Consider the following 144,179-nt stretch of genomic DNA (forward strand, 5'->3'; position numbering starts at 1 on the left):
TAGCTATAGCACCAAAACTTTTGCACTTTCTGTCGTTGACTACCTATGCTTTGACCTTTTTAAATTGTATTTAATTATTTAGATTTTTATTGTACACCATATAATTTTTTCCCTCACAACCTGTATCACTTTAAAATAATTAAACGTAATTATAACATCCCTATATAAAACATTTAAAAAACATTTAACTTTATCATATCGTGCTTTTTCATCAGGTATTGCTTGGTGTATTTGATCTAAACTGGCAAAGTAAGAGCCATTGGTGGGCTGTCTGCCTGGGGGTGGGCTATGAGAGATTACAGGTTTGTTTCTCCTTCTTTCTTTAATTAATCGTAAAAAACGACAGCTGTGATGCAGCCACCCGCAGTTCTGCTGCACCCATCAGCATAATCGTCCCCCATCCATCTCTACATCCTTCTCTCTTCCTCCTTTCATTTTCTAACCCGTAATGATTGACAGCGCAGAGCAGGTCATGTGACATTGAAATGCCCAGGGATTTTTAGCGAGCATGCTCAGTAGTGTCCCTCCCCCCTCCCGTCTCTCTTTCTCCAGTTCGTTGTCACTCCCTCCTTTATCCATCCTTTACAGAAAAGGGGATGCTGTTATTGTACAGCATCTTACCGTGGTTGTCTGCACCAGCTTGTGTTGTTGCTGTTATCAGTAGGGTTGTCTCTAAAAGGAAATCTATTACTTTTCTTTGTTTTGCAGCCATCAGTTGGATCATTATTTTGTATAGGGGATATTATTATTATTTTGTATAGGTGATATTATTTTATCAATGTTATTGTTTTGTGGACATATCAAACATATTCAAATCATCATCTCTCAAGACGCAAGGAGCCTGTAGCAGGTAAGTGTTGATTATGTTTTGTTTATATGGTTGTTTTTGTGTTATTCGTCTGTCGGTGTAATGCTTGTTTACCAAATGTCGCATGTTTGCACATTTATGTGTAATTCATAGAAGCTGGGTAAGTTTTGAGTGAGTATTTTATAACTGTACCAGAACGATTTATTTTGGCCGCACAGGTTTAGATAGAACATCATGTCCAGCGTGCTGAATGTTTTGATCTGGTTGGTCCCCATTGGACCTGCATCATTTCTTGGGTGTTGCCCGTGGTTACAGATGCTGGGGTCTCAGCAGATGGGCTTCGTTTCTCTCCGTCCCCCCAGAGTGCCGCCACCTGTCTATCTTTTATCCCCTGTCTGTACATCTGTGTGTCTGTCTCCACTCTTCTCTGAATGCTGGGATTGTTTGAATCGAGCAGAGCCGTGTTGTGCTGTCCGGCATGCAGAGTAACCCAAGGCAGCATTGGGCAAATCTGAACATGTGAGCTTTGCCAAGCCAGAGCTATTTGGATGGACCGCACTTAGATTTAGTGGATAAACTCAATTGACTTCAGCAGGCATCCTGGTTAGCTTTGGTTGTGTAATAGATTTATCCTGATGCAGGTGTGTGGTCTTGACTTCAGATGTCTTGTGAGGTATTAAAATATAAAGCTGTGTCACTTAATGCAATATAATGTTGGGGATGTTCATTCTGGTTTAGTCAGAATAAAAAAATGAGCAGTTAGTTAAGATATGATACCATGAATGCAGTGCTTTACCCCCCAAAAAAGAGATGCATCTGTTTTGGAAGCATTTGGAAACAATGTTTGTGTTGCCATTCTCTCTCCCTCTCTTCTGTTTATCTGCCACGTGACTAGTTTGTGCAAAGGAAATGCATGCACTTTCGTTCTTTGTTTCTTATTGGCGCGGGCTGTTAAATAATAAAACTGGATGTAGTTTGTGCAAAGCTTGAAAGGTAAAAAAAAAGGAAAGTTTATTGGGAGTTTGCAGGGAAGATAGTTACTGGATTCAGAGACAAAATGACAAATTGTTAGAAAGTGGTTGCCTTGGCACATTTGCTTCTCTCTCTCGATTCACAATCTCAATTTCTTGCAACGGCCTTGCTCTCTGATGCAGTGCTGATACTGTGAGCACCCAAGGCGAATACTGAGTAGTGATGGAATGCAGTGGTTACAGAAGGGTGAAGAATTTATTAATTATAAAACAGTCATCTTAAAAGAATAGTTCAGCCAAACATGAAAATCATTTATGTACACTGATCTCATTCCAATACAAAAATGACGAATACAAAAGATAAGATGTTGGTTACACTTTACAGTAGGGTTGTATTTGTTAACATTAGACAACACATTAGCTAACATGAACAAACAGTGAACTGTAGTTCTACAGTATTCATTAATCTTAGTTCATGTTGTTTTCAGCATTTACTTATACATGTTATTGTGTGGTTTATGGTGACCAGGAACTGTTTGGTTATGAGCATTCTTCCAAATATCTTTCTCTTTGTTCATCAAAACAAAGAAATTTATACGGTCCCTTTAACTGTTCTTTTACAACATAAAAAATAGTGATGCAAACCCTGCTTTTAACCGTACAGTATCTGCGCTGGTTTTGGGGTTAAATTTCAATTTTAGGCAAATGTGTTAAACAGAACTGAGTGTATTTTCCTCTGATTTGTACCTGAACATATTTTCAAATCAGTCCAAATGTTTAGTAAATAAAACAAGGGGGCGGTAAATGTGTAGAACCGCGGATGATAGACTTTCAATTTCCGCAGAAGTCTGTTTGAGTTCTGCGGGCACAGATTCTGTGTGGGCCTGTCCATGAGTCATTGTAATGATCTGAATTAATCTTGTGAATTGCAAAAGCCAGACTGTTGGAGGAGTGGTCATGGAACATATTCTGTTCACTGTCTAAATTGGTCCACGGCTACTACATTTTCAACACAGTATCAACAATGGGTTGGATGGATCTTACAGGAAAGAGATTGTTAGCAGTTTGTTTACAGTTGCATCACTGTGACAAATCGCAGGCTTGTCACGTGAAAAGCACTGACCTACAATATACAAATATATCACAAGTATTGTCACAAGACCAACTAGTACCATGTCCCCTGCAGGCTTGAATGCATTTATGTTGATTCAGTCTTTATAGTGGTGTTACCTTTCAGCACATGCTTAAGAGAATGTAATTAAACGTGGAAAAGTGCACAGTGCTCAGCTAGACATCCTCCATCAGTGTGCTTCAGTGTGGATTAATGTGAGCCAGACAGAGAAAGAGGGGGAGTAGGAGGTTGGCCCGTGTGCTGAAAAAAGCCAGAGATTAAAGAGTTAATCTGCTCGCTCATCACCTTTATTTGAGGGTTATCCCCTCCCAAAGGGTTTGGTATCCCACTAAATAGTCAGTGCAAAATTTGGACGCTTCAAAAATGACACCAAGTCGCATTTATTGTAAAGAGAAGGAAGCGTAATAAGATTTTTTGCCCAGAAAACTCGCACAAATATTTTAAAGGTTTGTTTAATAATTGAAAACTACACATCATTATTTAGTATAACTTTTTAAGCTCTCTGATTAATAAAATGATAGTTTTTTTAAATGATAGTTTTTAATAATAAAATAATTATTTCTATTAAGATTGCTTCGCAAATGTATATGCAAGACAAAAATCTAGGAAAATACAAATATTTTTCCGGATTTTTTAAATTTAATATCATATTAGTTTCACTATATTAAGAATGGATTTATATAATTTGTTTAATCGTGCAGATGACAACTTACATGTTTAAAATTTGATCATCCATGCCCAAAAAAATCGATGTTTATGTTTATTTTTGGGGCCGCGTCATGTCTTATAGAAAGCCGTTGACACTGTCCGAGATAGAAAGGACAAAGGAACAGAGTCGGGAGGGGGGGTTAAACGAGCGGGTGAAGAAAGGAGGGATGAAGTCGAAGATTGAGAGATGACAGATGGAGATTGTTAGGTTTCAGGTGCATTGTTTTTCACTGAGGCTCCATGATGTTCTTTCAGTACCCCGGAACCTGTTAACTCGACACCAGCCCCTTTACTTGTTATGGCTGCCTTGCATAGAAATAGGTACTTATACATATTTTATAAATTAAATGGATAACAGAGAGCGGCTGCACACAGGGAGACAGATTGCCTCTGTATTTTGCACATTTAGTGGGGGTGGGGGGTGATGAGGGAGCAGGTGGCATGCCAAAAGACGTGCCAAACTGGCCACACATCGTGCTCGACTGGATCTTAACCCTTTTAACTCCCTTCGCTGTCTACTCCACACCAATAGGACGGGACTGCCCCATCGGTGGGTGTTAATCCCTGTTTGGATCATGGGGTGTGTTTTTTTCAATTGCCTTGAGGTCTGTTTTGGTGTCCTGATTGTTTGGTTAATCATCTGACTAACCTCAACCAATCAGTCAGTTTCAGCGTGTTCAGCTTCTCTAAATGACCTCCAATGGTAGCAGTGAGGTTCACAGTGGTTCTGTGTATAGTGGCCTGACAATGAGAGCACATTGACACAAATGCCCTGATGTTCACCTGCTGTGACAAGCTATTCTGCTGGAATGATTGAATTGTTCAACTGGAATTAAGCTGTTCAGCACAAATGGTCTGGGACAAGCAGATAAAGAGAACGTCAGTCTACAACCAACAGCCTGGTCGATCTTATCATGCCATCGTACTCTGTCTGAACAAAATATTAAATAACATAATGTTGTCTGAATTATGTTATTTCCTAGTCTTATGACACCACCATCTTATTTTTAATGAACTATATGACTTTATTTCTTCCGCAGAACACAAAAGAAGATATTTTGAAGGAACTTGGTAACCAGCAACTATTCACTTCTATAGTGTGCACACAAAACCAGTGCAGGAAATGTGTACATAAAGTTCATAGAACTGTAAGAATAAGAAATCTTATTTACGTGCAGCTGTGAAATTTAAGTAAGGTTTCATTCAATCTCAGCTTTTATGTGATAAATTGGACCAAAAGGTATTAAATGAACATAGATATACTGTAACTGTAAAATAGTTAAATGAGCAAATGGTAAAGAAAAGCTACGATATAATTAGGCCTATTATCATAAATTGACGGTAATGTAATGCTAATCTTTATAGGACCCCTGGTCATTTTCAGCCTCTCGCCAAGCTGCAGTATCTATTGGATGTGAATCCAGACGGTATTATCTCCTCCAGTGTTGTAATACAGAGCAAAAGAGCCACCCAGGAAATAGACCCATTAGGATTTGAATGGCTTTACAAATCCTTATTCCAATGAGCGGCGTAGGACTAAACCAGACTGTAAGACGCCCACCCCCAGTCTCTCCAGGGACCGATTAAAAACCTTTTTACTCTTAATTCCTTCCTAGATGACACAATACAGTATTTACCCACAATTCTGTTCGCTGCACATCCACAACATGTCGTTGCTTTATACGCACTTTCTGTGTTCCACGACTCTAGAATGATCTCCCTCTTGCCACAAGATCAGCAGATTCTGCAGCTGTCTTTAAGAATCGGCTAAAAACACATCTCTTCCTTTAACATCTCGCCCTTTAGTACTTCTGTTTTCCCCTACTTTATACGTCGCTTATCTTTGGATAAAAGCGTCTGCTAAATAACTAAATGTAAATGTAAAGTCTCTTATCCAATTTGAAACCTCTTGAATTTCGAAGGAAGTGATGCAGTACTTCAGCTGGACTGATATGTCACATGAAATCTCGCTGTCATGATTGCTGAGTCTCTGTTTTAGAGGCCCACTGTGACACTGTTCACACGCCTCTGGAACATCATATTCTGTCCTTGTGCATTGACCCCGAAACATTCACGAAAACTTAATTGGACAGACTGACATTTCCAAGTACAGTGGTGTGTTTAGGAAAATCGGGTCACCCTTGTAGAGTCTTAGAAACTTCTGGTGCTTTCAGAATGACCGAATGAAGACGAAAGCTGATCCTAACTGTGTTTTCATGATTCTCAGACATACAGCATCGTGCAAGCATTGTTATATACTGCTTTGTTCATTTGAGGTGTGATGTACATCAGTCTCTGCCATATCTTATCCAACCACCTATTGTTGGTGAGGCTTATGTTCTGAGGATGTACTGAATGTTCTAATCTGAGATCGAGGATATCCCAAAATCCAGACCGGGGTAGCCTAGCAAGATCTTTACTGACCTGCTGTAACTGTTTGAGACTAGATTATCTCTGATTCTGAGATTAAAGCAAGCCTGTGTGGTTTGCTTTATCTTCAGTTATATCACAATGCAAAACAAAAGGAGTTTTTTACTGTTCTGATTTATAGAAGTAAGCTTCTACCATTGAAATGTGTGTAGAGGGAGTCTGATCTCACAGTTTAATCTTTCCTTGGAAATTCCCCCCTTAGATCAGTTTTGGTCTAGATTAAGTGAACGGCGATGTTCAAATGATTTAAATACGTCATGAAATCAGACTTTGTGCTTTTAAATCCTGGTAGCTTTGAAGCCATTTTTATGTAAAGTCAACAATCTTACTTTTTTATCCTTATCTATAATGTTAGGTATTTATATTATGTAAGAACAGTCAAATTACATAGATGAGTCATGTAGCACTCCAGAACGTTGACCAATCAGATGCTATCTACAATGAGAATTCAGCTCCCTTTGCTAGCAAGTAGTGAATCATGGTTCAGGATGTTAAATAACAAATATATTAAAGGCGGGATGACATGCTATGACATGCAGTTTGAATTCTTTACACTGTTGAACCTGCTGGCTTCTCATGCTTGACATGGTCAACTTGGACGGTTGGACTCGGAGTTGGACGCATGCACGTATGACGTAGTATTTCTGTGCTTGAAACACTTCCCCAGCACTCCAACTTGTTTCTGCAATCCAAGTCTGGATCCCTGTTTACTATAGAAAGGATCATATTCCTTTTATTGGGCATTACTCCAGGAAGAGCACGCCGCCCATGACAAGGCGAAAGAAATAGCCTGTCCGCGTGCCAACCGACGAGCGATACGAAGACCCGCTTATCAAGATTGGCTGAACTGTGGGCCTGCCGCTGCAGCTTGTTACTCTTGCGATAGTGAGAGAAGTTTAGGTGTGTTTGTTTGTTCACAGCATTTTAGTGATGGATGATATATAAACTGTGGATATAACGCTGGATTTGGAGATCGTTTGAATCTGATAGATGGCGCGGTGAGGTCCCGGTGCTAAAACATGCTGGACATGAACAAGTAATATGTCTGTGTTTTGTTGGTACGTGCATAATGTGAAACAACATGAAGGGATGTATTGTGCGCTCGTGCTGTAGTTCCGTCCCCCCGCCTGCCAACTCGTCTTTTTCCAGAAATTACCGCACCGCTGTATCTCTCTTTTATAAATTTTATCAAACTAAATACTCTTCGAAGATACGACATATGCAATACTACTGTATAGGTACTCAAGATTAATATGAGGTTGACAGAAACCGCGTGTGTTATCCCATGATTAAACAAAGTTTGTATAGGAAATGCAGGAACAGAGAAATGCATTGATTTTATAGTGTCTTCACTAACAAAAGCATGTAGACGATTGAACTGATCACAGGTGTCCATCTTTTTAGGATGAAAGTGCACAGCAGGATTTTTCCCCAAACGTATCTGCGAAACCATGCAACCATAGAATACAAGCTCGTAATGCTTTTTCATATCATTTAATCCTAATCCATAAAATCTACATAGGCATAAATCAAACCACGTGAAGGAAAAGTCTAAAAAAATTAGGACACCAAGAAAAGACTTCAAACTGCAGCTCAAAGCTTCTATAGTGCCCCCCAGAGTTCACTAAGATAACGTCTCTAGGCTATAAAACCTGACCAGCTGGTTTTATGGATTGCATGAACATTACACCTGTTGTGTCAACACCCATTTTTCACTAACACCCAAATTTAGGCTCAAGTAAATCTCTTCTTTTCTTCAAATTGTCTTTTACCCTTAAGTTATGGGTGGTGTTATTTTGTCATTCATTCCAGTCAGCGCACACACTCATGGACAGAGGAATTTCTATTGAATAAGAAGCTCTGCTTATAATAGTCGGATCTCACTGAAGGCTCGGTTTATTGAGAAATTCATCCAAACGGAGAGCATTATGAGAAACGTATGAGCCAAATCCCAATGTAGTTAGAAATTATATATACTGGTATATGGATTTGCTTTATTTCTTACTTGCTATTATTTGATTTGTGTCAAGTGTGTAGATATTGTGAGCGTGTCAGTTGACTCCTAAATGAACAATATGAGTCAGGATTGTCAAATGGCCATGACATAACAGCAGCCTTATTTGTCAGACCATTGAAGAATGTAAAGGTGTGGCCTTCTCCTGTTCAATAACTTAAAGCATGCCTCAAGATCAAGCGATAATATTTTGAAGCAAACGTTTTGCTCTAGAGAGCTCCTTTTTCCATTCGCAAGCACGGCATTACTGGTGTTTGAGTTTAGTAGAACAGAAAAAACAATTCTGGGAACATGGACAAAATAGGAAATAAGAGATGACATATCTGCACCATACCTTTCCGTGATTTGAGGATCTTTAATCTGACAGGACATCAATTAACCGATAACGTATTGACTCATCACAGCGGCTCGTGCTGATAACAAGCATTGTGTCTTAAGTACGGCCCACTGATTCTTTAAACTGTTGGATATTTAACCACTGGCTTCCTCATACTGGATATTCTGACTTGTAACAACAATACCTTTTAATAATGGACTTTAGGAAGGCAAGGTATGTAACTTCCTGCTACTGGGGTTTCATTTAATTATTTCATTTTTACTAAAAGTAATATTCATTCGTACAGTTGGGGTGTTCCAGTTTAATGTTATAAATGTACTTTTATTATACATGGTGCAATGTAATATACTGCTGAAGTAAGTTTGTTTACGCATTTCCTTAAAGTCACCATGAAATCAAACTTCTAAGTGTTTTACACAGTGTTACAGTGATTATTATAAATGATTTCTCCGTGCTCACCATTATTTTGTTTTTACATTCATTTGCACTTGTAATCTTTAATCAAAAACATTAAGCTCCTCTCCCCCTCTCAAGAACAACACTTCAGCACATGAGGTAAGCAACAAAAAGAGGTAGGACTACAATGGCCGGGCACTTTTTGCCCTCCCCTCCTGGCCCAACTTAAAACAAACCAATCAAAAAGGAAGATCAAAATAAAGCCCCCCCCTATATTTTTTTCTAATTTCAGAAGCTGTTTCACTCGGATATACGTCATGAAACAGAAAGAAGTCAATGGCAACTTCCGTTTCATGGTGACTTTAAAGGTGTCATGAACTGGCCTTTTTAATTGTTTTAGAGCGTTCTATGAGATCTACTTATGATGTTTGTGTGGTTCTTACATTCAAAAACATCAAAATCAATAACAAATAAGCTATTTTCTACCCGGGTTTTGAGACCGGCTCGACAAACGCTCGGTTTTAATGGGCGCTGCATTAAAGGCTCCCACTGAGATGATTGGATATGTTTTACTCACATAAGACTGTCAGATCCAATATTGGCGGCACAGCACTGCCTTTTAATTTTAGTCTGTCCGTAAATCCAGCGTCGACTTGGCCCTTGTTCACAAAGGAATCTGCGGTGAAATGAAGCGAACAAACGCTCAATATTTTACCCACGTGAGGTGAAACGTCTTTAAAAATAAACTTCAACCACGCATTACTAATATCAGAATCCAAACGAAGGTTATGCAGCGGCTGTGTTATTACACAACAAGGCACAGCACAATATTTCGCGATCTTTAACAGCATCTTTATTGCTTACTTGCTCTATCAGTGGGCGGGGCTAGATAAGTTACCGTTAATATTCTTCTGTGGAGGCGGTGTTCAACCTATCTATGACATACAGTAGGTGCATTCCAAGACCTGGCGTGCGCTGGGCCTGGTGTCAAAAACAGATGTTAATTCAGTAACAAGGGCGTTTTCAGTTCTGACACTTACAGGATGTTTGCTTGAATACGATTACGTCTTATATAACAAAAGCTTTGGTTAAAATTAATGTCTTAATTCATGACAAATTTAAGCTTCTGTGATTAAAAATTGCTCTGTTTGTTTAAGCATCTTGATACAGCACTGCAGGCTTACCCAGCTTTATTAAGTACTTCAGTATTAATCATCAATACATGGGGATTTGATAATCAGATTATTCACCATGAAAATACAGGCAACATTGTTGCTTCTGAAAAAGTTTTAATCTGAAAGCTGTTACATTGGTTTATCCTGCCACGTGTCTCATTTACATCCTTTGCAAATTATAGTCATGTCTCCAAGCAGTCTCATTTGAAAAACAGCGCTGCTAATTTAACGGCCTGTTTAGTATTTTAGGGGTGTAAAATATGACAGGGAGTCTGTGAGAATGATGGGATCTTGGTTTATGATGTCCTACTAGTTCGAGCCGTTAATCCACCTTCCACAATAAATGAAGAGACAGGCTTTGATGTCACTGGATGAGCTTTCATAATGGTGACTGAAAAGTAAGAGTTTATGAGTGTCAGGACGTTGCACATCACAGGAGGTTTACTGTACAATCTGGTTACTATAGATAGCACAGATGCTGTAATTTGTGATTTGCACTCATGATTATTATATTTAATTTGATTTGTAGTTTAATTTTGGGTTTAATTAAGGTTGCAGTAATGTCTTATTGATATGCATAATATGGAGTCTTCCATGAGCCACTGGTAGAAGAGGAAATGTGTTGTGGAAATGATTTGTGATGTAATCCAAACAAAGCATTCTTTCTTTGTCCCCTAACGTGCACAGATGATGAAAATGGGTGGGGCAGAGGGAGGGGCCATCATTAGTGGGCAGCACTAACAGCAGATACATAATTGACTTGAAAAGGAGCTCCCGCCCTTCCTCCATTCCACACAAAGCCCCACGCTGAGATCGCCTCCTTTTGTTAAGCTTTCTCCTCTCGTGGCATCCTCCTTGCCACGTGCCAAGCGTTTTCTACACAGCAGATGTCCGACACAATCTGCTGTAATCTCCACTTTGCTTCCTTGTCGTGACTAGCACGCATGCATGAAACTCTGGTCTGGATGAAACGCACACGTCACTCATTGCAGACGATGTATAAACTTAATTTAATTAGAAAATAAAGACTATTGATTGAGGTAATTACGTGAAATAAAAAGTATGTTCAATTAAAAGGGACAGGCAGAGGACAAATCTTCAAACAGATCTTATGGCGCTCGCAGCAACGACGCAGTCAATGTGTGTTCGGTACGGTCCGGACTTATTGATTTAGAAACACTTTTTGATAAGGGTCAGGGTGGGGTTTAATCTTCAAAGAGCCCAAACAACACATTGACTAATTAGATTAGATGAAATGACATCTTCAAATGTGCGAGCTTTCTTCCTCCTCTGCACAAACGTTGTCCATCCAAACTGATGAAACTGTGAATGAAGGAAAGGAAAGTCCAGCGTTTCTTTTCCAAAGCCCTACTGCTCGGATGATCCTGTTCTTGCGGTTTTAAGAGAGGTTTGGTCGTGCATGCTGAGAGACCTGCTGGGTTAACGCTGAATTACGGTCATAGAGAAGGATGACCCATTGGTTGGTATCAGATTTGTGTGTTTAGGATTTAAAAACTGTGTTCTAGTTCCCAGCCTCCTATCTTTGCTGCTTCACGCTCAGTCCTTTTCTGTTCATCCTCACCGCGGGACAGTTATATAACAGTGGCTGCCGGACCAATGGTTGTGAATGTAATTTCCAGCACTGCCCATGTTTTTTGCTCTTTGAGTTTGTTGCTCTTTTGCAGGTTGCCCTCTGGTTATCTTTCCCAGAGGGTTTTTGCTAGTTGATGTCCAAAGCATGGCCTAAGGCATTGTTTCTAAAGCATAGACTGCAATATTGCTTGTAGTGTTTCAGCAGTATGTATGTATTGGACATAGTGTATTGGACATATATCTATAGACTTCTTTGGAATATGTAAACAACGCTGCTTCCACGGTGGGCAAAAATGAACTTCCTGTTTTAGTTTCTTTACCAATACACAAAAAAATGCAAGGAGCTGAATATTTATAGCAATTTAAAGGTTTAAGAAATATATTTAGTAGTTATTTAAATATGTAAGATAAAAACATCTTGATTGTAACATCTAAATATGTAAGATGTTTACATCTTGACAAGTGGTCTATGAGCAGTGTTGGGTGTAACTAGTTACGAAGTAATTAGTTACTGTATTTTAATTACTTTTCCCTTGAAAAGGAAAGTAAGGGATTACTCATATGTTTTCTGTAATTTAATTACAGTTACTTTTGATGTAATTAAACTAAATACTTTGTGAAATATATGCGTGTGCAATAGTGTAATTGACATCAAAATTCAAAGTCTTACTTTAAAATCTGTGCTCACATTTATAATACTTTGGTCAGTTAATAATATTATTTGAATGAATTAAATAAGCTGTTTCATGTCTATCCTTGAATCACTTAATAATGAATCAAGGTTGATGTAGGATATAGAAAGTAATTAGTAATGAGTAACTAAATACTTTTTGGACAGAGTAATTTGGACAGTAATCTAATTACACTATTGAATATGTAATGAGTAACTAGTAATTAATTACTTTTTCAGAGTAACTTACCCAACACTGTCTATGAGCCACTACATGCAGTTGTATCCTATGACGTAATGTGCTTGATCTGACCTTCCACTTTTAGTGTTTTTTTTTCAAATTTGTTTCAACGGCAACAAAATAGAAAAACTTTATGTGGCCCAAACTTTACTTCAGGTAGACCTCTGTAAATAATCGTTTGAGTATTATTTATTAAATGTAATACAGTTAATATTCAATAAAATATGAATATAAATAAATATTAGTTTATGTTATATTATAACCAAACATAGATCGGAAGTTAACTTTGGGCAGGGCCGTGCGTCCAATGAAACTGTTTAGTAGAAAATGACCAATAGCCAAAAATCTGAATTCTACTACAAACTTGATTCCTGCAGCTCAACTAAAACCAAAGAAATCAGGGGTTTCATAAAACATAGCATTTGTAAATGGCTTTGGATTAAAGCAAATCTAAACGAAGGGACACGTGACATGTTTCTTTTATTATGAGTCAGGCTTAGAGCTTCTTAAGTCTTTTTCAATCAGCAACTTTCAGCAGTCCGCAGACTAATGAGGAATTACTAAGATGATAGTTAAACTTAAACTGTGATATGTATATTTTTGCATTACTGCTGTCCTAATTCGATATGTGTTTTAGCTCTTTAATCGCTTCAGAAAAATCTGCCCTCACAGTCAAGTGCCATTCAACTATTCATGTCTTTAGTTTCAAGGGTACCTGTATCTATATGTTGCGTTGCGTGGGATGGGTATTTATATCGAGATGATTCTGGACAATGGAGTTCTTGGGGAATGAGGGCACATTCACTCCTCAGGGAGGAATGCCAGCACACAGTGTGGGAGAGGATGCAGAACACGAGTCATCCTTTCTTCTTCCGCGCTCTGGGCTGAGAGGGAAACGGCAAGTGTTTGCTAAGTATAGCACGGGAACCGCTGGAGCTTCATCCCATTGGTTGCAAGAGGCCTGTGGAGACAGAAAGGGTCATGGGCTCAGTCAAATCTCTATAACTCAATTTAAGCTCGACTATGTGAATTGGACGTAAACAGCAGAACTGTTTCAAGAGCTAATTTGCTTAATACATGAATCACTAGATCTGGTTCTTTGGTCTGCCCTCTAGATGTTACTGCCCTCATTTGGACAAATGTTTACTTCATCCGTATGTATGACTCAGTGAAAATAGCTCTTGGCATGGCAAAAAATAAACTTAAATAAAAAATGTTGTCTTGTTTTTTTGTAAATATCTGAACGTTCTTGAAATGAGACAAATATGTATAATTCAAAAGCATTTCAAAATTTTATTTTTTATCACCATTTTTAGATTTATTATGGCATTTCCAGTCTTTGAACTAAATCAAACCTCAGGAGTGACAAAAGGTCATCCAACAGCAATACTGGCCGCATGACAAGACACATGAAAACTGTTCAAAAAGCTTATCACATATCTCCAGTTTTCATGTTCCGCAAATAAATGCAAATAGAAAAATATTTTTATTTGAAATTTTGTAGAAATATTGTTAGTAAATTCAGAAAAAACGAGTATAGTTTTGAAATGGTCTCGTTTTTTTGGGCTGTAAGCTATACTGTATATTTGATTCAAGACCACACTATACAATACATTTGCATTTGTTACATTAAAGCATTAGCTAAAATAAATTAACAATGAACAAAACTGCTACAACATTTATTATTCTATGTTTAGTGTTCATCTGATCCTTTACTAGTGTATTTTAAAACCTGTAGTTCTATCTTTTAACATTAGTTAAAGGGACAGTTCACCCAAAAATTAAATCATTTACTCAACTTCATGTTGTTCCAAACCTACATTTCTTTGTCCTGCTGAATAAAAATGAAGATATTTGAAAGAATGTCAGCAACCAAACAGATTTCATCCCCAATTTACTGCCATAGTAGGTGAAATAAACACTATGGGAGTCAATGGGGGATGAGATCTGTTTGGTTACGGACATTCTTCCAAATTTCTTCCTTTGTGTAAAGAAACGTATACAGGTTTGGAACAACATGAAGGTGAGTAAATGCTGACAGAATTTTCATTTTTGGGTGAACTGTCCCTTTAATGCACAATGAACTATCAAGGATTTCAATTCTAAAATATCTGCCACTCAAATGTCTACTATAAGCTGAAAGTCAGCAGTAATATATCTGTACTGAATACTGGTCTTGTTGCCCCAAACATGTATTATTTCAATCCTTTTAATGTCAGTATTTTCCTCTCGCTTGTCCTTGACTTGGCCCTTGTTTTAGCTCCCAGCAGAAGGCATGTCTTCGCAGTCTGTAACTGGGCTACTGATGGTCAACATTATTAGCATGCAGTTAGCACACAACTTGCAGCCCATGTCCTTCTCCCATATAAAATCATGTTTGTCAGGCCCTGAATGGTCTCTGCTCATCTGTCCTGATTTACCACAGCTTTACTCTAAGGCCATGGGAACAGAGCATGTACCCAGAGCCATTAGAATCAATGGATTCCTAATATGGACATATTTCCAGTATGGTGGCACCGCTTCCACATTTTTCTGACAAAACCACCATCTCTGACATTTAAGGTTAAAGGAGAAAGATATCGCTTTTTTGCAGACAAAAGTGTTTACTTCAACCGACTTTAGAGTTGTTTCTTTGTTTCTTGTTGAGTGTTACAGTGGAGCCCTGTTTCATGATGCAATGGTTTTGTTATCATGGAGATGTCACTCTGACATGTTGACTTTGAGTTGAGTAAATAGCAGATCTCAGTCTTAGTAGATTTACTGGCATCTTTAGAGTCTTTGAGAAGGAGACCGATCTTAAATTTCATTGTTTTCTTTCATTGTGTGAGGTTTGTCTAGGTTTTCATTGACTAGATGTCTTTTTCAGGTCAAGACGGAAAGCTTGACCGATAATTTTAGAATTTTGCCACGTTGTAATGTTGTTCATATACATGTGCAGCATGTCCCCTGTATGAACCTGTTAATGATATGTGTGGACAATCCAAAGGGTCAGTTTGCTCAACACGTCTCTGGATCAGTGCCTGTCTGCCCACTTTATATTCTGTTAAACATACGACTCTCGCCCTTTCCCTCTAAAAAAGAAGTGATTTTGTTTATGTTCTGCACCGTTGAAAAGGTGCTGTACGTTAACACTCCGTGGTATGGTTAACCTGGTCACATGCTTGTAGAGAACATTGTCTTTTTGTGGTCTGTTAAAACCAGGTAAGACCCGTTTAAAAAGAGAAAGAAAGAGCTAGGATAAGCAACTGGGGAAACGCACAACCTCCGCAGATCTGTGAAGATCCAGTAACAATAGACTTGGTTCACATGAACAAAGAAGTTGTCATGGTATTTCCCCCTCATTCTCTCTGGAGCAGAACACACCGATTTAGTTACAAAGCAGATTATACCCTACGCAGTTGTGCTGCAAAGGTGAAACCCGATTTGTTTTAACTGATAGCCAATAGTCAGACCATTGTTTAAACTTTTACTGGAAGAGACGGGATGAAATATTAAAAGTATTTTCACTGTCCCAACAGGCCTGCTGTGGCTCTGCATGGATGTCCGACCATTAGAACGAATGTCATCCTACTACAAACATGAGTCTGCGGTAGTGGGTCTGAAAACACTTAACCTCTAACCTTGAGAAAAAGCGTAGCTCTAAACACAAGTGTAAGTGTGGAAAGGTCCTGGAAGTCTTGGTTTAGCCTGTGGGTGTGTGTATTTAGAAGGAAATATAATGTCTTGGAGGCTTTGGAGAGCTCCCATAATTACACTCAGATGTATGTGCTAATTTTTTGGCGGATCTGTTGACATAAATGCAATATAATATACATAACTATGTATTCAGGGGTAAGATCTTACTTAATAAAGCGTTACGTTTTTTTTACCTTAGAATGAGCTATTTCTATTTACAAACACCATGGGTTCCCTTGCATGGAATTCACCATGTTGTTATACAGTAGCCAAAATTGGACAAATTGCTCTACAGAGCACGTTTCGTAAATATGTTATCTCCTTGGATGTAACATCTCAGTCCTGTGTCAGCCACCGTATAGTGCTTCGAATGGGAGGGGTGAGCGGGAGCCGTTGGTTGCAATTTACAACCTCACCATTAGACACCGCTAAATTTCAGGTATAATATATCCGCTTATAAGAATAACATTTTTGAAGAAAGCCTTTAGTTGCCAAATGAGTTTAAACAGCTTCCATTTCAGCTTTGCATATAGAGATTTGGATTGTCTGTTATGGGTGCATTTATGTCATCAAAAAATGTGTTGTTATACCCAGCACATCTTTGTGTGCCTGCACGGGCACGTGAGAGACGATGAAAAAAAAGGAGGACAGATTTATCGCTTCTCATATCTCATATCTTTCATGGCTCTCTGGGGATCACTGTCTTTACTACGACTATTAGCCCTGCCCAAATGCTCAGTCAAGCTCTTTCTTATGGCTGGCCACGGTGCACCTGACCTCAGTCCTTTCCATTTATTAAAAATATGTCTCCATGGCTTCCTTTCTTTAAAAGAGCCATGATTTCGCTGTGAAGAAAATGAAGTGCATTTTGATGTTTAAAAAAGGAAGATTACGGATTTTACTTATGGGGCCCCTGCGGATGTACTCTCTTATTTATTTTCTCTATTGAATCTGGATTGGAGCGGGAAAATGCTTTTATTACGTTCTACCCTCCTTCAGAACCAGTAAGGGATTTACCCCAAGGTTCATGAGTGGAGGAAATAAGGGGGAAATCATCGTCTAAGGGCCACCGATGGTTTCAAGTTTCACCTTCTTTTACCCTGGAGCTTTTGAGCTTCGCTCACTCACTCACTCTCTCTCTCTCTCCCATTCTTCCTTTCTCTCCCCCTCTGCCAGCCACCCCCCTTTCAACCACACCACGCTTCAGGAGCTCAGTTAGGAGAAGAGGAGAGGGAAGCAGAGAAGGAAACGCATCGCGACGACCGAGAAGCGTAGATTCGCAGAAACCAAAACTCCCTGAAGGTAGGAGATCCTCTTTCTTGTCGGGGAACTCCAATTGGGAAAAGAGAGAATGGAAACTGTTATATTTTGCATCTGATGCCGTTGATTTTTGTTCTGGTGTTTCTCGGTTGTTAGCTACGACACAGATGTGAGGTAATCAATGGATGCATGCGTGCTTGCGAGTGCGTGTTTGATGTATAGAGGCTATGCAATACAAGGCGTCTAGACAGAGGTGCATGCTTGGGGTTGTTTTGATGCATTGTTTGGAGATCATAAGCTTTTTTTTAAGATAGATTTTGCATATCTAGGGTAATAATGAAAGTAACATAGTTATTAGTCAACAATTCTTGATCTTGCTGATCAAAGGCAAAGACGTCTTCTGGCATTAAAGTAATAGTACACCCAAAATTCTTTTGAGAAAATCATACAGGTATGAAATGATAAACGGTGACCGAATTTCCATTTTAGGGTGAAATATCACTTTAATTCTGGTTCTACAACTGATCTAAAAGAACACAGAAAGCTAGATTTACTGACTCATAAATGGTGATTCATCTTCAGGTGAGCCTAAAGGCAGCAAAAACAGATCATGTGTAGGAAAAATATAGGCTCACTTTAGAACAGGCTGGGACAGATGTTGTGTTAGATCACAGGAATGGCCAGGTGTACAGTCAGTCTTCGACAGGAATGTGTCTTTACATCCTTAAACGGAGCAAAAACTATAATTATACACATCGATCCGAGGTTGCGTTGCATTTCTCGTCGTTGCTTCACAGTCTTCTTCTACGTATAATTTACGTTTTTCTAGTGATGACCAAGCACCTGGTTTATGAGTCTGGTATCGCTCAAAATCTTGAAAATGTACATTTTGTGTTGTGATCCTGTAGTCTGTCGATATACATCCTTGCATGCTGGGTTTAACCTTCAATTAGCATAAGCCACGAGGCAGCTAAAGCATTTAAATGGGAGGCCATAAACTCTCTAGCTTAATTTGAGTGAGCTCACGGAAGAGCCTAGTTGTGGTTCTGCTGCCGATTTGAGACGTGGTCATTTTTATTCTACTGTATATTTGGAGTTTAGTGGGAAATGCAGAGATTTTAACTTGTGATGGGAAGGATGCCATCATTCAGGCAAACTTTATATGACATCACATTCAAACCATCTACCCACAATGCATTGATAGCATACGTTTGGTTGTAATGACCAACTTTTTAAACATGTGTACAACATTGCAAGTTTATATATGATCCTTGTGTCACTGTTACTATGGCTTGAAAGGGTAAAGTCAGTTGGCGTTAAGCCGGTTTGGCAGTCGTCACATTGCTGCTCTATGGGGTGGGCTGCCGTCCCTTGACGTGACTAGCACAGAGTGAATAGTCGCCTCGGTGTCTGGATGGTCAGACTTGGCACTGCCTGACGGATCGAGAGAGGTGAACAATAAGCTTGAGGATGACAGACAGGAGAGGAGAAGAATACCCACAATGCCCTGCTTGTGTCCTATGTCTGAGGAGCTTTTTAGCATCTCAGGGTGGGAGTTTGATGTTTATCTGGAATTTGTGTCGATAAAGACAGGTTTAAACACACCTCTTTCTAATTACTCTTGCAAGAGACAGCATAACAAGCCTCTTTGAAGACGGTTTCCAATGAAAGTTTAAAAAAAAATCTTGTTTTCAGTAAAAATGTCTGAAAATGTTTAAATCAAGATACATTTACTTTAGAAGCAAAATGACTAGCAATGTTTAGTCTTGTTTTCTCAAATAAATATAAAAATTGAGTCAGGTTATGCTTAAAACTAACAAAAATATCTGCCATGTGTTAAGACAAATAAACGGAATTCTAGTTTCAATTTAATAAAAAATTGTATCCCCTGGCAGATTTTCTTTTGTTTTGGCCATAAATTCACTAGTAAATAAGCTCTTATTCCTTAATGTATTTTGTCATTTTGCTTATCAAGTAAATGTATCTTGATTTCATTTGTAGACATCTATACTGGAAAACAAGTCAAAAACACAATTCAATTCATTCATGACAATGGGCGAAGGAAAAGGACTTTTTTACTAAAATGTTAATAAATTACAGACAGAATGATCTCTATTATTAAAGATTAGATTTTTTTAATGGGGTGAAATATTACCTGGAAAATTCAATTGTTTATCAATTCTCATACTTGGGGGACAGGGATTTATTTTTAAGTGCACAGGTAATCTGGTAAAAATGTTTGGACAAGTTGTACCCGGATGTCAAAGTACAATGGCATTAAATCACATACCGTGAATGTACCAAGGCCTGAGAGCTCTAAAATCATTAGGATTCTACACAGAGATCCTTAAAATGAAGCCAGGGCTCAATAAAAAGTCAAAAGACTGTTGTTTAGAAGAGGATTCAACCTCAAAGAGCTGAAGCAGTGAGATGAAACTGCACCTTGTATTGTCTGCTCTTGATTTACTCTGCAGGGCCATCTGGGGTCCTAATTAGGACCAGTGTTATTAACTATGGACAGTTTCCACAGGCGTGTCCCTCCACACACACACATACACACAGTGTAAATTAGAGCCTTCGGTTTGTCTGTACACTGTCTGCACAAGTCACTGACTCCCACATCTCAGTCCCTGGAGCATCATTTGGATGTCTAATATATGAGGGAGCAGAATAAATGAGGTGGTGCACAGGAAGTCATATCAGACGGGGATCAGGAGAGCAGTTTGACTTATGGCAGTTTAGTGACATGCTTCTTTGTTCAGTGAAATGCTTTGCCTTTTAATTGCTCTTTGAGCGATCCTCACTCGTTCTGCTGGGCTGCTCTCTTGGCATGGAGATGTTTTTGGCAGATGTCCAGCTGGGCTGCTGTTATGACTGAAACTTTGCTGTAAATGAACGCCTCGTGGTATTTAAATACTGCAGTATTAAGGAATATCTTTGTAACAAAATTCATCAAAAGGGAAGGAAGGAGTCGGGAACCGGCAAACATTTAAACATTTAATAAATTAATATAACAGCCAGGGAGGCACGGTGGCTTAGTGGTTAGCACGTTCGCCTCACACCTCCAGAGTTGGGGGTTCGATTCCCGCTTCCGACTTGTGTGTGTGGAGTTTGCATGTTCTCCCCGTGCCTCGGGGGTTTCCTCCGGGTACTCCGGTTTCCTCCCCTGGTCCAAAGACATGCATGGTAGGTTGATTGGCATCTCTGGAAAAATTGTCCGTAGGGTGTGAGTGTGTGAGTGAATGAGTGAGTGTGTGTGCCCTGCGATGGGTTGGCACTCCATCCAGGGTGTATCCTGCCTTGATGCCCGATGACTCCTGAGATAGGCGCAGGCTCCCCGTGACCCGAGGTAGTTCGGATAAGCGGTAGAAAATGGATGGATGGAATATAACAGCCGGCGGCCCCTCACGGACGACCGCCGGCGAACATAACATAAACAACAAATATATATATATATAAATACAAACGTAAAACAAGTTCGGGCCCGGTCCTCTCTCTCCGACGGTCCGGTCGCTCGTTCCTTTTATGCTCCCATCTCCTACGTGATTCGAGCCCGGTGTGCGCACAGCTGGCGCTAATTCACAATTACTCACCGGACTCGAACCACGGTCTCGCCCCGCCTACTCTACTACAATCTTAGATGTAGAAGTAACACAAACTTTACTTTTTTAATAACTGGCAGTAACTTGGTGTCATCTTGGCGATTCATTTATATGTTGAGTGTGGTTTTATTTAGTCCAGTTCACATCTTCAATGTTTTGACTATAGTGTTTTGATAGTAAAAATAAAGGGATGGTTCGCCCCCGAAAAATGTTGTCATCGGTTAGTCACAGTCTTGATTTTTTGAAGAATGTTGCTCATCGCATAACGGCGGTACCCATTCACTTCTGTTGTATGGACACAAAACCAGTGCAAGGCAACGGAAACTGTCGCTTTTTGATTTCACAACATTTTTCAAAATATCTTCTGTGTTCTACAGACAAAAGAAAGTCATACAGGTTTGAAATGACAAGAGGGCGAGTAAATTATGTAAGATTTTTTTTGGTGAACTATCCTTTAAAATATCATCTGGTTTTTATATTTTAGTATAACTGTAGTTGACCTTATCTACTAGTACACAAGCCTCTTTTTGGTGAGAAAATCATGTCTAAACTCATGACTGTAAGTCAGGTACTCTAAGTACGTCTTTTTGGTTTCAAACAATAACCCTGTGATTTGGATGTGATCATTTCCCATGATGCAAAATATAGATTTTAAAACGAGTACAGTAAGGCTGAGAGGAGCAACTTAGCCCTAAATAAGAAAAATAACATCCGTCTGGAGGTATATACTTTTAAGCTTGTAGAAACCTGCTAATAACACCCCCAGTATATTGCCTCAGGTAAAGAGGAGGAACAGAACCGGAGTTAAATACCTGTCTGATGAGACGTCAGTGAGATAGAATGCACCTTTGTCTAAACATGGCCGAGTGTCATCGCAAGGGGTGTTGACATGTTTTAGATTGTGTACTGGGTAGCGCATGCTGCAATGACACTCAGTACAGTACGCTCTCCAAAACAAATCTCTGCCCGGCGATGCTCCTACAGAGCCCAATCCATCTGGATGCAACTGTTGTAAACATTTTTCAGTCCATGGAGAAAAGCTTTTCATCATTTTCTGTGAACTGCTACTAACCTGACCCGGTCACTATAAGGAGTTCTGGATAAAACAAAATAATGAGCTCTATGAATGTGCTGCGCATGTTGTTTCTGAATTGTTGCCAAGAAATAGCTTTCCTCATGAACACATTTAGTGTGATTTATGTGGTTTTAATTTGTCAAGAGAGACAGCTGGATTATACTTGCTGTATGGCCACATGGTGTCAATGTTATGCATTTTGTGGAAGTGTGTATCACACTGTTTTCTCAATTAAATTCAAGAAATATAAATCGTATATAACTGCCATCATTCTGATATGTAAATATTTACACAATCCATTATTTTCAACAAATCTTTTAACAGTTTATGATATGTAAATATTTACACAATCCATTATTTTCAACAAATCTTTTAAAAGTTTATGCAATGACAGTTCACCTATTTATTTCATGAAAAAGGAACTTAAGTGTAATGTATACATTTTATATACATTTATTGTAATGTATAAATACACAAGCTGCTCTACAGAGCGCGTTTCATAAATACGTTATCCCCTTCGGCAAAGAAGCAAAAACGTTCCGACATTTCCTGTGTCAGTCACGTTAGTGCTTCGAAAGGGATGGGTGGAGTGAGCCATTGGTTGCAATTCGCAATCTCACCACTAGATGCCGCTACATTTCTCCTTTAAAACCAATGCTTATTTTGTAGGGAATACAATATATGAGAAACATCAAAGGAAAGTGAAAGAAACAAAAAATTTGTTTGCATGGATAAAATAAGGCAAACTATAGCTTGTTTGATCATTTAAGTGGTAAAGTTTTGTTGCAAGTCCAGTGCAATGCATTTGGTCTCTAGCTGTTATCAGTGCAAACTCGCACCTCTCTAGAGATTCCAAAATTAGCGCAACCGTGTTTAAGATAAAAGGTTAAGTGCTCTCTACCCAGTGGGTTAGTCCACTCAGAGTAAGTGGCATACAGCCGCAAATAGCCTAAATTCCTCTTGTACGCAGAACCTGCCTGTACCTGTTCTGTTTTAGTCTTACTTAAAGGGATAGTTCTCCCCAAAATATTTTATTTCTCATTATTCACTCTCATGTGGTTCAAAACTGGTATATGACTCTTTCTTCGGTGGAACACAAAAGATATTTCGAAAAATGTAGTTTTGTGTCCATACAGTGGAAGACAATTGATGTCCATTGTTGTTTTAATACCAATGTTCTTCCAAATATCTTCTTTTGTGTTCCACAGAATAAGTTAATAATAAAATAAATCAAATTTTTGGGTGAACTCTCCCTTTAAGCTGATCTTTCAACCCTCCATGAAAGCTATTGTAGTCGAGTGTTCTAGTTTGCTGTAGACATGAAGCCAGTAACGGGAATGAGCAGGTGCCCCTTATAGTTTTGAGAAGAGACACTTGTGGCCATGTTGGTTTACAGATTAGTGCTAAATTACAAGTTAATGGTCTTGAATTAAAACAAAGGATTGTAGTGCTGGAATGTTTTAATTGGCTCGAGAAGGAGGAGATTTGTGGTTCTTACGAGACGTTGGACCCCAGGCAATGAATCAAGCTGCTGTGTGGTCGAACAAACGGAGCTAAGTAACATTCCCCAGCGGGCCTCGCCCGAGCATGCGTGCGCCTCGGATTATCTTGCTGCGTTGAAAGGAGTCAACGTACGTGTGACTGTTTGTGTGTGAGTGGATCCAGAGCGGCTGGCCATCTGTGTTGACTCATTCTTGATAAAGTCACTGAATTTTAGAGCCATGACAGGTTGATGTCTGACCTCGGTTAGAGCTCAGGGCAGAATTAGAGGTGAAACAAATTCCTTATGTTGAGAGACATTACCAGACCACATCACTTCTGAAAACCTCATCTCCAGTGTTCTGCTGTACTCAAATAAGAGTAAGAACATGGCGTTAGCAATGGGTAGTCATGGGTACGCTTTGGATAAAAGGGTTTGCCAAAATGTATGAATAAAAAAAAATGTATGTGTTAAACTTAATTAATAAAATATAATAAATGCACAATAATTAATTAAAATAAAGCTTGAATTTATTTAAATGCAAGAACCTCTAGGGAACTGTTTTTGTTCCCGTCCAGCTAGTTTTGTCCCTAATGAACAGATTGCATGTTGACTCTGTGTGAGTGTGTGTTTGTTCTGGTTACATAAGAATAACCACATGCAAATGCCCCCCTCCACACACACACAGTGTCTTCACACAGTTGCAGTGTCCCTCTTCTGGTACACACACACCTTACCGTTTCAAATATATATGTGTGTTTATGCAAGACTAGAGAGCTGGCACTTACTCCATGGTGACCGGAGAAGCATAAATAAGCCACCTGTCCAAAATCTCCAAGCACAAGCTTTAGGGCCAGTCTGTATGGCCCTTCACATGTACAAATTTTCAGTGTCTGTTCTCATTAGGTTATCACAGTCGTACAAATGAGGTTCTTTTCAGCCAGTGTGTGTCACTGTGGTCCCGTTTGGGCATTAATGTTTTTGGCAAAATGTAAGTGTAGAGAGATTCAAAGTAGGGATGGAAAGAGGCGGGGACCGGCAGACATTTAAATAAACATTTAATCAAATAAAATCAAAAGTAAAAAGACACACGGCCTCCCCTCACGGTCGACGGCCGGCGAATACAACATTAATACAAACATAAACATGTTCGGGCCCGGTCCTCTCACTTCGACGGTCCGGTCGCTCGTTCTCTTATGCTTCCGATCTCCTACGTTATTCGAGACCGGTGCGTGCACAGCTGGCGCTCATTAACAATTACTCACCGGTCTCGAACCACGGTCTCGACCCGCCTACTCCACTATAGTAAGCTTAATGCCTTACCGTCATACATTTTACATGTTTGTGCCACTTTTTACCCATTTGTGACCCTGGATCACAAAACCAGTCTTAAGTGGCATGGGAACATTTTTAGTAAAAGACAAAAATACATTATATGGTTCAAAATTATAGATTTTTCATTTAAGCCAAAATTCATTAGGATATTAAGAAGAGATCCTGTTCCATGAAGATATTTTGTAAATTTCCCACCCCATTAAATATATAAAAACTTTATTATTTTGAGTGGATGGCCTGCCACCCTGATAACAACTTCAAAGGCAATTTTCTAAATATTTTGATTTTTTGCACTCTCAGAGTCCTGAGTTTTAAACCGTTGTATCTCAAGCTGATATTGTCCTATTCTAGCAACTCATCAACAGAAAGCTTATTTATTCAGCTATAATAATGTTAATAATAATAAATTCACCTTTAATCATGTAAAATCTCAATTTTGAGCCATAAGACTGGTTTTGTTGTTCAGGGTCATATTTGTGTATCACATATCTGTTGTATGATGCGGTTTGAACAAGGAGGTTATTGAATAGGAAATAAATATGACCTTTCTTGGCAACGCCACATCTCACCAATTGACATATTACGGAGATTTCAAAGCGGATTGGATTGAATGATCTCACTGAGAAGCCGTCGACCCCACGGGCATGTGCAGTAGATCAAGCCTAGGAACAGCCTTAAGAATGATATTTTGATAAATAAATACATTTTAAACGTACAGTAAACTATAATGAATGTGTTTAAATAACTTGTTAGACTGCCTATAAATTATGATTAAATGCTGACAAATGATCAAATACTGAAAGACTTAATTTTTTTTGTCAATACAGTAAACATTCTTTTTTAATTTTCTGACACAACAACAAGAATCCACTTGAAGGCAAATTCCATATTTATTCTCATCCTCATCTTTGTCCGAGTTTTGGGATGTCCAGATATGTTTTGCCTTCCTCCCTCGTCTTGAACTTATTATGTTTGTAAGAAAGCAGCCAGAGTGACTGATAAGAACGACAGAGAGTCATGTGGAATGTGCAGTGATATATGGAGGCCCTGTGAGGGCTCTTGACCGGGTATCTGTGCAAAACTTGGGAAACAAGTGGCTGCAATTCAAACCCTAATGGGAAATGCCTGGCCATCAGATGCCAGGATGAGTTATGCGGACATTCTTTATTAGGAGTTTGTTTTGGGAATGAAGAGCTGGGACATTGTATGTGTAAACTCTATCCATTTATAAAATCAGAAAGGTTCAAAATGTTTGTACCGAGCTGATAAATCTGTGGAGGATTTGTGCAATGGCAACATCATGTAGCACTCTGCATGTTTGTGAACAAACAGTTGACCTTGGAAATCTTGAACTAAAGTGCAGTAAACTTGTTGGCAAAGTCTACACAGACTCATTAGCTTGTTTTTGATTGTGATGAACTGTTTCTGGTGATGAGTTTTTGTAGTTGAGGAACAGTAATCAGAAACATTATGTTCTCTTACATTCTGATGTAATAATTAACAAATTGTGGCCTCTGCAAGGCTTTGGTTTGAATATTAAAAAGTAACTAGCCTGATTATTAAAGGGATAGTTCACCAAAAAATTCAAATTCTGTCATCATATCCTCACCCTAATGCCATTTCAAACCTGGATGACTTTCTGCAGAACACAAAAGATATTTTGAAGAATGTTGTTAACCAAACAACACTGGACTCCAAACAACACTGGACTCCAAAACCACTGAGACATTCCTCAAAATATCTTTTTTTGTGTTTTGTTTTTTAATTTTGGGTGAACTATCCCTGTAAGTGTCTTGCCTAACATTTGTTTTAAACCCTGGGGTATCTTTCTAGAGATACTTATTAAGGCCTTCTATAAAAAGCCAAATTTTCGAAATGATGTCACAATTTACCTCATACTGTGTTCTGAAATACCTTATTCAAACCTATAGATATTCAGTAAATATTTCCCTCAATGTTTTAACTCCAAAATCAAAACTGACAAAAGCTATAAAACATTTGTAATCACAAGTCCAAGCAACGGAAAATCCGAGCATTAAAAAGTTTTGACAGGGCAGTTTTTATGCTCGATGACGGATGGCTCAATGTTCATCCAAACCTCATATGAATTGCCCTACTTCACCATGTTATGTAATGTTCTGCAGCCCATTAGCACAGAATAAGTGGCCCCCACGTTCACCACCCCTGTCGATGGTACAAACAAATTTAAGCAACGCTTTGTTTTGTTAACCCATGAGGCACGAGAGGCGAAAGGCCACGGAAAGATTTAAAGGATGGTCTTCTGAGCCAATCGGTGTTAATGATTAGAGAAGAAACATATCTGCAGAAGTTAGGCGGCGGGCAGGGTCTGCGCTGTGGGTGTGCGTGGGGGATACGTAGGGGAGAGAGAGTGAGGGAGAGAGAGAAAAGCCACTGTGCTTAAATCCAGCTGGCTGCCTCGCCGGGAATGTAATCCATATGTGCGGGCGGGTTCAGCTGCAGGAGAAAGAAAAGATATTACCCGCAAAGAAGCGATTGTTTCTGCTTTTCTGGTTCACATTCCACTCATACTGGCCTCTGGCCCCGTTTCAACGGCCGATGTAGAAAAAGAGGTGAAGAAGAAAGACAAAGTGAAAGTTGGAGATCGTAAGCAAAGTCTGAAGGAACTGTGGATAACAGTATAACGGATAAGAAACAGAGAAGAATGGAAGAGACAGAAGACAAAACAGAAGAAGGCGTACCGAGGTGGGTCATCTTTGTTTTATAGTTTATGCCGGCTTGGATGCTGAGGTGGAACTTTTGTGCTGCGCTGTTTGGATTATGTCTGGATAGGAAGCTAAAGGAGACGGTGTGTGTGTGTGTGTGTGCAAGACAAACGGACGGGGGCGTGGGTCTTCTGCAGAATCCAGCAGTTTGGAATATAGTAAATTTGAGATATTACAGCAATATCTGGTAAGGCTACGTGGCATTTCCTGAGTTAAGCGCTTTCAGCATTGACTCATGAGAAGTTTGGACTTTCATTGCATTGCTTTCTTTTGATGTTAATAGGTAACCATTTGAATTCTAAAAGTGCCTCTTATCATCATGGTTTGTTTGCATATTGTGCATTTGTGTGCTTTCTTAGGCCTTGTATTGCCTTTCTGTGCAGGTTTAAAAAAAGGTAAAACAGACATGTTCACTTGTTTGTCTTTGAAGCGAAGACCACCTGATATCATTTTGGTTGCAAGCATACCGCCTTCAGCAATTTCGAGTTTCCAGTCGCCGCATCACACTGACAATGAGTTACTTGTGTGGCACAACAAGAGAAGAGTATCAGATTTAAGCCCCCTATCCCTTTACATGCTTGTTAAACTTGATCAATTATAAATCACCTTGTCTAGTTTGTTTACAAATATCGTGATGTGAAAAAAAAATGTTGATAGGTTTGAAAAATGTATGTATATTATTTTCTGCAGATATGAGGAATAAAGGGTATAAAGGGGGGAGTGTACTAGCGGAGGTGCAGGAGAACCTTTTGGGAAATATGGCAAGCAGGAGAATTCTGACTGGAAGAATTTAAACGTAACCCTTAAACACATACTGGTAGTAAAGTTCAAAGCTTCAATTCGCTGTCAGGCAAGAATAACACCGTTCGGTGTAGTAAAATAATGCCCTCAGTCTGAAAATAAAGCCAAGTGTAGAGAATGACCATCTCCTGACAGCACAGTTCACCCCAAAATGAAAATTCTTTCTTTACTCTCCCTCAAATTGTTCCAAATCTTTATAAATGTCTTTTTCTGCATCTGTTGTCTCTGCTTTAGCTTGACCTAGTTCTTTTCTGACCTGATGCAGGAACAGATGTACAAATAGGACAAACTTGGGCTGCTGTATGGCCCGGGACCAATCTGATAGGCCTGCGAGAGATCAGGGCTGCCATGTCACATAGCTGTGTGCTCTCCAAAAGTTGTTTGTCCTTTTTCAGCCTTTCTCATTCTCTTTCTACTGTTTAGTAAACGACACTGATCTTAAATCTACAATAAATGAAAAAATCTTAATTGCAGACACAATTGTGTTTTCCTTTGAGAAGCTCTCATAACAAGTCATCTTTTATTTCACACTAAAGGCACGTCAGGCTTCTATTGATAGTTGATTCGTGTTTTGTCAACATTTGATATGTGCTGCGCTCTGAGAGCATAACACTTTGTCTAAAATGTGTTTAATCTCATTACTGGAAGTAATTGAATGAGAAGGGCTCTCAAAATAGATCTTTATGTGTTAATTTAGTTGTAGTCTGGGGATGGTATATCTAAATTTGCCCTTGTTTGCTGAATATATTTATTTATTTTTATAGATGGACCCGGTTAAAACATAGCAGCATGGTAGAAGCAGGTTTTTCTGCAGGGTTGTACAAGTAATTGTAATTTCCATTAGATTTTTTGCAGACATGAGGGTTTTCTTCATAACTCATTTTAAAGGATGTCTTGTGTGCTTGTTTTCACATGATTAATTGAGTTCTGTTGGCTTTTCCAAAACATGTTTTCGCATACACGTTTAATCCACCTCATTTCAGTTTCTTACAATTAGATTTATTTTCCATATGTTATCAGCAGATTTGGCCTAGACTCTACAGTGAGAATAGTTTATGTTAGCTCAAGGAGGAAATTACATGAACTAATTATAGAAGCTGTGGTTGGATTTCAATCCCTTTAAACTGAAGACCATGCCACATTTGCTACCCTTATCTGTGAGTTATTATAGATGTGTTTACATTTAGGCCAATGTAGCTTAAAGAGCTCAGTATAGTAAAATCTGATATAATAAAGCATAACTAGCATAAGCATAAGTGTTCATTAGCAGTAAAAAGTATTTTAAACTTAAACAGTTGTGGACATACACTAGCACCATCCCAAGCCTATAATTGAATGTTTCTTATTATATTAAATTACTAAATGTTCTCAAAATGCATTTTAAAACACATTCATTTGGGTTTTAGGGTTCATTTCACACCCAGCATTTTACAAATACTGGACTAACAGAGCTGCCCTACTCATCTTAAATTGTATTGGAAGGGCTAGAATAAATGGAATGCTTTATTGGAGAAGGATAGGATGATTTTGTCCCTGCTTTGTTAGAAACATTTCGGTGTCTCGAATTCCTAATGTCCTGTATTGTCAACTTATATACAGTAGTACTAGTCATAATTTAAGACCAGGCATGCAATAAAATGATGTTTTTTTCTCAAAAACCAATGCAAGGCAACGTACTGTAATGGATAGAGGAATGAAAATATGAAATGATTTACCATCAGAAATTAAATCTTTTTTTATGTAAAATGTGTCACGGTCCTGCCACGCTCAGTCATGCTTTTCAAGGCTTGTGTCAGGGTCGTGACAGTCCCACATGTTTTGTGTGGAAGCACATTGCCATTGTTTGTTTTCGGTGTGCCATGTGCTCTCCTGTCTCATCTCCTGACCCCGCCCCCTCTTTCCTCATTTATTATCTCGTCGTTGTTCCCCTCATCTGTTGCCCTCATTATTTGTTCCATATTTAATGCCCTTGTGTTTGCCATCTTGTGCCGGTACGCTTTGTGTATATTTGTACCTGAGTACTACTTGTACTTCCTGCGAAGTCAAGTCATGACAAGTCTAGTTTCAGTCAAGTTTATTGTTTTTAGTCTAGTTACTCTGTTTATTGAATTTTGTCAAGCTCCCTGTTATTTTACCCCTTGGGGGTTATGTTTTTTCCCTGTTTTTTGTCAATAAAATCTGTCAACTCGCTGTTGACTGCGGGTTCTGCCTACCAATCCTCCCAAAATTGATGTTTAAAAAATCTTTAATGGAATATTTAATGGCACAATGTATAGCAAATGGTTAGTTTTTATTTTATTTTGTATCTTTTATTGACTTGGTGTTTATTGTTGTTGTTTGATGTAGTTTTGTGTTTTATACTTGTTGGGACAAAATTTCAGCTTATTGCACAGAAATTTGCCTTTACTTACCCTCATCACATTGCTTTTGTAGACTTTCCAGTACATGGTAAATTACTTGCTATCAGGGTTTGAAGGAAAAGGTGAATTATTAACCCAATAAACTGTTTTACTGCATTCTGTCCCCAAAAGCATTTTACTGCACACACCTGTCACTTAACAAACATAAAACATGGATGCAAAACAGCAAAGTTTGATCAAACGGAATTGTTTTTATTGATTTGTTACTTATAGTGACAAAATGTTTCAGATCTACAAACCCAATTTAAGGAGATAGGTCACCCCAAAATAAAAATTCTGTCATCCACTTCTCACCTTATTTGGAAGAATGCTTACAACCAAACAGTTCTTGGACCTCATTGACTAAAATAGTAGAAAAATTACTTTATGTACTTTTTTGTTCTGTTTGATGTAGGACATCAAGCAGTTCTGGGTCACCTTCGACTACCATTGTTATTTTTCCTACTATGATGGTCAATGAAGTCCAGGAACTGTTTGGTTCCAAGCATTCGTCCAAATATCTTTCTCTGTGTTCAACCAAACAAAGATCTTTCTACTGTTTTGGAACATCATTCATTTTTGGGTTAACAATCCCTTTAATCGCAGTATTAAATAACCTGTTGAGCTCACAAAATGTTCCACCGTTTTAACAGTGTGCAACAGTTAGAAGACGTGTGATCAAGGAATCAGTATTCGTCTGAAGCCGTCATGGTGTTTGTCGAGCTAAAAGGCAGGTCGTAGGCCACATTCCTTATATGATGTCCAAATGATTGTGTGTACTTACATTCTTTTGCTTTTACGCCAGCCTTAAGCCGTGTCTTGTGGATGGGGACTTGTTAACTCCCTTGTGTTCCTAAAAGGATCTTGTCTCACACTTAATCTCTTGTCTCAAGAGTATAAACGTCCTTGATGCACCCTGGTTAAGTTGATGGATCCAGAAGTACATCCACGAGAGGTAACAAAGAGACCTACGACAGCCTACCAAAACAAATCTATTGCATTGGATTGATCCGTTATGGCCCTCATTTGTCATTTCCTGTGAACCTGTGTTTGCTTTTGCGAAATCTTTCATGTCTGGAATTTTTTATATGTTATGTTCCACTAGAGTATTACACATAGGTATTACACACTTAATTATTGTATCTCTTACTGGAAACACACAAATAAATAAAGTAGCCTATAGATTAAATGCACTGTAAATTGCTGTGAATAAATGCACCTTCCAAACGCATAAATTAATTTTATTTTTGTTATTCCAATGCATATGTCGCTATAAATGCTTGAACCTGCTGTTTCTTCAGAATTTTTTTTTTTATTACTGCCGGTTTCCATTGTTCAAGTAATCGCATATTCAACCATGTCAAACTTTGAATCATACCATACTTTGCATATCTGAGCAGACAAACTTGATCTCACTTGATAGTTTTGTATTTTTTATTATGTTATTATGTTATTATAACGTGCTGTTAAGAAGAATGACAGGCGGTCTGAGAGATGTTTCCTTTCAATGGACATGAAGATTTGTGGAGATGATAAAAGTGTTTAGAGAAGATGAAAGTGTGCCCGTGCTCTTATAGTGCAGTTATTAAGTCTTATGTGATCTCACAACACTTTTGCTTGCCAGGGTAGAATAGAATTATTGCCAACTGTGGGATTAGATAACTCATATCTAACCTGATCTGATTTAACAGTAGCACCTGCACCTACATCAACACGGTTTCAGGGCGTCCGAGGTCAGTTCTATTCATTTTGACAAGTGAAACTATAATCACAGGCCCGTGTGTGTATTCAAGCCTGCAAGTGTATCTGACACCTTTTGTTCAGGTTGCGTTTGTTTGTTTTATTAATGCACCCGGATATGATGTCATTATATGGCTAAATCATAAATGACTCAAGGATGAGTGATATCAAAAGGCTGCGTGTTTTATTGTTTGATTGGAATCATAAATGCACATTTATCAGCACACGTAATTTGAGGAAATCTGGACATTTGACAAGTCTTTCCTTAGATAAACATTCACGGTTCCACCTTAAGTTGTGCAAATACCCCGAGCGGTGTTGAGGAATGAATCCTGGAGTTGGGAAAGAAAGCATCGGTCAGCAATGTTCTGGACGGTGTATTGTTTGACTTGGGCAGGGAACGCTCCCATCTGTGTAGATATCTCTATTAACAAGGACAGAAAGAGAGAGAGTAAAGGAACGGGGGTGAGACGAATTCGAGCTTTGACCAGCACTATTTGACAGTGGGCACTAACCACTCTCCACAATCGTGATGTCATCAGGGCGTGTCTGACAGATTTACAGTCTGCAATCTGGTTGGAGAGTTTTTGCCGTCCTGCTTGACTATTGTATTTTAAATTGTGGGTGTCTTTGAAATTTTTTACAGAAAAGCATGGAACAAAATGCAATCATGTGCTTTATCTTATTTGTGGATGCGTGTTCAACATTTCATGATTCATTGACTCGAGTGAAGTACGTAGGTCCCCTACAATCCTATAGCATTTAGGCTGTTCATTGGAACTGGGTTATCTGATCTTAAAATGAAGCTAAAAATTAAAATATGTATTTACCCGCATCTTGTTTCAAACCGGTATGTTTCTTTTTCGTAGAACCCCAAAGTGGAGATCCTTCAAATGGATACCCAATACCAATGCATAGTGACCACATCTGACAGGTAATAATAAAATTGAAGTAGCTCATGTGATTTACAAACAATATCACAAATCCTATTTAAAATTTGACATATGTGGTCACTATAAATTGTAGTTGAATGGTTTAGATTCTTCATCATTTTTTTGTTCCTTGGAAACATAAATGGCAAACCGGTTAGCAATGCCATGCGGGTTGGTAAATGACGAATGCGTTTTAATTTGTGTGTGAACTGTTTCTTTAAAGTCATGTATTAAATGCTGTTAAGTCAAATGAAAGCAGTTAAATGGACGTCATGCAAAACTGAACACAATACTCAATGGGATAGCCTTGAGGGAAGCCGTGTCAGCATCTCTCTTCCACCAGAGCGCATTGATCCATTTGGGTGAGCCTTGACAATCAATACAAACCGCAACTCCCATCATTAAACAGACACAGGTAAAATCCCACCTCTGCTCTTTTATTTTATTGCTTCAGCCTCTCTGTCTATCTCTCTTATTCTCTCTGCTATGAGATAACAGTGTTTTGAAGGCAGGGAGCCCTGGGCAGCTCTTGGCAGTTCATATTGTAACCGTAGCTTTGAAGAACATGAGGGGGAAGTAGTGGAAACTCCCTGTGTCGGTTCCCATGATGCCTCCTCCAGTGGACAGCCAGCCAAAAGCAAATTTATAAGTCGCTCTGGGATCCCCCACACTTCTGTTACTGAATTTTCAGATTTGTTTTGCTTTCCGGTAAAAATATCCATTACAGTACAAATCTATGTGAAATATACTTTAACATTCATAAATGAACAGTTCACCCAAAAATGAAAATCCTGTCATCATTTACTCACCCTCCAGTTGTTCCACATCATTTCTTTGTTTTGATGAACAAAAAGAAGGATATTGAAAGAATGCTTGTAACCAAACAATTCTTGGCCACCTTTGACTATTTCTTTGTTGATTTTGAAGAATGAAGGAAAGTCAATTCTGGGTCACTTTTGACTATCACTGTAATTTTTCCTACTATGGTAGTTAATGGTGGCAAAGAACTGTTTGGTTACAGGCATTCTTCCAAATATCTTTCTGTGTTCATCCAAACAAAGAAATTAATAATGATTTGGAACATATTGAGGGTGACTCAATTTTATTTTTGGCTAAACTGTCCCTTCAACACAACATTATTTGGATGGCTTTTTATCATGATTTTCTTCAATCTCATTATTTCAAGACAAGTACAGAATACTTCGAATGAAGCTGACCTTTTTTACATCACATGCATTTCTTCATGTTTTAAACATGAACCTAGATACATTTAGAAAACCCCCTGAAGCCCCCCCCCCCAAACAAAATATAGTACGGTATATATGAAATTACTTCACTGTATGTTTTCTGAGCACATGCCTTTACATCCCATAACATGTCCACACCATCACAACACATTCTTTACCATGTTATTTTGTGTTTTTGTCCACACCCCTCGCAACGTCGATACGCCATGAGCAGCAAGGGTTTCTATGTTAGTAATGAATGTTTTTAAGGTAGCACGTCTGGTGTGGAAACTGTTATGCAAGGATGTTACATTTTATTCTTTGGAAAGCACAACAAAAATACAATGGAATGAGTCATTGCATGTGCGGGTGAACTTGAGAATTGCAGCAGTTTGCGCTTTCTTTTCAATCTACCAAAAAAGTACAGTTAAAATTGACCACGAGAAATGGTCGACGGTGTTTTGTAATTATGAATGACACATTTATTTTCTTGTTTACAGTATTTATGAAGCCATATTGCATGCATTACAATATGTGTGTGTGTGTTTTATGGGTATTGACACATTGACCGGTAGCCGGCATTCTCCATCTCTCCAGTTGAAATAGTCACAGCGGAAATCTTTCTGTTTGAGCTTTTGAAAACAGTGAATGATCAAGTTTCAGCGGATCGCTTTTGTGGTTTGCTGCGAGATACTGCTGCTGCAAGCTCATTGGCAGCAGCGCTCCAGTCCATTTATACATCCCCCACCCTCTCCCTCTTTTCATCTCTACCCCCTCTTTCCTCTCTCATCCCACTCATCCTTTTGGCAGCCTGGCTGATGGCGGTAAGGATGTGGCCGTTGTGATGTGGCAACACATCGCCACCATCTTGGTGTTGCAAAGGTCAGAGGAGGGGCTTGTGATGACATCATCTCAGCCGGAAGAGGAGGAATGAAAACGTGCATACATACGCACAAGACACCTTCACTCGGTCCATTCATCATAGTCCTACCAGCATCGTTTTAATAGAGTGCTGGAGAATGAAATCACGGAGAGTTTGTCATCGTAATGACTCCTCCTCCTGAATATTGAATGAGGAGCCAGCAGATTAGTGAAGGAAATTCCCATCATTCCTGTTGGATGTGGATATGTATTATTTGATGCTATAACAGAGATGAGAAGGATAAAAAAGATGTGCCAAACATCTCATTCCTCCGTGTGTGACACAGTTGTCAGTTATGATCTTGGATTTGCTCGCAGCTGAAACCTGAACGCCTGCCAGGTGCTGAACACTAGCTGCTAGAGCATGATGGTTCCTGTTGCAGTAGCACATCATGACATCATGAAACATCAACTGTGATGTTCAGGGTTCACTTGGCAAGCGCTGTCGAGTGGGTGTTACGTGTCTCAATAGTATGAAGGAATATAAAAAAACTCAAAGCTGACATACAGTTTCCTAGTCAGATGCATTTGAGAAGTCAGAGGCTGCCAGTGATTTGCTTTCATGAGTTTGAAATAAGACATTCAACATTTTTCTGTTTTGAATTCAGAAACTGACAGTGAAGATTATATCGTGACTCACAATTTACAAAACAACACCGACTTATATATTGAGTATATGAGAAGATCATTATTCATATCCACGATAATAATTCCACCACCACACAATAACATAAATCACAAAAAAAATAGTTTATGACGTTCCCAGATGATCTTTGAGTGGGCGCAGTTGTTAGAGACACATAGACATACATTAAACAAATCGCTTCGATCCAGCAAGCACATATAAGCAACTCTCTGGCTGACCTCCGTTCTTTTACCACAAGGACATTTTTAATTTGAGTGAGCGCACCCTCGATACCAAGCGTATCGCTGAAGGATGGTATTAAATGCACAAACCCAGCAGGTAAATTGTTTGCAAATGGATATGCTTTTAAGACTCGCCAACTAACAGCATGCCACGTGTTGTCTTGTAGAGCAAAAACCAGACACATTATGGTGGTACATTCCACGGGAGCTCTGTATATTAGCATTAAATGAATGCCTGCTTTTGATTTTCGAGGTTTAATGAGGGATCAGGGCTAGTAAATAAATCGCTCTTCAACACCACGTGGATTAGCACAATCTGTACAAATGCAAACACTGACGTGTTTATGTTTTTAGTTTGATGCATTTGGCAGATGCTTTTATGCAAACCGACTTCTAGTGCATTCAAGACACATTCATTTATTTAATCTATGAGTTTTCCCAGGAAATCGAACCTCTAACCTTGGTGTCACTAGCGTCACATACTGCCTCTTGAAGGAAAATGTAAATATTATTTAATGTTTGTAATGGCTACTTGATGGATATGTGGGTTTGAAATGCAGTGATTTGTGTGGGGTGTGGGGTGGAGATAATCTTCTTAGAGGGGCATGTTAAGACTGTGTGTTGTTATGTGTGTACCTGTCATTCCCGGCCACAGTGGGGATGGCAAGAGTGAGACCATCTGGTGTTAGCAGTTCAATATTGAAAGTCCAGGAATAGAAGGATGACCGCTGTGTTGTTTAGTGGATTTTATCAGCTCTGACACACTTCTGAGATGCGAAGTATGTACTGACCTCAGTAGACCCCACGGGCAGGGGCGTAGCAAGCTTTTCAAAAGTGCGGGGGATGGATGTGTTTTGTTTGTAAACAATGAAAACCTTGAACGTAATGACAGAAAGGTACAAAAGGTATAACATACAAGATATAAAAAGCTTCCCATTTAAATGTGTGATACTAGTAAAGTATAAAAACACATTCGGAACACACAGAAAATAAGTCAAAACTCTGTTGTGAAAATACACAACCTTGCTAATGAATCAGAAAAACTTTAATAATCACAGGGGGGAAGACAGTGGAAAGCTTGATAGTGACATTGGTCTGACAGGACTGTGACCGCTAAAGTTTGCTTACTTGCACCTTAAAAAGGGGAGATATAAAAAAACGCCCACACAAAGCTTTTTCTCTGGTGGTATAAATAATGTAACAATTTTCTGTTTTTAAACATTAAAATAATATACACTTTTCGTTCATAGTTCTTCAACAGGTACAATCAAACATAATAGGTAAGTATCCACAAAAGTATTCAGCTAAACAAAAAAAGCAATGTTCAAAATATCAAAATCAATAAACCCATAAATACAGTGCTTAACAAGGACAATTTGTCCCTCCTCCTCGTCAATTCCCTGCCTTCTTCATCACAGTTACTTTATACATTGCATGCCACATAAATAACCCAATTTAGCTATTTCTGAACAATATCCCAATTTCCAATTAGCATTAGTCTAAAAACTAAATATAATTCAGAAAACACTCGACATATCAACAAAACATAAACAGAACATCTCCCCAAACACATATCAAGGTTATTTAAAAACTTTGAAAGCATAAACACTCATTCAAAGTCGCTGGAAAAGGAACACGTAAATAACCATAACCGTTCCCGCCTCCTCAGCACGAGCTAACCGATAAATCTAACACACCAAGAGAGGCGGGACTTAAGGCAGAACAGCCAATCATCATCCGGTCACACTCAAAGCCGGTGTTCTGATTGAGTGGGAGGGGAGAGGAGAGGAAGCAGCCGCATCGAGCGCAGACACAGAGCGGACAGAGAAACGCTGGAGTGACTGCTGTAAGGCGTTTTGTAAAAACTGCTGAAAAACTGCAAAAAAAGTGCGGGTGTTTAACCCTTTCACCGGGAAAAGTGTGGGTGTTAAAACACCCACATCCCCCACGGTTGCGACGCCCCTGCCCACGGGCCTGTGTGAATGCAGTTTCGTAGTTATTGAGAACCACTTTACATTTCATCTCTACTGTGAGGTGAGTAATAGTGTAGAGGTGTCAGTTAAACATCCTCAGAACATATGTAGTTACCTTGAAAACTAGATAATAGATTATTGTGCTTTCCAAGGAAAATGTGAGCTCTAAGGTCTTCATCATCGTGGTTAAAGTGTTGTGGGTGGTTGCAGTGTGTGGCTATGAAATTGCTAAGATATTCTCTTTACTAGGTATTTATTTAAAGTCCAAAATACATTTTTCCTTTTGCTTTATAAATGAAACAGAAGTGGTAACTAGAATAGTGCTGATATTCAGTAGTGGGAATTGATTTGCACAATAATGTTACAATGAGCAAATTCAAAATGATTTGAATTGTTTTAGAGAATATAGTGGCATAATTGTTTACATTTCTCTGATATACACAGAAGCTGTTCTATAGTAATTCAAGATTCAGAACGCTCTAATTCTTACCCTACACCGCTTATGGAGAGCAAGTATTAAAGCCAATAATGAATGTACTGTATATATCTTTTGAAGCATGCTGATATCTTTTTAAAGCACTTAATAAATGAAAAGTTACATGCCGCTAGTTCCCCATGAAAGGGTTGCAATGGACGACAGTGAATATATAAGAATCTTAAATGCAATATAATTCTGCAAAAATATTTGCGTGATGTGTAAAATTGGATACAGTCACATGAAAGTTCACCCAAGAATGAAAATTCTATCATCTACTCACCCTCTTGTCATTTCAAGCATGTTTTTTTCATTTCCTCTGCAGAAGACAGAAGAAGATATTTTGGAGAATGTTGGTAACTCAACAATGGTGGTAACCATTGACTAAAAAAAGTCAAAGGTTACCGCCGTTGTTTGGTTACCAGCATTTATAATATCTTCTTTGTTACCAACATTCTTCATAATATCTTTAAGTTTAGCAGGAGAAAGAAAGTTCTACAGATTTGAAATGATGAGAGTGTGAGTGAATGAGTCCATTAAAATCTCTTTTATTAGCTACATTCTGTTATTTCCACCTAAACCAGTCGAAAATGCAGATTAACACGCACAAAAATAGATAATAGCTATTAGAGTGTGAGAAATGGCTGATGATTATATATCCGCAGACATCATTGAAGTCGATATGACATGAGCCTGTGTGACATTTTAATACGCTTGTCTATGGCCGATGCCTGGCTTAGTTGTTTTAATGCTGAGCTGGTCTCAATATGAGATACGATCCAATTATATCGGTGTGTGTGTGAGTGATGCGTGTGCGTCCCTTGGTAAGGTTTGAAAAGCTGGTAGCACAGATGAAGCCGTCCACCTGAGTAATGTCTTTTGTTTTTGCCTCCATTCGGCCAATCCTCCATTCGGCCACTCCTCCTTTCCCATCACCACAGCCAAGTGTCTCACGGCCGTCCCGGGGGCTTTCGGTCATGACTCCTCCTCGGTTAGGTGAGGGGGTTGCATCTACATCTCAATCTGATCTCTGATAGGAGACCTCACGTGAAAGAGAGAGAGGGTCGAAAAAACCAAATAAGCTGAGCCGAGCAGATCTGGAAGGCAGGAGAGCCAGAATGAGATATAGAGGTTGAGCAAGGGACAGTAAAACAGAGAGAGAGTGAACGAGCGAGAGAGAGAGTGTAAAGCGGGCTGGCAACGGCACACATGCTCAAGGAGAAAAAGGAGGACAGCAATAATTGTATCCAACACCCCACTGCTCCTGCTATAGAGGCTCTCCGGCTCTCCGGTCTCTGGCATCACAAACCTGCTGTTGTCCACCTCTCGTTTCTTTACCTGGCCTCATCTCACACACGTATATGGTTTATCCGGGAGAAAATGCTGAAGTTCCGCGCGGACCGGCGAGTGAGGTACGTGAGGTGCGATGATGGGAGAGAGGGAAGGAGGAAGTTTACGGCATCAGGCAGGGAGAGAAGCTGCAGTGAAAAGAAATCGGGCGCCGGAGGTCAGGCAGGACTGCAATGCAGTGCTGCCATCACAGACCAGTTTTACGAGAGAATGTCGCTCTTAGGTGCCGTTCGCGTGTCTGGCTGCTTGTGCGTACGTCGGCGCCTCTGTTGTGCTTTGAATGTCATTCCTGATGTAAGTGGTGGAGAGATCTAGTCGGCATCCCACGTGTTCTGACACCGCTAAATATCTGTGCTGTGTGGCTGTTTAGAAATCATTTGTATGTGTGCTAATGACTCACCCATTGATTAACAGTCATAGCTGCGTTTATGAGACGTCTTCTGCCTCTATATAGGTTTATAGGTTACGCACGAGCGAGTGCGCACTCAGTCGCAGGACTCTTTGAGACCACGTTCCAGCATGCACATGTGAACACACGTATTTCAACCTGATTTCAGTGGCTTGTTGTTCTAGTTTTGTCTTAACGTTTGTCCTCTGGTGTTTAGTAGAGCATTGACGTCTGGTGTTTGTACCTGTGGTGTCAAGAGGTAGATGCCTTCAGCATGAGTGTGTTCTTGGCCCAGGTTGCCTGTCCTCAGCCTATCAGACTCTCTGTGTGTTTTGCGTCTGTGTATATCCACTCTTCTGAACAGAAGTTCTGCTTGTGTTATGGTTAAGTGGGTGATGCCAAGAATGTGGCATGTTGCTTGGCTGAACTTTTATGATTGTGTTGAAGAGCTCTATGTATTCAGCTGATAATGACTATCTACATCCACACAAAACAATAAGATAACATTTTATTTATTATATAGGCAATTCCATGAAAATGTCATCCTTTCCATGAAAAAAGTTTTTATCAGAGATTTTTACTATACTTACAGCACAGATATTAACATTTGGTGGTTTAAATATCCATGTGAGGTCTCTCTTGAAGTTTTTAAAGGATCTGTTTTAGTTTTAGTGCATTATTTTTCATAGTCAGATAAGTGCCATTTTCAGCATTGTCACAGCAACAACGGTACATATTATAAATTAAGATAAAATTATTATTTCATGGTCTATGAAGAGGTATCCCTTCTCCCTTTATGGGTTAAATTGTGCATGTCAGTTTTGTGCATTTTAATTCACAGAATTTCTACAAAGTTGGTTGTTTCCCTTTAACCGAATACTTTTTTTGACACATCCATAATGCAGGTTTATTTCTTTTTTTAAATAGAAAACTTGTGCATTGACAGCTATTTTTCTAATGTTTAAACTCTAGCAACAAGGGTATGGTAGAATAAAAACAGATGGCTCAGTATATTGGTAACAAATAGTTTTTCTGTCACATCGATGACGCAAAATGTCACATCCATAACTCTGTTGCCCTTAAAATGGTGTGTTTTACTGAAAACCTAAGAAATAAGCTTTTTCCATTTGGAATGTTTTCTAGCGCTGGGTTATTGTGATTCTGAGTAATCTTGTTCAATGCAGTTGTTTAACACTGTTTACACTTTAGCATTGGTTAATACATCAAAATTAAAATGTTTTTTATTTGTAAACTTATTGAGATTAAAAATATTCAACATTGAAGTATAGCATGTGACACCTGTGGAATTTATTTTGTGAAAGTTTAATTATATATATATTTTTAATTATAAATATTTAATAAGGCAAGCATTATTATGTTTATAGTTGGTAAAGTAATTATGTTTAAGAATATTTCCCCTCATCTGTCAAACAGATTTTATCCCCAAAACTGTGTCATTGTTTGAGCCAATGCTCTTGTGTCGGGATTCTCGAACAAAAAGAGAGATGACTTCAAATCAGTTTTCTAGTCAAGTTTATTTCTAAAGTGCCTTTTTGCATTGTTGAAAGCAGCTGTACAGGAAAAACAAGGTATAACAGCACTTTAGCGATACTGCCTGTATAAAATATATTCTGTATGATTGGACTGTTGTATTTGAAAGCCATACGAAGGCACCGTTTTCAGGGAAATCAACCTATTAAAGGGATAGTTCTACCAAAGAAAAATCTGTCATCATTTACTCAACCGCTCATCATTTCAAACCTGTATAACTTTCTTTCTTCTGCATAACACAAAATGTATTTTGATAATAATTGGTAACCCATTTTAATAAATTAAGTAGAGTACTTGTTTCTGCATATTATAAAGTATTTAAAAGAACGTATTTTAATATTACATAGAAACTGTACCATCACAAAAACGGCATCTTATGAATGTCATCCTAATGAACATTTTATTTGATATCTCTCCTGGCTCTCCTTGAATAGGATACAACGGACTACAAAGCTTAAACAAATGTTTTTATGAAGGTTTTATATTTGGATGAATCTGTGTGTAGAGGTGCATACTCACCTATGTTGTGGGTGTAATCTCCTGCCGTTCTTTTTTCTTTAAGTGTGGGTCAACGTCACATTAAACATTGAAAAATCCAGTGAATTGAAACCTGGATGATGGTTTCAAACTGATTATTCATGTAGATCTATTAAATTTGCTCCACAGAAAGAAAATCTTGCAGTTGACAATTTACAGTGTTTTATAATAACCATATTCATAATGAAAACATTTAATGATCCTCTCTGGTTATTTCCAATGGCTGTGTTGTTGCTTTCAAAACTGATGGCAATTGAAGTTGAAGAGCATGTTTTATTCTCTGTACTAAAAAATCAGGGCTGGGTTAACCAAATCCCCACAGAAAGCTAGGAAGTATACATGCTTCCTCCATCTTTAGCTGTTAAAAAAATCAATAGCATAAAAACTGACACGGGTACACTTGAAACCACTTGTAAGATTTGACACAAAAGCTATCCACAGAGAGCATACAAGCTAAGAGCTGATGACATGAAGTTCACCTCAGGCCTCCGTCATATACTCTGCTTTCATATCAACAAAAGACTGTCTTTCCTCAACACAGAGTGATTATAAAGTATTGATATAACCTCTGGCACGATATTCGTCTTTAATCGGTCTTGTTTATTTTAGATATAGTGTGATGTGAGCCCAAACTCTTTCACACTTAATATACAATCTTCCACAAGTGTTGACAGCCATTCACTTCCACAGTAGTTGTCTCACATGGGCTTACAAAGAAAGTGGTCATGTATTGATCGGACATGATGTTGTAATGTTGAATTATTAATAAAGGAGTGCTGTGCCTGCTGTGCTGCTGGTTTGAAGCTGCTCCGAACAGTCGCTCAGCTGCTTTTGATCCTATTTTCTACCAGACATAGTTTTTGAAGGATTCAACGATTGTTATGGCTGGTTCGAAATGTGTTTGTCAATGAGCCTGAAAACTCAAGTACATTCTTTGTCTTTTCAGTCAAAATGACCCAAATGGACCGGCTGGACACCAGCAAGTGATCCAGACGCATCTGGAAGAGAACGGACAGATCCAGAAACTCTTGCTGTGAGTGTTTTTTGGTTTATTAATTTGTATACTTGCGTTTCAAAAGCCAGTGCTGACCTGTTACATGTTGAAAAAGAGCTTGGAAACTATTATGACACGCATTCCAAAAACCCTGAACACGTTAAGTTGTTTTTTGTGTCTTTTTTTCAAAAGATACCGCAATTATGTCTGTAATTCAGAATGAGTTTATAAGCTGCAAGAGTATTTGTCTGAGCATGCGATTTTTTGGGTGGATGGGGTTGACTGTTTTAAGTTTAATTGTTTTCATAGTTCATAAGACAAATGTGATCTGTACTCAGAGCCGTAAAATTGATGTTATTAACATTTTTTAACTACTTCAAATGTGTGATCAGTGAGCAATGAATAAATCCTTGGATTGTTCAATTTTGCATACACTGTCATTGTCAGTCTAGAAATACTAGATACCATAAAGTAACCAGTATGTTATTATACATAGCCTGTGCTTAAAGTGACAGTTCACCCAAAAATCTAAATTCTGTTATTCTGTTAAATTCTGTTATTATTTACTTTTTTCCGCAGAACACAACAGAAGATATTTTGAAAATGTTGGTAACCGGCAGCCGTTCACTTGCATTGGTTTTGTGTCCATTCAGTTAAAGTGAATGAGTGCCAGCGCTGTTCGGTCACCAACTTTCTTAAAAATATTTTCTTTGTGTTGTAAAGGTTTGAAATGACAAGAGAGTAAATAATAAAAGAATTGTAATTTTTGGGTGAACTATCCCTTTAAGAATCCACTGTCCCTGAATAAAAGAATAAGTTATGTCTCAGACAAACCTTGATTTATGAGCCTTTTCGTCTAACATCCATTATTATTGTACACTTGCTAAAACATGCATGCACAAACTGTCAGGGCGAATCAGTGTTTCATTAAACAGACTGGGATGGAATCACATATCTAAGGAAGAAGATAAACATGTCAGCTTTTCCTTGATTTCCTCTATACATTTTGATGAGACGTTCCCCCCCAGACGAAGTGAATGCACTTACTGTACCTCCCTCAAGATTTAGCTTTCCGCAGGGTCAATACAGTGTTGAGTAGACAGTCGATAGCGCATTAATAAACGGCCGTTGCAGTGCTTGATGTTATTAATTTCCTGCTACAAGCCACTGGAACATGGCTGTTGTTTGTAGTCTGGGTAAAACAAAGCTTGGTAATTACCGCAAATATGTTTCTTGCGTGGGTATCATGCCCTTATGTAATAATTGTTACTTCCATGTGTGTGTTCCCACTAATGACTCAATGTTTGTTTTTGGTGTCCCTGTCCGATCTGTGTGCGCATACACTATTCCATATGTGTTCCCATATGCATGATTTTTTCAGACACCGGTAATGGCTTGCATATGACTATAAACCACGACCGCGTGAGGGTAGCATGCATGCAAAGATGGAGGCTTTAGGGAATTAGTTGTAAATTGTATGTCTTCTCGGTGGATTTAAGGCTGTTCGAGAGGTCTTGGCTGCCCACTAAGGAGATCAATACGATTGGCCCACGTCTGCAGCCCTGCATCCAAGACACAAATGTCTCTCTTTTTCTCATTCTCCGCTCGGCCTCCAATCGCATTCTTTGCGGACCGTCGGCTGTTTTTAAACTGCAACCTCAGGGGTGCGGCCTTGCGCTTGTGCCAGTTGGGAATAAAAATAGCTGGTCCCTCCGTGTCTGTGTGCTTCCATCCCATAAACCCTCAGTTTTTTCCCCAGTGCTGTTGCTCAATATATTTGTTTGACAGTGACTTTCATGCGTCGATGCATTGAAGGGGCATATGATGAGAAACGTGCGTTGTGTTTATCCTCTGTACGGTGATGTCAGAAGCTGCTATGGCTTATTGGCTTTGTCTGTGCGCTCGCAGGAACTCAGATTCGGAAATGAATGGCAAGGCGGGTGGAAGGGGGCCCTCAAACAAAGCCAGCGAAACCAACAGTAATGCCAACAACTTCAGCATGGTTTCTGAGATGACCTCGGACCCCCAGAACCACACACGGGTCAGTATTTGGAATGTGCTAGTAATAGATCTATCAAGAACGAATAAGAGACAGTTCACAATTTTATCTTGAGACAAATAATTTTGTTGCAATACTGGCATGTTTTTGGTTGCGTTCCACTAACATGTTCGATTTTACAGTGTATGTGCACTTTGATGTTTTCATGCCAACACTCCTCTCCCCAGCAGGGCACGCGTACGCCCAAAAGAGCCGCCACATTTGGGAAACGCTCCAATTCCATGCGACGCAACCCCAACGCTGAGGTGACCCAGCAGGGATGGCTGCACAAACAGGTAGTGTTACTCACACGTAAACCACATCATCACCACACACAAACAAACTCACACCTTCACACAGCCTGAAGACATAACTCTGAAATGTGCACTTATATCATTTGTTTGACTGGTTTAATAATGTCTGGCGATATTTATGTAGTTGCAACGCCTCTTTTGTGATGCAGGCGAGCAGCGGAGTGAAACAGTGGAACAAGCGCTGGTTTGTGCTGACCGATAGATGTCTCTTCTACTATAAAGGTAAGATTGACGGTTATGAAGACTTTAAGTGCAGGGCTTGGGGATTTGCTTAAACACTCCCTTGAGTTATCCAGGACTCATAGGTTGTATGATTTGAATGTATTTCTTAAAAACCGCCATAAAACAGCATTTGAATTTTACCCTTGGCATTGTTTCACCAAAAATACTGCAGTAGACACACAAGCTGTGTGTTCCCATTGATGAAGATAAAAAGGATCAAATGACAGTGAGTTTATTTATGCGCCGTTTTTTATTCATGTGTTACCTTTAAAAAGGCTCTTGCAACGGTTGCGCAGGCGTTTACACTTCTCTGGAGTTTTTGACCCCGAAAACGGAGTCTTTTGGAAACACAGGCGTGGTCGCTCACATTCGTTTAATGATTTGGCCGTCTGTATCAGCGATTCCCAAACTGATTTCCGGACAGATGGAAAGCGAATGGAAATCGCTTTCCATTCCAGGACCCACCCAGACAGGTATAATCTATCTTGAGATCCACCAAAATATTTTTCTATGGAAATTTGGGGAGAAAATACACATTCGTCCTCTTTAAGTAGAGGCGTTTTAATTTCCCTAAATAGAATAAATGAAATTTAAGCTGCAATACAAACGATCTAATAGTAAAATTTCGAAGCTATTATTATTGCCAGTCATTTAATGGACTAAACTGTATTTTTGTGTGTCATTCAAAAGTGACTTTCCACGACCCACCTCATGAAATCAAACAAGCCTAAATCATGGATTACCTCATCTAACGTTAATCGCACAAAGACATCCTTGCTTCTCCTCGCCATCTTGTTCATTTTATGCTGGTCAGACTTTGACTTGTAACCAACAGTCATCCACAACAAACCGATGTATGCCCATACAACTGTTTACATTTACATTCGATTTTTGCATTTGGCAGAAGCTTTTATCCATAGCGACTTACATTCCATGATCCTATACATTTACACATAGGTATGTGCATTCCACTGGAATCGAACCCACTACCTTGCGTTGTTAACGCAATGCTCCTACCACTGAGCTACAGGAAAGTTGTAAAGTTTACATTTGTGTGCGTATGCCCAGCCTGTCTGAATGGTCATGCGTTTTCGGTAGTGTTGGGTAAATGCAGACTTTTTCTAAAACGCTTGAGCTAACGGCAGTATCAAAGAGAATCGTTTACATCGTTTTCCTTCGATGAGCTACTGTACACACCTCCTTTGAAATGCACTTTTCAGTTATTTTCTTTTTGAAGGTGTCATGAATTGCCTTTTTTTATACTGTTGTATGAGGTATACTTATGACGTTTGCGTGATTTTTACATTAAAAAAAACATTAAAATCAATAAGTAGTAGGCTATTTTCTTCACGGGTTTTGATGCCGACTCGACAATCGAACAGTTTTAATGGGCGTGCCGCATTGAAGACTTGGAAACTAAACGCCCACTGCTATGATTGGATAGAATTTTATATTTTTTGGTGAACTAACACTTTGTTTGAAGGAAATAAGCTATTTGCCAATTGGTTCCACATAAAGTCTATTGTACATGAAAATGGTAATCATTGAGTTTATCATCTGACAACAAAACCCTTACACATACTACACGTATCAGCATTCAGTGATTTTGCTGCCCACCAGCAGTGTTCTAGTAGAATGCAGTTGCTTATTCCGTGCCAGAAATAGAGGATGTCATGTTTAGACATGTATTTGTTGTGTCTAGTGTGTTATTTCTCATGATCTCTGTGATGTTGTCTTGACAGCCGAACAAGCTCAGATCGTCAAGGAAGCCTTAGTTTGACATAAACAGAGCATTCAGTTTCCATCCTCTGCTTTCCAGCTGAGGCATATATAAGAAATTAGTAATTTAGTTTGATTTGGTTCAGGGTAATTATACGCTATTACATTACTTTTCATATGTATTCAGCTAGTTGCCTTTATTGAGACGAAATAAATGAAGCTTAGAGAAATTCCTAAAAATGCGTCATGTTCGAGATCTCAGAAACTAAATTATAACAAGCCCTAAATGATTTTTAATGTTTACAAGAAAAAAATTTGGTGCGTATGTGCATGTTTGAGAGTAGTGCTCAACAGAGAAGTCTGTGTTAAAGGGGCAGTCATTTTTATAACCAGTATGTGCAGGATTATCTGTTTTCCAACCCATGTTAAACAGAGGGAATGTCTTGGAAACGTGTACGAAAATAATAATTTTTATGCGTGGCGCTGTACGTGTGAAGTGAATTAGTAAGTGAATCATTCACACTGTGCTTGCACATCCATCACACTCATAGAGACATCTTTGGTCCGTGTGACAAGAATGTCTGATCGCTTGACGTCTTATTTCTGAGTGAACTGTTCCTTTAGAGAGATACTGAAATACATCTTTATCCCCCAAGCCAAGAATATTCTCAGAGTTACATTTAGTCTTTAGTAGAAAGCCTGATTTCAAAACGAATAGGTTTGCATTAAAATCCACCTGCAAACAACATTTAGGATGTAACTCTGTTTTCTTTGGGCTTACAGTTGTGGTTTCGGATTCAATGTCTGTGTATTAATGTGTGTACTCAGCGATACCTTGTGAGGTAATGTTAACATAAGAAACAGTGTCCCCAAATTCTCCCACTATCTCCAAGAAGGAACTTCCATAACATCATTTGCTATCAAAGATATTGTACTATGTGTTCTCAGACACTAGCTTCTGGTTTCAGTTTCGGTTCAGTATACTAGTAGCATATCATAACAGACACAAACGTGTTTTGTGAGTCTGTAGCTGCCAGTCTTCCATATAAAAACAGTTAGGTTCACTTAGTGTTTGTGTTAGTCGGATGAAGTGTTTGTTCTTCGGAAGAACCTCATGACTAAGATACAAAAATAAAACTGCAGTTGTAGAAAAATAAAAATGGCCTTAAGATCACGTGTGTCCCCTGAAGACCTCCTTATCCTCTCAGGTTTGGGAATAACTGTTTGCACTTCCTCCTTTGAACTTTTACCTGGTTACCATGCTTGGGTTTATGAGTGCTTCTCCCTATGGCAGAAATTGTATGCTTTTGATTTGTGGGAGAGGAGATGACTTCCCAGACCTGCCTGGATATGCATGTCAAGGGGGGCTGTTTTTTGATATTTGTTCTCAGAAAGTGCAATTATGGACAGATTTGTCCTTCATAACCGTGAACCTTTGGTTGCATGCTTTTATGTAAACATGACAGTTTGCAAGAACCCTGAGCTTTGCATGTAGCTAGCGTGTATATGTGTCAGATGTGTGTTTACATTAGAGAGTGTTTGCAATTGGTTTTGTTAAGATAACCTGTATAATGTGAGTTTCACCCACACCTTTCTTGGTCATTCCAAAGCTTTTTCCTCACAGAATAGCCTGTACATTTCTGACTCATTAGAACTCTATTAGCCTATCACATTAAATCATACATCTTCACAACCACGCCTTGAATTTAATCATAAACTTTGGGAACGTCTGTGCAAATGTCTACCCTGAGGAAGAGGGAGACGGTAATGGGTTTTGGCTTTGTGGAAGCATTCTACGTGCTGCAAAGTTGGCTTTAATTACATCAGTGGGTGCAGCAAAGCCTGTTGGGCCGCGTGATTCAACCCTATAGAATTTGTCCACATATCTCTCTCTAATTACATTACACGCATATATCCACCTTTTTCTTGACGTCTCTATTGAGGACGCCATTACCACGAGTGACTTCCTGTTTGATGCTCCGCACTTCCGTTTTGTATTTGTTACTATGTTAGAGGACATTCCTGTTAATTTAAATTTAAAGTTTCTCCAATAAATTTAGTGGTCAAAGACTGTCACTACAGTCACAGAAAGCTCAGAGAACCGTACAATCGATATCACGTGAAACAACAAGAGCATAAAGTAAATAACATTTAAAGACAGCTCGCCCTGTTGAAAAAAACGCATATGTGGGTTTGGTATGTTTTGATGCTGGTTTGTGCTGGTTTAAGCTGGTCATCTGGTGGTCATGTCCTGGTCCAGCATCAAAACATACCTAACCCAGCAAATGCTGTTTTTTCAACAGGGCAGTCTAAGCTCTGACTACTGCATTCTGCACCACTCAAAAACATTACAACATATTGAATACTTCGTTATTTTCTTTTTTGTTATTGCAAAGTACATCAATAGTCACACATGAAGCATACACCTAGGGCTAAGTGACATTATAATCATTTATTATAATATAAAATAAAGTTCAATTTAATATTACAGTTGCACTTTATTCAAGCATACGTATCCACATTGGATGACGCATGAAATACACACTATTTAAAAGTATTTTGTATGTAATTTATGTATTTAGGTGTATGTTTGGCCAAGTTAGCATTGTAGCTCTATAAATAAAGAAGACTTGGAATTTAATTTCAGGCATTGCTAAAAACTTAGATATGTATAACATAAAAACATGTCCTCTGTTTAAAAACCTTGTGAGCTACATAGAGGCGCACGGATCAATCAAGAATTAAAATTATGTTGTTATTTACTCTTACATTTTTACTTTACATTTTTTGTTCTGTTAAAAAGAAGATATTTAGAAAAATGTGGGAAAACAAACAGTTGGGGCAACACCATAGTACCTTTTCCTACTATGGTACTCAATAGTGCCCAAGAACTGTTTGGTTACAAGCAATCTTGCAAATATATTTCTTAGTGTTCAACAGAACAACAACAATTATACACTTTTGGAACAACCTGAGAGCGAATGAATAAAGGCAGACTTAATTTTTTTGGTGCACTGTATCTTTAAGGAAGATTCTTTAGAAGGTAGCAAGGCAGCTCGCAAGGCAGTTCACTTAAATGTCTCTTAAAATAACCGATAACAAAAAAATCAACACACTCAATGGCACACATCTTAAGTTATGCTTCACAATATTGATGATTGACTTGAAGAGTCCCAGTCAGTCGTGCAACAAACCCGCTCCAGGAAGTTTCTTTCCCTCTATGACTCACTGGGTTGAGGAGGTCATTTATTATAAACATTACAATCAGCACAACTCTATGACTGGCTCTATCCCCTATGTCTCCTCGGCTGTCCTTAATGTCTTATGGCATTTTGTTTGGTGGCACAACACCCCTTGTCCTCTTATCACCCGGCTTCCATCTACCCAGCTGTGTCGTGCAAAAGAGCTGGAAAATGTGTGACAGAGCAATTTAATGCCTCAATTGATATTCTAAACGCAGGGAGATGATGAAAAATGGCCCGCTGTTGTTGTCCCTGCAGATATCGGAGCCATATGCCAAGAATGAGGAAGAGAGGGGAAGAAGCAGATCATGAAACTTGGATGAAATGATAAAAAAATCTTGATTCTTGGTAATGATAATCAGTGTATGCTTACAAAATTTTGAAAAATGTATTGCTAGTTCCTTAGCAACATAGAACCTGCTCAAATAAAGAGTAAGATCTCATTGTTGGAAAAGTTTTAAAATGCCGGCATTCCTTATTTTGCTAAGAGATGTTTCTGTGACAACATTTCAATTACCCAATCAGATCTGAGGGATACACTTACAGTTAAAGTGATAGAAATTCTTCCAGCATTTACCCTCCCTCATGTCATTCCAAACCGGTACGACTTGCTTTCTTCTACATAACACAAGAGATATTTTGAAGAACGATCAGTGGCCAAATAACATTGGCCCGTTCCATTGATTGGACACAAAACCACAAATTTCTCAAAATATCTTCTTATACACAATAGTCATATTCAGCCATGATGAAAAAAACATTTAAATCATGACCGAAAACACAAAATCTAATGGTTACAATGGGAATTGTATTTTCTTTTAATGGAAACTAATGTGTCTACTGGTACAGTACGTGACGGATTCTGTTGATAGGATTGTTATTAATTTCGCGCATTGCAGAAGCAGGCCAGTGTTGGCATGCTCACCGGGAGACTGCATCTATTTATTTATTATATATTATTTTTTAGAATGATCTTCCTTGTTCTATAAACACCAAGCACTGTGCTGTGTTTGACCTCTCTGTGTTTTTTTCTTATTTGCTCCTTTAAAGATGCTTTGGAACAGTGCACATTGTGAAAAGCGCTATATAATTTAACTCGAATTGTATTGAAACTTGAGTTATTCATACCTGTTATTTCACTTTGATGTAAGGTATAAGCTATGGTAGGGTTCGGGTAGGGGATAGGGTTTTGCCAACTCATGTTGACCAAGTAAAGTTTCTTACTCAGCAAAATCAATCCGAGCACATAAGGTAACATGTAAATATGACCTTTGCTTATATATTGACATGCAACCGCAGTTGTGAGTTTTACTTCATGTGACGGTGACTTGAAAAATGACCCATCAAGAAAAATATGTTGGGCGGAGCTCTCTGTGATAAATGATATGATCTTTAAACTGACTGACACGTAGTTTTAGAGGTTAGACGGACATAATATGGTTGTTTTTGTACACACACCGACAGCTCGAATCACATATTTAAGATTGAGGAAACCAAATATGATCAAATTGCCATCGACAAATGAATAGTGGTCATTTGAATATTGGAAGAAACATATCTCCATTAGTGCTGAAACCTTGCTGGTGTATAGTGTTTTTATCATTGAGTTTATGCAGTCTTTAGATTTAGTTTGTGAAAATATGTGTTATACTTTGTCAGCTGTGGCAATGACAGACGTACTCTATGTTTCTTATCCAGGATTCTTTTTGTCTACCAGCAACCTCTTTTGTTTACAGAATAATAGATTCTGATTGGTTGTTCATTGCAGGTAGAGGTGGCAGAGAGACAGAATTCTTGCAGCACTGAGTCATTGAGGGTTGATAGCTATCTCTCTCTCGCTCTCTCGCACGCTCTCTGTCTTTCTGTCTTTCTATCTCTGTTCTGCCCACTTCTATACAGCACAAACATAACCTGCACTACCCCTCCCATTTCTCTCTCTCTCTCTCTCTCATTCACACACACAGCGTTGTCAGAGCACATACAGTCACGGGCGAGTTCAGTGCATTTCCCCGGCAGCAGGCGTTTGACAGATGAGAACACTGGATCTGCTTGCTTCTATTCGCGCTTAAAATTTAACGACGTGCTTTATTATTTAATCAGCCCGAGCCTTCCTCTCTCGACCGCACACGGCTGATCTCAGAATACACAACTGTTCTTTACGCTGGAATAAAATGGATTTCTACCTGCAGTTTAGCTGGAGTTTGCTTTTTCACTACCACTGCCCATCATCACCTGTGTAACAGAACACTGTTGGACTTTTCTCATCAAAGATCGCATTTGTAAAACCTAGGTTGGAGTGATGTGTTTCTTATTGTTTTGAATGTTGTTCTCTCAATATGCTTATTTTTTGACATTCCCAAGAACGTTTTTGTGTTTGTTTGTTCCAGACGAGAAAGAAGAAGGGGTCTTAGGCAGCCTCCCTCTGCTCAGCTTCAAGATTGGACCCCTCCAGACATCGGACAACATTAACCGCAAATTTGCCTTTAAGGTTGGTGATCTCAGAGTTGTTTGGGTATGAACTGTTTGACTGTAGAGGGAACGGGTAACAGGTAAACAGGGGATTGGGTAGGGTATATGCTCTGGGGCATCTTGTGATTCCTGTAAATTAGGACAGTTTAAAGTGTGTATTGGTAAGATTAAATAACAGTAGCTGTTTCTGAGTCAAAACCGAACGATTGCACAAACGCACACACATAAAGTGGACTTTGCATCTTTGCATGTGTTCCTGAGTATGTTTGTTTATACACTATGTGCCAGAAGGGCAAACAAAATGACAGATTGGGTTTGAATCGGGATTCCAGTTGGCTAGGTTCGAGCACACAGATCTTTAATCTGTGGGTACACAAATGTCAGGGTTCAAAAGTCATGTTCTAATTTAAGAACAAATCTTGCTTAACAAATTATAACATCAAGGTAACAAACTGAGCTTCATGGACATTTCATTGAGAAAATGTTTTTCTGCACGTGAGCTGGCATGATCTCCATAACCTGATGATCCAGTTTCTTTCAGCATGCGTTCACAATTGGAAATATGGAAATCTCTGCGTTTATACAAAGATGTAAAATTATGTCACAAATGTGTTTTTATTTCGCATTATAACCTTTTCCTGTTTTAAAATGTACAAAATCATTACCTTTAAATCTATATTTTCAGTGTGGTCTCTGATTAAGAGACCCCACTCTAGTGGTCCTCATTCAAAGCATACTATACACTGCATTGTATGCAAATGAGGTTTCTGTGCTACTGTACGTTTATTTTCCCACATGACTTTGAATAATTCACATCCCTAGAAAGATTTTCCCACTGAGCACCACGTTGCTGTTGAACTCTGAAAGGCCGTTGTTGTGATGTCTTAGAAAATAAGATTATGTTTTCGCCTGGCCTGCATGTGAGGCTGTATTAGATTATACATGGTGTATTCTGGGTAGAACTTAAACTGCGCACAGGAGAGGTGTTTTGAAGTGTGTTTATAACTATAACATACAGTAGGTGCGCTTTCTCCATGTGTGGGAATGTGAGACCCTTATATGTTTACATCTTTTTCCTTTGGCCCTGTGGAGGTCCTGAGGGCTGGGCTGAAGACAGTCAAGAATCTCTGTCGTGTCTATGCAGGCCTTGTTAGGTTTCCAGCAAAACAGCTTTTTTAGCACCTGCCTTTTTAAAATTACTAATTAAATAGAGATATGCAGTAGAGGAGACGTTGATGAACTTTGACACTATAGTAAAAAACAATCCGGTAAATAAAGTTTTGCATTCATTTGAGCCGTTATGATTTCTGATCATTTAAAATATTTAAATATTAAGTTACGTAAGAATTATTTTATGTATTTGTTTATAATTGAGTTGATTAAAAAAAACAATATAAAAAAATAATATTGTAATAATTTAATTTAATTAAGTTATTTTTATATTATTAGTAGTATTTTTAGTAGTAGTAGTGCTGTTGTTATAATATTATTATTATTTATTTTATTATTATTATCATATTAATTATTATTATATTAATATGTGTTAATTTTAATGTTTTCATTAAAGAATTGTTCTGCTCTATTCTTTTGGCTGTGATCTCATGTTTATTTTAAAACCTGACTTTTGAATCTAAACAATGGTTTTGGTTTCACACGTGTGCTTCTAAATTTCATCGCCCGTGGACATTTCTAGAGAGAAAGAATTATACACTCAGTAAAACCCCTTAACGCTCATCCAAGTGTTCTTGAAAACATATCCAAACTTGTTCAATGGTCTCTTCTATAAAAGAAAGATTATTAAATACTCTCATGATAAACTTGCACAACAAAAAGACTCTAAGTCACTATAAACATGTAGTCTCATGAATCTTCACCCAGAGGCAGAAGGTGTACTATGTTTCCTTTAAATATCACAGCCCCCTCTGCCACAGTTTCGGTGCAAAGTCTCGTCGACACACAGCATTTTTTATGACAAGCGTGATAAAAGCCGTGAAAGCATCATGTGTGTCTCTAATAATATATCTCTAAAAATATACTTGTTTAGTACATGACTGGTTGTTAATAATTAAGCGGGAAACGCTGGGGCATGTTTGTTGTGTGTGCACATGCACAAGAAAGCGAGGTGAGTTTAGTCAGCCGTTCTCTAACCCGATCCGTGGCACTGAAATGTTACATGTATCATGTTCCCTTCACAAAAGAGACAGAAACTGCTGTGACGCAGTGCGTCTTTCCCAGGGTCTCTGTCTTCAGGTGCTTTACCTTGATGTACTGCCACTTCTTTTATGAAATCCTTGTCAGTTGTGCCAAGATCAGAACTGGTGTTTGGCCTCAGGGTGCAGGATAATTCTCCTGTTTCACAGCAGGGAGTCTTATATTTTCTAGCTCTACAGTGTTATGCTTTAAACTGTACCTGTATGTTTAACGGTCGCGAAATCTGTCAATCTGTCCCAAATGTAGAGAGGATTCACAAATAAAGAAAATGCATAATCTTTTCTTTCATCCCCTCTCACTTATTCATATTTCCCATTATAGAGTGTCTGAAATATTAATAAGCGCTGGTTGTATAACTTTTTTTTTCTTCTGAGAGATGAATTTCAAAAACGTGTAAGATCAGTCGGCAAATCTGCCGCCATCAAACTCACAGCTGGGAAATTGTCAGTCCTCAACAGCTGATCCAGCGACCGAACCAGGCCAGTTTTAAAATCTTCTGGGATGTTCAGATAAAGTTTGGCACCTTTAGGATGCGTCTTTAATTAATTCACAAAGATACTTTTCCTTGTAGTAGGGTGGAATGAAATATGAAATAAGCTATTGCAGCCAATAAGGAAGAGCTGTTGATAGATTTTTGGACCAAACCTCAAAGCACCTGGTCTAAACCATCCCTAGTCCCTTCGGGCAGTCCTGAGTTCACTCCAAAACTTTTTAGTCCTGGTCCTCTGTAGGGTATGGCAATTGATTTTCCGTTTTGCAAGGATTCATTTTTATTATTTCAATGTATGCATGCATACTTTATCTATTTTAGATTTATTTTTTATTAAGTTGAAGTCTTTACACGTTATTTATTAACAATTTATCTATTTGTTTACTTTTACAACCAGCGAGTATTTCCACTATCTGAACGGGATTTTGTTTCTGTGTATCTTTCTAAATTGTTGTCTGTTTTGAACAAAATCCTGTTAGACAAGCAGCTTCCGTTGAATTCAGCAGTTTTATATACTGATTCCTTTATCCAGACACGAGGACACATAGAACAGAGACGCAATCCAGAAAGAGAGCGTGCGTGTGCAAAATAACAGGGGTAGAAAGAGATGATTTCTGACACCTGGTCATTAAAAGTTGCTGCAATCATTCATTTGGCCGTTCTCCACCATATTTTTGCTGTTGTTTGGCTCGTGCTGTTAACTGCTTGTCTACATGTCAGAGAACATCAGATTGCAGCTGCGCCCGCAACCTCTCTGTTATATCGCATGCATGTCTCCCAGCTGTTTGCCTGAAGCCAGCTGGGTTGAGAGAGCACTATTTTTGACAGCTGGGATGGGAGTTTTTGGAGATTTAGGACATTTAAAGCAAGTTGGTGAAATGAACATTGTGACTTTTGTGATGCTTCACCATGAGGACATGGATGGGTTGGTTACCACTGTTGAGTTGTCCACTAGCTAGTGGATACTGTAACGGCCCAATCTGGTATCAAAATGCACACTGTACTTAGTATAGGCCTCTTAGCTTATACTGTTTATTCGACAACACCATCCTGACATGATCAGGAAGCATGAGGATCAAAAAAGCGCCTACCTGTAGCCAAATACCTATGTCAAGTTTTCTAAAAGAAAGAGACATACGGAATGACAGAGGCAGTAAGACGGGAGAGCAGAGGGCTGTCATTTCCATACCTGCTGAAGCCTGACTGTCTGCTTCCTCCTCACAGACTAAAGGCAGGGAATTGCCTCGTTTCTCTCTGTTTACATTGAACTGCTGTGGGCGTTGGCACCTGCTGTCCAGCCTAACATGTCCCACACAATGTCTGTCTTTCAGATGGGCTACTATTTGATTTAACAGGTGGAGACAGCTGTACTGCTCACCCTTTGAGGTTTTTCAACCAGATAAACTCAAAATTATTATTTTTCCGTGCACTGGCATTATGAAGGAAAAAAAAGCATTTATTGTGTCCACATTACTGTTCAACTATAATGGAAAAATTTCGTCTCAATTACATCTTTAAAGACATACTCCACCTAAAAATGAAACTGCTGTTGAACACAAAGCAAGATATTTAGAAAAATGTTAGCAAGTAAGATTTCTGGGGTAGTCAAAAAATGGTTTTCCTAAATTATTTAAAATCTTCTTTTGTGTTTAACACTATCATTTTTGTCACAACACTATCATGTCAGTTGCTCATATTCATCCAAATATCCTTCTTCATTTATACAGGTCTGGAACAACTTTAGGATGAGTAATCCACGACAGAATATTTATTTTTAGGGGGACTATCTCTGAAAACCGTTTGCAGGGGATTTAGCAAAGATATGACATATTAACAGAGAATTGATCTTGTATTGGGTTTGAATTTCTTAAAGGGATAGTTCACCCCAAAGTTCTGTAATCGTTTCGAACCTGTTTAAATATCTTGTTATGTTGAAAAAAGCGATTTTGAAGAATGTGTGAAACCAAACAGTTCTTGGGCACCATAGTATAATTGTCCTACTAAATTGCCTACTAAGGTTGTCAATGGTGCCCCAGAATTGTTTGTTTTTTCTAAAGAAAAATGATTTGTGTTCAGCAGAAAAATTCAATTAGATTAGCTTGAAGGTTAGTGAACAATGACAGAATATTCGTTTTTTTGTGTGAAATCCCTTTAACCCACTGGCAATTAGATTTTTATTTAATCAATTACATTTATGGTAAAAGTAATACAAAGTTTAATGATGCATTTTCTAAAAAGAATTTAGCTTTATGTGTAAATTTGTTTTGTTTTGTGAATTTATATTTATTGGATAAAAATATATTTTTGCAATGTATATTTGAAGTGTTGTATCTAAGTGTTATACTAAAGAAATCCCATCTAACGCGTAGCAACAAATTTTGTTGTGGTGTAAATGGGTCAGCGAGTAGATCTAATAAGTAATTTATAGATATTGTACTTTCCTGTGGCTCAGTGGTTAGAGCATGGTGCTAGCAACGCCAAGGTCATGGGTTCAATTCTGGGATTTTACATACTTAGAAACGTATGTATAGTATAAAACAATGAAAGTCGCTTTGGATAAAAGCGTTTGCCAAATGAATAAATGTAATGTAAACGTATACTCAAAGGAAATAATGTGGCCTGTTAAAATAAATGCTGCCATAACTGAAACAGACCCATCATGCACTCACATCAACAACAAATAGAGGAGTCTTATAGATTAATATAGTCTAATATAGCATATACATTGCTATCTTCCCTCACCATATTATCATTTACTATACCTATAGGGAGACAGGGAGCTGGCACCGTGAAAGACAACTCAACAAACTCAGATTACAGTGAGCTCTTCTCAGCTTGACCTTCTTTCATGTGCAATAAAAGTAAAGGCCAATTGAACGTCAGGCTTATCAGATCATATGCCAGTTTGGTGAGTTGCCAGTTAGCAGGTGTACCAAAGCATCCTTCTATTCCTTCTAAGATTGTTCCTTTAGGCTAGTTCATCTCAGCTATTTACAATAGCTTCACGGTGGTGATGTGCTTGGGTAAATGGTCTTCTGAAAGTCTGTGAGTGAGCTATATGTGAGAAATTCCACCGTCCTGAGAGAACTTTATGAAATTCCTCTTCGCAGACCGATGATAACAGATGTTTTCAATTAGGTCATAATTAAGCCGTGTCTAAATATAGCAGTGACACATTATGTTATGGGAGCTTGTGACGTCCCCGTGGCCCTTGGTATTTTCGGCTCTAGTTTGTAAAGAATAGAAGAATGTGTCTTTGTTTGTATGGATAAAACAGGTAGTTAGAAGAGGTGCTTTAAAGATATCAGACTCTAACATGTGACGCCACTGTAAACTCAAATGTCTGATCTAGTCCGTAACCGCGTCTCCAAGATACACTTGAGTTCAGGATACTATTTCAGCCCACTTTTGTAAAGGTGATTTACAATGCATTGAAGTCACACAAAAACCTGTTGCGTTTACTAGCACTCCTGGTTGATTTAAGGAAAGTCTTCTGGGCACAGTTGTAGTTTCCACACTGTCAAAAAATCCAGTAAAGCAGCTGGGGCGTCAAAAATATTCCGTAATATATTCCTGTAAATTACATGGTTTTCCCAGGTTTTTTTTGTAAATGTATCGTCTTTTTCTGCAATTTGACAGTTGTTGACCATAAACAATAATAGACTGTTAAAAAGCAATATACCGTAAAAATAACAGTTTTTTCTGTAAATAACGTTTTTCCCGTTTTCTTGAAATATGCATTATTCTGTAAATTGACGTTTTTTGACTGTATTTCAAAAACTTGTGAAAAATCAGTACTGTTAGCAAAAAATACTGGATTTTAGACATTATATGGGATTTAAAAAAAAAAATTAACATTGAAATTCTGTAAAAAAAAGGGTACGCCGTAAGATTGTCTATTTCTTAGATCTAGAATGACTCTACACTGTTTAGTTCTTGTAAGTTTGCATAACTAAGACTATGAATCATTAAACTAGTGACAAATTGGTCTCGCTTCAGTGTGAAATGTATCATTTGTCATGCTCATGCCACAATACACAGCGATACTTCTCACGTACCTCCAAACTGACATGCTGTGACACCTGACCACCATTTCTTGCATACAAATATGCTAGAGGGGTGGTTACACAATAATGTGCATGCTACTTTTAAGCTAAACAAACATTTCAAGTGCCAGCTGAGATCTATTTAATAATCCACTGAGAAACAAAGCGTCTTCTGTAAAATCAAATGCAGATAAAAAGTACAGATTTTGCCAAGCCCTCAAATGAATCAACAGTAAGGGAGTGTTTGACAGTTTCCTAGGGGAGAGGTTTTATTAAAAGCAAGAAAGCCTTCCTCTTGGCAGGTACAAAGGTAAGACTTGTGAAAGCATGGGAGGTTTCTGTGCCAGACATCTGTAAGTCGAGAAAGCTCCGCAATGCGAACGACCGGTTTGTTTTGATCTTCTGTTTCCTGTGACATCAAATGCCTGTTTCAGTTTGTTTGGAATTGCAAGCTCACACACAACATGCAGTCTATTTAGTGAATGACCAGGAACTGAGGACGATTCAATTTGGGAATGAATGTGAACACTTATGAGGTCATTTTAGTCTATGCGGTCTTGTTATGCTTGTAAATTGGAGTCATTTTGATTAAGTCTCATTAGATGTGTTTGCATAATGAAGCTCAGAGGACTGAGCAAGTGTACTTGACATTTTACATAACAGATTCATATCTGCATATGAGTTTAGATTTAAACAAATCCTGTTTTCAAGTTTCATATGTTGCATTTTTGTCTTTATTCAGAATCATTTTGTTTCTTGATGGTCTTTAAGGAAGGTCTGTCTATTAAATATTTGATTGTATGAAACTAATGTTGGCACACCCTCAGATCATTATTCATGCTCATTTGTAAAGATTAGCAAATCATTGTTTTTATACTTATCATTTGTACTGGTTTCAGTGATTGTCCGATTTCATAATGCATAATAACACACCCTCTCTATTCAGAAGAACCTGCTGTGCATGGAAAAGTGTTTCTCCACCTGCCTGTGAAACTCATTGTGTGTGAATTTGTGTGTCAGAGGGCTTTTTGCATTGTTAGGCTGATTTAGAATCAGAGTTCAAGTCTTTTAACATTACATTAAAGGAGTAGTTTACAAGATTTGCCCCCATTGACTTTCCATAGGAATTTTTTATTCCTACCATATGGAAGGTCAAATTTTGAAGTGAACTACTCCTTTAAGGTAAATATGTGCTGGGTGATTAAACTTACATGAGATCTTTTAGATACTTTTAACTTAAAACGGTAAATTCTGGAATAGCAATGTTTTTTTAACTTTTTTGATATGTTTATTTTGCACTTCGCTGTCCACACATTTCATTGAATTGTTATATTATTCTACTTTATTGTGTGGACGTAAACTCCAAATTATTCTGTATTGCCCCCATGTGTACTAATGTGGAACTGCAGTATCCAAGTTTGTATAAACAGTCTTTAGTGTCCCACAGATATACTTGGATATATGTGTGCATCATATAATGTCTCATGTTTTGTAATTAAAAAGCTCCTTAACAGAGCAAAGTCACATTTCTACTCACTGCTGTCTTTCTAGTATATCTTTGCACAATGTTGAGCACTCACTAAATCTGATGTTAACTGCATCTAGTTCACATCTACCCGGTTAGATTGTCCTAAAGCTGACCATCATATCTGACCCAGTCACCTTCATGTAGTCTTTTCTCCTCTGTTCCCAATAACCCCACCACCCCACACCCATCTCTGAGGATCCACGAGTGAGTTGACCTCCAATGTGCAGACGAACCCTTTTAGTAGGTAATTCAGAGCACCTCTGTTTTCTTCTATAACTGCATGAGTACAGGTAAATAGATCAGACTCGCATGGTTTTGTCCCAAACATGAATAAACAGAATAAAAACACCAAGAATGACAAAATCTGTATATTAGTCTCAATTGAATTTCAAGTTTTATATTAGATGTAATAGTCTTCCACACTACATGGAGTATCTTACCTGTTAGTTTCTAGAACAAGGTAGCTTGTGAGTCTGGTTTTGCATGTCCTATCCAAACCTTCTTCAGTTTAGCATGATACATCTTAAAGACTTTATGAAACATCAAGTCTTACTACTGCATCTGAAACTGAAGACATCTGACCAAGATTGTAATCGCAAATAAATATGATATTAGATAAAGATGACATCACATGTTAATGCATGTTCATAATTGCACTCCACACACCTTGTCTCAGAAAAGCTTAAAATGTCTCACACAGTTTACATTTTTGCATTCATGCTTGTCATTCACAGACAAACTGATATTTAACTGCAAAGTCAATTTTTTTTATACAGTTTCACCGTGAATGTATTTTTGCATGTGCTGTATTGGGCCTGTTTTGCATGATTTGTTTTTCCTGGGGTTGCAGGTTCACAGTTACAGTATGTTATTGCCTTATGCGTGTGACTTGAACAATATAGTGATATTTCTCTCTCTGTTTCTGTTGCAGGTGTGGTGTGAAACAGTGGAAGAGGAGGAAGAGGAAACTGAGGATTTAAAAGGCAGTATTGCGTTCTGTTTGCAGGTAGAGCACGCAGGAACGCGAACGTATTACTTCAGCGCAGACAGCCATAAGGAGCAAGAGGAGTGGATCCAAGCCATGAGTGACGCTGCCAGAGTCAGGGTCGAGACCACAACTAGGTAAACACACACACAATCTGCACCCTGTTATGCATTGAAGATCCACTGAGAAACCCTAAAATTTGCAACGTCGTTTGATGCATTGAGGTAAATTCCTCAATTGGACGTATTGAAACAAACTACTTTCTAGAGAGCTTTTGATTGATCAGAAAAAAATGGACGAGAAGCTGAAGTGCAGAATGATGTCATAAAAAATCATTTTGGTGGATGTGAAAGACTGCAGGTTTACATCATCTAAATGCAAATTTTGTTAATGTTTTGGATCATAGTTTATCTAAATTCTTAAGGGTGACATATTTATACTAAAAACCACAAATCTTCAATTTAGATTTCATTGGGATATTAACACTGGTGTTGTAATGGTTATAATGGCTAATAATCTCTGAAATACAAACTCAAGGTGCAAAATTAACTTATTTCCTCTAAAAGCACTGCTGTGTTCTTTAAAAACCTCTCACAGATGTTTCAGCTTTCGTTCTCTTTCCTCCTGCAGAAATAAATCCGAGCCCAATCCTACATCAGACCAAAACGACATGGTAAGCAAAAGACTCGAACCCAATTCTCACGCCCAGAACAACGGCCAAAGGCCACACACCCTTGAACCTGTCAATCACGAGCTCAACGGACTAGAGACCAGAGTCACCACGCCCACCACCCCTGCTAGCCTTAATACAGAGGGCAGGATAATGGAGAAAGGAGGCTTGCCGCCCCATCAACCCAACGGATGGGGTAACTACGGTCCTCCAAACGGTTCAAGATATCAGTCCCAGGAGAACATGAGGGACTTACGTGAGCATCAAGAGGAGAACGTTGTGATGAGGAGAGGCTTTGTGCCAAGGACGGCACCGGAGAGACTCGCTCAGAGAAAGAGCTCTATGACTCAGCTGCAGCAGTGGGTGAACCAGCGCAGGACATATGGGCCTATGGATGACGGGCGCAGGTGAGAAAAGCAGATTTGGTCGCGATTGAACTAGGTCTGTCAAACGATTCATCGCGATCAATCGCATCCAGAATAACAGTTTGTGTTTTCATAATATATGTCTGTGTGGGCTACTGTACGTTTTGTATTGACAAACACATATTTACATGTATTAAATATATATATAAACGTTTATAAATTGTTATATTTTATGCATGTACGTTATGTGTTTTTTTTTGTAAATACAAAATGAACATGCACAGTACATGGACATATTTTATGTAAACACAAACCTTTATTCTGGATGCCATTCATCGTTTCACAGCCCTAGATTAAACGTATGCAGTGACATCACATCATCATGTCCTTTTTTTTCCTCCTATTTAGTCCAACCGGGTATTACACAGTAAACCGCGGTATGTCACCGGATTACTGCAGTGTATATGGCGGACCTCAATACGTGGATGAATATCCCCTCTACCCACCCGGTGTCCGCCCTGAGAGCATCTGCTCCATGTCGGCTGCGTACGATCGAGCGCCACCTCACTGGAATATGGAGGAGAGAAGACGCTCTTTACGAGACGGACCCCTATACGGACAACCTCGGGACCCTCAGTGGATGATGGGACCCCAGGGCCCCCATCCTGGCTATTACTCCCAAGTGGATTCAGCACAGAACTCCATGCGACGCCTCTCCATTCAGCCGCGTTCGCGGTCCGTTCCCCGCTCGCCTTCTACTTCTTCTGGAGGACCGTACTCTCCGCACAGCTTTGCCTCACCCGCCCGATCGTCCAGCACCAGGTTCGATCGAGTGCCCAGCCGAATGAGAGATGATGGTATATACGCCGATCCCTCGGTTTACGGGTTGCGCAGGTCACTAAGCTCACCGAAGGTAAAGCACTAGTCGCCAAACATCCGTGGAGACATTTTACCATTCATGTTTTTTTTAAACATACTTATAATGTGTTGTCTGACCACCCTTAAAACTATTTTTTTAAATGTGGTCGGTGTCTAAATGACAGTAATCGTTTCTTCTTTCAGTATGAATTTGCTGGAGATCGCCGCTCATACAGTCAAGGAATGCACCACTATAATTACCCAGCATCCCCCTCTCTCCATGGTAAAATGGTAAGTAAAAGCTTTTCAACTTTTGTGCATGGGTTTAGCATAAACCGCAAAATTACAGCCGTGTCAACTGAGAATCATCAAATCTTGTGACACTTCTAATTTCTATCAATTGCATGAATGATGGCATCTGGTCTGTCTGTGCTTGTACATGTGTAACACACTACACTTCACTGTGATAACCGATGTCATGATCAGCATGTGTGTGCGTCCTCTCATGTGTTTTGCTCTCTGTCTCGCCGTCTGGTGCTTTGCGGGTGTGTTTGTGCTGTACGCTGCCGGGTTTGATCTGCTGGGCTTTGCTGTTGCTTGACGGCACACATCAGGAGGACATTTTAGACCTGCAACTTCAGAGGAACTTGGAGTACATAGATCACCAGGTAGGAGGCTTAATCTAACAAGCACTAATGCATTTCTATGCTGACTGCACATGTAAGCTCTGTTTTAAAACCTGGTGAGGTGATATTTCATGTTACGCTCTAGCTGTAGAGACTCTAAATTAGGTGTTTCAAACTGGGGTCCGAGTTCCCCCAGGGGGTCACAAAGACTCTTCTGTGAATAATTCTGTGGTCTTAGTAAATGTCACAAAAATAAACGGCTATATTACCCTAATACAATCTTTCAAAATCATTTAAATGATCTTTTTGTAGGACATATGATTTTTTTAATTAAAAATCCAAAAGTTATTTTCTCTAAAATGTATAGATAAAGTTTATTTATAAAGTTTATTTATAAAATTATATATAATTTTATAATATTATTTATAAAGTTTATTTAATGAAAAAATTATTATTTAGTAAACAAATAATAATTTGTATATACACTTAATATTTTTGGTGAATTCTAATAGAAATATTTGTCTAGTAGAAATATTATATAATTTTACTATTCATATTTACTCAATGTAAACAATATCACAGCTTTGAAATTTACAAAAAAATTGTGTGTGAATTGTTTCATGTAAAATCAGAAACAATTTTTAGAGTAAAGAAGTGCCAGAGGGTCGATTTAAAAGTGTGGAGAAGAGATTAATGGCCTTAATAAATAAGATTGATGCAAACATATGAATTAGATTAAAATAAGAAATCTGATTAAAATAACAAAACATAATTATTAATCTATTAAATGTATTAAATTATTTTCATATTTAATTTATTAAATACATTTTACTTATTTTTTTCATTAACTTAATTTTACGTTACTTTTGCATTTATCAGTTAATTTCAACAGAAGAAAATAATGTTAAATAATGTTAAGCTTATTTTATGATTTATTATGTGGATTTTTATCACAAACATCGTGTTTATAAAGGATAGACATTATTGAAATTGAATCCAAGTCAGATCAAATATTAAAAACCTCTCTTGAATATATTGCCTTTTGGAATAATTAAAGTTTATAAAACAAAATCTTAAACATATTTTTTGTTTCATAAAACAATCCTTAAATGAATAGTGGTGAGTTTATATAGTATCTTAAAAATGCATTTAAGTAAATGCTCTGTCATTACTGTAGGTTTTTAAACAGAGCTTTAGATACCCCTAAAGAACGTTAGGCAATGCAGAACAAACTGACTGATGTTTGGATGGCCACATCAAGACATAACAAACAACCACATCCTAAATGTAGTCATGGTCCTCTCACACAAGCACCCACTCCTCCTACATTCACTGTCTCTCTCTCCTCGCTGTCTCCTTTCTGTGTAAATTATTTCATGAAGCACGTTGAAATATGTCGAATAAGGCCATTAGAAATTATGTTATGTCAAAGTCAGCCATGTTTAGATTCAGGTGAATGATGGTGTGTTCTGCCTCAGATGACAGAGAGTGGTCACCTTATCGGCATGGTAACCAGAATGGTTGAACGTTCTTCTCCTCGATCAAAGATATATTCTCAAGTAAGAAAGACGCAGGTCTTCTGGAAAGGCAGGCTGCTGTTTTGTTGATCAACAACTGACCTCAGTTCAGCCTCATGGCTTGGCTTAAACAAAGCTTTCTGAGGTTATAACAGCGCCTGTCTCTCTCTGTGCTTCTTAGTGAATGTGGCATGTTGGATGTTTCAGTAGTTCTTCAGTTATACTCTAGTTTTAAATCCCGTAACCTTTAAGTTGAGATATTACAACCATAATCTTAATTTAGTTTCTGTGCGGCTTGTGGTTGGTTGAAGAAATTATTTCTTGTTTTTCAAGTTATGTGTGTCAAAATGTCTCCATCCCTGATAGCTTGTTTCCCAGTATCACATCTTTCATATTGTGATCATTGTGTTGTCGTCTGTGTCTTGTTCACTCATCTCATAACCGTAGAGCAAGAAAGCCATTTTCAGTATTTATCCTCCAAACTAGGGGCTAATCATTTTCAGAATTTGGGAATGTTTTTTTGCTGAATAATGCAAACAGCACATTTTCATGCAATGAAGTTTCAGTTTGCTTAAAGACTCAATGAAATCAACATTCGATTTGAGTGTTGCGAATTTTGGATTAATTTATGCAAAAATCACATTAAACGTCTCCATCTTCTGGAAACAGACCAAAATGATTGGTTACTCACCCTTGCAGCATTCATTAATGTTTTTTCCTGTAGAATGCTCTTCAAAATGAGAATGTCCATCTACCTCACACCACTTTCAGCTAGTGGAAAGTTATAGTCAAACAAAAGTTTGAAGACGACCCTGCTAATGTACATTAACAGGAAATCCCTGCGCCCCTGAAAACTGATTTCATTGGGTCTTCCAGAAAAATGTAAAATTTCTGTTGTTATTATTTCTTTTTGTTGGATTGTTCAACAATCAATGTGGAATATAAACATTCATTGGAGGTCCGTAAAGCAAAATGCTTATTTAAAAATGCTTTGTTTATGTATTTTCCCTCTGTGATTGTAGGTGCCTCCGTACCATGATATGTACAGTGAGCTACATCCCACACTGAAGCTTAATGAAATTGAAACCAGTGTAAGTCATTTGTATCTGAATTGATTTCAAAAGCATCATTTATAAATTGGGCAAATAGTCTTAAGTAAAATGAGTGATTTTACTCTTTATTTTTGTCTCTGTACAGAAATTGCTCGGGCGTCTGTGTGAACAGAACCGACTAGTAAAAGAGCAGGAGGCTGTAGTCCATCGGTTGAGAATGGAAAAGGTACTTACAACCACGGCCTTTACCATGTACATACAGTCTTACGCCAGATGTGCTAAAAACAACTCCATATTAATGTTTCTCATCATAAAACAGTAAAATAATATTAAAGTTTAGCCACTGTGCTAACACATCACCTCGCACTCTAAAATTGCGAATGTTGACGTGCTTCTATTAACAAAAAAAGGTCTTTATTATGGTTGCCCATCTCATTTGTCATTTTTTATGCTGATGAACAGTGTTAGACCGCTGAGGCAGATGAAAAATACTTTTTAAACGATTTGTCATTTTAACTACTATATGTGACCCTGGACAATTTTATAATAAATAATGTCAAAGCTGAATAAATTAGATGTTTATTGACGAATGAGTTGTTAGAATATGACAATATATGGCAGAGATGCAAATATTTAAAACTCAGGAATCTGCGAGTGAAAAAAAACAAAATATTGAGAATATTGCCTTTTAAGTTGTTAATCAGGGGCACTGTGGAAGGCAAAATGTCTTCATGAAACATGATCTTTACTTATTATCTTTAATTATGTTTTTTGGCATAAAAGAAAAATCGATAATTTTGACCCAAACAATGTATTTTTATCTTTTGCTATAAATCTTCCTGTGCTACTAGTTTTGTGATCCAGGTTCACAAATGCTTAATGGATTGCATCAGATCAGCAATAAACATCAAATGTTGCAGGGGACAGGTTGACCATGTCTCCCACAATGTCTGTGCTTGTTAAAACGTCCATTTCTCTGAATGCTCTTTTAATCACATTCAAGCCTAATTTAATAATAGATAAGCCTACCTAAAGTATTCTGCACACTCACTATAAGCTGTCTGCAATTTTCAGGACAGCCTAGAGGGGGTGCTGGTGGCCACACATCAGGAGATGGAGCTCTACAGGAATCAGCCACTGGCCATGGAGAAACTTCAGCTGAAAAAAGAGAGTCTACAAAACAAACTGATTAACATCAGAGGAGAACTTTCTCAGGCTTCAGGCGTAAGACAACTAATCATACAATGCATGGGTTATGGTGATATCAAGGAATAATAAAGAATGTGATCTTAGATGTTTATGAATCTTCATTACAGGCTCTGACCACCACTCGTATAGAGTTTGACGCTCTGGAGGAAGAAGTGAACTCTATCCATGGTGACTTGTGGGAGCAGCTGAACACTGGAGGGCATGTACGTCAAATACATCAGAGTGTTTATGCTGTCATCATTATAAACATCATTAGTTACCAGAAAACTGTGAACTCTTATACCCCTCTAGTGCGTTCCGCTATTGTTGAATTCAGACCCATCATTTATTAATAAGCGTGTGCAGTTATGAATTGCATTCAACATATCTTTACACGATTTATTTAACTTTCATAAAAGCCTTCATGTAAATCCAAGAAAACAACCTTTTGGAGTATGGTCTTTGTTTCAGGACCCCCTGTGCTACTGACCTTCATGATGCAGAAAAAAAAAATATTAAATTGGAATCAAATTCTTATAGGAATTGTGTATTCATTTGTTTGTATTTTTATGAGGACTTCTCAGATTAATATGAGTGGAATAAGCAATCAATTATTGAATCAAATCATTCATTATTTATAAGCACCAATACTCATTTTTCTAAGGATGCTGACAGCTCTCTTTAATAATGCATGGCTTTAATATATCATTAAATGGCTCGTATAACAGAAAACGCTTTCCCGTCTCCTCAGGGTGAGCTGGTTCACAGGCACATTCAGAAGGAGTTTTGGAGGGTTCAGGAAGTTTTGGAAGTGCTGCACAAAAACAACCCGTCCCGTGGCACAGACACGGCCAAGCACAGGGGTCAGAGAAGTGAATATACTCCCCTCATACTGCATTAGGGATAATATTGTTAATTGTATCATTATGGTTTGACTTATTTATTTTTTTAGAATATGAGATTTAAATGAGGAAATACTTTTGACTAATTCAGCGTAATTAAAATATCTGATCATTCTTAGCCAAATAATCTGCATCTGTCTATTACAGTAGCCAGTAGAGCATCAGGCTCCTTCAGCACGAACAGTCCGGCGAGTCCATTGAGTTCAGTGAGTCTCACCAGTCCTCTCAGCCCCTTCTCACCTGTACCTGGGTCTCATGCCTCACCCACTAAACATCTGGCCACAGAGGTACAGTATTACACACAACACTATTCAACACACAGTCAGTTTTGCACATTCCAGTGTACGAAATTCAATACAAAACTATCAAAGCAAGCTGTGTTTCAATTAAATGAAAAGAAAGCACAGCCACGTGGCTCTGATTATAATTTCATAATTATGTTTAAACAATGTCATAACCTGAAAATGTAAGATAAATAGATATAATAACATAATTAGGGCTTTTATTTATAAATCTGGGACAAGCTCTATTTCAAAACCTACTACATTTTAACTGGATACTACATAGGCAAGAGCTCTAAAACACACAAGAGACTCGAGTTGCAGTTGACTTTAATATGGTTTGACATTAATATGCTGCAAAGCTAAGTGCGCCCACAAGGAGTGCCCCTATCTGCCTCTTAAGTCTGAATTCATGCACTATACTTTCGGGTCCAAATCACAGTAGTTCTCAAACCTTTTCAATGTAAAGCCCCCCGTTCATTGCTTTGTGCCCCCCCCAAATAAAGACTTACATTCTTAAACAAAAAATAATAATTAATCATATTTACTATTATATCAAATGAATATATTTAAACATATACAATTATACAATGCTTGAACATCAATTGTTTGTTCGGTGGTCTTATTTTTCTGATGTTTGATTGCACAATATAATACATTTTATAAAAGGCCACAGAAACTGTGGCCCCCCTGGATTCATCTTCATCACAGCCGCCAGTTTGTGAAGCACTGCTCTATTAAATGCCATAGAGAAATAATGCTAATATAGTTATCCTGGAGACTCTTGTGTATACCATGAGTTTATAATAGTTTTGCTTTATTGTGTGACATGAATAAACTGTCCTCATAAACGGCTATTTAACTAGTAGTGTCATTTTAAATGAGTAATGAAAATGATGTTCATTACGTCATGACATTACAAGCGGATGTAGGGATCTCACTAGGTTTAAGAATAGAGAATGAAAAACGTTCTGTCTCTAATATCTTTTTCTCAACGGCTGTGTGATCCTTTAGCTTTAGATGCTCTTGAGTGCTTGGCCGTGTGTAATTGATAGTTCTCATAGGTGACCCATTCCTACAGTGCTACACCAAAGTGTTACCCTGAGTTCTCTGACTTGTAGTCTGTACCGTTTATTCAGAGAAACTGATCTGCACATCTTCAAATTTAAGATCACAAAGATTGTTATGGGGAATTGTTTACAGAGTCAACAGTTTGCTCGGATTGATTTGCCGATGGCAAAAGTACATTAACATTTACAGTACATGCAGAACCACAATTTCTGCCTAATGTCGTACTATAGCTGTGTGCAGGTCAGTGTTTAAAAGTGATTGTGATGATGGCTTCATGCCTATATGCTTCCCATAATTCTCTGCGTCCTCCGCCTGGCTTAGTCACACCTGATGCACAGCTCTCTCTCCACTTCTCCTTCCCCTCCTTTTTCTTCTTCCCCTTCTGTGTGATTCTATCCCTCTCCTTTTCCCGCTGTTTTTCTCCTCCCCACGACAGGAGGTTGGCCCTCCGCGACCTCCGCTTCCTAAATCTTACCAGCCCCTGGAGACCTCCCAGACCTTTCCCCCCTCCATACCTCCCCTGCCCATAAACAGCAATGCCTGGCTGCACAGCATGGGCCCTCATGCCAGCCTCCACCAGGAAAGCTACAAGGACGAGGAAGAATACCACAGCAGAAAGGTACCGCAAAGACGGGACTGCACAGAACTTGGACAAACCTTTAATTCCCATGAGAACGCCACCATGTCCTGTGTCCATGTTCACACCTGTGTCCATAATCAATACAGATCATAATTACGATCCCCAGCTCACCCTGGCCAGAAATGGCCACAGTCTTTCATTTAATTTTCATTCCACTTCACTTTTCACTTTCAATCAGAATCTATATCTTGTTCTGTTTGCTTTCGTCATGTATTACTCACTATCCTTTATCTCAAACCAAACACTGTTGCATTAAACTGACAACTTCTTTGGCACTGTATTAAATCCGAGTAACTCACTTTCCATTAAAAGCTCCTGTTTTTCCCTTCAACATTTGTGTGTGGTAGTATAGACAGATTCCTCATACAAAGATTTGTCGACACTTCTACAGTAGAACATAATTTTCCATGCTTAGCAACTGTTTTATTTATGCAGGCTGTGTTTGTGCTAGTGTTGTGTGTTACCAGTTTGTGTCAGTGCTGTATTAAACGGCTTTTATTGCTTTGACATGTCACCCCATTCGACTTAGAAGCCTCATGTGCTTATAGGTGACTTTTCATCATTTAGTAAACACCAAATACCCATTGCCCCTAGAACAGCCCATGTTGGTTTTGTAGAAAGTGTGGATAATCTTTGGGCATGACTGATATTGAAATTTCTGTAATAAGCTGAAACTAATTTAAATGGGATCAAATAGCAAAAATCGAATGTAGTTCTTATGGATACAATGAAATTCAGTCAAATATGAATGTAAAATAATCAGATCATCCGTTTGGGTCTCCTTTTATTCTTGGGAGATCCTTATTAGACCCTGTTAGGATTTTTAAATATTGCTTTGCATTCTAGTTATGAACAGCAGTTGAGAGCATTCATGTTAGCGTTTCTTATGTTCTGTTTCAGCACAACTACAACTCACAGGGAGAAAAGCCCACCGACTTCGACTCAGAGCAAGACAGACAGTCCAATGTGAATAAAGGTATGTTTTTTCACAGGATGCTTGAGATTGTTAACTCTGACTTTTCTTTAGCACTTGTTTTCTGGGATGAGTCATACAGAGCAGCAATAACATAAACAAATGTTATGTGGCCCAAACTTAACTTCCGTCAGACCTCCCAAAAAATCAATAACTGTTGAGTAGTTTTAATACAAATGAATACCATTCATATACAATAAAATATGAATATTAATATGAATGTCGATATGAATATGAATATGAATATGGATATGGATATGGATATGGATATGGATATGGATTTGTATTGTAATTGTAATTGTAATTGTAATTTGAATAGTAATATTAATATAAAAGAATATGTTTTATTACTAGCCACTTGCCAGACCGATAACCAAACACAGACTGGAAGTTAACTTTGGCGTGTGCGTCCGATGAAACGGTCTCCAGCTTTTATTGCTTCACATTAATGTCAATACATGCTGCATTAATCAGCCAATATAAATGAAGAAACAAAGTAAAAACCTTTTATCGTTTTGTACCTATTTTGATACACCTACAGTATCACAGTATCACATGTTTAGGATGCCACCTTGAAAGGAGAGTTTTACAAAAAATGCTTATAGACACATTTTAATAAAGATTTCCTTTGTACAGTTGGAGTTGTTCCACCCAGGGCCAAGTTACCTTCAGAACACAAGGGTACTTCTAATGGTGTACAACGGAGAAATGGGAAGGTGCCCAACGGTCAGATTTCTAGGGTAGGTTACAGTTTGTGCTAGTAAATCTATCAGTAATTCTGCTGTAGTAATACATTAAGACGTAATTCATACTGTACGTCTGTAATAAAATACGGCCTCATTAATATTGTCTGTATTTGAGGTTTGTCAAAGCACTTGTTCCTTACAAGTGCCTCCTTTGAGAGAACAGAATAATGTGTTTATTATAAGTTTTGTCAATTTGTTTGTTTGGTTAATACTCATGATGGAAACATAAATCTCAAAGTAATTTTTATTCTAAAAGGCTTTACGGAACAAACACAGATTTCTCTGTTTTTGGATGAAAATGCATGGGAACAAACTGAATAAATAAATAAATTATAAGCAGATTTATCTAAAAATTCCATGTGTAAAAAATAATTTTTTTGTGAATCATATTGGATAATGGCCTCTCTAATAATAATAATGCTGATGCTAAATAATATCCAGTATGATATTTAGGAACACAAAGGAACACTTTTTTGATTTTGTTTTGTTTGATTCAAGCCTTAATGATGTGGAATATATACAGAAGTGTTTGTAATACGCTGTCCAGGGTCCAGATTTAGTGATCCTGTGACATTAGTGTTGTATACACGCAGGCTGTAATGGTAATAGGTACATGTGTGACACAGGAACGGCCAAAAAGTGCAGTGTTCCCTGCCGAGGTGAAGTCGAAAATGACCGTGGAGGAGCAGAACGAAAGAATACGAAGAAACCAGAGCAGTTCTGTCAGAGACAAGAGACGGAGCCTCAACCTGTCCGGCAGCCAGCACGGAGATGGATTCAAACCCACCACCAACTACAGAGTGGTTAGAATACTCTCAAACATTCATGCTAGTCTTTTATGACTCAAATTTCTTTAGTTCAGTGACATATATCATATGTCTTCCTGTCATACAGGTGCGGAGGAGAGTGACTTCAGATGAGGTGGATATCAAGGGTTTGGAGGCAGCTGTGAGGGGTGGAGGTGTGGAGTCACCCAGACAGGAAATTGCACGTCTACGACGACAGATAGAGCCTGAACACTACGACCTCAATATCGGCATAGAGGTTAGAAGTCAAACATCTCTATGATGTGGACAGAAAAACTGGAGTAAATGATGCTGGCGATGTGATGATGTTTTGTTATTCTTTCAATTTGTATCATTCCAATACAGAGTTCTAAAGTGACTTTGTTCTTACCTCTTGTCAACAGCTGTCTACACCAGAGAAGGTCTTAATTCCGGAGCGATACTTAGAAATGGAGCCCAACACACCTCTTAGCCCTGAGGAGCTTCAAGAAAAGCAAAAGAAAGTAGAGCGAATCAAAACGCTCATTGCCAAATCTAGGTATCAATGCACATCACATCATCTACTGCACACGGAGTAACCATAAGTACCAAGATTGGTCAAATGAATTGCTATACACATGAGTAAACGGTCGTCAATGACCGATCTGTGTTCTCCAGCATGCAGAATGTGGTGCCGGTGTTGGATGGGCCAGTGGAGGGACCCAGTAATTCAGAGCATCAACTTCATGAGCAGGAGAAGCGGATTGAGATCTCCTGCACGTTGGCAGCCGAAGCCTCCCGCCGCAGCCGGCTGCTCTCCGGTGAGGACGCCTGCCGCCCTGAGGAGTCTGGGCGCGCTGTGACCCCCACTGTCTGACCTTTAACCCCGCTGTCACTGTCATATGCTGTCACATATTCCTCAAATTTCCTAAACTTCAATGCTGAGGTTGCACTTTGATTATAATTATTACTCAATGTATTTTTATATTTCAGATGTTTACTGCAATCTGTTTTAGCATTCAAAAAAAGTTTTAAGAGAGTGTCTATTGTGCAACCTCTGCAATGAAGAACGCTGTCTAGTTTCATCTAGATTCACAGAGGAAGAGTGAGATACATACAGATGAAAGAATGACTGTGAATCTATTCAGGTTTTAAAGTGTTAAATCTAATACGCATACAAGGGCATGGAACGAATGACTTGATAAAACTGAGATTAAATAGGACCATATTCATCATTTTGCCTTACATCCTTCAATTCATGTGCAATTTGGAGCTGATATTTAATTTTAAATGCCTTGGCTATCAGCATTTCATAAAGGATCTTGCCTGTTTATTAAAAAATATATATTTATGCATTATTGCGAATGATCCTTCAAAGTGTTCTTTCATGTCATTTCATAATTTGTATGTCAAAAATGCAGTTAGCATGTTCCTTTCCTTTTCCTTTTTCCCGTTGGCTTGTGGCTCTGCGAGAAGAGTGTTTTATCACCTCTCTGATCCACAACTCATTTTCCTTTGCTTCATATATTTGTTTCCCCATGACACCACTGCATTGCAGCCCAGTGCATCCCTAGTTCTCCTGCCTCCCCAACCAGCCTGGCCCCTCCCCATTCTGCTGACTACTCTGACTCCTCCCACATCATGAAGGTGTGAAGGTGAGTTCCGCCCACAACACGACAATCCCCACCCCCTGCCCTGAACTGTCCTGCTCATTACAGCCCTTGCTTTCGTTTCCCTTTAGTAAAGATGGCTTTTCAGATGTAAACATATTGCTGAATTCCTTTGAGGCGAACAAATTTAAATTCTATTATTGCATCAGTATTATATTAAACCGGTGTTTTTTAACCCAGTATAATACTTTATGTACCCAAGGGCTTTTCAAATGGAATTAAGTTTGAACTTGTTTTAGTTCCAGCCTGACTCTGTGTTTAGGCAAGAGTTAATGCTTTTTTACACAGTGTTTTGGCATAATGCTATAACTTTAGCAGTTTCTCACACAAACAGGCGCCTGCAGCTGGCTTTTACTGTCCAGAATTTAGTTTTAAACAGTTTTAACGTGAAAGTGTTTCAAAGACTAAACAACCTTAAATCCAACATAGACATCTGCAATCCTTAAGGTTTTATTTATTCAGAAAAGTAGTAATCACTGGCCAAAAATGTCAATTTAATTGATGGTTTCAGCAGTTTCTCATCGTTTGTGTCCTTATGAAACCTTGTATGTCCAAATTCACTGTTTTTCAGAAAATAGAAAAAACACTTTTTTACTTTTTAAATGATAACATCCTGTGTTGTGAAAGTTTCACTTTTAAATGCTTTTTATTGTTTAGATATTTGAAAACCCTGTGATAAACATAAAGGGTCACTAATAATAATGATAAATGACGAAATATGGAGATATACGGTTTCAGAAGGACAGCAGCGATATGATAAATCAATAGAACGGTTCAGATTAGGTTTAAATTAAATATTTATTTTAAGGTACGATATTAAAATCATGTACCTTATAATGCAGACAAGTTTTTTTATAGATGTGTTTGATGTGTGGAATAATTTAGCTTAATTTTGAAAAAATTATTATGCAGTCAATTTTCATGAACCTGGTCAGATTAAATATAGTTTCATTATATGATTATGCATCACCTATGCCAAAGAAATATTATGGCAAAAACATTACAGGTTCAGTGTATTAACTGGCAGAAACACAAGTACACACTTACAGACGCAAATGCTACCAATGCATCTGTGCAGACAAGTATAAAACAAAGTGTCCTCTGCCTTGACCTGAAAAAAGCTGGCTGCAAAAGCAGACATTTTATGATCATGTCTGCTATGGTGTCTTTGCAACATCCTCTAAATATATTACAACTTGTATTCAAGAAACATTTGGAAACAACCCTTTTTACTCCGGATTAGCTTTGATAGTTTGCCCCTGCTGGTAGATAATATAACTACACCAATATAGGGGCTAAAGCATGTTTTAGTTTTTTCTTTAGAAATTGTTGCTATTTGTATGTATCCTTGCTGTCCTTCCAAAACCTTGAATGTCCAAATTCACAGTTTTTCTTGGAAAATAAATGAAAAGAACACTGTTCTTTAAAATTGGTTAAATTCTGTCGTCAAAGTTAACAAGCACTTTTTAATGCTTTTTTAATGATTTATGGTAAAAAATAAACATAAAAAAATATGGAGATACAAGTTTTCTGAGGAAGATAACTGCAATAAATTTCTTTAATACTGTATGTAGTAGATGTTTTACCAATATCCATTTTCGAAAAAGTGTTGAGGAGCACAGACATTTTTTTATAACTGCTGCTAATACAAAAACCTCAAATACAATATGTAAAGGGGTTAATCGCAATAACTGGCTCAAAAACAATGCTTCTCGGGTGTGTCCACACACCGCATCCAGGTCATGTTACCATCAGGTCGGAATGCCCCAGCTGAACAACTGCCAATGGCAGTCGGATGAAAGGGAATGCTAAAAGAGACTCTTGTCTTGCTATATAAACCACAATGGCGATAGCACATGACATCTTGCTTAGTATCTAGATGCGTATACACAGATCGTATGACAGACCTTTTTGTGTGCATGATTTAAAAAAACAAGGCTGTCGTTCCTTTTTTAAAAGAAAAAGCATCACTCTCTGACAATGTCTTCTTGTTCTTCTCTTTGTTTTCCCTCATCCTCTCCAATGTTCCCAGCTCAAGCACTTGCAGCGGTCAAATTTGATGGTGAACCCTTCTGAGTGTCCAGCGGATCAAGATGAAAACCACCGAAATATGTTTCGCCTCTGCCAAACATTGCATTTCTTTTGATTACCTACACCACGCTGAGAAATATTTCAAAGTGTCTGGATGTTTGCGGAGGTCTGTGCATACAGCGAGGTTCATCTGCCTCCATCTAATGCATTTCTTGTTTAAGAACTCAGTGGAAACCTCGACAGAACTACATAATTCAATTAATACAATTTGTTTCGGAGGACGACAGTCACGTTACAGAAGCTACAAAACTAGCCAGGATGTGAAATATGTTTACATGTTCATGTTTGCTCTTGGTCGCATTACAGTGACTGGAGCATATAGGCCTACAGAAAATTCATGGGTACAGTTTAGCCGCTCAGGGTGGATTCTGCAGACACAAGTACGTTGACAGGAAGGATCGTGTGACGGAGACCAGTACAGATGGGAAGTCCGAGACTTGACCGGAGGAGAATAGCCATGGTAAAGTAAGGACTACGGCAAAGTTGTCAAGCTCAGTTTATCTGGAAGTCATCAGAGGAGAGATGAAAATGATTTGTTCCGAACACTGTTGATTCATGTTGGGATGCCCAAATTGACAGACCGTTAATGTTGGGCTTTAGACGAAGGAGCGATTTCCCTCCATCACCTTCATTTCTCCAGTAAAGGAGTTCAAGGCCAGACTCACTGTGACTTTTCCTGGCCTCATTTTCCATACTGAACATAGGGCTCACAAACCCTCTTCCTTGCCAGCCGAGTACAACCTGTCAGAATTGCAGTCTTTTAAACCATTGTCAGGTCTTTACTTACAGTGTACGTCTATAAAGAAAGCTTATATATTGATATGACTATTACTCTAATCTTTGCATCAAAGCCATGTGGACGCATCATAGTGCTTTAATGCTAGAACAATAGTTACCAAAAAACGGTAAATACTTGTGAGCGCTCTTGAATAGTAGATTATAGAGAAAGCTAAACATTTGGAAGTGTCCTTAGAGGTGTAAGTCTGCTTGTTGAAACACAATGCGTGTTGATGTGGGGCCAGCAACTTGCATTACAGCCTGTATATACTTTCATTAAATTATATCAAACCTGTCACCCCGACAGAATATACAAAGCCCTTATTTGTGGATCGTTGTGCCACTTGGAGATTCATTTGGGTATGTTTCTGCCACGGCACACTTTTACGTGTAAATATAGATATCACATGATATTAAATGGAACAATATTTTGGATTATTTTTCTAGCACTGGTAAAACATTTTATCTATCAAGCAGCTTGATTATAATGTTACGAAACGTAAAGTACGATTTGCCAAATAAAAAATCTCTGTTTTGTACTTTGAGGTCCTGATTGGAGAGCGTATTGAAACCTCGGAAATGCCATGCAAGTTGTTAGCCCGTAAACTGTGCTTATCTTTTTTAAAGATGTAAAAGTCTTTGGTTTAACTCTTAATTGAGAATTTGTTTGACAGAATTGTGTCCCTTCTTTTCTTTCTCTCATCAACACAAGCCACGCTATCATAGATATTATGATTGTGTTATTCCTATATCCAAAACCCTAAATCGAGGTAAAACACAGTACTTTATCTGTAAAAGAGTTTTTAAAGAAATAGGTTACTTATCATCGCCAAGCAAAAACACCCCTGAAGGGACAGACAAAGATTTATTTTATTGTTTTAGAGAAAGAGAAAATCTGATTGTCGAAACGAATCATATTTTTATATTAGCACGGACATCTGATGTATAAAATGAGGTTCGGTTGGTTACATTTGTAAAATGAATAAGAGTGTTTTGAATTTTCACGGTATAGGGGAATACTGATTGAGGCTGATATATTTTTAATTTATTGATCTGAACTTCGAAGCATCTTTTTGAAGGCCTTGTTTAAAAGTTATTTGTAAGTGTTATTTTTTACGTACAGTAATTGGATTGGGTTAAAGTTGCAGCTGGGTAGTCGAAGCAGAAATGTCTATTATTTGATCAAATATGTAGCATATAATGTGGGATTAACACATACAGAATAAGCACATTGGTCTGTGTAAATATTTTTAAAATCTAATACTGTATGTCTTCATATTGACAGTAAATAATGCTCTTTTAAAGAAAAAACAAACAAACTGCTTGAGCTATGCAAATCAGTCAAGATAAACAATACTTAATGTGCTTGCTTTAGAAGTACCCTCATGCAATAAAGTGAATGTATTTAAAAAAACATCAGAATTTGTGTCATATATGTCCATTCATAAGAAGCGTTTGTACATCCATCACCATCACTCCACATTCACATGTGAAAATAAGGTCAAGAACCCTTATTTTCACATACAATCTTGTGCAAATTACAAAAATCATAAATGCAACATATAAGATTGCTTCGCTATAATTATGTATATATATATATATATATATATATATATATACATATATATTTATACATAATATTGAATCATGTACTGCACTTAAGGTAATAGTTCATAACAGAAATATTTTTGTTCATGAATGAATAACTTTTTTATTGTTGAAGGAGATGAAGTCATAGTTGGCAAAGAAATCCCCTTTAATGAAACAGACTGTTTTTGGTCAATTCAATTCAATTCTAAAATATTTCTACAGGAATCCTAAGCACCCAAAAATGAGCACAATAGTTCCCTGTGGTTTATTATTATGTATTACATTTTTTCAAATTTAGAAATTAGGAGAGAGGTGTGTTGTGGTTGAAATATTTTTTGACTGACTACATAACATTGGCATTCACTTAAGTTTAAAAATGCACTTCAAAAAATGTAGCTTGAATGCAGTAAACTGCTTGATCTGCAAGTGGGTCTCAGATAATACAAGTTTGTTTTGTGTATAAATTGTTTTGTCTTATAGACGCTGTGTACATTTTTACATGGTAAAGCATACTTATTTTTGTGCAAATCAAACACAATGCCATGACATTTAGGTTAAAGATCATTGATTTTGAAAGGATGGTGTTTAGGGTGGATGTAGAAACATTGGCTGTCAGACTTAAGATGGAGTCAGGATTGTGGGCTAAGAGAAGCGGGGTTAAGATAAAGATGCAAGATGCATTATGTAAGCAGACAGAGCACTCTCTCTCTCCCTCTCACTGCTTGGTTAATGTTCACCGTGCAGCTGGGTTCAAAAGTCAAGTATTCATGTGAAATAGCTAGACTGGCAATAGCCAAAGAGCTGCAACAGATGTTTTAAACCAAGCGAGGAAACATGATCACAATCACTGAGTTTCAGAGTAAGTTTCTTTATCCAGCTCAATATTAACTAGTAACTTTTGGGTCTCCAAACAGGTCACCTCTTTAAAATGACCACAGTAATTTTTACACTTTTTGTGGCTTAACTTGATTTGAAAAAATACAAAATACAGTTCATTAAAGTTGATGCAGGTTTCTCTGTCCTGAATGGGTTCTAGAAATTGGTGTGGGTTTGTCTGGATTTGGTGTGTTCTTTGTGATGTTTGGAGTTCTTCTGTACTTTGACTCGGTCTTGCTGGCATTTGGGAATGTAAGTACAGTCTTATGTTGCAACTTGACTTCCTTTGAATTGTCTAAACATGACACAAGAAATTCACTTGAACGTTTTAACATGAAAGAGACCCAAAAAATGATAACATTCATACACATGCTTTTGCTTTTGAATCGACCTTTAAATGTACCTGATCCAAATATCCTTGATCTTTGTATCCTTAATCAAACACAATCTCTATTCATTACAATAAATTACATTCATACCAGGGTGTTTTGACACTGTCAAATTAGGTAAAAGATCAAATTAATTTTCATGTTTTAGTTTTTTAGACCTTTTGGTACTATGCTCATGCTTTGCTACGTAATCAGTTTCTTTTCTTGAAAATAAGATACATGCAGTTCTCTTCACATTCCATTCATTAATTTGCTTTAGATATTTCTTGTAAAATTACTAGTCTGAATATAAATGCAAACCCAGATTAGAATATGTATGAAATTTTGCGACATCTACTGGTGAGGTTGTGAATTGCAACTAACGACTCAATCTCCCTTTCTAAGCACTACGGCTGCTCTTTCAGGACATAGATGTCGTTGGGTTTTCACTTCTTTGCTGAAAGAGATATCATATTTAGGAAACGTGCCCTGTAGAGCAGTTTGTCCATCTAGGGCTGCTGTAGAAACAACACGTAAGGGGACCAGTGGTGTATGTAGATTGAAATAGCTCATTTTAAGGGAATGGAAACATAATGCTTCATTACTTAAGGTCTTTATACACCTCTAAAGACATAAATATGTATATTATATTTAATTTCTGTCAATATATTCCTCAAAAGAATTACACACAGCACCTTCAAAAAAGATAAGTTTGCTTAACCATTTCATTCATTCGTTGTCCATGTTTGGGCATTTTGGGCTTTTATGCAACAGTAAATGAAACTGAATGAACCAAAAAAGGGTCTGAATTTTTCTAAAATCTCCATATCTTGAACAGAAATTCTCTTACTTATTTTACTGTCAAATCAGATACTGTTCCTGTCAGGCCTGGCTTTTATCATTGGCTTGAGGAGGACGGCCCACTTTTTCTTCCAGAAACAGAAGCTCAGAGGCACCACCTTTTTTCTAGGGGGTGTGGCTTTAGTGTTACTCAAATGGCCTCGTATTGGCATGCTTGTAGAGAGCTATGGCTTTGTGGTTCTATTTAAGTGAGTAAAACCTTTGAATCACATCTGCACAAGGTAGTCATGAATAATATCCAACCTCAAACTAACTGAATACATCTAGTATCAAATCAATTTACAATAAAACTAATTTAGCCTCAATACATACAGTACGTGGCAATGCTTTTAATGTTCTTTGCATAATTCTGTGTCATTCCAGATCATTCTTCCCAATGGCATTTGGGTTTTTCGGAACAGCCTTGAACATACCCTTTTTAACTACGGTATGGAAGACAAACAGTCAGAATAATGAAATTATTTTCTGAAATCAAGCTATTAACACAATCCCAACTGCAACCAAAGTAGTTTGTTTTACAACTCCATAATGAAACACTTGGAGATTTAAAAACATGGCAAACACCATAATGGGCGTCTTCCACAATTTGGTGAGAAATGGTTATTTCAAACAATTACGACTTAACAATTAAGTTTCTGTTCTTTCTCTTAGGTGTATAACAAGTTATCAGGAAGCAGTTCCTCAATGGTATAAAGATATTCTGGAGCAGTCAGTGAGGAAATAAAAAGGTCTTTCAAGGACTGCATGTGTCACTGCAATCCCCTGTTAAACACTGTTATTTTGATCGAACTGTGCTATTTTGTACATTATTTTATTTGGTTTATTTAAATTTTTGTGTTTATATTTAAACTTTACTCAAGGATAAAGGTTCCTGGTTATAACACTGCATGTCTCCTCTTTAACATCCACAGAACCTTTTTATTGCACAATAGATTCTTTATACAGTAGAAAAAAAGACAATTTTGCAAGACATAAGCAACACTGTACCAGACTCACTTTCTGTTTCAATAATTTTTCCAATTGTACATGTATTATAAAGTTTTAAAGATGTTTGTTTAACATTTCAATTCAGTTTTACATGTTCTGTTGGTTAAATGTTGTGCTATCGTGTGGTGTAACACAGGATGTGCTTCTGGACCAGGGTTTGTTTACGACAAAAAAGTATTTTCGACTTAAAAATCTTTTAGAAAAAGTGCATTGAGAAACTAAACATGATTCTTTCATGGCATCACTGCAAAGAACCCTTTATTTTAAAGAGTACTGGTTGAATAATCAATAACCTCCAATGTTTCAGTCAATATGTTTTACATGTTTTATTGTTTTTACAATTTCATTTATCAAAAATGCTTTTTTGTTCCACATGAAACAATAAATATGCTACAAAATCAGTATATTGCTTTCACTGTGTGTGAGACATAAATAAGTCTGCACTTCCTGTCTGTTTTAAGCGGATTTTCTTCTCAAGATCAACGCAGGTAAAAAATCCTGTGTACAGACTGTTGACCAGCGCTCAGCTGAGTAAAGAATACGTATTTTTATTTACTGATCATCTCATTTCTATTATATTTCGCTTCTTAATATATATATTCAAGATATGTGAAGACTGTTCTTGTGAAGTGGTTTGGTGCTGCATGCACCCTGTGCTAAAAAGAGAAGATCAGAGGGAATGTTGGAGGTCTATGGCCCACTGAGGGACCTATGACGCAAATAATATCATTGTATAAAATACATGAACTGTGCCTGAAGGTTGGATTAACCACTCTGTTTCTTCTCCAAACACAACATCCACACAAGCAAGTGTTAAGAAAGGTAAGCACTTTACATGCGTAAATCTGTTGTCTTGTGGCATGCTCTTTGCTTTTAAATCCTAATCAGGCATCAGATAACAAACATATCTTTTTAATTGTAAAAATCAAAGAAGTATTTTTTGTTTGCTGTTTTCACAGGCTGTAAATCAGGTAACGCCAACCCAAGGAAGGATCATTGTGTGATTCAAGTTATTTTTAAAGAATCCAATAAAATTCATTTTGGATTAAATTTACATTCAGTGATCGTGAAATTCTCGCCATAAACTACTAAACTGCCTTTTTTATTATAAAATGATTGATTTTTTTTTCTTGGAACAGAATATAGCATTTACAGTAGATGTTAGGTGAAAGTCTAATATCTGATTCTTTTGATGGTCCCTTTGAAGCGTGAAGGTGTGTGTCTGTGTGTAAATATTGCATTTGATAGGATACTGAATGTGTGTGTCTGAGCTTGTGCACAGGAAACACTTGTACAGATACCGTTCACATCTGTAACTCATCATCTTTAAAGGGATCCTGTATAAAAATAATCAGACGCAATGTATCTCTTTCTTGCAGAAATTCAAAAGCATTAAAAATTATGCTAGTTGCCATCATTTTGATGTTTTCGTTCGGGGTTGGAAATATGTACCCTTCTGGCCATTTTCAATACCATTCAGAAGGTATCTTCTTTTCATGTTATTTTTAATTGTGTCACAGTGCATCCAAAATTATTTAATGATTAATGTCTGATTCAGTGAATCTACCAGAACAGATTAAGGAATCAATTTTCACCAAGTGTTGTTTATTTTACTTTACTTGTACTACATAATAGCATTATTTCTATATAATTAATTACAAAATTCTGTGATTAAAATGTCAATCTAGTGTCTATAGTGATAATCTACAATACATACAGAATCTAATACTTCTTTATTGGAGATTAAATGATTAAATGATTAATATATACTGTATTAGTGACACATTGTTATATATCTCCAGATGAATCTCCAGAAGAAACAGCTCTGCGAGTTCTCAGAGGAAATGATGTTCAGTCTTCTAAACCCTCAGTACACATTTCCATGGGGAAAACCAATCCAATCTTAAATTCAGGTCCTCAGAAGAGCGCATGGCGGTGGTCTCCAGAAAGACCTTACATAAAGAGGAGACAGAATATGGCGTACTACAATCTCAACTCCTTCGGCCTTCGCTATGGGAAGAGAGAACAGAACATGCTTGCAGAATTTAAGCAGATACCTGTAAAGTAATATATATACTGTATATGTCAATATTATGTTGATTCCTTGGAGATTTACATAACTTAGATATTAAGTATTTTAAAGTAGAATTGATCTGTGGATAGAACACTGATGAAACAGTTCTTTGGTAAACTGTACGGATCCTGTTGAGGACACATTTTGCTGATGCTGAATAAACTACGCTTATCTCAGAAAGATCTGCTTTCTTTGAAAATGATAATGACACAAAGTACGATTTAAGGAAAAGTATCACTTGATTTGTCCGAATATATTGAATATGTTTCATGTTGGGATGGTCAACGTAACCTGAAAAAAAGAGACTTTTATTGTATATGTGACTTTAAGGACAAAGCACATATTCTGATTCTTTTCAGATTTATGTGTGTTTTGTTTTAAATGCTCCACATTCGATCGCAGTCAAATTTAGCAAGTCACAGTCACTTAAGGTGAAAACTGATAATAATAACAATAATAACTAAAGTGGTGGCTTTAAAATGACATAAACATGATCTCCTCTGTTTGTTCTAAATGGTCATAAAATACATGTATACCTACAGTATGTTGTTACTCGGGTGGTACCCTTTCGAAAAGTACATCATTGCAACTAAAAAGTGCATATAAGTACCTCAGAGGTATATATTGGTAACAAACTTATACCTTAACATAGGACCATCTTAAGGGTACCCTAAAGTGATAGCTCGGGTAGACTTTGACACATTTCTTCTGAACGTGTAGTGTGTTCTGTTTAATACACTACACTAAAATGGTTAATAGTCTAAAAGACTAAAACATCTGGGAGAATTTCCATGACAGCTTAGGCATTTCATAAATGAAATTTATGTTAAGTCACATCCTTATAAGTATTCCTGCCAATCTATAGGATTCATCTGCTGTCTAGATTCTATTAGCTGTGTTCAAAAGTGGTGACTGACATTACGCCATAAGTTTCCACTGACTCTAGATGGTAATCATCGAGCGTTTCCGTGGTTGTGCTTCAAGGGATGTTTGATAATCACTGGATAAGTAAAATATATTTAACATCACTGTAATAAGAGATTTGAAAACCTGAGAAGATGAGTGCTGCTAAAATTATAATGTGGATTAAACAGCCTGTCTTCAGTTTTACAATCTTACACATGCTGGAAGGTAAGACACATTCCACACATTGCATAGACATTTGACATTAGAAATTTCATACAGATACATTGACATTTTACAGCAAAACAAAATTATAGTTACTGACTAATTGTGTGAAAATTATTCCTGGAATCTTAAATCATTAATTACATTATACAATTTAAATAAACTAGTAAAAAATTAAATAAAAAAATTATAAGATTTCTATTTAAGCATAACATTACAAATAATCACACAAAAACTGTTAACTTAAAAATCTACTTTTCTTTGTAATGTGGTCACATTAATTCAATATTTGAACATGTACATTTGAGATTATTTTAAATGAAGCAATTTATTTACAATGCATAATAAAATAAAAAAATTATATAATATGGTGGTTTCCATGGTTTGGTCAAATATGCCAATTGCTAAATAATTTATTGTAATTGAATCCAATGGTTGGTTTTGTCTATTATGTACCAGAACACATAAAAAACATACTGTTTGTGACATTGGTCTACTGTAAATTATCCATATATAATATTCATCTGCTTCAGAAGAATAAAATATTTCGGTTAAACAGTTTTTGTTGTTTGTGACCTAAAAAAACTGGTTAAAGTCCCATAATCTAACTCTGAGATAACAGGCATCAAAGTTTGATTTCAAACAATAATCTCACTATAATTTCAATTTTTGACATAACCTTAATAAGTATTACAGATATCAAGTCTTATATTGTCGATGAATGTTCTTTGGTCTAAGATTTTATGTAAATCAACAAAAAAATATTTTACCAGGGCTTTAACAGACTGGGTCATATTTTTCAGTGGCATCCACACTTATTAGCAGATCAAGGAGATCCAATAAAAATGGTGAGTCAACTTCAGATCATAGTGCCTGAGATCTAATTTTAGAAAGCAAGTGTAAATGTCATCATCGATTGATCTATTACTATTACATCAAATTGTGTATCAGAAACATAGTGGACTAACACTATTCATACAGTCTGCTGTAGTGACAGATACAGGATAGATAAGTATGAGAAGAGTACCTTCTATGACATTCATGTACATGCACCATCTTTTAAATTTTAATCCAAAATGTGGTGTTGTTTAACCCATTATTGGGTCAGCTTAATTTTTGGGTATATTTTAATCAAATGGTTAGGTTTGTGCCTTGTTGACTCAGCGCTGGGTTAAAATAACGTTTTTACTAGAAGAATGTCTGTATATTCATTTTTTTTAATTCAAATCATTGTATTGAATTTTGCAGGTTCCCAAACAGAGGCTTCAAGTGAAAGAAATAGCTCTTGGTATGAATAACTTTGAAATCGTCAATGCATGGACACTGCATTTTGATTACGATATAGAATAATGTGCATGGAAACATAGACTATAGAAAGATGCAAAACCTGAAAGGATTAACAATACAATGAAGAACTAGCAGAAAGAAATAGCATTATGGAAATTTTCATCTGGTTACATTAATCAATTGATTTTATGTTCATGGTTGTGATCTACCTTTGCTTTATTGTTTGTAGTGATTTTAATAATCCTTTGGTGATTGGAATAATCTTTTTTCTGGCTGCCATGGTTATCTTTCTCCTAGTATTACTGTGTAGAGAATTCAGAGCAAGACGTGGTGCGTGCACAATGTTTATATTTACAAATAACTTCAAATGTGATTATATATATTTTTGTAATGCTTGTTATGACGGTCTTTTTTGTGCAATTGTGTTAACAATTCAGACATGAGAGTTACTAATGAAAACACGGAATCAACCCCTTTGAGTCAAAACTGTGCATTAAACGTTCGCCCTCCTTCAGTCAACGGTACAGACCATTTTTACAATAATAGCCCTGTCTTACTATAAATCCGTTAAGGCTTTCACACTAAACTTTTGACTTGTCAACAATTAGGTGCATATGACTCATCCTCAACCAGTTCTGAAAGTCCTGAAGGCTCTGTAAGTCATTTAAAAACCATTGACTTCTCCCCTATCTTAAAGCAATCCATTACATACTTAAAGTGTTTCATGCATCATTTCACAAGTGTTTTATGTTTCTTACCGTGTATTGTTTTTTCCTGGATTTTGTTTTGTTTGGATGTCAGCTGGCAGACATTTCCTGTAGCTCTCAACGGTATACGACTCTCCACTACCGTTGCAAGGATACGGATTACATCAATATTTCAGAGGGAACATTGAACTTAAACAATAAAAACTCATGCAACATAGAATACGAGAATGTCACTGAAGCCCAGAAAAAGATTGCAGAGAAAGATCAGAAAAACTGTGATGATGGCAATGCAAGTGATAGCAGTGACACAAGCGCTGAATCTGTAGTCCATTACACCAAGGTTGTTTTTCCTAAAGCAGATAAATGAAAGATGTAAGTACAGAAGTCATGCAAAGATTATGGTTCCATAGCATCTCATTTGGTTTTGTTGAGCAATTTGTTATAAAATCACGCATGTGTACAATTATTTAGGACCTCATATTTTTCTTCTTTGTGTACCTATCATTTTTTTAAATGTTGCTTGAGGTAAAAAATTAATGAGACTTGATTTTTTTAAGCAAAACCCCTTTGCTTTTTGTGTTTTTGCTTTGTTATGTTAACAAAATGGATGGGAGGCATCTATTCCAGTGCTTTTTCAGGTGCACATTTCAAAATATGTTCAGAACGTAAAACACCACATCCTGTCAGGAAGGAACAACCAGACATACATCTGTGAAAGGCCAACAGTAATAAATAACAGCTTTACTGTAGATGTGTGGTTATCATTTACTGCACTCTAATAATAAACATGCATCTTGCCTCCTCATATATGTGTACATTATGTTCTGCTACCAATCATCGTTTGTCATTTAGAGGGACTCTGAGGGAGATACCGAACACCATCAATCATGCAATAAACAAGGAGTAAAGAGAAAAAATCATTCATTAAAATAATGACATTTAGAATATTGATCTTTCGCCATAACATGTTTCATCACCGGCACCGCTATAAATTAGATTTTATGTTTTATATTGAACATAAGAGTTGATTGCAAAATAGATCGCAATGCCTTGAAGTGACAATGTCCCGCCACATGGAGGTGTAGTTCTGCTTACATGATCTTTCATGCAAATGCATTTCACTTTTTAGTGTAGGCCTACTAAGAAGTGTGCTGTGAAAGCCTGAGAGCCTAAAGGTTGTTTTTCAGCAGATACAGTTTGAAATGAGGCAACACTGGAACAAATTCAACATTAACCACATCACGGTAAAACGTGGACTAAATATAGGCCTACATAGTGTACGGTAGTATAAAAACTAACGCAGGGCCTTCTGTGCTCCTGCATTTATTTAAGAGGAAATGTTTGCTAATTGTGTTATATTTTACCTATTAATCAGTTCATAGTGATTTCTTGCTGCATATCTTGGAAGAAAAATACGATATGCAATAAGGTTTGTAAAATCAATTTAAAATAAAAATATAATTCAAAATGAATATTAAATAAACAACACAGATTTACATCTTTACGTCTACACGTCAGAGCGAGCGCAAGGCTTGATGCGGAACCGACAGGCGAATTTGGCGAAAGACATCGAAGTATCGCGAGAATATTTCGAAAAACCATAAAAAGGTCGGCTCGTTTGAGATGGCCAATTCTGCATGGAACCGATCACGGTGATCAGCGCGAGATGCATGCCGGTAAGAAATGTGTTAGAGGCACGTCCTCCTTGCTATGATGTCATGCTGACGTGTGACAAAAAACTCTCGCGACGGCCAGGCGGCTGTATCGGATTCGTCAGTCGGGCGGCTTATCAAAAGCATGAATGTGAAACGACTTGCTGGCGAACCAAAACGCTATGCGCAAACAATGCGTAGAGTAGGCTACACGTTGTTGCAGTGTTAAAATTCGCGCGTTTTTGACCCTCTTGGCGTTCCATATAGCTTGATGCTCATTGACCAAGAATGTCCGGATTTTAAGAAGTTCACAATTTATAGTAGTATTTTATATTTTTACTTTTATGTGATAATGAAAACACCTAGGTAAAATCGTATACTATAAAGGGATGTTTTAAAGAAGTAGCCTAATTAGGGCATGTGCTTTATTTTATATGTTTCGTTTTAATTATTACTTATTTAAGTCCTATTTGTTGTCATTTTTACTTTATTGTATTTTATGTTGGTGTATATAGTCAATCCATCAAAATAAATGCTACCTGCTCACATATAATTATATTATATTACTCTACAGTATTTTAACATGATGTGTTGCTTGCTTCTTATACCATGTAGGCTACATACCTCCACGTGCCTTTTGGAAAGTCTGAAATGACATTGAAAGTCAGAAGGAGTTTACAAATTGACCACTTCTGAAACAAAATTACGGATTCCAGGGACGTTCCTAGCAAAACGACAAACATTTGTTATTAGGTCCACTGTGCATTAAAAGCAACTTTTAATAATTTTAATAATAGATAAAAAGATTGTCCTCCACTTCATGTAAAAATAGGGGTATTTCAATTGCATCTGCTTCGTCCGCGATAAAAATCGCGAACGCGGTGTCTTCCATGGTCAGGGTATATTCTGGCAAACTGTTTCCCGATCACGTTTTGCAATCGGCAAAGCAGATTGTAGCACACGCCGTTTACCAACACACGATGGGTAATTCGCAAAGCCCAATATTCCTTCTTGTTTTCGCAGCACGATCCTATATAAAGGAGTTTAAAGTACGAGGTGTTGAATTAAGGGGCGGACCAATAGTTAAACAATTTCAAAGTTAAAGTTCGGGCAAACAATATTAAACAAGTTTCAGTCAAATATTTATGCTTTGTAGGAAAATCCAGTGTTAAAGTAGAGTGCAAACAATCATATTTGGAACATTTTTCAGCAGCAGATTCAGTGACGTGAACGAATGCTGCTTTTAAATGAACATGAATGATTTCTCATCCGCCCAACCACAATTAATTATTGTAACTATTTATTTTGCTACCCGAGCTGCGGGTATCTGTTTGAAAATTTCAAAGTAAAAGTTACAGTATAAATGAAAATTTTACAAATCTGCCGGCTAAATTGTCACGTTAATAAACCATAAAAATATAAACTAAAGAATATGGGCAATTCCGTTAAAATTTCAACCTTACCATTAAAAATTTTTTAGTTTTACCAACGGTTTTTATTATGCCAACAGCAAAGATATCAATATTTGATGATTCAAATACCCATGTGAGGTCTCCCCAAGCTTTAAAAGCATTGGTTTAAGTTTTAGTACATGATTTTTGATAGTTGGGTAAGTGTCATTTTCAGGATTGTCACATCCATATCGCTAGATATTCCTAATAAACGGACACAAGACATTTTAAATTAAGTAACTATTTGATGTTCTTTAAAGAGGCATCCCTTCTCCATTCATTGGGTATTATTGCTTAAGGATTGTGCATTTTAATTCAAAGAAATCCTTCAAAGTTTGACGTCTCTGTCCATTTTTTTGTCACATCCCTATAACGCATGTTTATATCCTTTTTTTTAATGAAAATTTTTATTCATAGACTGACACATGCCTGATTTTTAGACTATCAACAAGAGTTTAGTAAAACATAAACAGATGGTTCTATATATTCGTAACAAATAGATTCTCTGAGCATTTTTTTATCACATCCATAACTCAAAGTGTCGGGTCCACAACGCTGGAATTGCCCAAATATAAAACTATCCAGTGGTATAGGATGATGGCATATGGCATTACGTTCCTAAAAACGGAACACTTTCAGTTTAGACATAGTGATTTTTTAAATGTCCATTAATATGGATTTTAACCAAAATGACTTCCACATGCCGAATAGGGATGATGAACCCAGGAGTACATTTGTGCATTTAAGCTGAAGAGTAAATAATGATGAAGTTTTCAAATATACCTGTGAACCCTCATTTTAACCTCTTTATATAATAATTGAAACAACTGTAATCACCCTGCCTAATATATACTATGTACTGCTAAAAAAAATAGGGAAAACTTATAATCAGCACAGCATAATACCAAGGATGCATAACTGATAGTTAATCAGTTTCAATTGCATATAGCAAATAAAAGTGACAACAGGTACACTAGAGAGGCAACAGCAATGGTTGTCTGTGGAGGACTATAAGGGGATGAAATGCTCAGATCTGTTGTCAGATCTTTTGCCTTGGGGGATCTCCTCTGTGACTTGGATTTGGTTCAGAGTATAAGTGAGCCCCTTGACAGTCTATGGTGTTACTTGACAGCTTCGGATATACGAGATCACAGAGGGTCTCAACTGGATTTAGGTCTGGGTAACATGAGGGCCAGTCAATGGCATCAATGCCTTCATCATCCAGAAACTGTCAACAGACTCTGGTCACAAGTGGTTGGGCATTATCATGCACCAGGAGGACCCTGCACTGCACCAGCATAAGGTCTGAAAACACATCTGAGGATTTCATCCCCATAGCACATGAGGTCTGTGTGACCCCCTAAGGATGGTCCACCCCAGACCACCCTTGCGGTTGACTCTCCAGTATACCTGTTGTCACTTTTATTTGCACCAAAAACTGTAAAAATGGTTCACAATCACTTATGCTTAAGTCACAGGTTGATTGATATTCCTGAAGGTTAACTGATCTGGTGTTATACTGCGATGATAAGGGTTCCCTTAATTTTTTTGAGCAGTGTATATATAAACACTCTAAAACGTGCTGGGTTGTTTTTGACCCATGATTAAATATTTGACAGAACACACTGCTGGGTTAAAATAAGCCATTGCTGGAATATTTAAATAAAATTACATACCCCTTATAGAATTTGGTACTGATAAACCTAAAACGTTCACAATTAATCAAATTATGATATTAATCCATGCATCAGCCTTATGATTTAATGGTTAAAATAAAAGCAGGATTGTGAACATTTATGGTTGTATACGGTTTCAGATTTTTGTTATAATTACTGTTCTTGTAATTTTACACTTTTATGTTTTAATTCTACTGTATTTCAAAAGCCTATCCATAGACTGGGGCTGCAAAAGTATCCATTGGCTAGAAGTCTGTGTGTAGAGCATCTGTAATGTTATCCTGCATTGTTTCTGTTGAATAAACACTCAAATAAATACGAATTAACAGAGGATACCAAGAAACAAAAACTCAGACCTTGAAAAAAAACGCAGTCTTTGGTATCCTGTAAATGATTTAGTGCATTTTAAAAACAGAACGTTGAAATTAATAGATTAATAGAATTAATAGAAATAAAGTCTAAATTTAAACCGCCAATGGGTTTCGCTATAGCTACCGAAGTAAGTCATATGTGAATAGTGGTGAGTCATTATTGATTTAATTGAACCGGTTCAAACAGCGGATTCAGCTAGTAATTATTTTAATTAAGACCTAACCCGACAATATTATATCTAAAATATATTTCGCAGCAATAACTTGTTGTATAAAATCAATTTTACTTAAGAATTGGACATGCTGGTATTGGTAAAAAAACATAATCTTGTGCTTTTGCAAAGTGATGTGCGTTGTGGGATAAACGCAATAATTATAAGAGTTACTTTTTTTTAAATAGCCAGAAGTCTAAAACCTGTACGACATTGGTCATCAAAAATAAAATTAGAATAATTAAACAACATAATTTTCTTAAATTTCTCTTTTGAATTCCCCTCTGCATTCCAAGCTCTATGTGTATCTTTGTGTCCATTTTCCTACATGGTATTATAAAGTTTTATACGTTTATAAACTCATTGTAACGGGTGTGTCGAGTTAAAGATATGCTTTCTGCATTCAGACTGGCACGCGGGTTACCTTACCTACATTGACCAATCATGTGCGGTTTACGTTCGAACGTTTACAACTTTTACTTTGAAATTTTCAAACAGATACCCGCCTCTTGCGTCTCCTGCTTCTCGTTTCAAATTCGAATCGATTGTGTAGCGCTGGGAAATCAGACACGGCCGATTTGCTTTGCGAATATCCATCGTGTGTTGGTAAACGGCGTGTGCTACGGACTGCTTTGCCGATTGAAAAACGTGATCGGGAAACAGTTTGCCAGAATATACCCTGACCTTCCATTCCTCACGTTTACAGGAACACAAAAAAGCGAGATTCGGGGAGTGTCCGGCTGCGCTTTTTTGACTCCTCCCCTTACTGCAGCCGCCTACTCTTGTCTTCATTTCAGGCGAGGGAAGATGCATCTTAGTCGAGCCCACTGGAACAGCTGTTTTTCCCATCCGTTCAATTCGCAGTGAAAAATGCAAGTCACGCCAACTAATTTTCTCCTTTGAAATTCCTTTTCAATCGGAAATGTGTCAGAATACTGAAGTAAAAACGATCGCAAGTTCCGGTTCATGGGGAATGTAATGTGAATGTAATGAATTTCAGAATTTGTTTGGGTAACCCGATATTGATTCTGTGGAATATAATCCAAGTGTGGAAAACATAATTAATTCTTTCACTTCAAGTAAATAAAAAAATAAGACAAATTAGACCCAAACACTTTCTACAAACTTCCTAAATCACAACTAATAAACGTTCCCTAATCTTCATAAACATTTACTTAGTAATTTGTAATCAAAGTAACTTAGTGCAGCTGTGACATGTCAGAGGAGATCTGGCCCTCCCGGCTGAGACTGGTTTCTCCAGAGTTTTATCTTCTCCATTTATTTATCATTGGAGTTTGGATTCCTCACCACAGGGCATTGTTGGCTGGCTTGCTCACCGGGATACTGCATTTATTTGATGTTATTAGATATTATTAACTAGAATGATCTTGCTTGTTCTGTAAACACCATGTGCTGTGTTTTGCATTTCCTGTTTTTCTCCTGTAAAGCTGATCTGGAACAATCCACATTGAGAAAAGCGCTTTATTGATAAAATCAATTGAATTGAAGTATTCTTCTTTCCCCTTTGTGTGATAAAAGCTTTACACATGCTATTTATCGACACACATGATTTATACACACACTGCTTGCATGTGGTTTGGTTTAGAAGTTGAAATAAGGTTCAGTTCGTAACAGATGCTGAAGTGAATTTTCACGGGGGTGAGACTTATTTGGTGGCAAAGCAACAAAATAACTTCTTTGTATTGCTCACATTCAACCAATAATGGAATAATGGATATCTTTGATGTCTCTTCTTCCTCTGCTTTAGGCATGACAGTCAGCGCATGAAAGATTGTTCTTAATAAATTCGTAATAAAATGAAGCTTTTTTAACAATAAATATATTGTCATTATATCTAACATTTTATTACATACAAAAGTATGTTTTCACTGGCTGTCAAAAAGTAATTACATTGTAAACATTATGAGTCAACAGTTGGAACGGAGGATTCCAGGAATCAGTGTTTTGGAATGACAAAGAGGTTTGGCGTCTGAAGTGTGGTGGCTTGGTGAATCACAAGCATGCACAGAAATCTCCACAGCACATGCGAGATCACATTCTCTGTCAAAATTGGATAAAACGGTCTTGCTGATATCTTATTGACTTGGTTTGACGTAAACAATACAGTTCTTTTCAGTACATGCAAGCTTATCTGTGTGAACTTATTGTGGTTGTCCATACATTATCAATAGTGCATTAGGAAACACAAAAAACATTTCTATTTTCAGTCATTGTATTTAATTCTTTTTTAATTACTTTTTTCAAGTCAATGGCTTCGTGACCAAATTAAATAAAGCTTTCTGGAATGTTTTGATTGCTTTTGTGCAATAAACGTTTGACCACCAACATTCCACTTTAACAAACTCCATCAATAAACTTCTCCAGTCTTCCTGCCACACTAATCAAGACCTTCCGTGACAGATTGAAGTCATAAAATGACAAAAATGACATCTAAAAGCATTTAACCATGTGGATTCAAAGCCATACATATAAAGGCTAGTTCAGCTATTATAATCTGCATTTACTTTTAAATGTGATTATTTAGCTGATGCTTTTATCATAAGCGACTTGAAAATGCACGAGCATTTAAAGTTTATCAATGAGCTAATAATGCTTCCACAAACTCATCTGTTTTGTTGTAATTTAACAAAAGACATTCTTTCACACTAACTCTGTAGGACAATTGTTTCAATTTTATGTATGCTACTTTTTACAGTTTTCCCATTACTATTGTATTTGTACATGTTTTTTAATTAATTAGCTTTTTTTAAATTGTCCGCAATATCATTCCATAAACAGTAAGTAAAAAAATCAATAAATGTGAAAATGGTTTCATTAAACATTTGGGGCCTCATTTGTTAAACGTGCGTATGTACAGATTTGATCGCAGCGTGCGTACGCAGAAATCCACGACAGCGTTGATATTTATAAAATCGTGGAAAAGTGCTCAGCGCCATGTCAGGGTCAGAGGAGACGTAGGCCTACGTACTTTTGACTGTCCGAGTGCAGGAGGTTTTGTGCAAAATAAGTCATTCTTGTATAGCTTGTATACGATTTGGACGTTGACAGGTGCTCTTTCATATATCCATGACATTGTTTAGACATCTTTAAAAGGCGGAAATCTGAAACTGTTCAGCTTTGCGCAATTTCACGATCCATTTGCGACATAGATTTCACATCTTATAGAGAGGTAAAGGCCTACACACGTTTTCTGTGCGAACGTTCGTTCTATGAATAACACATGCGCACTTTGAGAAAAGATCGTAAAATCAAATGTAGGACGGTTTCTACGCAACATTTTATAAATGAGGCCCTTGGTCTCATGAAAACCCCAAATAACTTGATAACTTCAGCGTGTCATTCCTTTTCAATTTTCTTTCCCAGCATCTGCCACAAACAGATGACACATCCTTGAAATGTCTGTCTTGATGCCAAAAAGTTTTGTAAGGTACGACCACTGCACACATTTCTGGCCAGACAATGTTATTTTATTATAGTCATATGTGAATAAGCAATTTGTAAGTCTTGAAAGCAGTCTGAGACAGGAACAAACAAACAAATAAACATTAGATCATTTTATTGTGTTAATTGCAAACACATTGTTAATGTTGACTTTGCTAGGCATTCTAAAAACTCAGACTTTGGTTGCTTTTACGATTCCTTTTTTGGGACTGAGCAAAATGTATTGTTGTTAAAGTCGTTTAAGTAGTATTTGCCAATTAAAACATTACGTAAATATTTGCTTATGATGTAAGACGGAGCTTATAACATGGCTTTCGGTATGAACGGTATATGTATTTTTATATTCTCGCTCCTAATATTTTTTAATATTAAGACAAAACACCAAATTTTTCATGGAAGAAAATTAAGATTTTCCTCCCGTCTTTCTCTTTGTTTATATACCCTTTTACGTTTTCAAGATTTTATGAGAATATAAATGAAACAATTGTGCAAGGATGCTTAAAATATGTCCATATATTAATACATATTAAATCATGGCAAAGGACCACTTATGAGATCATTCATCCTCTGTGTTCAAGTACTTAATCCTGATTTTAGACATCTTTTGAGCATTGAGGTCCTGTATGCAGTTCAGTTTCATACATTCTGCCTTGAATAAATAGTTTTACCCATTTTCACAACTTATGTTTCTATTCTAGCACTTCCAGTTTGATTGGTACATTTGAGATGTTGTTTTGTTTTAGTACAAAGAGGCATATTTGGTAACTTACTTTTTGCTGTCTGTAAAATAGCACAGTTATAAGCAAAACTCCACTACACACTAATGTAATTATGAGGGCAGAGGCAAAAAAGAGGATTGTACTGCTGGTTTCTGTCATGGTAGAGTTCCTCTGTGTTCCTTTATCTTGTTGATCTACTGGAGTGTGGATCTCCTGCATGTCCTCCTGAGATCTGATGTCTGTAGAAATAATCTGTTGTTAATTATGTCGGTAAATAAACTTTTTATTAAATCACGAGCGAGTTGTATACCAACTTATGCACTTACCTTTTGTTTCAGGAGATTTTATAAAATGTTTTGGCTCCTTCGCCAATGTTTGGGTGTGTGTTTGGAAGTTTTCAGGAGGACTGTTTAGATGAACCAGTTGTTCAACCGGGGTGGTCAAATGTTTTGATAAATGCACTGCTGTTTTCAAAATTGTGCTTGTGACTGGTACCATGTGTTTGCTCATTTGGAGATTTTGAAAAGGTTTCTCTTTTGCAACAAGAGCCACTTCTATCGCTGCAGTTTTTAATTCAACTTTTGGGCGAGATGTTGCGGTAACCCAAGTCTGGAGCAAGTTGTGGGAATCCGATGATACTTTTTGGCTTTTTGAATCTAAAGACCTCTTGGCAAGTAAAATGGCGGTGCTTCTCTCCACATTGTTCTGAATGCTTTCTCCCGTGTCTCCTCCATTGGGGCCAGGCAAGGTGGACTGAAGACTTAAATTAGTTCCTCCAGGCGAGAAATCAGTTAATTCCTTTGACTTCGCGAGAGAAGGGGAAACACCCAATGTTTGCTCCATCTTTGAAACAGAATTTGAGGTTTTGTCCATTGAATTCAGAACGCTGTCCAAGAGGAAGCTTTGTAAATCTCCCACTGTTGGTTTTAATGTAGAAGTTGTCCGTGAAGAAAGTGTAGGACCTGGATTTGATTTTGCTCCTCGGTGTTTTACTTCAGTCTTGTGAAGTTGTTTAGTTCTCCCGGACGATCTTTGTGGTAATGGTGTAGGTTTTAGGTAAATGTTCCATTGGTTTGTGGAAAAGAGCATCTTAGATGGTGCACTGATCGCTGCTGGGCATGTGCACGGACATTCTGAGACCCCTGAAGGAACAATACAGACTCATTTAATTTAAATTATGAAAACAACAAAAACAAAACATGCACACATACAGTGACTTTGTACTGTTATATCACCTGGGGATTGGTCAAGCGGTTCAGCAGTGGATTCTGGGTAATCTTCTGTGTACTCCTCATCACAGTTCCAGTTTACAGGATCATCACTCCTAGTCATCAGATCCATGTACATGCGAATCACCTCCTCAGTTTTTACCAAAGCTGCCTTGGCCAAGGTCATGTGGATTTTTACAAACTTTGCAGGGCTGTTCTGTGAAATGCATTAGTAGATTAGTTTGTAAAGTCTTCATCGTTGGTGATTTCTCGGGCAGTTGTAGTAAAATGTGAAGATTGACTTTGTTACCTCGATCTCTTCATTGATTGAAGGTACGCATCCCTGAGAGTATAAGTTGTAGATGACGTTCTTCAGTGAATTCGTGTAACGATAATTGTCAGAGTCTTTGTCATATCTGAACTGTGTGTTGAGTAGATCCAGTATGTGAGGGAAGGCTGCTTTTATGTAACAAACAACACTCTGAAACAGAGAAAAAAAAAGAAATGATTATCATTTTACACATATAGAGGTCAAGTGTACGAAATTTTACCGCATCTAGCGGCTAGGTTGCAAATTGCACGCTTTGCGCTGGCTGACACAGGATTAATATGTCATCAAATGTTTTCGCTTTTTTGTGGAAGGAGAAAACGTATTTACAGATGCGCTCTGTAAAGCGGTTTGCCATGTTGGTCCATGGTGAATTCCATGTAAGGGGACCCGTGGTGTATGTAGAGAGAAAAAGGTCATTCTAAGGTAATAAAAACATAACGCTTCATTATGTAAGGTCAATATTGTTACAATGCCTATTCCCCCGATAGTGCCTCCGGACTACACATCCCAGCATTCTCCATGCTCCCTCACCTGTCTGGTGTTTGACATCACCTGCACCTGACTGTCATCCGCCTCATCACCGGACTGTACATATTCCCATTGAGTTCCTTTGTGCATTGCCCTGTCTCGTAAGTTCCAGTTTCTTTCGTGTGTGCAACATTAAAGAGTGTAATTATTGTTCAGCATTACCTCGGTTGTGGTCCATAACGCTCCATGACATTTATACACCGTTGAAGACATAGTAATGGATATTATATTGCATTTCTGTCAATAGATCCTCCTGATTCTCACACATTGCACCTGATATTTAAATTCATTCATTCAATTTTATTATGTAAATTTACCATATTAATAAATCATACCGGTTTGTTAGTAATTTACTGAACAGTGTTTTGCTTGACGTTTCATTCAGTGTCAATGTAGACCTTTAAAAGCTTATTCTGTGTATGGGTACCCTTGACATCATCATCATCATCTTCACAAGATTTATTTTTATATTTGTGGGAGCTTTTTATCCAAATAAAATTAAAGTAAATCTGTTGCAGGGGTAGTTCCCAGATGTGTTTTGCTCAGGCACAACATTTGGTCTCCCTGTTTGGAATATCTCCTAAGTGGGATACCAGCGTTCCTTCTATTGGTCATTTAGGAATATTTCTTGTAATGCCTTATTTAAACGGTCATGGTTTAAATATTACAAGCCATTGATATTGCAGGAGTCTCAAAAGGGCGTTTCAAGCTGTGATCTTCCAAACTCTTGAATGACTGATGGTTTCAGCAGTTTGTTTAAACAAGAGCTTTTCACAACAGTATTTGTGTTGTTGCCAGTGGTCCCCTTCAGTTAATGTTTTTTCTTCATACTGTAGCCTACATCCTGTGATTTAATAGTTTAATGAGTAATTTGATTACATTTCATGTCATGTGGTAAAAAATGTGAACATCATCACTTATCATGTGAAGGCAGTATACACAATACAACACAAAAATGTAATGTGTGTTTTTAAGAGGGAACTTCCTATTTTAAAGGTTACAAAGGCAAAACGTGGTAAGACTTTAGTTAAAGGCTCTATGTATAATGCATTATAAAGAGTTATAAACAAGTAAATTGCATAATAATTCTTCATAATGTGTGTTGTAATGCATTATATATAGTTATAAAGAATTATAACCAATTTAAAATATGTAGTGTAACAATGAATTGCTAAGTGTTGTAATGTATTAATTGTAATAACAATTATTTAAAAGACATTACAATGCATAAAAAGGTGCAATACAATGCTTTTAAACTACTTTTGAAATGTGCAGGTAATATGAATTTACTATACATTTTTGTTCCTATCTCGAGTAATCTATTTACCTTAAAATTAACAACGTACACTAGTTTACCTCCCTATCCCTATCATAATATAAATAATAGTATAGCAATTAAGCTTAATGTCTTTGATCCTATAATGTTTTGAAACATGAAAAGTTATTTCTATGTACTACTGTCAATAAATTGAACTCTACTGTGAAGTGTAAACATTCCATATCAATCATTTAAACTACACATTCGGTTTTAATGTCCGTGCTTAGCTACCCAAACACGAACAGGTCATGGTGTTGCATATTTCTTCTAACCTCCTGAGACTTGAAACGTGAGATTTGAAGCCAGGAGAAAATGATTTGATACGGTTGAAGTCTGCTAGCTCCTTTATAACAAAGTGCTGACAAGCCTAAACAAATTCTTGTTCGCTTTATAAAGCTAAATTACAAGGTCTGAGACGATTTATTACACTACAATTCCTTGGTTTCTTGCAGTGGCTCACAGTGAAAAACACAAATATAGTTTTTAGTCCATTGGTTTTAGCAGTTTTTCAGCTGTATACATGATCTCATAAAACATCTGTTTCAGATCAACGTCTCCGACTTTGCAGCATAGTTTGAAGATCGATGATACCAGAATGTCACCGATCATAATAGGCGTGTCGTGGATATCAAGTTCACAGAAATATCTTTTGAAAACAGGAAATTGAGTAATTCCTAGCTGCTTTTATATAAATCTCAGTAATCCAAAATCTGTCCATTATATAAAGCTCAGTCATGCATATAAAGAATTAAAAACATACAATACTTACCAGGTTTTGATGTTCAGTGAAACTGTATGTTATTAAACAACCATTTTGCAGCTGGTTTTTAATCTAAAAAGGAAAAAAATAGAGGAAATAGTAGAGGAAAAAATCAGTTTAGAAAGAAAGGATTTGACTGAGATCATTGTATAGTTGCTTTTCCCCCTTAAGCAGCCGGTAAGAATTCAAAATTTCCCATAAAATTGACCTCACAGCTGATCAAAAATAAAAATATATATTGTCTTACCAGGCGTCTCAAATTCAGGAGATGGCCCTGGGTGACAGAGTGCTTACATGGGCCTGGTACACCAGCATAGACCAAATGAAAGCACAGGATAAGGAAGAACCACTGATGCCTTATCTGTGTTAAAACAATACATTCTTTTAGAATCAAAATGACTTTTTAGCATTTTATATCAAAACACCAGAGTAGTGCTAAGGAATTGGCACCATACTACAGAGTCAAAAATAAAATAAGAAAGAGCATAAGAACAAGCAGGTTCCAGCAGCTTCACAGCTGCCTTTACTTCAGTAACTCACATTTATAAGGCTCCAGGTCCTCTGCTTGTACACTAAGTAACTGAAACGCTATTAATAAGCTGAGATGTCCTGTAGTGACATGATCATTTTACTGCTTCCTTTGTCGTTATCATACACACACCTCTTATAAGATGGAGTTACTTGTGAGGTGCTTTGAGATTTACAAAAAGGCAGCACAAAATTCATACAATAGATTGAAATAATATTTCAAATATATTTAAACTGAATAAAATAGATCCTTGAGGGGGTTGAAAGAAAAAAGTTCCCAGAATCTCATAAAGTTATGCCTGCGGTTAAACGTTTAAAAGCACGTTTTTCCTTCAGCAATAACTTAACCTTATTAAAAGTTGTATTTAAATTCCTCAGACAGAGTTCCCTACTATGCTCTGGTATGAGCTGAGGTATCAATACAATAAAACATGCAGTGATAACAGATCTAAAAAGATGAATACCATAAATTGCATGTCCCCGCTAGTGTATCTGTTCATAAAGTGGCCGTTCTGTACAAAAACAGCCAATGAAAAGGAATTAAATTCTAGGCATGTAGTTCTCCCATAGCAAACATAATGACCAATAATCTACATTAGTTTGAAAAACTGGCAGCACGTTTTGACTCAACAAACCTCAACAGTACATCCAACTGAAGCAATGAAATTTCCCGGGCCACAGGTTTCTTTTACATACCATGCATTGCTCAAGTAATGTGCCCCCAGTTGTTTAATGGTTTGGCTTTCTCACATCAAATGACTTGATGGCCATAAATCAAGAAATAAAAGTCTACGGAAAAAGTTCAACGAGTATTCGATGTAAGAAAAACATTCTGAGGTTACACAAGAGATCTAATCAATGTTCTTGTGAGTTTTTGTTCGGAAACGGGGTGATTCACAGGTAAACGCTTCTTTGTGATCTCCGTTCAATTCTTGACCAAAGTCACGCAAATGTCCATAAAAAAGATTATTCTGTAATTTTGCGCAAACAGTAAGATTGACAGATATTACAGTACACATCACTTTAAACAAGCAATCAACTTGCACCGGGCATAAACGCGATAGCCACCACATACCATATATCATGCCGATGTAAAACATGGTTTGCACAGGAGAAAGAACATGATAAATGTTTAGTTTAACCAAACTCTCTTACCTTGGCTTTGTGGGCTGTTATGTGTGTGTTCATCTGGCTGACCTGAGCACGTAGAAAAGAATGAAGTCCTCATGAAGACTCATTGGAAACCTTTTTGTTTTGCGTTTTGAACCTGATGAAGATACTGTTGCCCATCTGAAAAAGTTTGTGGGCTTAAGACGTATTTCTATCTGGTTGTTGAACTTGCTGGGGAACTGAAGAGTGAAACCATGACTTGATGAATGTTTCAAAGTGCCTGGGGTCTATAGTGAACCAATTAGGGGAGCTGGATTAAAGACCTCCTTCTCTGCCCCCTCCTTGGTTTCAATAAAACAACCTTTCTCCTTTTCTCCCCACTTAAACCAACTGATCAACAAAATAGACAAAAGTTACCCATGTGAGTTGCAGTAACATTGATTCTTTCTAAAAGATGTGATTTATGCAGGAATTTATGATTTTCAAATGTGTGGAAATGTGGGCTGAAGAATACATCTTTGGACACAGCAAAACATCTTGAGAGATGTATAGGACCCAATTCTCTCATTGTTAATTCACCGTCGTGCTGTTCCAGCCACAACCACACTCATGTGCTTCATAAACTAACTAACTGAATAAACTAAACAAATAACTTTAGTCCACACAGGTAGTACATTACAAGCTTCCTCAGCATACATTTGTGCTGAAAATGTGTTTTGTGTGAGAATACTTCACAACTTCTATTGACAACTTTTGTGTTGATCTCTTTAAATATTTTTTTGTCATTTTCCGATCTCTTCGTTCCATGTCACTTTCATTGTCTGTAGAAAGGCAATAAAACACATTCTCTTATTTATATTGCATTTCAGTGAAGAAAGAGAAACAAGTGTTTGGAGAGACATGAGGGTGAGTAAATGTTGACAGATGTTTAATCTTTTAGTTATCTCACACTCGAAACTCGAAATGTCGACACCTATGTTGTTCAAGAATTATTGCCACATACCTGATGTTAAAGCTGTTATGACTTCTATGAAAATGGAATAAAAAAAATATTATTAATACAGATTTCCTCCAGATTCCAGATGTCTTATTTAATTAAACTGCTTGTAAACATAAATTCTGTGTCTGTTAGAAGTAAGTGTAATTATTATCTTGAAACGAGCTGATTCACGTCAATTAAAGTATAGTGTATTAAATAGATGATCAATGACATCTTGTTTAGAATACACTAATGGTCTAAAGGACTCTTGAATGAATGAAGGCTAGGAGACAATGTCAACAAAGATGCTGAATATATTTTTTTATGCTTCCTTTTAAATCCCTGCTCTGTCTGTCATTGACACAATGAAGCAATAAGCCCCAAGAAGCTGCTTCTTGGGGCTTATTGCTTTTATAAAATGGTTATTCCATATGTGAAGCAAGGTTTCATAAAATGAGTGAGTGTGTGTGCCCTGCGATGGGTTGGCACTCCATCCAGGGTGTATCCTGCCTTGATGCCCGATGAATCCTGAGATAGGCACAGGCTCCCCGTGACCCGAGGTAGTTCGGATAAGCGGTAGAAAATGGATGGATGGATGGATGGTTTCATAAAATAAAGTAGATAAAGGGATATTTTTGCTATGGGTTTTTTATACATCTTAGATTTCGGATCAACCAATCAGAATCTAAGACAAGAACTGATTGTTTCAAGTAGAACTCTTCATTATGTATTCATTTGTTTTTTATATTTAAACTCTTCATAAGAAGAGTGATGCTAAACATTATACAGCTATACAGTATCTTAACCTAGATATAGAGCACATATTGTGGACCATTTTGTAAGCCAACAACAGCTAACTAAATCTTACGAAATCATGTGTCAGCTTTTATATGTTTGCATTTCTAACATGTGTTGCAAACTATACTGTATGTGCGACTTGGTGACTTTGTTTTTCACCCATATAATGTATGTTTGCTGAATGATTTCCAGTATTTGTGAAGAAGAAACACATGTCCAGTTATGTTGGTGATGGGGTGCTTGAGCTTTATTCATAGATCTGTGGGGCACAAAGTGTGGATGTAAGTTTATCATCGAATCCATTGAGGTAGGGGTTGAAAAACTAATGTTACTTTGACAACACAATCTATATTTTATTAAAGATCAACACCTATTTTTAGGACAACTTTATCCAGTTCAAAGGGTATTTAATTCATAACATTCTTTACATTTTTTAAGGCAAATGATGAATCGAATTCTGTGAAGGAATAGAATTTGTTACACATAGTCCACATTACACCCCAGTAACTATGAACACATGCTTTACACATGGGCCACCTTTTCAAAGAAAAAGGGTGAATCCATTATAGGACCAAAGTATGTGTGCTGACAGTAGATCACTGTTCTGCTTCCGATTTGGGGAATCGAGAGTTAATATTCAGCTATGCTCTTGTTATTCAGCAGTAAATATTCAAAGTATACAACAAAGACACAAAGACACGCTTTTAAGATGTACATCAATGAAATAACGGACATATTTACCAACATCTTATAGATTGTCAGTTCTTATAGATAGTCAGTTCGGTTCAAGGGATCAAAAGCCAAATATCTTAATTAAGATTTTTTAACACCTTGTACTGTTTAAACCAAACAGATAGAATGCAGATTTTATTTTATTTGTTTCTTTACGGAATTAGAATCTAAATCTCATAAATTCCTCAATCTCTCTCTTGCTTTGAACATGGTCATGGGATGTATTTGACAAGACAAAGGTACTGCCATTCAATTTTATTAACCTTAAAAATATATATATTTGAAAACCAAAACTGTTAATTAGAGTGAAAATCTAAAAGTTATATTAACAAAAGTTGAATGAAGCAAAATGACATCTTGACAATCTTTTTTTTTCTTCTCTCTCTTGGGCTTTCTTCATCTCGCTCTCTCGCATACACACTTTGGCCCTCCAACCTTAAATGCCATCTGATATTCTTTTGGTTTATTAAATTTCTAAAGCAGAGGCACATTGTGTCACATGACTTCCCAATATTGGTGGAACCACATGTATCTGGAGCCTCTGAAAATACACTGTGGCTAAAATAACGCTTGGAATAGAATACATTCTGTTATAGCTTTATAATTTTTTTAAACAAGTGTTCTATTGCTCTTGGACATCTACCCGACCTTATTTAGCTGTTAACCAATATGTGCTCATAGTGTGGCGCTTGCGGCTTAACGTTTGGGCTGTTTTTAACAACCCTAAACAGCAGTACTGGGCTTTTGGGACTTATGTTCCAAGAAGATTTTCTCCCTGTTTTCCCCACAATGTATGTAGCACAGACCGCATGTTAGCTATACTGTCTAGCAGGCATATTAATGAAGTCGAGCCCATGGAGAGATAGCTATAATGTGAATTTCCCGCAGGGAAATGCATTTCATTAGGAAATGCAATCCAGAACAATTCACGGTTTAAGCAATAGTAGAAATCCGAATGCTAGTCCCATTTTTTTTAAAGAAATTTGAGCTAAAAAAGACCTGGGGAGTGGGAAGCCATTTTACCATTGATCAAAAAGGTTGCTGGTTTGAGAACCGGCTAACCTTTGACCTTGCCCGTGTTAAGTGGACTTTCCTCCAGGCTCTCTGGTTTTCTCATAAATTTGAACACATGCAGGTTAGGAGAATTCGGATTCAATGTCTGTGGAGTTTCCAGTCCTTGCCGTTGCTGTGCAAAGAGGTTACATGTTTTCTCAGAATGTAAAAGTGCCCCTCTGATAATCAATGTAAATAATAACAAATACAGTCCTGATTCCAAAACCTTCTGAAATTAGTGAGGATGCTCAAAAATATTTTTGTGAACTGTGAAAACAAGACTTCTTTCATTAGAAATCAAAAACATTTACAATGTTCCTTGAAGTCAACGTTTTCCGAAAGTGAATTGAAACATCAGGTAAGAAATAAAATTATTTAAGAAATAAATACAATTTTAATTACAATTTAAGAAAGCTTTAAAGCAATTTTATATAATTCTTTCACTCAGCATTCATCCCTTATCCATCTGCTCCTGCTGTGCAGATGGGCTGTGCATGGATGCTGGTATTTCTTTATTTTGCATTATTTATCCCTTTCAATTTAATTTCCAAAACAATGCCTTTATAACAGACTAAAATAACATTCAAACTGAGTGCAGGGGAAAAGTGTTATGCTAAATACATTATTGCCTTTTGTGCCTTAATACAAGTCACTTCACGTATACTTTTCTTTTATTTCTTAAGTTTCATTCAAGTTATCAAAGATGTTTATAGAATACTAAATTGAAACAGTTAATACGCTGTTGTTTCTGCCAGATTTCAATCATTTTTTAAATTATCTAACCGTTTGGCAGCAGGCTGTTGAGGACAGCATTATACAAAGCTTTTTTCTGGATATTATTCAATCGAGTTACTAAAGAGTTATCTAAGGTATTGTTAAGCAACCATGTAACTTGGAACCAATCCTATTACATTTCCTTTGGTTCCCATCTCTGCTCTCTGGGGCCACACACCCAAATCTCTGCTGTCAGGGTCTACACACCCATATATATTTTGTCTTGGCCCTGGGCCCTATGAAATAAAGGCATGGCCTGCCTACACAACCTGGCAGTCTTCCCGTTTCCCTGTCTTTCCCAGTGGATCATCCTAGTGTGTGTTCTTCAAAACAAAAATATGATCACAGACTTCACATCTGCCTGTCGACGAAGTCTGTAGAGGTACCTTTTCCAAGATGCAAACTCTCATGGCTGACATGCTGTATAAATATGTATTTTATTTTGCACTATTGGAACGGAATAAAAGGAAAGTGTGCTATAGAATGGATGATTAAAAGAGCCACTAAAAAAGGTCAAAGTCACTTAGAAATTGTTAAAAAAGCAGAGGACTGTCCTTGCATAACTGATTATGCATTGACTGCAGTGCGTGAGTAGGGGTGAACAGAATATCGTTGAAACAGCATTAGGTTTCAGATGATCCAGGTTTCCTTCCCACTGTGCGAGAATGAAACGATGAAATAAAATCGTCTGAGAATGGTCTGTTTTATAACGTCCCTCAGTGTGAGACTACAGGATTGGAATTTTGATGGTTGATTTACCTAAACGTAGGGAGATAAATAAAAATAATGTTTTTATGAGGTTCATAGTTTTGCCACTCAGAGATTACATACAAGTGTTACCACCACATTTTCAAAGGATTACTCTTCTTAACACCTGTCATATTTTAAAGAATTACAAGAATTTAAGAGAGCGTTTGATTATATGTGACTAGTTGGGACTACAAACTTGGACCACCAGCTAAGCAAAATAACAGTTATCCCTTAGAGTCTCAGGGGTTGGTCGTGGGATGGGTTGGTTATGTGCCTGGTTAATGAATGGACTGTGGGCGATCGGTTGAATAATTCTTAGATGGGAAAAGAAACCTTTATTTATTTTTAAATAATTTGCAAATTCATAGAATAAGAAAAAACATTTTATACATCTTTGATAAGCTGAGGTAACTGTATCCACCCTAGCGCCGTCTCTCAGGAGCAGTGTGCTTTGGAGGTAGTTCAAAACAAGCACAGTTGTCAGCAAGCTTGCTGTGGCTCTCAGTAGTCTGAGAACACCTAAAAACAATGACACGCACACATGCACATGCACACACATGGTGTTTCCTTTGCATTCTCTTACCAGCAACCCCCAAAAATTCAACTCTGTCTAGACCTACAAAGTCATGTGACTACATAGCTCACATGTCTTTTCAGTGTTTTAAGGTGTTTTCAATATGAGTAAATAACATCAAACGCACCCTAGTGTGTGCCCAGAACATTCTAAACCATACTAGTGTATATTATATTGGTGGGTTTAGCTGGGTCTGGTTAAGTAAACTAGCAAGTAAACATAGGGGTTGACAAGGGTCATCAGGAGACAAACATGTGCTAGTAACTGGCTACGCTTTTTCCAGCAGGACATGAACAAGTGTTTCCATTCAAACTGTGGCATATTCCAAACGTTTGTACGGGGTCTTTCTGCAGGGGCCCTTGCAGTATTTTAACTCGATGGGACGTACAGTAAAGAAGACTTGAACTCCCCCACTGAGGGGGCTTAGTGTAAAATTATACAGGGATGTTGAAAGTAATTATGAAATTCTTAAAGAATACATAACATGACATAATGAAAATTACATTTCATACAGTGTTTAATGTTGCCGTGTTTGAAAGTAAGCAGTCTGCCAAGTTGTAAAACACGAAGGTGAATGAATAAAGTTATTGGCTTGGAAAAAAAAGTGTTGAGTCTGAATCATGCAAACGAGTCGTCCCTTGTCCGATTCACGAACCGTCGTGGATTTACGTCACTACATATAGTCCCAGGACTGCCTGCAAAAATCTAAATCTTCTCCCCTAAACACTGTAGCTCGTGAGCTTCATTCGTGGTAAACCAATCACAGCAGACTAGGTCATCTGACATATCACATTAGAATAGGTTAGCGGAAAGGAGGGGATTAGACAGATGAATCTTTGAACGAATCATTTGAGAGTCAGTCAAGGAACTAAGGTAAGAACAACTGGCTATTGTTACAAAATAATAGCATTTTTACACCTTCTACTTACATAAACTTGTTGTTGGACACTCCATAAACCAAAGTAGGACCTTAAAAATCCCTAGTTATGTACTATTTAATTGTTGTTAAGAGTTATGGTTGTAATTCCAAAGCTTAAGGTTACCATCGTCATGACTTTTGTTTGAAAGCTAGTTTTCTTGTTCGCAGTCTTATTTTATTAAATGGTGTGGTTAATTAATGTCATTTTCTTATTAGTCCAAGTCAGTATAAATAGTTTTTTTAGTTAGTTTTGTTTGTTTGTTTATTGTAGCTAAACTAATATGTAATAATTAAGCACTTGTTCCAATAAACCTAGGGCTAAAATAATTGTTACAGCATTATTTTAAATGCTTATTGAGATGAAATGCTAATATTTCTTGTTGCAGTATATGTCCATTTCAGTATTAGGAACAATCTTATTGAGGTTTCTGAAATGTAATCCATCTTCATGGCTTGACTAATGTTATTCAGGTGGCTGATGTAAACCATTACTTGAAATGCTTTACAATATGACAATCAGCGTTCTTGCTCGCCCAACAGGTGGAAATTAAAAATATATACAGAAATTCCCAATATAGACCTGGTCTGTGTTTTTCCATAGCAGGGGGAAAACATCCTTTGACCTCTCATTGGAAATGCATCGTGTTAGCCAGTATAGGGTTCGAAAAAATCACTTTTTTCCAACCCAAAAAAGAAACAACCCAACGGAATGTCCTGAGGTGTCATTTCGCAACTTTTATTGTTACCTGATGAGTTGCCAGCTAGGCGACTGTAAAAGCAGTATCCCAGAGTCATTCAACAGTCTATATTTTTATACCATGTTTATTAAAGGAGACATTTTTTTGCTGTTTTTGGCTTTGATTATGTTTTTTGGGTGTTTAACAATGGATGTTCATGTTTCTAATAAAACAAAAACACTTTATATTTCACATATTTCAAGTCTATTTTTCACCGCTGTCGCCTTTCTAACAAAACGACTGGATTTCTTCTGGTATATATAAAGTCCTTCCTTCCGAAACGAGTCTGATTGGTGTGTGAAGATGTCCCACCCATACCATAACAGGGAGCTTATGCTTCTCAGGCTGTTGTGATTGGTCGGTCCCCCTCTCAGTAAACGTGAATTCAGAAAATTTGGCTTTTAGCAGTAAACGGTAAGAATGGCGTAATCTTCACTTTATCAGTTAAAAACATCCGGAGGTCTGCTAGTGCATGTTCAAACGTCAATCTCTGTCAATCTTTGATAGAGATCGCAATTTGTATTCCTACTATGGTGAGGGAAATGACACCGGACCGAATGGCGTCAGACCGGTTATATTAATTAACACAAATAACAGAAGCATTAGTTTTGCCGTTTTTAATTGGACACGAATTGAATAATAAAACAAGCAGATTGACCAGGAGATATTTGTAAGCAGGACTTCAAAGGACGTTTCATAGAAGTGTTTTAGAGGTATGCACACACAAACACACAATATCAGTGTATTGCAAAGAACGGCTTTCACAGCCGATGTTAAAGTCATGGAAGCTGTTATTTGACCGTTGGTTATCTTAAAATGTGTGTAGCTGAATTCTTATTCAGCTGTAGGACTGTGATGAAAGTGAAAGTGGAGTAGTGCGTATTCCTTTGGGTGGAGGTTATTTAAAGCACTCGGAATAGTGACATCATGTACCAAATTTTCTATTATGTTGATGTTTGATATCAATGGTAAAGAAATGTATTTAAAATTTGGTTATGGTAGGTCGTTCTCTTTCATCATCTCATTTCGAGATTCATCTACGGGAAGGGCATCCGTACCTTATCTCTGCAGAAGCATAGAATTGCACCAAGTCAATGCCAGGTTAGGCCCCACCTGAGAGCACATAAGGTCTGCCTGTGCTGTTGTTCTCCAGTTCTCCAGATCTCTGCTCGAACACAGTTCGGTTGGTTTTTACGCTGCTCACTGTGTGTCTTCAGGAAGACACATCGTCCGATCTGCCTCTGCCAGATGCCTCTGCCTCGTGGATTTTCTCACCTGCCCCCTTTCCACAGCTAGCGCCAATGATTTTAATGAGTTTTTCGCTGATACGTCGCTCCCTAAATCTGCCGCTACTCCAGAAACAGCTTGTCTCGGGCCTGCCTGGCCGTGTGCGGGGCTCTTGCCCCTGAGGACTCCCATGAGCTCTGTGTGGTGGGCTGTGAGTGTCAGTGAGCTACATGCATTCTTAGTTCTCTTAGTGCACTAAATTCTCTCTGAGTGGAGATAAGGTTTTTCTTGCCATGCACAGTCATGTCACCAAGCATGCATTCACATTTCTGCCTGGGTGTCATATATGTGTTGCTGGGATAATTACATGTGTGTGCCTCATACATTTCCTACCCTGCGAGCGCACACCAGCTGTGTGTGCATCAGGGTTTCCAGGTGCATGATTATGGGACGTGTCAAGCACCGCCCCCTTGGGGATGGCCGTCCTTTTCTAGCTTTTAGAACCTCAGTGTGAGTGTATTTGGCAATCGGTGAGCTGTCCATGTCCTCAATAGAATAGTGAACAATAGGTTTCTCTCGTAACCCTGGTTCTCTGAAACATAGAGTGGCGAGATCCACCAGCCCTGTCTGCTGTAAGAGAAGCAAATATACTTACTGGAGAACAGCAGCGAAGGCATATGCTCTCAAGGTGGTGGGGCTAATCTGGTATTGGCTGCGCGCTTCTGTCTGTCTAGCCAGACTTGGTGCAATTGGATGCTTCTGCAGAGGTCAGTCAGGTATGGATGCCCTTCCCATAGGTCGATCTCTCCACTCGATGTTTCAGAGAACCTGGGTTACGAGGATAACCTATTGTTGATTTGGTTTAAGCCACAAAGCTGCTTCCTTATAATGGACGTCTACAAGGAGGACAAAAGTGTGTATAAGGGTTGTTTTAATCAAATAACAGTTCAGTATTGCAATTAAGGTGCAATATAAGCATTCCGATTTAAGATTAGCCACTCATTTATGATTTAGCGTTCTTGTGGTTATAACTACAAAACTAACTCTATGAAATAGTGTAAGATAATAATCGGGGTACAATAAAAAAAATCACAGAATTAGGAGACAGGACAACACCGGTCTGGTTTTCCACAGTGTAAAAAACTTCAGATCAGGCTTTTTAACTTATTAGAGATGCAGAACTTCGTATAGAAAGTTTTCGACACTGCACCAAGTAAAAATCTGTCGTAATCATTACAAAGAGCGAAGATCAAATGCCTAACAAAGTCTACACACATTGATTGTAATGCATTGACTTTCCCCGCAGCACAAATGGAAATGATGTATTTGTGGTCATTCCCAGCTATACCGACCAAGTCTTTTATGGCATTTGTAGGAACATTTCACCCAAAATGAAAATTCTGTCATCATTTACTCACCCTCAAATTGTTCCAATCTGTATACATTTCTTTGTTCTGCTGAACACAGAGAAAGTTATGTGGAAGAATGCTTGTAACCAAACAGTTTTGGCCACCATAGACTACCATAGTACATTTCTATTTTGGGGTAAAACGTCCCTTTCAGGGCAAATACAGACGATCTCTTTCATTAGAATCTAAATTCTTAGGCAGATACTGTACTTAATCTGTCTTTTGTTTTGGAGGGGGGGTTTATTTGATGTTAAAATATTCTCGGCAGTGTCATTCCAGTACATAAACATAATGCTGACTGTGGCTCAATTGAATTTTTGTGTAAAGACTGATGTAATGGGAAAGTTTGTATTTACTTTTATTACAAACAAGCAATTTCAAACAGGACATAAAGAAGTTCCCCTAAGGCCGCCTCTTGAGCTACCGGTCACCTTCACAAAGTATTTAGCAATGGAATGCTTGATATTTGAAACACGGGGAGTAATTGGGGACTGACGCACAACCTTTGAAAGAATAGAATAAAGCTGGACCATGGCTGTGTCTGTTTGTGTCTCGTCAGGCAGACGCCAGTAAAAAATCTGAGGATGTCAGAGGTCATCCACTAGGTTTGTTGTTGGATGTCAGTCTGAGTGAAATCACAGCAGGCTTAGTTTACTTCCTGTTAAATATACCATGAAATAACATTTAGCTCATTAGTTAAAATCAGACTTTAAGGAGTTCAGAGAAAGCAAGTTCTTAAAGCTTCGGCAAATTAGGTCAACAAAGTGAATTTTGTTCTCACTATATTATATTATGAGATCAAAGGATTACCAAGCTTCTGCTTGGTAAGGGTGAACATACCCCTCCCTAAAATCCACACGGCCGAAATGCTTCTCCTTTGACTTGAAATTCGGACACAAAATCAGGGAGAACCAAAACATCATAAAATGCGGCAACAAAATAGAATGTTTCAAAGAAACGCTTACATCTCGCTAGGATACGCATTTAAAAAAACACAAAGACAACAAGCTGCCTATATGAGGCTGTAAATTACCAAACTAAACCACGTCTGCGACTTCAGCATTGACATGGCTATGCAATTAGTGACAGCTGAGCAAACTGTCCTGGCCGTTCCCCCAGCTGAGTTCCCACCTCTCCCCCTCATCCAGCTTGGTAGTGTCCTCGATCCCGGGTCAGTTATTCATTGCTTTAACCTCTGGAGCTCACAGTTCCAGTTTCCAAACCCAAGAATCTACGTTCGGTCCACACAAACATCAAAGGTATGTCTTGGTCATGTTTTTCTTCTACTGCTGTGCAAGGCTCCCTGGTAATCACTCTTATTCTGAATGCTTTTGGAAGTGGATTGCATGCGATTGAATAGGCCCAAGAGAGCCTGAATACCGACGTGTCAGGATGAAGGTGTCAGGACTTGCGTACAGGGCTGGTGTGGCCCCCTAAGAGAAAGCATGGAGGGAACTGTATGTGAAACCTTGGTCACGTTGTCTGATTGCTGTACAGTACAATTGTGGGAAGCGTGCTAGAATGTAGGTTGTGTACTATTGACCTCATCTCGTTGAGAAAGATATGTGATATTTTGTCATTTCAGTGTCAAAGGCTTAAAATCGATGATATATTTGGTTGGTTAATCGGTTATTTACATTTACATTTATGCATTTGGCAGACAAGCGACTTACATCGCAATGTCCTATACATTTATACATATGTATGTGCAATCCCCTTGGATCGAACCCACGACCTTGCATTGTTGACGCATTGCTCTTACCACTGAGCTACAGGAAAGCTTTAGGGAATATTCTTGTTTTCAGAATGACTCTAGAGTCTAGGTGGATATATAATGCTGTATGGGAAAAATATTTTTTCGCATACACTAATGTCAGCCATTATATTAAACAGTGTTTATCTGCATTCTTTATTGAGATATGAAATGTTCCATATGCACCTTATACTGACGACAGAATACTGTTATTACACATAATAACTTTATTTGTTTTTAGATTTATGATGGATTCAAGTGTCTGTGTAAAGTCTATGAACCGTCAGGCTGTCATTGTGATGTGTACTAGTTTTACATGTTTACTTGTCTAAGCTGCTGGGAAGAAATGCTCTTAAATGTTAAATAAAGTAGTCTTATATGACAGACACTCAGGACTTAAGACAACCTTTGTAGACAATTCCATGGGGAATAAAGGAGAACATTGCCAACAGAAACAAAATTAAACATTTTTGTTGAATAGAAAACTGTTACTAAATACAAACTCTAGAATGTTTTTCTTATCGCAAATTAGAAATCCCTCTCCCAAATCCCTGTTACATAATATCTAAATTCACAACATTTATATGGCACTTACATTTTCTCCTATAGACGGCGATGTTACAAACATTTCTGGTATTGACCCTGGTGGGCTTCAGTGTAAGTGCCCCTCCGGTGGATTCTGCAGCATATGACCCTGAGAATTATGATGTGGACTCGGATACGTGGGACCTGAATACATATGGAGAGACATATGATTATGATGATCTGGATGAGGAGGTGAGAGGATGAATAAGGGAACGACCACGAAATATAGCACCTGTGCCTTTTTGTTATTCGAAAGATGATTTGATTGGACTAAACATTTGTATACAACTTGAAAATTATGAACAGGCCTATTTTTATTTGCTTCCACAGAGAAGATAAATGTTTTTTTATGTTTTTTGACCTAACAAATTTAAAAACTTCACAAATATCCCTTTTTAATTTGATAAGATCTTTACATTTTGTCATTACGGTCTTGTTTATCATTCACGCTAAACGTCATTTTATTTGACCTCTCAGATTGTGGTTGGGACGCTGGCTCCTCCTGTCACTCAACCACCTGCTATAGTTCCTCACCCGGACTATGTGGAGGAATTGACTCTGCCACCCCGTCCAACAAAATCACCTGCCCCTTCCACCCTGGACTTCCGTGCACCGGGACTGTTTGGTCCTGACACAGGCTTAGGTAAAAACATAACTGTTTGACAGATGAAGAAATGAGTTTTAACAAATCAATGGTTTTAACTGTGCGTTTGGCGCCATCTACTGGTTAAAACGTTCATAACACGGTCATCTGTTTGTGTACAGGACTGCCCACTTGCCTGCTGTGTGTGTGTGTCAGAGGCAGCGTGTACTGCGATGATTTGGAGTTGACTCAGATTCCTCCTCTTCCTAAAGACACCACACACTTCTATGCTCGCTTCAACAAGATCACTGAAGTCAAGGCTAAAGATTTCATCAATCTCAGTAAGACTGTTTTTAAAAATGTGTTTTTTAAATAAATAAATATTAATGTAAAAAATAAGAACTATAACGATTACATTTATAACAATTAGACATATACAAGTAAGCTGTATGAAGGTAAAATTTCTACACTCTTTCTTTAAGAATGTCCATTCATTAAAGTATTAGTTCACCTAAAAATGCTGTCATCATTTACTGCCCTCTTGTCATTTCAAACCTTTAGGAACTTCTTTCTTCTGCAGAACACGAAAGGAGATATTTTGAAGAAAGTTGGTATCCGAACAGCACTGGACCCCATTCACTACTATTGTATGAACGCAAAACCAATGCAAGTGAATGGGGGCCAGTTAAAAGCATTCTTCAAAATATCTACTTTTGTGTTCTGCGAAGCAAAGAAAGTCATACAGGTTTAAAATGACAAGAGGGTGAGTAAATGATGACATCATTTTTATTTTTGGTTGAACTATCACTTAATAACAAGTTGTTACATTGATCGAATGTTGTCGGATTCATCAGGCCTGAGTTTTTTATCTTTTGGCAGATTTTCATAGTTGTGAAGAAGACAACGTTCTTAAAAATTCACATTGGAAGGGTTTTCCTGTTTAGAAATGATGTTGCTGATGAAAACACGAAGCATGAGTCTTTTCAATTACTGCTAACCACAGATCTCATATAAATACAAAACAGCCATTCTAAAATCCAATAAGGAATTTCTCAGGCAAGCCATGTTGAATTAGCCTTCTGGGTCAAACTGAAAAGATCTATCATCTGTAAGACTTAAACATTTTATCCAAAGGCTATTTTTTATACCCTTGGATAACTTGAGAAAAGGATGATCACAAGATACCTGCACTCAGATTCTTTGGCTTCTGTTCTCAGATCAGCTGCAGAGGATTGACCTGAGTGGAAACCAGATTAGTAGAGTGGATGAGGATGCTTTCCGTTCACTGTCTCAACTCCAGGATCTTATTTGGGCTGACAATAACATCCAGGCCCTGCCAGAACTCCCAGCCAGACTGAAACAAATCGATGTCCGGAATAACCAGCTGAGGAGTGCCGGCATGCATGCTGAGGCTTTTAAGGTGCTGTATAGATATGCATAATTTACATTTAGTCATTTAGCAGACGCTTTTATCCAAAGCAACTTACAGATGAGGTAAACAATGGAAGCAATTGGAACAACATAAGGACAACAAAAAGCACAAGTGCAATAAAACTGTTCTCGTTTTGCCTTCCACAGTATCAGTGTTGGGTGTAACTAGTTACTAAGTAATTAGTTACTTTCATTTAATTACTTTTCCCTTGAAAAAGTAAAGTCAGGCATTACTATATGTTTTCTGTAATTTAATTACAGTTACTTTTGATGTAATTAGACTAAATACTTTATGAAATATATGCGTGTTCAATAGTGTAATTGACATCAAAATTCAAAGTCTTACTTTAAAATCTGTGCTTTAATGTATAATTCTCACATTTGTAATACTTTGGTCAGTTAATAATATTATTTATTTGAATTAATTCAATAAGCAGTTTCATGTCTATCCTTGAATCACTTAACTAATCAAGGTTGATGTAGGATATAGAAAGTAATTAGTAATGAGTAACTAAATACTTTTTGGACAGAGTAATTTGGACAGTAATCTAATTACACTATTACCTTAACTTTCTCTGCGGAACAGGAAATGAAAGAACTGCAGTTTCTGTATCTCTCCAATAACAAGTTAAACTACATTCCTGTACCCCTGCCTGATACCCTAAGAGTACTTCACCTGCAGGTAGAAAACAACTCGTTCTTATCTCCATAAGTCTCTACTGAAAAAAATAAATACCATCAAAATGCTTTTGATTTCTTTCAGAACAACAATATCCAGAGCATAAGCCAAGACACTTTTTGTAACAGTCATGATATGAGCTACATACGGAAAGCCCTGGAAGATATCAGGCTCGATGGAAACCCTGTGGACATCAATCTCTATGCACAAGCTTTTTATTGCTTACCGCGTCTACCTGTTGGCACTCCAGTTTAGCAGAAAATGTCTCATACTTTTTTCTAGTTTGTGTGTGTGTATTATCTGTCATCTTTGAACAGAGTATTTGAATTATCTTAGGTACATTTCTAAAAATCTCACTAGACAAGATCAGTCATGACACAGGAAGTCAGAGCAAGAATATAAAGTGAAACGCTTGTTCCCTTTTTCACCACAAAGTGGCGCCCTTTTCCACTTTCTGCTGTTTTGGGGCAACGATTTGTGCATTTCTAAAGCCCTTCTTCACCTGTTAAGAGATTTCATTTAATCTCATAGTGATTCTCACTCTTTGAGATCATCCAGCTCTTTATTAATGACATTATGCTTGAATCTCTCAGTGGCTGTTTTTCATTCAGAAGTTTGTCAGGAAGTATACAGTTACATCTATTTTTAAATCAGTTTCTTCATGTCTACAGGTTACTTAGCAACTGTCAAATATTTATAGTTTGACATTTACCCTTGCACACGGTGTGATACCCCTAGATGATTTGCACTGGAAGTTAAGCACCTGTAAAGTCGCCAACAAATTTAATCCCAAAAGAATGAACAGGCTTTCAGACTCTACGCTCGTTCTTTCAAGGCTTTAAATAAACACTAGAGTCAGATTGGAAAACGTGTTGCACGGTTCTTCATTTCAGACATCCCTCACCGATGCTTTGCATAAAGTCCAGATTTCTGTCTGAATAAATCACAACCTTAACTGCTGATGTCGGCAGTGCATTACTGAGACAAGTCATGAGAATGGTAAATATAAGCACTACTAATCTCTCCCCTTCCTTTTATTCTGACCCCATTCTCCTCACCCAACGATCCTCTCATTGTCATTTGCCTAATGTTATTTGCACAAGGGCTCATATCATCCTCCGCCCCTTTTCTGTCGCATCTGCCTCCTTTTTTAACCTTTTACAGGCAGCCGGTGACTCACTTGATAAAAAAAGGAGGAGAGACAACCCAGCGGCTGAGGTCCAATGATACACAGCCTTTACGACTACTGAGCTGTTTGAAGACGCCAGTTAATTGGTACATGAAAAGGAGACGTGTTTGCGATGAGGATGCAACAAAATAAAAAGGTTTTGTAAACCAAATGCAGGGTGCCTGGTACGAGGGTCAGGAGTGCACCTGCTTCAATGCCACGGATTCGAGTTCTCGTCTGTATTCTCTCCCTCGTTCTCTCTGCCGCACTCTGCCGGGTTCATGAAGGTGACCTTGCATTCTGTCTGAGCTCATCCATTGATCTCATCACTGAAAGACCCTACGGGCTTCCCTCCCACATGATTCAGGGGAGGGAGGGGCTTTAGATAGGTGCATATGCTGTGTGGGTGTATTTCAGCTGTGTTTATGTGTATGTGTGTGTAGGTAGCAGGTGAGGAGAGGGGCTAAGGAAGGCGAAATGTTTTAAACGCATCTTTTGAACGAGCCATCAAAAAGCAAATAACAGGCATACAAAGGTTCTCTTCAGCTTCCCACATGAAAACTGACTCAATTGTTATCAAATTCTTAGGGTTGTTTGAAGCTACTTGCTGACATGAGGACAAATAGTACAGTAATAATGACAGTCAGTGAGTCATTTTTGACTACTTATATGGGGATTTTTACTGTAAAAGAGCAGCTCAGATATTCTCCCAGAAAATGTATTTGTAAACATGAGAGAAACTAAAAACAGACCTTAGTATGTTTGGGCGGAACTAGCCCTTTAAATAAATGCACGTCACCTCAAACCCAAATTCAAAATGTCTGAATAATAGATAACTGTCTATTCTATAAGCTCTCATCAGCGTAAAGACAAAAGAGAGATGAATCCATTTCAACTTCAAAGCACAGTGGTTTCTACTGCAGGGTAGAGCGACAATTGTGCCTCGGCAGGGAAAGGGGGAGGGAGAAAGAAACAGATTAAAAGTAAAAGTAAGAATTATGAAGCGAGAAAGAGAGAGAATGGTGAACAGAGCGGTGGCTGTACTGCAGTCAGGAACACCGGGGGCTGGTGTGGGCGTGCGATCAATAAAAGAGTGTTCTGTGGACAAAGTGGGAGAGCGACAGATAAAAAAACAATTCCCTGTATTTAATCATACTATGGAGTTCATTTACTGTACATGTGGTATAGAAAATGGAGGAGGAAATACATTCCGAGGCCATTTTCTTTACACGCTGCTGCGTTTTATGGGAGGGCTGCAGTCAATGAAAACACTCATCATTTGTCCATGTGACAGCTAGAGGTATATATCCATTACGATTGAATCTTAACCACAATGGCGACCCGCTTCTGATCTTATTTGTATAAATTTAAACGGTGTAAAAAATTCACACCCCCACATAAAGTACTTCAAACTCAGAATACAATTTCTCTGACAAGTGGCCTCTTTCATTCACGTGGGGACACAATGCAGATCTCAGAACCAGGCAAACGTATTTACAAATGCTTGAACATAAACTCGTTCTTCCTTTTGTGGTAGAGGTATGCAGTGAACTGAGGTCAACTTTAAAGATATTTACTCCCCCTGAGAGTTACAGGATGAGAAGAGTAGAGAAACGGAGGGGGAAAAGCGAACTGTATCCAAAAACATGCTGCCCCCTCTCCCCATCATAGCCAAGTATGGCTTCTGGCCATTCTCCTCCCTCTCAAAGGAGACATCTGTTTTCAAAGGCACGGTGATAGTTTTGTGGAGTAAGCATGTTGCTTTGCCATTTAAGGGAAGGTTTCAGACAGCAAATGGCTGGGGGGTAGAGCACCTTGTTATGACTTTTCTTAGATGAATGATGATTGAGTAATTGTTTTCCGTGGTTATACTTTGTATGAATATGACTGTTGGTAATTCTAAGTATATTTCAATGATGGGGAAACAAAAATCCGGCACACTGACTGAAACCATAAAACATAACTGTGTGAAGGTGAAAATAACTTTCTATGATTTAAATTCCTTATACTAAATTAGACTTCATTACAATTATAGTGGAAGGGATTCTGTTAAGGGCTACATCTTCATTATGTTCAGTAGTCTTTAAAGTGAAGTGTCTAATTTTCTCGCCATTAAAATAGGCTACTTCACAGATGTGAACAGAAGTGACGTATTTTTCTATACTACACATATCTGGATTTACCTAAAAAAATGTACTTCACTACATTATAAAGCATAATAAATTTTGCATAAAGTTGCATACATCATTGTTATATTTTGAGCCGTTGGTTGCATTTCGTAAAATCACCACTAGATGCCACTAATTTCATAAATAGGGCCAAACATAAAATGTTTTAAAATGTAAATGTAACATATACTTATGAAATGTATTGGAGTTAAAAGTATGATACCATGCTTTATAATGTAGTGGAGTATTTTGTTTTCCAAAGTAAAGATACTCTGATAAGGTACAGATACATGAAAGTGTAAAATACTTTCAGTTTTGAGCCTTTTTTCTGACGGTCAAAATATAGCATGCATGACTTTTGCAAACAGTAAATCACATCATTTTTTGTTTTTAGAGGTACAAACAAACCAACAATCTAACCGAGGGGTGTGGGACAATATGCACATCCATTATATTTGTTAAACAATGTAGTGGCTCTGTATTTCATATGAGACATATTTAGTCAACACAAATATGGCCTAAAATCAATATCCAATCAAACAGGAAATACATTTCTTTGAAAGCACAGTGTAATATTTGTCTCTTGGTATCACCAACAGGCCCATGATGATAGAAAGCTTCACTGCGAGCTACTAAATGTCTGACACCACCTCCCTCTTTCTCCTCCTTTAATGTGAGCTTCACAGGGAATGACATGATCCTCTTTAAACTGTCTTACCTTCAGAAAGAAAAGGTTTATCATCTCATCGACTCCAGCCAGAGATGGTATCCAGTCCATGGCTGAAACGGAAAAGATCAATGAGACGCTATTGGAAAGCAGCTCTTTTTCCACCCTCTCTTTCTCAACTTAATGAGTTCAAAAGAACAACAAAAGGAATTTTTGTAATCTGACATTATTAATGAGTTTTCAAATCAAAAGAACATCAGACATGTTCAGCTTTGGTCACACTCACCCCGTTTATAAATCTCAGGGATGCGTGATTCATCAATCACTCGGCTATGGGTGATAATTTATTCAAACTGGTTGATTCAGATTAACATGGGTGTTTAAATGAGGCCTTCACAAGCTACAAGATTATAGGAATGATTTCTGCATCACTAATGAATATATACCCTTCACTTTCCAGCTGGTTTATGAATGCCAGGAGTTTACAGATGTTGCAGTGCTTTTGAAGAGCTAAAGATGAAGGGTGAAGAAAGGAGCAAAGAGATAGAACATTTATTATTTTTTAAAACAATTTTGTCAAACAACTGGCACAGATAAGACACATTTTTCCTTACAAGTGTCTGTGCAAAAAGGACTATTAGCTGTCTTTTGTATGAATGCTTTTTAGCAGCTGAATGAGCAGGTAAGAGTGTCTAACATCTATTGCATCTATTATAATGGCTGTTCATGAACTCTCACCTGCTGCGTACAAGAAGACATGTGGTAGAGACAACAATCCTTAAAAATGCATAATTACGTTGGACAAAAACGGCAAAATGCTCAATAATTCACTTTTTCTTTAGTGCGAACATGAAGCGCACGGTCTGTTAAGACTGCAAAAAGACTTTAATCACTTTCCTTCATCGGGAGTAGTCAAACATAAAACACACGCATCACAATTTTTTCTTTGCAGGATGTTATGGAATTCATTATGAGTCGTCCCCATGCTGCAGGCTTTGATTTTTTTTAACACTGAGCCACAGACTTCAAGATGCATTTAATTGAATTCATCTATCTTTCAGCATGGCCACTGAGGAGATGAGGGGCTGCTCACACTACAGATGGAGGGTTGCAGACAGCTAGCAGCGTCTTGCCTTTGTGGTGCCAGAAAAGTCCATTCTTCTGGATTGCTGCCTAGGAGATATGTTGCAGTGGACAGAGAGAATAAAGTGCAATGCTGAATGAAACCACCAACAATTTTCCTTCCTTAATCTCCATAGGTTTCGTACATTTGAAAGGTACTGTGTATGAAATGGTGTCATTTAGTGGTAAGGTTGCAAATTTCAACAATTGGCTCACTCCGCCCCTCCCCTCTCCCTTTTGAAGCATTAGGATGGCTGCACAAAACTAAGATGTCATCACGGTTTCGCTTTGTTACGAAAATGCTCTGTAGAGCAGATTGTCAGTTTTGGGCTACTGCAGAGACAACATGGCGAATTTCATGTAAAGGGGCTGTAGATAGAAATAGCTCATTCTAAGGCAATAAAAACATAACGCTATATTAGGGAATGTCTATTTACACTTCTGAAGACAAAGTTACAGTGTGTATATAATATTGCATTTCTCTCAATAGATCTGCCAAAAAATTACACACTGGACATTTCTGCTGTTTTTTGCAAAAGCATTAAAAGAAAGCGCTCCTGTGAGTGTCTCATACAGTCCTCAGAGTTCACAACATGAAGAGATTCTAAGGCCCTTTTAGCCACAATCATTACTGGGATGGTGCCATTGGTTTATTAGCAAGGCTGCGGAAGCAGTGTAATCCAATAATTACAATCAAAGCACCTGACAAGACCATTGCTCAGCCTGTTAACATATCTGACCCTTACATTCTCCATCTATTCCCCTGCTTCCATTGTGCAGTCCCCTCGGGCTAGCCACGTGAGAGGATGAGATTCTCAACCCAATGATTGTCAACCTTGGGGTTTCAGGCGAGAGGAAATTGCTTAATGGTCCACCAAGTCACGTTAAAGGATTGTGTGCGTTTGAGGTCTATTGAGCTTCTGGAAAGTAAAAATATCTAGGATACTAATGGAAATGTCAGTGTTAAATGATGTAAGATTCCTGTTAAACATCAGGATGTGAAGCTGAATCAAGAAGAATAGAAGCGGTTGCAAGGCAGGTTTTAGTTAACCCCACAAAATAACCCAGGGGGAAAAAAGTGCACTAAAGTACACCTAAATGTATTAAGTGCTCTATTTTCACTCACCAATTTTGTACTTAATATACAAAGATTAGTATTTTTTAGAAAAACTTAAGAAGTGTACTGATATTCAACCTCATTGCTGCGTCCCAATTCACCTATGCACTAAAAATACATTCTTTTTTGGTATGGAAAAGTATATACATTTTAGCACGTTCCAAAACAGTATGCACACACTGGAACATAATAACACGAAACGGAAGCGGTCATTGTTGCCTAGACAACACTTTGATTGTTAAACATCTCTTTTCCTGCTTTTGCATTTAAGTGTTTATGCATTCATTATTTCTTATGTAATGTTTACTATGTTCGTACATTTATTAAGTATTTAATTTGATTAATGCATTGAAGGGTCGCTTAACCCTCTCACGGTGCATTGTGGGTAATATCAGCTGTTTGAGTGTCCATGGATCTACATTTCGAAATTTTACAGGAAACAGAAGACCAACTGAGTACTTTTAGGATACTCATTTCAGAATACAATGATTTTGTACTAATTCTTTTAAGAGTGCTGTTTAGAACGGATAGTATGCAAATTGGGACGCACTGCATGACTCCATTTTGAGACATGAATTTTAAAGGATATTAAATATAAACTTAATGTGTAAAAAGAGAGTTCTTTAAGTACAATCATGAAAGTGTACTAAGTGTAATTAAATAAAGTGTGTTTTAGTGCACACAATTTTGTAGTTTAGTCACTTGTGTAAATTAGTTCATATGTTTTAAATTGTGGGTTAGAGTTAGTGTGTACTTTATACACCACTGGCATAACCAAAAGCAATTGCAAAAACTAAAGAGGTTTCCTGAACACTATCTTCCATTGGTTTTGCAGCTGCGTGATTGTGTGGAAACAATAAAACATATCCTGCTAAGATGATTGAAATGGAAGAAGGTCATAGGATGCAGGGGAAGTGCATGCTGTCCTGTCCCAAATTTAGTCATTTAGAGTCTCTGGTCCTGTGTTCTTAGGAAGAGATGAAAATTGCCTTGGCTCCTTTTAGGGAGTCCAGCCATCTATATTATGCAATGTCTGTCTGGCCATAAGCAGTTGTGCACTCTGGTAATGACTGACATATAATGTAAAAAGAGCATGCTCAGTTTTACATGGACATACATAAAAATAAATATGTGCACACCGTGGATGCTCTTGACTGTGCTTATGCACACTGAATGAAAGGACCACACCACTGACGTTCAATCCAGCACTGATCAACAGGGGTCAGTAGTGAGAAAGCAGCGGAGCAGCAGAATGGTAGAGGAATGCGTTCATCAGCATTCAGTTAGGGTGTTTTGTAAATAAGCAACCCGCTGAGAAAAGAGGATTGGCTGCCAGGGCTGTCTGGCTCGTCCCCCTGGAGTTAAAGTAACATGGTGTCTGGAAAGCTGTCACACATGAGGCCCTTCCTACAGATGTGACTCTTGACTGCTGAGTGAGACAATAAGATACAAAGTGACAATGCACCGTGACAGGTTCTGCAGCCTTCCCTCCTCATACTACAGCAGTTACATCTGATGAAAACATACACATGTCATACACTACACTGAAGTAATAAACCTTCATATTTACAAATATACATATAATGAATTATTGAGCTAATGTGGTTAAATATGTTAGAAATAAAGAAAAAAATATCTGTACATGACAGATTGATCTTTAGAGATAAGATTATAAATGTAACAACCCTGCTGAAAAACACAAAAGAAACCATCACAGAAATGAATGCTTTCCAGTGTGAACTATTAGCTTTTGGCATTAAAACCCAAATTGAAGTGTTTTGGGCATTATTCCGAAAGGATTAATCTGCCAGATCAAGAGAACGGTGCGCGTTTCATTGATTTTTACACGAGCCGAAATAATACATTTTTATAATATAGTTTATAATATATTTACCTGTCGAAAATAGTGCTTTACTTCTTCAATACCTGTCAACAGCTTCCCCTATCGTCGCGAAACGTTGCGCCCCACCTGCAGTACCTTTGCGCCTCCCTGGTAAAGAACCACATGCCTACATTTTGAGGAAAACTTTCTTTACAAAAACAAAATCTGCTCACCAAAAGGAATCACGTTTTGCCTTTTCTGTCACAAAAGCGTATCTTGTGCTCACAAATCATTTGAACCATCTTCACAATTATTAATCAGTAAATAAATATTCAATTCTAAAAAAAAAACAAATCAAGGTCTCAAAGGTGTGAGTTTTCCAGTTCCACAGACAATTAATAATTTTTCAAGTATTGCGATTATAAATTCCTAAATGTCTTTATACTCCACATTGATCATAAACTGTTAAAATTATAGAGATATAGCATTGTTGTCTATTCTATTCTATTATTATTTCCCTGTTTACTTGTATGCAAGTCTTGCCTGGCCTAATATGGTGGTGCTATTGACATACAATTCAGAGTTGATGTCACATAATGTCTATTCATGTTCATGGTACAACCACTACTTATCCATTGTAAAATAGGATAAATTAATTCAAGATTAATTAACAAAAATAAGTTTAAGAAATTAAACAAGTTGCTTAAAACCAGAAAAAATGCCAGTAGGTTAATAAAAGTAATCTTCAATGCAACACTTAAAAAGCAAACACTTCAAGTTTATTTTTCTTACCCCATTGGGGTGATTTTAAGTTTAAAGCAGCTGAGGTCCAGTATGTCATTTTTTGGAGGATCTCTTGACAGAAATGCGATATAATGTAAATGCCTAATGTATACATGTCTTCAAAGATGTATAAAGACCTCACGGAAGTGTTATGTTTTTTATTATATGGAATTCATCCTGTTGTATCTACAGTGGCCCTAAACGGACAAAGTGCTCTTCAAAGCATGTTTTGTAAATAAGTTATTTCCTTCGGCAAATAAGTTATCTCCTATCTTCTTCAGTAGCCGTAGTGCTTCGAAAGGGAATGGTGGAGTGTGCCATTGTTTGTCATTCGCAACCTCACCACTAGATGCCGCTAAAATCTCCACATTGCTCCTTTAGTTTAGATATGTTTTTAATATTTTAGTTCATTTTGATATTATATATACCAGCTATATTTGCCTATTTAAAAAAAAAATTGCAGAGCAGAAGATGCTGCCTCTGCTCCTGTGGCATACTGTGGCACACTCAGTGTCCGAATTCACTCACTTCCTTTCATTCAATCTTTCAGATGGACTATATTAGTGAAGTAATGCAGAGAAAAGTGAATAAGGGTGTGGGGCGATTTCAGACAGCCAGTTACTCCTGACAGGCTCTGAACCAATCAGATTGATCCTTTAATCTTTGTCAGCCGCTGGGCTGATGTGCAGTTAGAGGGAGTTGAGGTGGAGTAGATGCTTGGTGCTGTTTATTGTGGTAGGCTGTGCTGCATTTGTTTAAGTCACAAATCTCCTGTGCAATTTTTCAGCTGTGATTTGATAATAAATTTTAGCACTCTGTCATTGTCTCTTCCTCTTTGTTTGACTCTTCAGTGGGTGTTGTGGGGCCTTGACACCTCTTTTGATCTATGTTTGAGTCTAGGTAATATTTCTTGAGTCCCATCTGAGCGACCACGGCACAGTTTATAACAACACAAATTCACCAAAGCTTCTCTGGAGAAACTAGAAAGGCGCACACGCGTTTTATGTGCAAACGTTCGTTCTATGAATCACACGTAGGCCTACGCACTATAAGAAATGATCGTAAAATCAAATTAAGGACGGTCTCTACGCCACATTCTATAAATGAGCCCCATGGTTCCCTATGGCGCTAATATTGTATGTGTGTACGGCGCTGGGGCCGGTGGTGATGATGCATTCTGGGTGTGTTGATTAAAACCACTTGATACCTACATTTTCCCCCTCCTCCTGTTTCACAGGCCTTTATTTATTTCAGGCACATCGTAAGTGTCTTCTCCACTCAGGCCTCTTCTCTTGTACTTTGGTTCCTTCTTGATCTCATTATAGTGTCAGTTCTCAGGCATTGATCTGCTCCGTGTGCTTGTTGTGTAAAGGTCACATTGGAGGTTGAATGGACAGGCTCTTCTCTGACATGTGCACACTTCACACAGAGACAAACCTTTGTGTGAAAATCTGCAATTTTTGCCCCACCAGTATCAGGAAGGAGATTAACAAAATGAATGGTTAATTACTTTAAATGGGTTTTCTTAAACACACTCTCGTCTGCTATTGCGTAGACAAATAGATACAGTAACACTCTAAATTTACACCTTTGGTTGAGCTGGTGGAACAAAAATGGCACGTTTCAAATAGTGTTTTTCAATCGCTTCAAGCACCAGCCGAGCAACTGCCATTAAGATAAATATAAATGCTAACAGATAGCTTTCTGCAGGTATAATTGACCTGCCTGGCAGTAACACAGAGGCAGTAAATGATGCAAAGAGTTACGGCTTGTAATATTCACTGGATGGCGATTCCAAAGATTCTTTCGGTATAAATTGAGTCTGTTTGGGCTATTCAAATTGAAGGACAATTTTATGTTATGCCCTTGCACTGCCTTGAGGTATCTGATCTAGTACGCTTGACCGATTGATTCTGCAATCTAAAGTAAGCATCTGGGCAAGCCCATTAAATATTTTTTTACTGTTTGTCATGCAGCACCTGCCTCAAAACGATATCTAGAGGAATTAAATTACAGCTCACTTTAGAGTATTACATTTGTGGAAGAAATGATTACATTTTCCAAATGATGTCATTCTTTGTTTTGTGAAGGACATCAAACAATTTCTTTCATGTGCAGGCCCTTTCATGTGCTTTCGTTTTTCCTAGCTACTCTTAAAAAAGAGAAAAAAGCTTGTTTATGAGCTACAACCATCAATTACACATTTACAGCCTGTCTGCAGTTTGCTAAAGAAGCTCGACGCTACACTATATTCAATATCATCAATGGAATGCGGGAGCAATGCGTCTCTGTTTTCAATGTATGTGTTTGCTTATGTGTGTGCACATTTTTATGTGTGAAAAGGTCACTGTTGTAACAGGGTAAATGGCAAATATCCGTACTAAATCACTGCTTTGCTCGGAAGGCACAAGAGTACCCTAACAGGCTTCTTTAGCCCAGGCTGATTTGTGGCTGCTGTCTGTCTATACGTAGTGTTTCTATTCTAGTCACTTGCTTGGCTCTGTTGTGCATTTACATAGAAATTGCATTGGCTGAATTTGTAATGCTGCTGCTGCGGGGGTCTTATGTCATCTGGATTGAGGATGGTATGGAAGGATGTCTCTTAGGGTTTTTGTTTTAACTCCAGAAACTAGTATTAATGGGTGGTGACAGCAAGATACCATACAGTACATTAATATGTTATTTGCTCTGCAACTTGCAGAATGAATCACTCTGTCTATTAGAATAAGAGTACATATACAAACAGAGTCGTTAATGTTAATTATCCTGTTTAATCACAAGAATGTAATTATGCAAAGCATTAGCCTACACCAGGGGTGCGCAGTCCTTCTTATGGAGTCATACTTTCCTAAAGAATTTGGTTTCAACCTCACTCTAATGCCTCTGTAATCCTCCAAAAAATTACACACAGCACCTTTAACAGACGCAGATGCGTTGACTTTAAACAAAGAATGTGTGAAGCGTTCAAATTTACTTTTATATCCCCACAGACGTTCCACCTGTTACAAAGTGCAAAAAGCTACATATTGATTGGAGCGATGCCCGGTTTGCCTGGTGTGCTCACTACCACAAAATAATCACAGGGCGGGACCGAGATGTCCTTGCCAGTTCTGCTGTCCTTCTGGAGCCGCATGCACGCATATGAATGCGTGTGCACAGGCATACGCACTCTCTCAGGGCTGGACGGAGTCTCTCAGGAGAGGCACACGGTGCCGGGGGAGTTGCTGAAAGGTTAGATAGGATAATTGTGTTAGTCCCTGCTGCGCACCTCCGTGCCACGGAGAACTGATGAAGAACAAAGCACATGCTTGTGGAGCCTATGTGAGACCAGTCCTCATTAGCCTTGTGAACAGAAAGACAGCTTAAAGGGATAGTTCACCCGAAAATAAAAAGGTAGTCATCGTTTACTCGTGAAGTTCAAAACCTTAAACACTCTTTCCCCTGTGGAACCCAAAAGAAGATATTTTGAGAAATGTCTAAGTCAATGAGGCCATGATATTCAATTCATTTTTGGGGGAGATATCCCTTTAAATCAACACATTTGTCCCTTAGCTCTTGCACATGTTTAAAAGAGAACCTATATCTCACATCGATCTCACTCTCCTTTATCTCACCTCTCTCTCTCGCTCTCTCTCCTTCCATCTTTCCCTGTCTATTGCTGTTGTAGCCACTGTTAGCACATACAGTATCTCAGTCTTGGTCGCAACCCCTCCCTTTCACACCGACGTTCTATTTATGTGTTTTGCATGCAGGCTTGTGTCTTGATGAGAAATGTGATATAATTTCAGTCATTCCAATTACAAACTACACCAATTAACTGTATAATAATTCATTCTTTCAGCAACAACCTGATTGTGATGCACTGTAAAAAAAATTAATCCTGCACAACAAAAGAAATCTTAGGAATAATTTCCCCTTGCTTTCTCTTGTTCACTCAACTTTATGGAATAGATGTTGTACTGATTTAAAACAACTAATTGGAGATGCCAAATAAAATAGAGGTAATTTAGGATTAGTAGTTTTCTTGAGAGGTACTAAAAAAGTATGCTTAAGTCACAATATAGTCACGTTTACATAATGAAGTGCATAGCAAAGTATTTTTGTTAGCTGAACATAAATAAAGAATAGAAATTGGTTATTTACAAATAAACAAATATTTTTGTCTTTTACTACAGTTATAGTAAACTTTGATAAAGAACCGCTTGAACAGTTTGAGTTGACTGCTTGTGCACTGGATTGGACTTTGAGTCATGCACTTACACCTCGACATTGAACCATGGTAACAATTAAAAACCATCATTCATAAAAAAACTCTAAACACAACAGATAACTAACAATAACCAAAAGATTAAAGCATAAATGAATCCAGCAAGACCTAAAACACTAATCTTTAAAAGAAAAACAAATAAGAAACACGAGCAACTCATATTTTAAAGTTAATGAGGAAATATTTGGTTACAATCTATGAACTTATTAAAAGAAGTTCTCTGAACTTTTTCATGGAATTTGCTCAACCAACACAACAAAATTAGTTTTTAAAAAAATTATGTTTTTTTAATTGGGGTTTTTACAGTGTGGGCATGGGGTGGGGTCAGGGAATAGGTGAATTATACTGAAACAAAGTAGTTGAAAACAAGCAGAGCAAATATGTTCTTCATTTAAGGAACATTATGGGAACGGGCTTCAAATGTGTGCTGTTGCCTGATGACTAAAGGCAACAAAACATAAGCCTGGGGAAATCCTAGAAAATGAACAAAATGCCAGAATGAGCACGTTTCATTGTTTTGATCCTATCCGTTTGTTCTGAGGGTAGAATCAGGTGTCAGACCAATGACTGTGTGAAATCTGCAGAGGTCTGCAGGCGTCAACTTCAAACTTTTGTCGACACCGCAGGACTTTGTGTTTTAAATGGGCTTCATGTTGTTCAAGCATGTTGGTCAGGGTTTGGCTGCTTCTCACAGTTTAATTTGCTCTCTCTGGTTGAGACCTGGTAGACACCATTGGGTTTGAAAATAGCATCATTGCCATCTTTTTTTGCGGGGGGGTTAAAGTACCACATTTTACAAAACAATTGTGCTGAGTGTAATTTTTAGAGGATCTATTGACAGAAATGCAATATAATGGGCCTATACATAACTATGTCTTCAGAAGGGTATAAAGACCTTACATAATGACCCGTTATGTTTTTATAACCTTAAAATACGCTACTTCTATCTACATACATCGCGGTATGTTAATATGTCTCCTAACATGGAATTTGCCATGTTATTTCTCCGGTAGCCCTAAACGGACTAACGCCCCGTTCTCACTGCTAGTTAAATGTGACCCAATTCCGATTTTTTCCACCAAAATAACACAGATCGGATATGACCCACCATAGTGTAAACAGGAAAAAAACGCATGCATTCGGAAATTTGGAGATCAGTTTCAGGCCTCATTCATATGTGGAAATAAATCAGATATAAATCAGATATGTGTCAATGTGAATGTCATGTAAACAGGCAGATCGGATTTTCTGAGGCATTGCGGTCTGTACGTAACTAAAACGGCGACAATTTGGTACTTTTCCACAGTTTTATGACGTATGATAAGGAGCATGAACATGTGGATGCGTTTAAATCAAAGACATTTAACAATTTGATTAAACAATCGAAGAATATGCGCAGGGTGCTATGACGGCTCATTCCCTCCACCTCAAAATCAATTTAATGTTTGGCGAACATGTCAGATATCTCAGAGCTAACATCAAGCACATTTCGCATTCGTCCATCATGGCTAGAGAGTATTCTTGGCTCTTTAACCCGTGCTTACGCATGCACGTTTCTTCAAATGGTTTGGCAAGTATAAGCAAGGAAATCGGATATGTTTCACAATTGAAAGTACGTGTAAACGGACGGTCGAAAAAATAGGCAACAAATCAGAATTGAGCATCAAGACCTGCAGTGAATATGGGGCCAAAACGCTCTACAGAGTGTGTTTTGTAAATACATCTACTTTATCGGGACAGAAAAAAAGTGACGTGATCTTAGTTCTCTGTCAGCCACCCTAGTGCTTGGAAAGGGAGGGCTGGACTGAGTTCTTATTTCCAATTCACAATCTCACCGCTAGATGCCGCTAAATCTCATACACTGGACCTTTAACATTAGTTAATGCATTAGCTTTTTCAGAATTTTGTTCATATTAGTTAATACCAATAGGCCTATAATTATTCATGTTAGTTTCTTATGTAATAACTAAATTGCTTTATAGATTTCTTTGTATTAAACAGGTGTGTTATAGGGTCATGTTCAGGACAAGATATCATGCAACCTAAGTTTATTCATATTACTGCAGGTCGGTGATATAAGGTTTAAGATCAGCAATGTTAATGTTGTGGTTCATGAGGGAAAAATATGTCGATGTGCGGGTGTGTTGGTTGACAGGATGAAACATTAAGTGATCCTATAGCCTGAAGTAATGGCAGCACATGGGCCATTAATCTGTGTATGTCATCGATGAGAACAGACTTGGATGTCTATCAGATTTAACCCCTCGCCAGCAGAAGCATCTCATCCTAAGAGGATTTATATCTTCTGTGGTATTGAAGGAGCTTATGGGTGGACTTTCGATTTTCAATCCTTTATCCTAAACTCAGACCTCTATAAGGAATACTGAGAAATTACTCCATTACCCCACTTGTTGTTTGACAATGCTGTTTCATTTGCATATTCCTCATGTTGTCTAAAACAGAAATATCTGTTTTTGGTTGCAATGCAACACATTCTCACTCTCGACTCGTCACGTATTGACGCTCGGTCAGCGCCCCTCTGTGTCACTTTTTAATTTGCAGGGTACCCCTTTGGCGAAATTTTTCGACTTGTAGGGCACGCAGAATAATCCATCGTTATGAAATTGGATATTGGATATAATTTGCAATAATGATGTTTGGGGGTTTGATTTAAGTTTAACAGACATGAAAACTGTGTTTACATGACACTATTCAGGGAGTTTGAGAAAGTATCACTAAAATTGTCAGTTATTTATATTTTATTTTAATATATTTTAAAATATATTATATTTTATATTTATATTATTTCTAAGGCAATAGAATCCATACATTTTAAAGAATATCAACACTCAAAAGTCTTCAAATATAGGACCTGTATAACTTACAGTATTCCTGCCTTGTATTTTTATTGAATGTGTGGAGTTGTGGAATTATTTATAGAGGAAGGTTACAAAATATCAAATTCAACATCAAATACTGAACCTCACTGTTCTTTACTTCAGTAAACAAACTCCCCAGAAGCTTTCTTTAAAGCCTCACTGTGGTGTCTTAGAGATAGCTGTGGAATAGATCCAATTTAGATATAAAAGGAAGGTTGATCACCACATCTCTATTGTCTCTAAGTGTTTCTATTCTGCCCTTATCAGCTCCTTGGTGTGCAACACTGTTGTTTGTTATTTTGTCATTGCATTGCTTTAATGCTGAATCCTAGAACTTTCCTTGTAAAACATTTCTCAAAAACACTGCAATTATTTATAATAATTCATTTAAAGCTTTAGTTTACCCCAAAATGACACTTCTGTAATCATTTACTTACTCTCTTGTCATTTCAAACCTGTATGACTTACTGTCTTCTGTAGAACATAAAAGAAGATATTTTGAAGAAAGTAAATAACCGATGAGCGTCGGCACCCATTCACTTCAATTGTATGGACACACAACCAATGCAAGTGAATGGGTGCCGGATAACATCATTCTTCAAAATATATTCTGTTGTGTTGTGCAGAAGAAAGATAGTTTTCATAATCTGACATAATTCTGAATGCAACAGGATACATATAGAATTTCAAACTGTAATTAAAGATACAAAAACTTTTCATTATTGTTAATCCTTTGACAAAGATTAAGACAGAATTTGTGTTACCCCCAAAAGAAACTTCCATCTGCACATTGGATTTGATCTTTGCCTTCAAAATCCAATATAGAGTAATAATAAAGTAATGATTGTGAAGATCTACAAACCATGTGAACCCCTGCATTCATCCTTAGAGGGAAGCGGTAAAAATAAAACGAGGTTAAGGTGCATAAAAAATGAATTAAGGATTAGATAGGAGAGAGAAAGGATTTTAGGGAGAGAAGGATGTTAAGCAATCAAGCAGAAAATGGAAGAAATAGTAATGATGGAGCAGAATTATGGACTCTTCTCTCTACATCTTCCCTTTTCACATACCATTGCTCCTAATGAAGAAAGAGCCTGTTTCATCTGTTCAGCAAAATTTTAGTGCATCTCGAACAATGCACTATTGTGTTTGAAACACGTTTCCTTTGGGTTCATAAAAGGTCTATTATTTTGGGATTTAACTACGAGAAATGGAATGAATTAAATATTCCAATGGTTCCATTAACATTCACCGCGTGAGATCCACCATTTTGTCTGGCTCACTATATATTTGTCTGGCAAAGTTCCAGCAGTATGTAGCAGTTAAAAATTGATCAAACTGCATTCATTATTAATATGTAGTGAGTTAATTATGGATAAACATTCCTTCAGACGGTCTAATGATATTCAGTTGCGCTGATGATTAACATGGTTGCCGATTCTCTTTGGCTGTCTTCTTTAGTGTTGTTTTGCACCTGCAGTTCTAAATCTTTTCACCTGCCGGTGAGAACCTTCATCCATCATCTGCTCTGGCATTTTCACAAATGTCATTACTTACATTACCCTTTTTCCTTGACTGTTTTCCTTCTAGTTCTTTCCTCTTTCCCCAATTATTTTCCTTGATAATTTTATTAAAACCAATAAACACATCTTCAGAGTATGCTTTCTTCTCAGTAATCAATTAAGCGTAACGTTGCTTTATTGCTTTCGTAGAATATATCACACATGCCAACAGTACTCAGTGACCTCATGTTGCACACTTGTGTTCCTGTAGCTCAACTGCATTGTGATGGTAAAGCTTGGGGGTTTGATTCCAAGAAACATGCCAGATGTAATTTCTTTTCAGTTGTCCTTTTATTTAAAGAATTCTAATATTTGTATTAATATGTAATGTATGGTGTTCATGATATATTTAATTTACATTTTCTTTAATCATTTTATTACTTATTTATTATGTTGCTATAAGTTTAATTTGTTTTAATCATATTGATCGTAACAATTTGCATTAAATATTTGTAAGTAAAATTTGCTGCTATAATTCAAGTACAACTTACTGACCAGAATAAAGTAACTTCCACTTATTAAATACATTTAGTTTTTGTTAAAATATCAAGTAAATGTCACTTAAAATACACAAAAAACATTTGTCTAACTCAAACTTCCCGGATCAATTACTTTCATATTGATATAGGCCTATTCTATCTTATTTCAACATACATGGTCAAGTAAGAAGAGACTGGTGGTCTCTGTACTGGTAAAAGCACAGTTACTGCTCAATAAGTAAAAAAAACACACTTCATAAATAATATCGTACTTCCCTCAGCCTAGGCACCGCTCTTCTGAACAATGGTAACAACTTAAAAAACCCAAAATTGAAAATAATACCATAACTCCCCTAAATCTCAAAGATAAATCAACAAAAATATGAACTCTTACTTTTAACTGAAAAACACTTAAATGACAGTCAATCTTGAAAATTAATCTCCTAATGCAGTCAGATAAAAAAAGCATGATGGGAACTACAGGCCAACTGCCAAGGTAGTTATATCTACAAAAATAAATTGAATAAAGTCTGAACACAAAATAAAAAAAGTTTTCAAACTATATTTAGGCTGATATTTTGTTGGATTTCAATGAGCAGAAATGTTTTAATCATTTTAATTTATTAAACTACAACAACTCTGGATCATTCTGTAACACTCCCGTTTGTCCCTTACCTGGTTTCTCCACATTTTCCCCTGTTTTTGCCCATGGACGTTCATTTGTACACGCCCCCTTATTTTGACTGTTTCACCTGTTCCTCATTTAGTTCATCCCTTTCACCTGTTTAGCCCTTGTTATCTGTCTTGAGTTCTCCCCTATCTCTCCCTATTGTGTTTCAGTTGTTGTTCTAGTTTCTTTTGCCTGTCATCTTGGAATATATCCGTATTTGTTTTGGGATTTTTTTGCCTGTTCTCTGGATTAAAATCTCTACACTGGAACTCAGTGGTGCTCATCTGTCCAGTCCAATTTCAAAGCGTTACACATTCATATTAATTAAAATGTCACTGACATGTAAAAAAATTTGTCACATCAAAAATTACTAGCCTTTCTGGGTATTAAACTTGTAAACAATGGGATAGTTCACCCAAAAATGAAAATTCTGTCATGAATTACTCCCTCTAGTTGTTAATTTCTACATGTCTGTAGAGAACTTGAAGGTAAAGTAGATGTAAATTATAACAGAATTGTAGTTTTTGGGTGAACTATCCCTTTAAGACAAAAACAAGTGAAAGCCTTTTATATAATTGTGGATGTTGATGATACACAGTTTACACTATACTGCACATATTTTGAAGTGTTTACTTGGTATTACGTCAGGGTGATTTATATTTCCCATAATTCTGTTTCAGCATATTAGTCACTCACCAAATGTTTTTTTTTGCAATGTGGAAGTGTAAAAATGCTGTCTTTCTGGAAAAAAAGAATTTTAAATACATCCTTATACTTCACAGAACTAGTGATGAACTCTAATTGATTGACTGAAGCTGGGAAAACTCTGAAAGGGTTTTTTCAAGGAAAACTACATCAGACCGCAACAGTCCATTCTTGACTTGAAATGGTAGCATATTTATGATTCTATCCATCCCTTCAGAATCCTCATGTCAAAGCTTCTTTCATCTCTTCGTTCCATCTCTCTGTGCTCCTTCCTTCTCATTCTCATTCCTCTCTCCTCTCTCTCCTTCTGCACCACTTCACACAGACCAGCTCGCCAGCTATCTGGACACATAATCAATGGAGCGAATGCCAGGTAGAGAACTATACTACATGGATTTCCAATAGGCTGCCACTGGTGTAGAGAAAAAAAATGCATAGAGAAAGATAAATGAGTGATATAGCAGCACAAACCACACATGCTCACCTTTCACCTTTTACTGTAATTGGGTCAAACGGTAAGCCGGGGAGTGCTTTGCTCTTTAGCTGGTTATAGGTTAAGTAAAGGCAATGAATCCTTACCACCACCACCTTCTTAGCCACCTTGAATTTGAAGGTTCTTTGGAATTTTGAGATTTTAAAAGGACAGTTCACCCAAAAACAAAAATTGTTCTGATGAACACAAAGAAAAATATTTGGATGAATGCTGGTAAGCAAACTGTTCTTGACCACCATTATGGAAAATGGGAAAATGAGAATGGTAGTCAAAACAAATGCCCCAGTACGGTTTACTTTCTGACATTCTTTAAAATATATATTTGTGTGTTCAACAGAACAAAGAAATGTATAAAGCAATTTTCCTATGGTAGTCAATGGTGGCCAAGACACCATTCTTCCATCAGAACAAAGACATTTATGCAAATTTGGAACAACTTGAGGGTAAGTAAATGATGACAGAATTTTCAGTTTTGGGTGAAGTGTTCCTTTAAGAATAATAAGCCAAGCTGCTTTTTAACACAATGAATGTACATGAGCCTTGGCTGTCAAGTTTACGATGAATCATGCTTACCTTTTTCATTTAATGACACATGTAAATGACGTCAAGATTTGAAGCCGGGTCTGATTGCTCAAGGAACCAACTGGACTAACACGTTCTACAACAATTTTTGCTCTTTCGTCATGGTATATCTTGGCTGGAATGACCTAAAACTGCTGCCAGTGCCCCCTCTTAGATAGATGATTAGCAGAGGTCAGCGAAGCTTTTACTTCAAAAGGTTAATATTGTTTTTTATTCCAGATTAAAAGGGTTATCTTCTACGAAAGAGGCTCATATTACTGCATTGTGTTGTATGGAGCATTTGTTGTCAAACCGCTCCTATGAGTGTCTTATCTCTCAGAGCCTAATGTGGAATAAATGACTCATTAAGGGTGTTTTAATGGTTTTTAATGTAGGTTGTGAGCGGTTGATGAGTTGTATTACCACCACAAGCATTTTCTGGATTGCTCTATGCTTTTGTGAGTATATACACAAACTGTACAATCTTACAGATCAAGCTAATTTATTTTCTGAAACGTTTACAACAACTCCACTGCATTTCATCTTATCTGAAATATCACTGAGGCAAGCTGTACAGACTGTGAATGTGTAAATATTTACTCCCTTGACTTGAGAGAACAGTCCTAGCGTAGGGGAAAAAAGATATAATCTTTAAGACCTCTTGTTTAGACAATGCTGTGAATGACCTCAGAATCTCCCTGCAATGTACCGTATTTCTGCTTTTATATAGAAAAGAGACACAATGACAACGTACGATAATCCATAGTAACTCTGTAACAAACAATTCTGTCCTCATACTGTGATAAAAGCTTCGAGCCTGCCGGTTAGATTAGGTAAATTGCTTCATTTTTCTGTGACCCAATGCATGTCAGCATTTTAATTACTGGCAGTTCACCACGCAATGCTCAAGCACATAATTGCATATTAAATAAAAAGGTATTTTGATGATTGGCATTGTTAAGTGTGGATGTAATGTGCATACAACCCTTGAGTTTGGTGAATGTGAGGTGTGATCCCATCCTCATTATAAATTCACAGCAGTCAGAGACAGGGAAATCCAGCATATGTCGGGCTCCCACAGGCTTAACCGGTGCCTTGAAGTGGAACCGCGGAACAAAATGTGCAGGTCCTCCTAATCTAAAATGGAATATAATAAAGGCCCCTTTAGAAATAAAATGAGCAGGATAGATCGCAAAGCACGTTTTGAGACTTACTTGCTTTCGAACACACTACACATTATATAACTGCTGTGAGGAATACAGTAAGTTATGTGAGTGCATATTGGAAGTTTAAAATACCCTTCAGATTATTAAATCAATGAATGACCGCTGCACTCAGAGGCACTCAATGCAGTTAGCATATGCAATCAGCATATGCAGTCATAGTATTGGAGATGAAGAAGAATTGTTTCCAGATTGATCAGTTGCTAACAGGGCTTAAATGTCAAATCAATCCAAAAGGAAAAGTGCAAAATAAATAAATGACATGATGCGATGTGGCTTCGTTCAGGTAAGGAACAACATATGAGCAATCTAAGCAGAAAAGCACATCTCGCTATCTTTCACAAATAATGAATTGTGAAATCCTTTCGAACACAGACTTCAAATTTGTCTTTTTCTCCACTACTCGGCTTAAGAGTTTCTCCCAGATAAAATACTCTCCTAGGAATGCTAATCTATTTCACCATATTTCTTTAAGATACTGTGTTTGTGATTTGAATTTAAAGGAGAGATGTTCACCGTACCACAGTCGTACTGTAAGATGGTCTTACGGCATCTTTCTAGGTCCTTGAGACTTAGTATATTAATTTCTGATGATGCAGAGGGAAAGCCCTGGAAAACTGCGCAAATGGGTTTTGCATGCTAATGATGGTTAATGTAACGAGCTGTGTTTGTTATGCTATAATGCTTACCTGATTAATTGTGAACTAAGGCTAATGATAACGCAGTTTAAATCACAATCATAGACAACAATGATTTCTGAGGAGTTAGACTACATTTAAGCTAAATCAAGATGTCTTTTCCTGAGGGGCGTAACTTCAGCAAAATGTATGGATGTGAAAGTAAGCCGTTTAATTGTCTCCCATCATTCTGCATTATTAATGACATGGAGCTGTGATTTGAATTGACTGAAGTCTACAATTGCTGTACCCCAAAGTCAGACATCTCTGACTCTCAAATCACTCTTTTCTTCATTCATATAATTGAAAATCACATCAATATTTCAGTTTCCCGTTCACTTCTATTGTAAGGACACAAAATCAATGAAAGTCTATGGGTACCGCCGTGAACCTAAATAAGGCACATTATATGTTAGAGAAAAGAAAGAAAGAATGAGAGACAAGAAGACGTACTGTATTAAGAAAATGAATGCAACAAAGGACCCATTTAATAAATCAAATAGGCTAGGTTTGTTTTCATAATGTATGGGCGAGACTGGTTCTATTTGCCTATTAAAATGATCAATAGTTACCAATGCTAAATTGCAACAGACATATTTTGCATTGATTTTTCCACTGGGTGTTACTCCAACATAGCTGTGCATTGTCTCTTGCTAAACATAACTTGCTCTTTACAGGATAGTCTGTGTCATGAGGGCATGGAAACTAACATGAACCCTATAGAAGATTCCGCCCTATAATAATCAGATTCCTTTTGAATATACAAATAAGCATTAAATGCAAAGTTCTTTGCACAAGTATAGGTGTTTTCAAGAAGGTTCCTTAAAAGTTCCCTTGTCTCCTTTTGGTTAGAAAACAAATAGTCACAGTCCAAATTCACACTATTGGTTGAGCCAATATTCCCAAGGCAAAAATAACTACCGTACTCACTGTTTGCTTACAAAAATGTTTCTGCGTGTTTAAGGGATAGTTCTCCAAAAAATGAAAATTCTGTTATCATCTGCGATCCCTGCTGTCATTTCAAACCTGTATGACTAGATATTTTGAAGATTGTTTATAGTGAACAATAGTGGTTTTTATTTACTTATATTGTACAGATACAAAGCCAATGCAAGTCAAGGGTACTTTTGTTGTTTGGTTAGCAGCATTCTTTAAAATATCATTTTTGTGTTCTGCAGAAAAATGGGCGAGTCAATTATAACAAAATGTTCATTTAGGGTTGAACTAAGTTGGGATCACAGTAAAGAGGCCTGCACAGGTTACATTTCAGAAATGTGTTACCATATGTTTATCTTTTTACCTTTGCTACCGAACACACCTGAGTTATCTAACAGGGATTCCCAGCAGCCCTCTACTTTCCTGCTATCGTCATAACTCAGTTAGAACTGGCTCGGCTCCAGGCACCAGGGCCGATGACTCCCTTCCCCATGCTGACTCAGTCTGTTTTCTGGCAGGCTCTGTCTCTCTCTCTGGCACCAAGCGTCAACAGTTGGACATTTGGAAGCAAAACAGCTTCAGGACAACAGTGGGGAGCTGAGGACAGTGTGACAAATACAGACTTCATATTGAGACACAGATTGTAATGGTACTGAAATGCTCATATATGGAAGTCAAGACATGAGGGGGAAATGCAAACGCAAATGATCCTTCGAAGCTGAGGGGCAAGTAGACTCAGTAGCAGGTAAACTAGTTAGGCCTCATTTGCAAAGAAATTAAGAAGGAAGGGAAAAATGAAGACGTCACCATAAGGGGTCGGATCCTGTGGTGCGCCCACAAATGGGTTTATTATCGTCGGAATTGAGTGAAACATCCACTAAATGTGAGTTTTCATGATGTTATGAAACCAAAAGCCATGCTGTAATTTAATAAATCCTATATTGTATTCTGATGCTGCCTGCTTTCATTCACCATATTAGTAGTAGTTTATCAATTTAATCAGATTTAAGACTTCACCAGCAAACATTTATGATATGTACAGAACTGACTATGTTCTTATGAAGTGTACCCTATGGTCACAATTACCCAAAAGTCAACTGTGGTTATAATATTCTCAGTGCTTTCTTTAACCGTTATGTTTCGTGTGGGATCTTTATTTATATACCTTTATTTGTGTTTGTCTCGGTTTTTTCACCATGAGACACGCCACATTCATTCTATTGGAGAATTAACTTTATGAGTTCCATGTGATCATAGACATCAAATGAACGAAGCCATCCATAGGAGCCCGTTCTTCAGTTTACCCCCTGTTTACCCCCTTTCAATCAAAGGAATGGCAGGCGTAATTAGAAAATCTCATTTGCAGCTCACACATGAGCCTTGAGAGTCATTCAGTCCTGTGATGAATGGCTACAACCCTCTCAGGCCAGCGAGTGTA

The 144,179-nt window shown here is 37.6% G+C and overlaps 5 protein-coding genes and 1 long non-coding RNA gene across 20 annotated transcripts; 4 read left to right on the plus strand and 2 right to left on the minus strand.

Annotated features, from left to right (window-relative positions):
- Window positions 1-627: 627 nt before the first annotated feature.
- On the plus strand, window positions 628-80,671 carry plekha6 (pleckstrin homology domain containing, family A member 6). Of its 15 annotated transcripts, none has more exons than XM_056735288.1 (28): window positions 628-850; window positions 17,327-17,452; window positions 43,753-43,839; window positions 45,709-45,841; window positions 46,027-46,134; window positions 46,302-46,374; window positions 53,723-53,823; window positions 63,011-63,201; window positions 63,695-64,141; window positions 64,508-65,012; window positions 65,162-65,248; window positions 65,572-65,625; window positions 67,062-67,142; window positions 68,123-68,191; window positions 68,298-68,378; window positions 69,227-69,376; window positions 69,469-69,564; window positions 70,092-70,212; window positions 70,390-70,529; window positions 72,031-72,213; window positions 73,135-73,210; window positions 73,844-73,947; window positions 74,580-74,756; window positions 74,848-74,997; window positions 75,143-75,276; window positions 75,396-75,538; window positions 76,276-76,372; window positions 78,420-80,671. In XM_056735288.1, exons 4-27 carry the CDS (start codon window positions 45,725-45,727, stop codon window positions 76,368-76,370), a joined length of 3,483 nt encoding a protein of 1,160 aa, XP_056591266.1. In that variant the 5' UTR covers window positions 628-850; window positions 17,327-17,452; window positions 43,753-43,839; window positions 45,709-45,724; the 3' UTR covers window positions 76,371-76,372; window positions 78,420-80,671. The 15 variants fall into 15 exon arrangements, with proteins under 15 accessions (XP_056591266.1, XP_056591267.1, XP_056591263.1 ...); XM_056735289.1 differs by having other exon boundaries at window positions 17,358-17,452; XM_056735285.1 differs by lacking the exons at window positions 628-850; window positions 17,327-17,452 and adding an exon at window positions 27,284-27,626.
- Window positions 80,672-81,614: 943 nt separating this feature from the next.
- On the plus strand, window positions 81,615-84,338 carry golt1a (golgi transport 1A). Its single transcript, XM_056735038.1, has 5 exons — window positions 81,615-81,704; window positions 81,882-81,973; window positions 82,960-83,138; window positions 83,314-83,377; window positions 83,602-84,338. The coding sequence occupies exons 1-5, from the start codon at window positions 81,680-81,682 to the stop codon at window positions 83,641-83,643; spliced, it is 402 nt and encodes a 133-aa protein (XP_056591016.1). The 5' UTR covers window positions 81,615-81,679; the 3' UTR covers window positions 83,644-84,338.
- Window positions 84,339-85,840: 1,502 nt separating this feature from the next.
- LOC130410439 (uncharacterized) lies at window positions 85,841-91,799 on the minus strand. The gene is made up of 3 exons (XR_008905013.1): window positions 91,410-91,799; window positions 89,185-89,483; window positions 85,841-85,947 (listed from the first exon to the last, which is right to left on the minus strand). It is a non-coding gene; the product is annotated as an uncharacterized LOC130410439 (long non-coding RNA).
- On the plus strand, window positions 86,573-89,500 carry LOC130410437 (uncharacterized). The gene is made up of 7 exons (XM_056735108.1): window positions 86,573-87,142; window positions 87,943-87,987; window positions 88,388-88,427; window positions 88,656-88,756; window positions 88,864-88,947; window positions 89,035-89,081; window positions 89,228-89,500. The coding sequence occupies exons 1-7, from the start codon at window positions 87,070-87,072 to the stop codon at window positions 89,498-89,500; spliced, it is 663 nt and encodes a 220-aa protein (XP_056591086.1). The 5' UTR covers window positions 86,573-87,069.
- Window positions 91,800-98,111: 6,312 nt separating the features above from the next.
- Window positions 98,112-104,680, minus strand: csf1a (colony stimulating factor 1a (macrophage)). The gene is made up of 7 exons (XM_056735104.1): window positions 104,505-104,680; window positions 103,069-103,182; window positions 102,831-102,893; window positions 100,195-100,365; window positions 99,912-100,101; window positions 99,003-99,818; window positions 98,112-98,915 (listed from the first exon to the last, which is right to left on the minus strand). Exons 1-7 carry the CDS (start codon window positions 104,535-104,537, stop codon window positions 98,647-98,649), a joined length of 1,656 nt encoding a protein of 551 aa, XP_056591082.1. The 5' UTR covers window positions 104,538-104,680; the 3' UTR covers window positions 98,112-98,646.
- A 10,932-nt stretch (window positions 104,681-115,612) lies between these two features.
- optc (opticin) lies at window positions 115,613-120,235 on the plus strand. The gene is made up of 7 exons (XM_056735221.1): window positions 115,613-115,670; window positions 116,774-116,941; window positions 117,227-117,392; window positions 117,515-117,673; window positions 118,550-118,752; window positions 119,350-119,445; window positions 119,527-120,235. Exons 2-7 carry the CDS (start codon window positions 116,780-116,782, stop codon window positions 119,695-119,697), a joined length of 957 nt encoding a protein of 318 aa, XP_056591199.1. The 5' UTR covers window positions 115,613-115,670; window positions 116,774-116,779; the 3' UTR covers window positions 119,698-120,235.
- The last annotated feature ends 23,944 nt before the right edge of the window (window positions 120,236-144,179 follow it).

This window comes from Triplophysa dalaica, chromosome 21 (assembly GCF_015846415.1).
Source record: "Triplophysa dalaica isolate WHDGS20190420 chromosome 21, ASM1584641v1, whole genome shotgun sequence".
Classification (NCBI taxonomy): Eukaryota; Metazoa; Chordata; class Actinopteri; order Cypriniformes; family Nemacheilidae; genus Triplophysa; species Triplophysa dalaica.

Bases quoted from the DNA above. Each gene is read 5' to 3' on its own strand.
- plekha6 (XM_056735276.1), top strand. From the start codon at position 40,190: ATGCTCAAGGAGAAAAAGGAGGACAGCAATAATTGTATCCAACACCCC. The intron at 63,202-63,694 runs GTAAACACACAC...TTCCTCCTGCAG, and splicing joins AGGGTCGAGACCACAACTAG to AAATAAATCCGAGCCCAATC. The intron at 69,377-69,468 runs GTAAGACAACTA...TCTTCATTACAG, and splicing joins AACTTTCTCAGGCTTCAGGC to GCTCTGACCACCACTCGTAT.
- golt1a (XM_056735038.1), top strand. From the start codon at position 81,680: ATGATCACAATCACTGAGTTTCAGA. The intron at 81,705-81,881 runs GTAAGTTTCTTT...AATGGGTTCTAG, and splicing joins CACAATCACTGAGTTTCAGA to AAATTGGTGTGGGTTTGTCT. The intron at 83,139-83,313 runs GTGAGTAAAACC...GTGTCATTCCAG, and splicing joins GGCTTTGTGGTTCTATTTAA to ATCATTCTTCCCAATGGCAT.
- LOC130410437 (XM_056735108.1), top strand. From the start codon at position 87,070: ATGAGTGCTGCTAAAATTATAATGTGGATTAAACAGCCTGTCTTCAGT. The intron at 87,143-87,942 runs GTAAGACACATT...CATATTTTTCAG, and splicing joins AATCTTACACATGCTGGAAG to TGGCATCCACACTTATTAGC. The intron at 87,988-88,387 runs GTGAGTCAACTT...TGAATTTTGCAG, and splicing joins AAGGAGATCCAATAAAAATG to GTTCCCAAACAGAGGCTTCA.
- csf1a (XM_056735104.1), bottom strand. From the start codon at position 104,537: ATGAACACACACATAACAGCCCACAAAGCCAAG. The intron at 103,183-104,504 runs GTAAGAGAGTTT...GTTTTAACACAG, and splicing joins TAACAGCCCACAAAGCCAAG to ATAAGGCATCAGTGGTTCTT. The intron at 98,916-99,002 runs GTAAGTGCATAA...TTATTTCTACAG, and splicing joins AAAATCTCCTGAAACAAAAG to ACATCAGATCTCAGGAGGAC.
- optc (XM_056735221.1), top strand. From the start codon at position 116,780: ATGTTACAAACATTTCTGGTATTGACCCTGGTGGGCTTCAGTGTAAGT. The intron at 116,942-117,226 runs GTGAGAGGATGA...TTGACCTCTCAG, and splicing joins ATGATGATCTGGATGAGGAG to ATTGTGGTTGGGACGCTGGC. The intron at 118,753-119,349 runs GTGCTGTATAGA...TCTGCGGAACAG, and splicing joins TGCATGCTGAGGCTTTTAAG to GAAATGAAAGAACTGCAGTT.